This window comes from Homalodisca vitripennis, chromosome 6 (genome assembly GCF_021130785.1).
Source record: "Homalodisca vitripennis isolate AUS2020 chromosome 6, UT_GWSS_2.1, whole genome shotgun sequence".
Classification (NCBI taxonomy): Eukaryota; Metazoa; Arthropoda; class Insecta; order Hemiptera; family Cicadellidae; genus Homalodisca; species Homalodisca vitripennis.
In genome coordinates this window covers 63,429,552-63,573,730 of record NC_060212.1, presented here as the reverse complement: position 1 = coordinate 63,573,730, position 144,179 = coordinate 63,429,552, and the positions used below count along the sequence as shown (strand labels likewise).

At 33.7% G+C, this 144,179-nt stretch overlaps 1 protein-coding gene across 5 annotated transcripts; it reads left to right on the top strand.

The window, feature by feature from the left end:
- Nucleotides 1-45,616: 45,616 nt before the first annotated feature.
- LOC124364393 (structural maintenance of chromosomes protein 2-like) lies at nucleotides 45,617-142,750 on the top strand. Of its 5 annotated transcripts, XM_046819830.1 has the most exons (40): nucleotides 45,617-45,758; nucleotides 54,821-54,935; nucleotides 58,447-58,557; nucleotides 64,909-65,031; nucleotides 65,979-66,056; nucleotides 67,323-67,427; nucleotides 73,058-73,279; nucleotides 75,822-75,911; nucleotides 80,377-80,475; nucleotides 93,125-93,256; nucleotides 96,127-96,210; nucleotides 98,040-98,135; nucleotides 102,878-103,015; nucleotides 104,597-104,728; nucleotides 105,649-105,768; nucleotides 106,724-106,804; nucleotides 106,975-107,070; nucleotides 107,213-107,335; nucleotides 111,941-112,021; nucleotides 113,455-113,511; nucleotides 116,405-116,476; nucleotides 117,378-117,461; nucleotides 118,289-118,384; nucleotides 118,798-118,860; nucleotides 124,817-124,861; nucleotides 125,136-125,219; nucleotides 126,257-126,397; nucleotides 129,513-129,572; nucleotides 130,072-130,161; nucleotides 131,077-131,157; nucleotides 132,379-132,495; nucleotides 133,629-133,817; nucleotides 134,674-134,820; nucleotides 136,741-136,848; nucleotides 137,722-137,829; nucleotides 138,279-138,353; nucleotides 139,638-139,763; nucleotides 140,594-140,748; nucleotides 141,487-141,640; nucleotides 142,327-142,750. In XM_046819830.1, exons 1-40 carry the CDS (start codon nucleotides 45,697-45,699, stop codon nucleotides 142,453-142,455), a joined length of 4,269 nt encoding a protein of 1,422 aa, XP_046675786.1. In that variant the 5' UTR covers nucleotides 45,617-45,696; the 3' UTR covers nucleotides 142,456-142,750. The 5 variants fall into 5 exon arrangements, with proteins under 5 accessions (XP_046675786.1, XP_046675791.1, XP_046675787.1 ...); XM_046819831.1 differs by lacking the exon at nucleotides 113,455-113,511 and having other exon boundaries at nucleotides 45,618-45,758; XM_046819832.1 differs by lacking the exon at nucleotides 126,257-126,397 and having other exon boundaries at nucleotides 45,618-45,758.
- Nucleotides 142,751-144,179: the final 1,429 nt, after the last annotated feature.

Sequence of the window (144,179 nt, the reverse complement as noted above, 5' to 3'; positions counted from 1 at the left end):
TCGTTACTCTCTGAAGGGCGACACCATAGAGCGTATAATTGAACTGCAGGATCTTATGAGCTCTGGTGTTGTACGACATAGTGTTGCATTTTTCAGTGTTTAAGTCCATACCACTTGCTTGACACCAGTCTTGAATTCGTTGTAGATCCCTTTGAAGTTCCTGCTGATGTTGGATACTTGATATCTCAGCAAAGATCTTAACATCATCAGCAAACAGGAGATATTGGCTCGATAAAGTACTACCAATGTCATTGATAAACATGGAAAATAAAAAGGGTCCCAGATGTGATCCCTGGGGAACACCAGATAAAAACATTAACTTGTCTGGAGAGCGCTCCTGCATACTTGACCTGAAGAGTACGCCCGTCAAGGTAGCTTCGAAACCATGCGTGTAAGGTTCCAGTTACACCAAAAGCCTTAAGTTTTTTCAGCAAATGGGAATGTCCAACTCTGTCGAAGGCTTTGCTGAAGTCCAGATAAACACAATCCACCTGTTTTCCTCTCGACAATGCAGGAAGAACAACACTAGTAAACTCCACTAAGTTGGTTCGCAGTAGATCTTCCTCGCTGAAATCCGTGTTGTTCAGGGATAATCAGATTCTTAAATGTAAAAGTCATTCTGTCCAAGACCAAATTTCTCAAATATTTTAGCCATAGCTGGTTGAATGACGATTGGTCTATAGTTTTTCACATTAGAACGGGGATCCTGATTTGTGGAGAGGTACAAGAAATCCCGATTTTAGGTTAGTAGGAAACACTCCCTGGCTTAGTAAATTGTTGAAGTGTATCGATAGATGGGGAGCCAGAACCTCTGCACACATTCTGAGTACACGCGGGGGAATCATATCTGGACCTGGGCTCTTAGAACTATCCAGACTCCTCAAAATCCCTTCCACTTCAGTGGCTGTAAACATGGGCAGCCGAAAGATTAAAGTTGTTGGTAAAGGAGTATTCAGGAACTGCAGCACTGAGCACTCTGTAGATGGAAGAAAAGAAATCAGCAAATAGTTCACAGATCCTGTGCGGTTCCCTAGCCACTTGATTGCCAAGATTAAGATAATTCTGAGTAGAATTATTACTTCTAAGATTCCGCACATAGCTCCAAAAAGTCCTTGGATTATTTGATAGGCCCCACCTCAACATTGGATATATAAGAAGAATAACATTCTCTTGATAATCTCTTACACTCATTGCGAGCTTCTCTAAATATTTCATAATCTTCTAAATTCATCGTTGACTTGAAACGGGAATGAAGTATTTTTTTTCTTAATAACACATTCACGAAGCTGCTTTGAGAACCAGCTGGGAAAGGGGCTGTGTCCAATTCTCTTGTTAGGGCAGTTTTTGTAATATGACGTCCCTCAAATCTCCACAAAACTTGACAAACAGGACTTCCGCATCGATGAGAGAATTTTCAGCGGGGTACATCTGTTGAGAGATCCAATCGTTTACCCTAGCGACATTGCATCTATTAAAGTTCCGGTACATAGGCCGTTATGGCGTTTTTGGGGGGTATGGTCACCCTCAAGCATAAATTCGAGGGCTGGGTGAGCACTCTCTTCAACTATCAACGGGTCAATAGATGGAAACACTTGCAGTTCCGGATCAGAAGAGAATACAAGATCGGAGAAATACTCCTCTGCTGTTTGAAACGTTGTTGACTTGTGATAGCTGAAGAAAGTTTGACATATCGATCAATAATTGGGCTCCGATAGGCTTAACTTAACTTCCAACTCCACTTAACTTAACTTTTATATTTTGACTCATCCGGGTCACCGTGGACTTTAAACGAATAGTAAATACTCTTTATCTATTCCTTCGTAAGAAACTATATTATAATATACTGGTAGCAGTGAGTCCTCTTTAAACCTGCCGGACTACCCTGGATCGGGACCCGGTGATTTTTCTTTTCGCACACCTCTCAGTCATCGGGCTAGATAGTCCAGCATGTGTCATTCACCGATTTTATATTTATTAGTAGTTGTAGCTATTCCTAGTATAAATGGATATTATTAAATGGGGATAGAATAATCGAGAGCGGTTGGGAGTAGTAGGAACTCGGAACAATTCCTTATTTTTCCTACGGTGATTTGAATAATATAGTAAATCCAATATTTCTATTGCTTCGATATGTCTTCAATTCCTAATTCAAGTGCACAAAAATGGATAATTATAAGTATGTACTTATTTGCACTTTCACAATATCGACGATTTATTAAAAAAGTGCATCATAAGAAGATTTGCAAACAGGTGAGAACTAACGCATATTTTGCCGAATTTAGTATAGTGTCCTCATTATATGATATCAAAAACAAAAGTAACAATTTTAAAATATGTTTTCGAACCTGCTACTGTTAGAAAGTACATTAGGAAAACTTTAAAAGGCTTAAACTGCTAAAACAATGGATAGTTCGTTGATGTACATGGTTTAGTGCTAATAAAGCTGAAGGAAATCCAATAACCAGTACAATGAACTGGTACGTTCAGAGCTGGAATTACTTAAAGATTAAATTTTATTGTTTTTAACAGGATGAACTCATAATTTTCTTATACGTCATGGCATACAATAATAGACGTATCTGGTGGAATAAAATATGTTTATGAGGCTTCTGCAAATAAGTACAAAATAACGTTTAAAACCTCAATAAACACAACTTAGATCTATCTTAAATTTACTATGCAGATGAGATTCAAGGGAACCGTGTAACCAAAAAATCGAAAAATTGTCAATTTTCAGGTTATAATTTAAAATAATTCTACTCTTTTTCCTGTTTAAAATGATGTATAAATTATAAAAATATGATAAGTATAAATGCTTGAAACAATTTTTTGAAGTTTGCTATACACTGAGAAATTTTCCTCATGGAGTAGTCGTGAGCAGCAAAGTTGTGTGTTTGTTATAGTAAGATATATTATAATCAAGACACATCTCTATGCCTTTAGATTTGTTAGTCTTTGGTGTAGTTTAACATAACAAAACTACTGACATTCACTATTGGTCGTTTGCACAGCTGATCACATATTGCAATTACATTATTTACATTTTAAAATAAGATAAGACAATATCTGGTCGTGGCCGCCTAACCAATGTTGCCGTTACCAAATTACAAACCTTTTATGGCCTTGCTATAATAAGGAACACTAACGAAACTTTAGAAGATATGAAGCAGGAAATATGGGCTGGCTTTTTCCATGTGATATCATCTAACGATAAACCAAGCCATGGGCTGTGTCCTAAAGGAGAATCATCATGGTGTAAATATCAGCAAAATAAAGAAAAATATGACCACACTTCACATTTTCATCTGCCTGAAGCTATCATGGAGGTTGTAAAGCCTATATACAAGGATATAGCTGCACCTGATTTACTAAAAAAATGCTTGCATGGAAAAAGCCAGAACCCTAATTGAATCCTTCAACAATGTAGTCTGGAACCGAATTCCGAAGAATACATTTGTTCAACTAAAAACATTTCAACTGGGAGCTTATGATGCAGTTAGTGCCTTCAACAAAGGAAACATCAGCAAGTGCTTTGTTCTGAATAATTTGGGCCTTCAAGTTGGAAAACACTCTGCAAAAGTATTCAAAACCTTTGATGACTAGCGCATATGGAGAGCGGATTGACTAAATGCAGAAATTCAAAAAAAGCCACACAGTCAAAACAACTATCTAAAAAGAAACTGGAGGAGTTGTATGCTGAGGAAGAGGGGCCAGACCAACCATCATATGCATCTGGATCGTATTAAATAAATAGGTAATGTCAAAAATTCTCTTTGTTTTCTTTCTTTTGCGTTTTCCGAAAGTTTACTTTTTTATTATGTATGTACCTTTTTCTCAGCAACCATACAAGATATCAAGATACAGTATTTTTTGTTGTGTTTTTCTTATAGCCTTTTACATTTTTATAAACTTTTGGTTGTTTTAAATTATACCTAAGCATTTTTTACAAAACAAAACATATTTTTTTTAAATAATTTTGTTTACACTTACAAAAAAAATTAACAAAAACTCCTACTATGAACCAATTATTACAAAAAGTTATAAATGTGTACAAAAAGGTGTATAGTACATAGGGTAAAAATTTCAAGCACACATTTTTTATAGTTTTTGAGAAAAAGGTACATAAAGTTGGCAAAATTAACATGGGAAGGATAGAGGTTACGTGGTCCCCTTAAGAACAAAAGGCTTTAAGAAAAAATAAAACATACTAACTACTTAAGTGCGTGGAAACTTGGTATTTCTCTTGATTCTAAAGCAGCTCTCGTACTTCACAACTATCGAGCTCAGTCTAAAAGTTCTGGCATATTTTTATGCAAACATTTTCTACTTACATGCCTATAAACATGATAATTAATACAACTTAATAGACTAAGATGTAATATTGTCATTAAAGAAGTTATAAATTTGAATATAAAATTTTATAGCGCTTAATAAAAATGTATGGTGCGGTAACATGGAACAGTTTTTAAATAAAATATAAATTTGGGATTTAGTGAAATATAGATTCAATTCTGTATACATTCATATGTATATACTTTTATATAATACTCTGCAAACTCAATAGTATGCATTTGGAACAGAAAATTGGATATAGCCATGTAAATAGGTAGTCTATTACCTAACAATTGATGGAAAGTCGATACTAACAGCAGAATGTCCCTGAAGGCTGTAGAAACAAGCAGTCCAGCAGTCAACGTTATTTTTCTTAACATCTGATTCTGACAACTTATGAAACAATAATCATATGTTTTGCTTTTTTTATTTTATTGCACTTGGGCGCTCCTGTTCCTATACTATTCTATAATTTCAATCTTAGTTATGTTGTTTTCGTTTTCACGTGAAAGATTAGTGATGTAGTTTAATTTCGTGATCCTAGATGATTGTGTACATAAATTGATTTCAAATTAAGTATAAATAAGGGTAGATCTTTATTTTTCATTTGCATTTATTATTAAATTCCTTGTTTTCAAAATAGTCATCTTCGTATCAAATAGCTATGGATGATCAAAAAGAAGAATCATCTAGCAGATCTAGTACTAGTATCTTCGAATCTTTACAACATTTCCAAACGCTGTATCACGAACAAATACAGAAACCAGACGATTCATATGATGGGCTTAAGGTAACTATTATCATAGAATATCAACCATAGAACCTAAATTAGCTAGTATTCATTTAAAGAAAATAATCTGGTTAATATAATAATTAGTTTCTTTGGAATAAGTATATTTAATTACTGAGCTATCTGTTTATTAAGGTATTTTATAAAATATTTTTTAAATGGATAATTGATCTGGGTTAATATTGAATTTACCAACTAACATTGTGTGTTCAAAAATAATTCATTTTTAATGTATTCTGTGAAGAATATTTCAAGTTTCAGCGAATAGTATTTTTACCTGTGTTGTAGTCATGTAGCACTGTGAATAGCCTACTTTATTAAATGCCACAGTGTCTATATTGGCATATACACCCACCCACCCATAAGCTGCTTCTGTAACCCACAGTAGTGAACATGACAAATATAGGAAGGATGGGTCTATCCATGTTTATATATTTTCAATTATAATTTTAAATGCCTTAAACATCGGCTATATTTCAGCAAGCCTACATTTAACTTATTGGGTAGGGTACGATAAGCAGGCCCGGTTATTTATATTGAAATTGGCAAACGATATTACTTAATCATAACCATTGATATAATCAATCGATACTGATTAATTATTTTGAACAATTAACTTAAATAATCTATATCAACAGCTGTAAACACTTTCAAATAATACTTGTAACGTAATATTTCAATTTTATTCAAGTAACATTTGATTATTAAGAATGGCAGTCAGTTTTAGAAAACTACACAACATTGCTTTGAAAGATGATAAGACATGTTTTTCGTGGCTTCAACATGTTGGACCGATAAACAAAAAAATTATGTGAAATTTGTGGGAAAGAAACAACTGTAACTGTGAGAGGAGCAAATATGGTCGTCTTCAGTTTTCCTAATTTTGGTTGTAATAATTAATTTGTTTCATCACTGTAAATATTAAATTCATATTTTAATTTAAAACATATGATTGTTATTGAGGACTATAGATACTTTTATATCGATTGATATTCTAGGATTTGAGATGCTAAATGTTAGTTATCGATGATTACATTCTTCAATATAAAAAACCGGTCCGCTTATCGTACTCTACCCATCTGATTCGTCCAGTATTTAAGTGACAAATCATTAAAATTTAAATTAGGCTATATTTCTCAAAATTAAATAACATCCTAAATATTTACGAAATTTTTTCATTTGCTGCCAGCAGTGTGGAGCAACACCGTGGTGATCGTTGCATCCTAAACTGATGGCTGTAGGCATGTGATAAAACCCTCTAGGGATAGACTTTCAAAGTGGCCTACATTCATTTTTAGATTTTTAGATTTTTTTACAAACATTTTTTATTGTTTTTATATAATGAATAATTCAATATTACTTATTTAAACTAAAATACGACTTCAAATATTAATAAATTATAATAATATTTAATGTAAACAATAAATGACACAAAGTAACCAATTTATGGGAGAATTTGAAAATGGCGATGAATTTGAGAAATAAAAGTTCTTGGCGAGCTTGAGGAGTGGAATACTGTCATACTGTCTAGCAGACCATCTTTTTTGTTTGTTTTGTGTCGCAGGAAAGTGCGCCTGTCTGGGGGCAAATCCTTTCCTTCATTTCACAAAAGAGGTTACTCGCTGCTATCTGGTTAAAGCTGTGAATATTGTAAAGAATCTGTGATATGTAGGCCAACATTAAAATTGGTTTTGTTGTTTTTTTAACTTACTTTTCTTGTTGTAATATGTTATTTTTGTTGTTAATGTAATATAGTTCTTGTTGCGAATGATTCTTATATAATATCAAATCCTTCGATAATAACAAATCAAATAGCGAGTGTAGGCCGCTTTATTAAAGTCTACTTCTCTTTGATTTTTTACCTTTCATTATACATAGATGGTACAATCATTATGCTGTTTTTGGTTTCTCGCCAGCAGTGTGGACACATTTATTACACCATAACATAATTGTATTAAAACATCGAGAATTGTGGTATAATTTAAAAGATAGGTTTTAAACAATTTAAAAGCCATTCTTCCCAGATTTGGACAATAATTATTTTTCACATATTTAAATGCTAAAAAAATTTAAAAAATGTGTTGGCAATGACAAAGACCATGTGAACTGGTCCACAATTAATCAACTAATTAACTTTCATTTGCTGGTGTAAAGAAATGAAGATAACAATTTAGACTATATTTTGTAACATTAATCTTGTGCATCTATGAAATCAGTATGTTTTATTTTTAGATCAGATGCCACACCACTAGTACTGACGATGCCACAGTGACATTAATTCATAATTATTGCTATATTAAATGTTTATTTTAATATCCTAAGTATACCAAATCAGCTTTGGTTTCTGGAAATCAGTCTTCAAAGAATTTATTATTTTTTAATGTTTACAACTTAAGTGTCAGTTGATTTGTAATCAGCTGTTCTGATTAGTCGACTCAATGCAAGCCAGTCTCTCACATGTTTCCATTACCCTCAGCTAACTCGGACTCCCACTATTTTCTCACATTTTTTACTTTTATTATTTGGGAGATGAGTAAGTTTGAAGTTACAACATGTAAACACCATTAGTACCAATGGGCAATGACGCCATGGTAGCATCACAGTACTATTTACTGTATGTAAAAATTTCATGTACAGAAATTATGTTATTTAGCCATGTTATTACTATATAACTATACGTATTATATCAAGAATTTCATTGCAATATTTGGTATTTCAATGCAATATTTGATCAGTGTGACACATATCTTTACCATAAGTTCCAACGATGCCTATTTTTAAATTAAAAGAACTTTTTTTCCAAATATAATTCAATATTTATAATGCTAAATGGGTAATTCTAAGCAATATATGGGTCAACCTCGATTTTTCTCATATTACAATATAATGTTCCAATAGTCAATTAGAAAAGGAAATGACTAGAATTTCTTGCCGGAAAGCAGTTATAGGGAGCAGGCAACCGCCAGACGGTCATATATTGCTTAGAGTTACCTATTAGTGATCAGGGGCACTGACGTGATCTGGGCTTCAAATTTGGAACTACTCGAGTTAATTTTTTTTTTCTAAAAGAGCAAGCAGTGTGAAGCGCTGCGCAGCGGGCAGGCATCGTGCTTGATCCTTTGTTTTATTACAAATTTCTGATAAATTGTTATTACATATTACAATATAATGTAGGTAATGTATGTAAAACAATTTTAAACACATATTACATGATGGAAAGCAAAGTAAACCAATATAATCCGCCCAATACAAAATCTCCGTAAAAATCTGGTAAAGGAATCTGTGTCATTCCTTTGGCCTGAATCAATTCAGTATATACGAAGATCACGCACGATGCTTGCCCGCTGCGCAGCGCTTCGCGCTGCTTGCTCTTTTAGAAAAAAAATTAACTCGAGTAGTTCCAAATTTGAAGCCCAGATCACGTCAGTGCCCCTGATCACTAATAGGTAATTCTCGCGGTTGCCTGCTCCCTATAACTGCTTTCCAGCAAGAAATTCTAGTCATTTCCTTTTCTAAATGACTATTGGAACATTATATTATAATATGAGTTGCCTGCTCCCTATAACTGCTTTCCGGCAAGAAATTCTAATCATTTCCTTTTCTGATTGACTATTGGAACATTATATTGTAATATGAGAAAAATCGAGGTTGACCCATATATTGCTTAGAATTACCGCTAAATGAATACAATAGGCTAAGAAATTAAGTTTGGGATCACGGGTGCTATACCCCGAAATAGGGCCGGGCCTGAATGTGTTGTGTGCTAGAAAACTGGTTATTTTATTTGTCATTAAATGTGTTTTACATAGTTCTTACAATAATATTCATTTGCAACTAGCTATTAACCTGCAGCATTTTCATGCTGAATAACAGGGATTTCATAAGCATGCCCTCTTTAAGTGACATATTAAGCACTTCTTAGTTAAGTGATGGCCAACTAGTTTAGAGAATATTCCTGTCCCCCTGATCCAATTAAAATTGACCTTTAAGTTTAAAGAATAGTGTTTTGGGAGATCTGAAACCCGAAAGAAAACGCTAATGACTAAAATTCCTATATGTAACATTCCATGATTTCAGTAGCACTTATACTACAGGGTCTGTATAATAAGTAACCGGACTGACTTCAGGAAATTTTTTATTGGCAAAATATGTACAATTTTTCTTTAGAATTCTTCAAAGTAGTCCCCATTGGAGTCGATAACACGCTGATACCGTATTTTCCAATCCCTGAACGCTCCCTGGAAGTCGGCAACCTCGATGTTGTCTAGAGCCCTTGTCGTAGCACGTTGAACGTTTTACAGAGTCCCGAACCGCGTCCCCTTAAGGTGTCTCTTGATCTTGGGGAACAGAAAGAAGTCCGGTGGTGCCATATCTGGGCTGTAAGGAGGTTGTGGCAACGTTGCCCTCGACTGTTTTGCCAACTGTTCGGTGACGAGCAGGCAGGTGTGTGACGGTGCATTGTCGTGATGGAGAATCCACGAATCATCAATCTACGGACGGACTCGGTGAACCCGGGCGGTTAGTCGACAGAGCACCTCTCTGTAGTACTGGCCGTTTACAGTTTGACCGGGTGGCACAAACTCTTTGTGAACAATGCCTTTCACGTCAAAGAAAGCAATGAACATCGACTTCACCTTCGATTTGCTCATGCGCTCTTTTTTCGGTCATGGTGACGCCGGTGTGTGCCACTCCGAACTCTGCCGCTTCGTCTCAGGATCGTATTCAAAAACCCACGTCTCGTCTCCTGTAATAACGTGGTTGAAAAACTCTGGTTCGGTTTGCAGTCGATCAAGGATTTCCGAAGCGACAGCATCACGACGCTTCTTTTGCTCATCAGGCAGGTGTTTGGTACCAGCTTCACGCAGATTTTCCTCATGCCCAGATCGTTCTTAATAATGTTTTGAACAGTCATCTTATCAATTCCGATCTCATCTGCGATAGTCCGAATGCTCAGATGACGATCACTGTTCAACACATCACGCACTTTTTGCACATTTGTGTCCATTTGACTCGTTGATGGAGGACCGACGTGCTGTTTGTCATGGACGTCATCGCGGCCCTCCCGGAAATTTTTGTGCCACTGAAACACTTGAGTTCTGGACAGAGCATCCTCACCGTAAGGCTCTTGAATCATTTGAAGAGTTTCCGTGGCCGTTTTCTTGAGTTTGACACAAATTTTAATGCTAAAACGTTGCTCGATCGTACTCTCCATTTTCACTCCGACGGGGTAACTGAACATGCACTCCACTCTCGCTCGATACTAACTCTCCAAGCGCTTGGAGGCAACTGCTGCAGCCCGGTTCCCTTTCACTAGACCCCCACCACCACTACAGCACCAGATACCGGTTAGCAGACGCTTTGACGGAGCGGGGCAGGCTCAGTCCGGTTACTTATTATACAGACCCTGTATTGTACACCACTGAGAAAGAATCTGAAGTTGTAGTGAAAGCACTTATGATGTTGTATTATCAAGGCGTTTGATAATTTTGAAACGGAACTAGATATGAAAGGATAACAGGATAGATAAGTAATACCTCTCCTACCTGATGAAGAGGATAGATTCCAATCCTCTAAACGTTTATACCTTTTGTAACATATAACAATGGTAAATTTCCAAAATCCTTTTATCCTTTCAAACCATTAATCATCATCAACAATAAACAAAGGGAGTAGATATATTTGAGATACATACAGTATTATTTTAGGGTTCATGCGAAATTTCAATACAATTCAATACATACATAGTAGCCTCTTTCCATGACATGGGCACAAACATCCAAACTATCATATTTATAATATTTACAATTAGATTAAATCCGTCAAAGCTACCTGACCACCAGACTCTCTATCATTTGTGTCCCTTAGTTTTTGTTCTTGGAAAGTATGAATATGTACTTGTAAATTTGATGCAATACAGTTTATGTCCTTGCATTACAATCTCTGTTCAATGTATTATCTTATTGCCTTGGTTTAGTCTACGAATTAAATTATTGTATGCCTGATCAGTATCGTGTGCCCTCTCATTGGTGCAAAATGGACTCACTGTTCCATTTTATGGTTTTCTCATCCTCTGAAAAATTGCACTTTCTGTTATAATTTCATGTGCAATGGCCAGAGCCGAAATTATAGTCTTAGAGGAGATGGCTCGTTAAATCGTATTACTGCCCAGTCCCTCAGTTTTATCCTTCAGTGACTTTAAATATTCCAGTGACTTATGTATTATTACAAACATTTTGAAGTAAAAATAGGCAATTCTGGCCATCTGAACTTAAGTTATAGTTATAAGTTATATACCTAGACAAACTGCAATTTTTTTTAATTTATGTAGATAATTGCATTTTGATCCCCTCTGTGTACTATGTTTTTACTTAGCTGTAGAGATATTAGGGGCAGGTTGAAGGGGAGCGTTAAAAAGTGATCATCAATTGAGAGGTTTGGTTATGGTGTATGGTTAGCTCCTTTTTTTTTTTTTTTTTTTTTTGCGTTGGGGTATTGGGGTGGATTCACAGATCCTCACACGTCAACCTGAGCTTATTGTGTGCCCCTTTGATGTTAGAGGGGTAAGCCTATCTTTGTGCCCTTAATTAGGCTAAGAAGCTTTTCCCCGATACTAGCATCTGGTTCGTCGCCTGGTTGTTTATCACCGAAAAGAGCCCTTCTCCTTGCTCCCAGTCTCTCACAGTCCAGTATTATGTGTTTTGCAGTCTCTTCAGACTTATTGCAGAGTCTACACTCCGAGTCCTCATTTCATAAACCTAGAGTGTTTAGGTGTTTCCTGAAGTGGCCGTGTCCAGTGATCAAGGCAATCACTTGCTTAACCCGATCCCTGCCCAGCCCCATCAGCCATCTGGTGAAGCCGGAGCTAGAATCAGCAAGCAGTCTTTTGCCGAGTGCTTGTCCTTGGTGACTCTGCCACCGCAAGCGGTGTGTCTTCCTGGACCATTTGTTTATACTTTGGTAAGCGGCTGACTTGCTTATACCACAACTCGGTTCTGGACCGGTGTATATGGCATGCTTGCTCCGCTTTTGGCAAGCCTGTCGGCGCATTCGTTGCCACCTATGCCTGTGTGGCCCGGTACCCAACCAAGACGCACAAAGTTGCGTGATCCAAGCTTGCAGAGAGTGTTAAAGCACTCACACACAAGCTTGGATGTAATGCTGTTGGAGTCAAGAGCTTTAAGAGCTGCCTGACTGTCTGACATTATACAGATGTTCTTTCCTTGGTACCCTCTGGTAAGGCCTAGGTTGGCACAGGCCAGGATACCATAGATTTCGGCTTGAAATATGGAGCAGTTCCGTCCCAAACTGCCGCAAAGGGCAGTTCTAGGGGATTGACTAAACACTCCATATCCAGTTCTGCCCTTAATAAGCGAGCCATCCGTGTACCAGACAAAGCTCTTTCTTATTGTTGGGATGTTATCTTGCGATTTCCACTCATCTCTGGAGTAGAAGTCAACAGAGAATGGCTTATTGAATACGAACTCCGTTCTCATGTCGGAGACCATTTCGAGAATAGCGCTTGGGTTTACAGCTTCAGTGATGGTGCCATGGCCCGCGTTAGACGCGCCATTCCTCCACAAGCCAGCAACCATCAGCCGATAGGCTGACTTACGCGCTTCAGCTTTTATATGGACATCAAGAGGTAGAAGTCCTAAAGCCACCTTGAGGGTCGCTGAGGGACTGCTCCTAAATGCTCCGGTTGCAAAGATTGTGCCAAGCCTTTGTAAGCTTTCGAGCTTGGCTTTAGCAGTTACCTGATTCACCTTTGTCCATCAGACTAATGAACCATAAGTGATTTGAGGCCTTACAACTGCTTTGTAAAGTCATAGTGCTATATGGGGTTTTACGCCCCATGAGATTCCTGCAAGTCTCCTGGACGTCATGAGCGCCCACTTTGCTTTATGCAGGATATTGTTAAGATGATCGTTCCACGTAAGCTTATGGTCTAGAGTCAGTCCTAAATATTTGACTGTCTTTGACCACTCAAGCTGTGTGGATGCGAGTTTCAGCCTAGAAAGAGACTCTAGGTTCTTTTTCCTAGTGAATGGTACAACTACTGTCTTAGAGGGATTTACTTTCAGTCCCTCTCCATGACACCAGTTGTGTACATGTTGAAGGTTGGTATTCATGATATCAACAACAACATTTGTATATTTTCCCTGTACCATAAGGACTATGTCGTCTGCATATCCTTGGACATAGATTCCATTGTTAGTAAGGTCCTCAAGTAGACCATCTACTACTAGATTCCAAAGTAGAGGTGACAGGATGCCTCTTTGAGGACATCCCCTTGTGGGTGCGATCACAAGCGACTCTTCATTGAGATCGGCCCTGATCCGTCTGGAGCACAGCATGGCCCTAAGCCACCGGCACAGAGCTGGCTCGAGGCCACGTCGCTGTGCTCCACTTACCATCGCAGTGAATTTAGCATTGTCAAAAGCTCCTTCAATGTCTATGAAGGTGCACAATGCCAATTCCTTGGCGGACAGGCTATCCTCAATCCTACTGACTAGTTGGTGCAGTGCTGATTCACAGGATTTGCCTTGCTGGTATGCATGTTGGTTGCGATGAAGGGGAGTGTCTGAGAGAACTCCCTTTCTCAGGTGCCTCTCCACCAGTCTTTCTAATGTTTTCAGTAGAAACGAAGATAAACTGATGGGACGAAAAGATTTAGGGACAGAATAGTCCGCTCTCCCTTTTTTAGGGATAAAGACCACCCTGTTGAGACGGCAGACTTGTGGTATGTACCCATAAGCTAGGCTCGCCCTGAATAGTTCACATAGAAGGGTAAGGAGATTCTCCGGCCCTTGTTGAAGCAGGGCCGGAAAGATTCCATCCCCTCCTGCAGATTTGAAAGGGGCAAATTTAGAAATTGCCCATTTGGCTTTAGAGAGAGTGACAATCCTTCTGGCCATGAGCCTGCCTCGTGGTTACCAGACGTTCCGGTGTCGTCATTCTCAAAGATACAATCAGGAAAGTGAGTCTCAAGGAGAAGTTTGAGGCTATCACTAGTCCCGGAAGTGTGTTGACCTCCCTGGGACCTTAAAGATCCCAAGTGACCGGTTGGACCTGAGGCTAGTAAACGTTGCAGTCTAGCTGCCGCGCTTAATTCATTTACCTTCTGTGTAAACTGCCTCCAGGAACTTTGTTTTGCCTTTTTAATTGCTAGGCTGTATTCTGTTAGAGCTCTATGATAGGACTCCCAGATACGGCTCCTTTTGCATTGATTGTGCAGCTTCCTAACATTAACCCTTTTGCGAGCGAGGTCCGCAGTCCACCACTTAGTATTGGTTCGACTCTTCCCCCGTCGCAATGGACAATTGTCGTGGAAGCTATTGATTATAGCATTCTGCAGGTCAGAAGCTATATCTGATCTATGTCTGTGAAGCATCGCACCCTTCCGCCTACCGATCCCAACTGTGACTGAAGGTCAGACTTATATCCCAACCAGTCAGTCCTCCTGGGATTGCGATAGAGGACCTCGGCAGCCTCATCTTGCAAGTTGAAGCGGATATACCTGTGATCCGATAATGAGGCCTCTTCGCTTACGTGCCACTTATCAAACCCATTCCAAGTATACCTTGTGTGCAGATTGTTATATCAATAACTTCTTGTCTAATTCGTGTTGTGAACGTAGGGCGGTTACCTTTATTACATATACATAGGTCCCTACTTAGAAGAAATTGTAAAAGTGCCTCACCTCTGGGGTTAGTGTTTGGTGCTGCCCCCTCCAGCAGAGTGATGGGCGTTGGCCCGTCACAACCTAGAAGTTGTTGATGTCTGGCTTGTGCTTCTTCCACCAGGAGCTCTAGGTCTCTTGATGGAGGGAGTTCCCTGGCATCATATGGCAAGTATACGGAGCCTACAATTGTGCTCTGTTACTATGCCTCCATTCTTCCAGGTCAGTATGCCCACAGTGAGATCTCTGGAGCAGAATTCGTTGAGGGTTAGAAAATCCAAGCCTCTCTTCAACAGGATGCAGGTCCTGCCATTTTCTTAGAGAGGTACAGTAAATTAACTTACCTTTGGTTTCATTTAGGCCCGCCACTCTCCCTTGGTGAAGCCATGGTTCTTGAATCAATGCCAGATCAAAATCCCTCCTGGAGGAAGAAGAACTGGCAGAAGGCTGCCGAAGCAGCCCTACTGTGCTGGAGGTTGATTTGTAGAGAACTCGTGGCATTGTCCTTGACTGTCGAAGAGACAATTGAGACCTGCCAGAGTCCTAGGTTGGCTCTACAGTTGGAAGCCTTCACAGCCTTGTAGCAGACCTCGTCCAGGAAACAGACGCGAATCCGTAACCTTTCGGATCTGGCTTGGATGGGAAGGGATTTTCACACTCGTTTACATTTAGGTTGGGGTTCTGCTTTTTGAACATTTCAAGTACCTTTTCAGGTGTCTTCTTCAGAAGCTTCGGAGTGAGCTCTGTAAAACACCCTAGTGACCTCAAGATGTCCTTACGCAGACCCACTCTCAGAGAGATGCCGTCTCCCAGAGGTTTTATTCTTTGAATAACTTCTTCCAGCCAACGTTTGGTGTGCTCGTTGATGCAGGGAAGCAATTAAAACACCTTTCTCTAGGTAGGTGCCCGCAAACGATGGAACGGAACCATCCCTCCAGGGGTTGGATTTCTTCCATAATTGTGTCCTCCGATGGCTTCTCCTTGCTCTGCACTAAGCTTCGCCTCCGGGTAGCCTTCGAGGGCTATGGCCATTTTGATCGCCGCGACCTCTCTGTAGGTAGCCTTAGGTGTGCTAACCAGAGGCCTCGGGATCGTGGGCTTCACGGCTTTTGGGTTTCCCTCCTAGCCTTCTTTGCGGGCCCCTCAGCGGTGGGGTCGAGGGTGGGGTGACCAAGGTGCCTCTGGGGCGTTTGGCCGACCCCTCCTCCGCCTTGGTACCCGCAGTTAGGCCCGGAGTTGAGACCTCCTGCCGTTCTGGGTTCTTTTTCTTCTTTTTTTCCCCTCCTCCACTTGGAAGGGTCAAAAGCTTCACCCTTTTCAAGAAGTTTAGCCTTTAGTGCTTCTCTCCTTTGAGCAGTGGTGAGATTAGGCCTCTTCATTCTGAGGTTTGCCGAGTTGCTCTGTGGCATCATCCAGCGTACCTGTAGACACATGGGGAGTGCTTGGGTGCTGTTGAGGAGCTGATCTTCTATATCTTGAGAAGGGCTTTTGCTTCCTCAGCGCTTGTACTACCTTCCTCAGATAAAGCCTTGCCATGGTTAGCTCCTGGTGGTAGCTGTTCAAACACAATGGCACAGAGCCATCTCACTTAGGTTTAGAGTAATTAATGGCAGGTTGGAGGGGAGTGTTTAAAGTGATCATCAATTGAGAGGATGTTTTGTAGTGTATGGATAGCTCTTGGTACTAGCTGTTCAAACACAACGGTACAGAACCGTCTCACTTAGCTTTAGATGAAAATTAATGGCAGGTTGAGGGGGAGCGTTAAAGTGATCATCAATTGAGAGGATGTTTGTAGTGTATGGATAGCTCCTGGTAGTAGCTGTTCAAACACAACGGCTCAGAGCAGTCTCACTTAGCTTTAGAGCAATTAATGGCAGGTTGGAAGGGGAGCGTTAAAGTGATCATCAATTGAGAGGATGTTTGTGGTGTATGGATAGCTCCTGGTAGTAGCTGTTAAAACACAACGGCTCAGAGCAGTCTCACTTAGCTTTAGAGCAATTAATGGCAGGTTGAAGGGGAGCGTTTAAAGTGATTCATCAATTGAGAGAATGAATTTGGTTTAAATCACTTTGAATTAGCAGAAGCTTCCTCTCCAAGGAATTCCATGAATGATTCATTTTGAGAAAGTGGAAACTGATGCTCCGGAAAATTGTACTGTTATGTCTGTACCATGAAATCAAAATTTCATTACGTGCTTCTATTACTTCTATTACTTATTAAAATTTTGTTATCTTTGATGTATCCAGGCGAGAGTGAGGGTGTTACAGAAGTGGGTCCCAAAGACCTCACGGACCAGATCGATCTGCTTGTTAAGACGGTGGAAGAACTGGAAACCTGATGCTCTGCAACGTCTCACACTCCTGGAGGCCAATATTACAGACAATCAAAATCCCAAGTAAGTTTTACAGAACAGTTATGATAACGTACATATTTAGCTTTTAATCGCTTTTAAACTTTGTAAACTGTGATAGAAAATGTCACACTACAGTTGAATCTTACCGTTATTAATTGATTTAGTCTTTAAAATGTACAAAATTGTAATGCGAATATTGAGTTTGTGCTACCTTTTCACCTTCCCACTTAGTGCAGCGTCTGGAATCAGGAGTCCACGTCCACCTGAAGAGATAAAAAAAATGTATGTCAGATTTCAGACACTGGCACCTAGCGGAAGTTGAAATGAAGCAAACATAACATGTTCGTCGCATTGAATAAACTCTTCCTATGTTATGTGTAGAAAACTCCACTGTGCTTAGAGATGTGTGTAAAACATCGTAGTGCACCCAATTATGTGCCTGATGAGACAATGGAGAACACCTCGTCATCTGGATTGCATGGTGATGGCTGCTGGGTAAACAGACAGACCGCTACTTTTGTAGTCTAGGTGTCTGTGATATGGACACCATGCAATGAATCCATTTCGAATATATCTTCATTACAGACTTTTTTTACTGTCAAAATATTGGTGTATTTAACTAAAATCACAAGTTTATTTTAATAAAATTTATTTACGGGTGTTTCATTTGACACATCAGCATTTGCATTATTGTACAGATAAAGGTTTTCCCCCCCAAACCTGAAGAATTTTTCCCTTAAACTCATTTACACGTCATTGCTTTTTTCCGGATAGGTGTATGCATTTAGAAACATGAGTGAACATTTTCTCAAGTTAATCCAATCTTACTTATGTCCTATGGTGTGTTCTGGAACAAAAATTAAACTTTTCACTACGGATTATTCTAAAATTATTTGTTAAGTATTGAGCTAAGAAGTATCCAATATTTGAAAGTAGAAGGGTTTGTTCTGTTTGGTAAATAGCAATTAACTCAAGTTTCTTAACACTTTGAGCGATATATGAAAGAGTCATACTAATAAAATTCACACTTTTTGCAGAGCAACATAAACTCTAGAGGCTGAAATGTGTTATATAAACAATACTTGAATTAGCTAAATACCCTCTGTTAAACCATAGTTGATACAAAGTTTTTATCTGGGACACAAGACATTTACACATGAAGGACCTTTTAAACTCGATTTTCATGAGAGTAGAACATTTTTGGCAATGAAAAACAAAACTTCTTTATTTTTTTAACCCTTTTAGTGCTACAGCGTCTTAGACTCGTAGCTGCGTTTATGTCTAAAAGTGGTAGCGTCTACGTTGTAGACACAGCGTATTTTAATATGTATTGGTTCAGTTTATGCAAGTTACTGGCTGCAAACGATGACAGTTCATCAAAAGCCATAGAATAACAATATTTGTATATTTGATTGCCGACGACCAGCTGTTTATACGTCTTCGACGTTGAAATAAAAAGAAGGTCAGTTCGGATGTTTACGTTGCGAGCGAACTGACGCTGTGTACTTTGTTTACTCTGTTTTATTTGATTTTATCCATTAAATTGTGTTATAATTGTGAAATACTACTTCATTATTATTCCAAATTATTGCATTACTTCATTTTTCATTTGTGTTTTCGGTGTGTATTATATGTTACTAAGTTACAAACTATGTCTAATAAGATACATTGCGGGTTATGATGATGTTACTTCAACTTTTTTATAGTTTTATTACTGAATAAAACAATTATTTAGGTAAAAAAATTGTTTAACTGTGCTTGAAATTCTTCTTTCATAAATAATACTAAAGTTAATAAAGTATTTATGCTAATAATAGTAAGTGTATTACATTTCTCTTGAGCGTTTCAAACATTCCATGTAGGGCAAAATTTGGCGGCGGACAACATATTATATTTTTCATCCACACTTCTTATTTGTTGTGTAAAAAATAAAATAAAAATATAAACAATTTGTTTCAGTTTTAGTTGCCTTTCCGATGGAAAGCATCAGAAAAATAATATAAAATTGTTTACAAGTGTTTATAGTGTTATTGTTTATAGTGATTATAAAATCCATACTTTAAAAACTAGTACTTCTAAAAGTCACGAATAATGTTAAGAGTAAAAAAAATGTAGAAAGAAGTAAATAGTTCGTTGACTTTAAACAATACTTTTCTTTATGCTGAAGATATTCTAGTAAATGATGATAGTTTAAATATTGTAAGGGTATACATGAGGATAAGCATTTAAAAGATATGTTATATGAACGTAAAACAGCGTTAACATTCAAAATAAATCAGATAGATTGTCTATTTTGCACCAGAATGTACAGCATCTGCCATCACGTTTGGATATCTTGAAAATAAATCTGGAGGAAGTACCATCCTGATATACTAGCATTGTCAGAACACAAAATGTCGTGAGGAAGAAATCATGGTATTGAACATTCCAAATTATAAAAAATGCTCCTTCTTTTCAAGATCTAATTCAATTGGTGGGAGGGGTTGTCATCATGGTGAGAAAGGATATTAAAAGTAAAACAATCTTAATTCCTGCGGTTCAGAATTTTACTAAATGAAAAAGAAATTTGAATGTTGCCTGTCAGAAATAACTGTTGACAAGTTTTCCTTTATTCTGGTATGTGTGTACAGGTCTCCTAAACAATGTTTTGTAGAATCTTTTTTGGAAAAATTTGACATCTTATGTACAATATTACATGACAAATTCAAAAATTATTATTATAACTGGTGACTTTAATATTAACGTTTTAAAACCATGACAAAACATATTTTACATTTGTAAATATTTTAAAATCTTATAATTTGGATTACAAAGTAAACTTCCCGACTAGAATCAACTACAGAATCAGAAACTGCAATAGATAACTTTGTTACTAATAATATAAATAGTAAACCCTTGAAAATATGTGGAATTATAACCCAGATCTCCGATCATGATGCTCAAAATGTTGGAAGTTTTGGGATTAAATAAGTTACAAAAAAAGGTATACAGAAAGTTCTCTAGAAAATATACACAAAAAAATAAGAATTGTTTTTGAGATATTTAGGTAGTGAAAGTTGGTCTCAAGTGTACCAAGCTACTGTGGAAGAAAATATGACATGTTTTGTAATATTTTTTTCACACATTTTGAAATTTGCTTTCCTTAAAATTATGGTAACTGATAGAATGTTTGATTTTAATCAGTGGATTTCAGATGACATTAAAATAAAAAAAACAAATAAATATTAGAATTAGAAAAAGATTTTAGAATGTTTAAAGATAAAGAGTTTGAACGTATATACAATTAGAAGTTTAAAAAAAAGTCTTAGAGTTGAAATAAATAATGTTAAAAAAAACTACTTTCAAGAAAAATAACAAGTTCGGGAAATAAATCGAAAAGCAATTTGGAATTTGTTAGATCTGAAATAAATAACCAAAATAAGTCTGTTTAAGAATATAAACATTGAAGACAGTGGTAAAAAAAAATAACCAACCCTATTGCAGTAAGCAACTGCTTAAATGATTTTTTTCGTCAATGCAGTAGACAGGCTTATAGTACCAAACATACATTTTAATCACACAAAATAGGGTAAACAGTGAAAACCATTCCTAATTATTCCTAAATTGGTTTAACTTTTAGATTTGAACCAATTGATGAGCTTAAATTGGAAAAAATTGTAATGGCCATTGAAAACAAGTCATCTGCAGGAATTGACGAGGTCCCAATAACAATAATAAAAAAGGCCTTTTATTTTAATCTCAAAACCACTCACACACCTTATTAACTCCTCATTGATTTCTGGTATATTTCCTCAAAAAGCTTAAAAAATCGCTAAGGTAATTCCAATTTTTTAAAAAAGGAAATCTTATGTGATCCCTGCATCATATAGCCGTATCATTGCTCCCTGTATTTTCAAAAATTTACGAAAAAGTAGTTTTTATTCAGCTGTTAAATTATTTAGGAGAAGGAATCAATTATTGAATGAACAACAACATTGGTTTTAGGGTTGGTAGATCAACAATAACAGCAAGTATAAATTTTATTGAAAATATAATTGAGACAGTGGATAAGCATGATAAAGTAATTGGCATATTTTTAGATCTAAAAATGAGCTTTCGATAGCGTTTCACATGACACACTATTAAAATGTCTTAGCAAATTAAAAAAATAAAAAATAAAGAATTTAATTGGTTTGATTCGTATCTTAAAAACAGGCAACAATGTGTTGAAATACAACATGTAGCTGATGATCCTTTATGCAAATACAAATATATTAAAACATATCGCTCAAAATTGCAAACAATGCAATATGGAGTTACCCAGGGATCGATTCTGGGTCCTCTCCTCTTTCTTTGTTATGTCAGGGGGTTGCCTGGATTGGTGCCTGGGGTGGCTCTGTCTGTATGTATGCTGACGACGTCAGCATCACTGTCTCAGGCCAAATCAAAGGAAAGTATTGAAATATCCCATTCGTTTTTCTTTCAAGGATACAACAATTTTTAGCAAGTAAAAATTTACTTTTAAATTCAGGAAAGTCTAATTTTATTTCGTTTTCCACAAAACAGGCGAGATCAAAGTTAAACCCTATATCACTGTTTATAATGAAGAACTGCTTCAAGTGAATATGCACAAATTTTCTTGGATTACTAATAGATAATAATCTTAGTTGGGACCAAACATATTGATAAAGATACTTAAAAAAATGTCATCTGGACTTTACGCATTGCGTCAAAATGGCTAAGGTTTTTGTAGCATTGATTTTCTAAAAACGATCTATTTCCTCATTAATACATTCACATTTGGCTTATGGATTAAATATTATGGAGCAACGACAAAAAAAAAAATTTAGACAGAATTTTAGTTCAACAAAAAAAGGCACTTAGAATTATATTACATTTGAAAAATACAGAAACAGTTAAAAAATTACTTTGAAGAGCTTGGAATTCTGACAGTTTATAGCTTATATATTTTTCCAAAACCGTTCTTTATGTTAGACAATACGACAAATCAACAGACAATAGCAATTGAACATAAATATAACACAAGATTAAACAGAAGAGTAGAAAAACATACATTAAACTTTTTGAAAAGAAAACTACATTCATGGGAACAAAATTTTTATTTAAAATTTGCCAAGGGATCTGAGATTAGAAACAGATCTTGGCAAATTCAAAAGGAAATTAAAAGAACATTTGTTAAAACTTCCTTTATATTCGCTTGATGAGTTCTTTTCAGGATAATTGATTTATATTTTAATAATGGTTTTTTTGTGTGTGTGTAATACATCGTATGTGTGTGTGTGTGTGTGTGTGTATATGTATATATGTATGTGTATATGTATGTATGTTTATATATATATATATATATATATATATATATATATATATATATATATGTTTGGATAAATAAACTTTATTGGTAAAATAGTAGTAGTCTATAAATACTTTGAACAATTAATTGTTAAACTGTTAATTACTAAGCATAAATTATGTTATTTAAAACTAATTAATGTTATTTTGACCCTATTTCAATGTACAGTGTGCATTTTTACTTGAATAAAGAATTGATTGATTGATTGATTGATTGATACATACTAAAATTGTATGCACAAAGTGAAAAATAAATTATTAAAAAAATTTACATTATAAAGAAAGATTTTTTTATAACAATCCAAATTTGTACAAAATGTACTTTTTTGTATTTATTTCTGTTTATTTGGTTATGTATCTTCAATACAAAAAAAGTAACAAGATATGACCTCAATTAAGGAAATAGTAATGGAATTTACTAAAACTCTGCATTTATGCCCTAAAATGCTTAGCACTCTTGGGTATGGCAATGAACCAGACCCCTTAGCACTAAAAGGGTTAAGATCATTTTCTGATGTCACAGTTAAATTCCTAAAAAAAACAAATTATCAAGCAAATATGTGTGTTAATGATAGGTACTCTAAATTCACTACAACTAGCATTCTTAATCCTATGAGGAAAAACTGAACTAAACACTAAAACATACTGAGGTATTGTTTATTTTAAATCAGATGGCAATTATAATATAGTGTACTTGATATTTAAAAAAGTGGATTAGTTTTTTTAACACTTAAGAGCTCTTTTCTTTAAAAATGGGCTAACTAATACAACTTTTTTTTGGCTATACATGAAGGAATACACGGATTATTTTAATTTTCAAGCGTAGAAATGTTAGTTTCTCTTGACTAGCGCTTGCAGGGAATCATTGGTTTTGATGGATGAAGTTTTGCAACAGCTGCCGTGTACGGACACAAGGGTAGAACACTTGTGCAATGACATACGGAATTTGCTGGAACTGCTGAGAAGATTTCGAGAAAAGGGTTTTCTGGTATCTCAACAACTTGAAGTTCAAAATTGTAACTTATGAAGATATATTTGGATGTCCTCCTGAACTCTGCAAGTTAGTATTCATCAGTTTCATTGTAAAGTAGTATTATTATTTAGTAGACCCTAACAGTTTATATAACACGCCTTTGAGCAAATCATACAAATTACTATTGGTATTGAAGTTTTTTTACATCTTCCCCCTATAATGGATAAAATTGGAAAGGAGTATGGCTACAATTTAAAAAAAATTTCAATCTTAATTTTTTGACATTGTATTGTCCTTGTAAAAATGACTGGTAATTAAAATATAAATGTTTATGTAAATGATTATTGTTTAAAGAAAATAGACAAACATTCTTTATTAACTCTTATTAATTCTTTAACCTACGTTAAGAACTGTATTAGTGTTATAGTGAAAAGTAAATGGAATTTTGTGTAATGGTACAAAGGTTAAGTTTTAAAATTCAAATGTCAAATGCTCTTTGAAAGAATTCCTCTATGAAATAGAAGGAACAGTCAATGAGCCATTTGTGTAGTGCAGGTTTGAGTTCTTTCTCTCCTTTGTCTCTCAGCTTTGATGGCTGAAGGTTAGGAAGCTTCCTCCCCATGTATGTAGAGGCTTCTTTATGGGCTATGACAGTCGGTGTGCGGAAAGTTCATTCAAAGTAGTATCTCTGAGATTGAACTGAGGAGCTTCACCCCGCTTTTGTTAGGCACTCTCTTACTGCATGCATTACAGTTGCTTGAATATATAGTAATACGATGGTAACGATCTTGTATGTTCTAAAGGCCTCTCTACAGCTATCAAGTAGTTGCAGTCCTGCAAGAACTCTAACTAGGTTTTTTGTTTTTTAAGAACCATTTTAATGTGACCAATTGAGGCTCCCCATGCTACTAAGCCGTATCTCACGTGAGCCTCAAACAAAGCAAAAGAAGCTATTCTTGTTGTCTCATCAGTGGAAGCTTTGATGTTTTTAATTGCATAGAAGCTGGAATGCAACTTCTTACAGAATTTGTCTACATGAGAAATCCAGAAAAGTTATTATCAAGAGTTATGCCTAAAAACTGAACTTCATCATTCACTGCAACCTCCGGCATACATGGCACACATTCGGATCTCCTTCCAAAAGTTATTTTGGCAGTTTTGGTAGAGTTTACAGCTAAGTTGTTTCTATGACAGTACTGATAGGACTTGTTGAGGGATATACAGGATGTGATTGTCAGATTTTCAGTTGAGGTTTCACTAAATATCAGAGTTGTGTCATCAGCATACATCAAGGTTAAGAGCAGAGGGAAATTTGCCATCTCTAAAAGCATTATTGAATATGTCCTACAAGGGGCAGTTCAAGCTCTTAGAGCAAATTTTGAGAATTTTCAAACAAATCTCATCTATATCAGCAGGTACATTTTTTTATTTGAGGTTGTTAATTACAGTTCTGACCTCATTTTCATGTTTCTTGAAGTTGTACAAGCTGTGAAGTGCTAACTGTGTAGGTAGTAAAGTAGTCCTTAGTGCTGCATATTTTTTTTTACGTTTTTTCAGCTATGTGTACAAAGTGAGGGTTTGGATGGTCGCCCACTTCTATAGAGTTGTCAGTGATTTTTCTATTAAGTTCTAGCATTATTTCGTTCACTGATTTTTCTTTCTTGGAGCATGTTGTTCATTACTTCCCACATAGCCCTGGGTTTATTGTAATGCACTTAATAAAAACACTAATTACTAAAACCGCACTAAAGAATACGGGTGACAAAAGAGCTACAAATTACTAACCACAAATAACTGAAGGGTTAGGATTAAAGGGTTAGCTTAAATTTATTTCGTATATAAGACGGCATTGCCCCAACTTGATATTATTACCCATTCCCATGGTCTAGTTCACAAGACTATGCAGGATCACAAGGAAACGTAAATTTTACAATATTTTGAAATGTAACTCAAGTAACGTAAAATTAACAAAATAACACTTACAATAAGATGAAATTTTTAGATCTCTGTAAGATTAATTGACTTTTGAAACACAGAGTTCATTAAATACATTGTAACAATTTTATTATCTGTAAACCTGGCTTATTTATGCTTTGTAACAATAATAGTTTTACATTGACCTTTCTGGCTCAGGAATGGCAGTAAATATACTTAAACAGAATGAATTGGTTGTATTTTTGGAGTGTGGTAGTGATGTTTTAAAATTTGTTTTAGTTGTAATCTTAATTTTGTAGAAATATTATGTGTACTTTAAAGATAAGGCTTGAGTAGTGTGACAGTCATTAGTGAAACATCTACTATTGACAAGCGTGGCTCTAATGGGAGATAAAACTGTCTGTTACTAAATAACTAATTTTTGAAATTCGGGCAGTTACTTTTATACTTAACGAACAAAGGTCAGATCAGCAATCGTGATACTTTTGACATTAAGGCACTAATTTTGGGCTATAGAAGATTGCTTAGTGAAATGTATTTAAAAGTTTGTATACTAAGCCAACATTGCTCCATCATTTAGTTTATTTAGGACACCAAGATTTGCAAATAATTTTAAGCAACAAATATTAAACAAAATATTATTTTCAAAGAATATTATATGGAAGAATTAATAAACTTTTTCTGTGGCAGGTATAACAACCACTCAGACAAATCTCCGAGATCTTTTTCAGTTCCAACTGAAAAAGTAGCAGGAAGATTAAGAAAGTGCTCCTGTTCAAAATTATGAAATGAGAAATAACAGCAATAACTTTTGTTTTATACATTTAGAGCAAATTTGTAAGTTTAATGTACAATAACATCTTTAAATATTAATAAATTACCTGTACTAGAAATTCCAATTAACAGTTTTTATTAGTAATAAACTTACATTTTAATCATTTTAAAAAATAATAATAAATTTACTTATTACCAGTAGTAAAATAAATTATATTTATAGGCTATTTAACTGTGTGCAGAGCAATATCCAATCTGTGGACGTTTGTACATAAAATACAAATGTCTGATCGGTCAGACTTTTATAAAACTTACATTCAATAACAATAAGATATTATTTTTTAGTAAAATATAGTATCTATATATTATTTACTAATCATTCTCTACTAAACAGTTCCAGAAAACATAATATAGTTAACTTCACCCATTATCAAGTTATTATCATGTAAATGAACTAATGTTACCATGTTTTTTGTTTATATTTTAAAATTAATATTGGTATTTAGTTTTATTGTAGTGACGTTATGCCTTATACCTTTTACATATTATGGTATAAAGTGATTTGACTATCAATACATAGATAAATTAAAGTAGCTTTTTGTGTTGGTCTGTTTGTGCATCGATATTTTCTAAACTACTCAACGGATTTTGATAAGGTTTTCACTGTCGGCTTTGTTATAAACTTGGGCAGGTTCCTAGTTATGATACATAAATATTTTAATCATAGAACGTAGATAACAGTTTATAATGCGAACATTGATACTTTTGAGTGCTTTCATTGTTAATACTGATTAAACCTTAAGATTTTTAACAAAATAATGTGCTACAGAAAAAAGGCCTACAAAAAAGTTTGTTGTTGTATATGTCGTATCCCTAAAGAATAACTCTTAATAACCATTTTTCTATTTCAAAGTTTACATTTTTATTAGTATTTCCAAAGTTATTTTGATCAATTAAGTATCCATGTCAATGCATCAAGATACTTACAAGTTAGGTAAAATTCCTCTTTAAACAAATAGTTTCAATCAATATTTTGGTAGATATGTATTAGGTTTAAAAACCTGCATGTTTGGTATTCCTTTAAAAGAGCAACTCTTAAACTGTTTCTAACATATATAACATTTACATTCAAGCATTTATGTTATATAGGTACAAGCTTTTCAATAACAAGCGAATAAAATGCTACTGCCTATTCACCTATAACCGATCGCTCACGGCAACCAGGTGTGACCCCACTCCATTGATAGGCTTAATTGTTTGGACCTTGACATAAAAACCCAGTGACTATATTGCTTGAAAATTTTATCACTGTTTTCATGGTACCAGATTAGAAACTTAATAGCTTGTTCCATTCTTTATGTATTGAGTTTATCAGTCAAGAGTTTGGTTACCCATAGAGTAACAAATTAACATTATTAATTTTAAACAAATTCATCCTTCATAAAATGCCTTTGTACATACTTTGTATTTAAAAATTAACTGTTTTAGAAATTTTAAAATTGTCAGTTATTATTGCTTACCTGCTTTAGTATTGTAGATATCAGTGTATCTAAATCTAGAGGCATCAGCACTTGTGAACTCTTTGACAGAATTATAGGATTGCTTGAACATTGATGCTGGCAAACTTTATTTGATTTACATTCTCATCAACCATGAGCAAATGGCTTAATAATTATTGGAATGTCAATGTAATCTATGCCTTTAATTGCTGATAGAAATTGGTATATTTTTCTGCCACTTTTCTTTCTCCTCTAGTTGTTCCTCCACAGTAGGTGGAAATTTAATCCACAAATTGCTTCTCTTCACAATAGCATCTATTACCTGTGTACTTATCTTGCAGTCCATTGACATGTAGACACTAAAATCTTCTTCCACAACCATGTAAAATTCTTGGTGTGCAAGATAATGAAGGAATGTTTTCAATTGGAATTCTTTCGAAATAGTTCCACAACATCTTTCTAAAACTTGATCAAAGAAATCTAAATTTTGCCTCTCGAATTGATGCAAACATGGTAATCTTATTACTTTGTACAATTCACGCCTACGTACTGTCATAGATTCAGTTACAACAACTTTTTTAAGTGTTACTGTTGGGCGGTGGTGAGTCTACTACTTTATACACTCGCTCTTCATTGTGCGAGTAGGTTCTCAACTTTAATCGCCTAGGAACTGGAGAATCGCAAATAATTACCAAACTGATAACAGGAGAGACCACTAATAATTCAAGGCGAATCTGTGTGTTTTGTTCAACAAAAACTTAGTGGGCACTTGCAAGAAATTAAAATTAAAAGGGTACTCAAAAGTTATTCAATCCACCCACTGTCCTCAAAAGTACAGTATATCAACTGACTATGACACATAAGATTCAATCAATCATTAGAACTTCATTCATAAGGCTTACAATATGCACAGAATTATGTACTAAAAAATGCTACAAAAGTAAGACAATTTCGCATCTTAAATTACGGGTGTAATATATTGAATAATTGCAGATTGAATAATAGGTTGATGATTACAGACTCATGTGTGTATTACTTCCTATCGTGAGTAATTTTATACATCTTAAAAGCTGTAATTAACAATAAATATTTGTAATGCATTAGGATTTTTTATGTCATAGATTGATATAAGATACGGATGTATCTAGATTTCTTTTGTATATGGCTAGGATATTTTTTTTGTTGTACAAAATGACAGATGATATTCATAAAATATGCTTTATTACTGATGCTATATTGAATTTGGTATGGATTAACTTACTTATAGTTTTTTTTTTCTTTTTGGCAGCATTATTATGAAATGGATTTTGTGAAGAAAGGTAAGTTGAAATCAGTACCAGTTCAAAATGTGAATGAAGAATTTTTTGTAGACAGATAAACATAAAATGCGTATACCATGCCAAAGCTTTGTTTCGGTTATGTTAATTTTTGCTTAGTAATAAGGTATACAAGGTATACTTTTAATTTAGAGTGTTATGAAATTTTTGTTGCATGTTGTGTATCTCAGGTGGTAATGTTAAAAGTAAAAGTGTGTACAGTAGGTCATATCATATGATATATTATTAGTTGGAAATTAAAACACACGGATTCCCTAGGTGCATACAGTATTTCCTGTGCTCACATGTATCTTTATCTTTTGTATTATACAAGGGTTAGTCACATATTGACCAGACTTGTTTTAGAACATTTATTGGTAGTGTAAATAAAATAAAATGTTGAGTATACCTTGTTTCTCTACAAATCTCCTATTTAATTGACACAATTTCTCCACTGAATCAGAAGTTTTTTAATGTCACCATCAAAGAATGAAGCCGATCATATCTGTAACCAATTTTTTAAGAATCTTTCCACCCCCACCCCTTCGTATAGATTTTTTATAAAAATCTCTCCCATTTTTTGAGCTTTTACAGTGTGAAAATTTTGTATGGTTGCCAGTTTGAAACGTGTTGTGATATTTTTCTAAAACAACTTTAATTAGACTAAATATTTTCCAAATTTTGAATTTTATACCGTTATTCTTTGTAAATTTATAATTTTGTTGATAAAAAACACAGACAGATGGTAAAGAAACCAAGATAGGCCTATAATGTGTGACATTTCTTACTCATCTTGACCTGACAAATCCAATAGTGAAGTTTAGAGTAATTTATGGATATTCTGTAGATTTCATCAAAGCGTTTGGACATTTTGGGCCAAGATCTGCTTAAATAAAAAAACTGATCAATCGTACATATTTATTAATATTTATTCATTGAGCAGCTTGGTATACATAATACAGCAGTTGGCTTAAATGCTACCATGATAACAGGCAATGTGATGAACGTATCCAAAACAATGAAATTTTTCAAAAAAAGTACCTGATCACCTAAGAGACATTCAACAAAGTCCTATTTTAGGTTCTGTACTTTTAAACACCTTCACTGCAGCTCCATACTGAGTGGTTCTGATTCTACATGGCGCACTAGTGCGTCTGCAGCAGTTTTCTATTCCAGCACCCTACAGAGTTCATTTCATTCAATGTCTTTAACATCTTCATTTGCAAAAAATATGCCCAGCCTAAAGGCCCAGGAGCCAAGGATCAATGTGCACTGTATAAGCACATATCATGGTTTTTCTTGATAAACAGAGAACAACTTTTTCAATAATGAAATCGACCATCAGCCACAATATTTCTGGCGGGGAGTACTGAAAGGGTTAAGATAGGAAACACATTTTTTTTCTCCGATTATATTTTTTATACAATTAAAAGTGACTGTCAGACACATAAACAAATATCACCGACAAACAACTAGATAAAGATACTGAGAGTTACCACTCTAAGAGTGTGTATGGGGGGATCAGCCGATACTGATCTACAGTATTTAAGTGTAAGATGTTTTTGTTAGTGTGTTTTCTATTCCGGCACCCTACAGAGTTAATTTCATTTAATGTCTTTAGCATCTTCATTTGCCCAGCTAAGTAAAATAGTTTGTGAAAAAATTATCATTTTATATTTTTAACCCTTTTGATACCCGTCCATTTTGATCTCCACCAAAATTAAGATGGCTAATGGTTATCTATCGATTTCAAGGAAGACCAGGTTATGTACTTATACAAAGTAATTTGGCTTTCAGCTTCTGGACTGTGATACAATCTTCCAACAGAGGTTTGATTGTAGCATCCAACCACAGTGTTAACGCACAGGCACACACAACACTGACATTGTAGTCACTGACACATACAGGGTAGCTAAATACGTTATTTTTTGTACTTTGGTAAGTTTACTTGTTTTCCACCCAGTGTTAACATACCAACATCAGGTACAGCTTGGTCATGATTAAAGTTAAGTTTCAAAGTAACACAAGCCAGTATTATCTAACTCCTTTGATTTTGTAAAACTAAAGTAATTTATACGAATCTTTGTAATTTTTCCCCTTTTTGCCACTTCTTGAACTGCTGTCCTAGAGGGGCTGTCTATTTTGGTTAATGGATGCGTTGCCCCTGACTAATGATCCACCTAAATACCTTGAAGAAAATGCCACACCACTGTGTATCTAAATTGTATTGTTCTCATTACGGCTAAAAATGTCCTGTTAAATTGGAAATAACATCTTATACTTTGCAGTAAACATGGCTGTGCAGTAACGCCACATAATTAGTCTTGAGGTAAATAATGCTAAAATAGGCAGAAAGAAGTCAATTAGTTCCAATACCAATGTTGTGACTGCCACGGAGACAAATTACTTGCGGGATAACAACTGATGAAAATCTGAAATGGGCTTTTTACTTTGAGGTCTCAAACTCCATCTTTAATGTGATTAAAAGAATGTTTTTTAATAGTAAAATTGTGACAGTTAAGAGAGCTTATTTGAAGCCAACCTACAGCACAAGCACATTCTGGTGATCCTGAAAAAGGAAATTAGAGCAGCGACCAGCTTCCAACTAAGGGATAATTGGCGTCTAGCTTTTGTCAACCTCTCACTTTTGACATTAATTTTGTTGCATGTGTCGGAGACAGTCACCTATGTCCATGACAGAGGAGTCTCTAGAGATTGTACATTCATGCCTATATCACGAGACATACACATCACTGTACTCTATACGAGGAGAGATCCTTGTTTATGGGAGCTAAATTAGAGAACTACTAACCAGAGGATCTCTAAATTAAGAATATAGAAAAGTGAAGAAGTGTTAATTGGCTAATCCATTTTACAGTGTCAATCAAAAGTTTAAAGACACTAGCAAACTACTAATAATACATATACTCTAGTACTTAAACATTTGCTAAATTTAATTAAATGATATTATATAACTTGTGACAAACAACACTTTTTGACTCTTATTAGATCTTTCTATCTTTAATGCAGCAGATTCCACAGAAGTTTTATATTTGTAAAAATGGCTTAATAAAACATAAAAATTAGTATACAAAAATTTACAGTTCTAGAACAGATAAAACTAGACAAATAGTTTGAGGCATATGAATAGTCTATTTATTAGTTAATAGGAATGTTTAAGGAAATGAATGATTAGCTGGTATCAATAAAAATTTGACAACTCTGTCACAAGGTAAAATTTTGTTTTTGTTTGGTAATTTTCCACTTAACTTAAAAACTTTGTAAAGTAAGATTTGACAGCTGTTTATAGAACAAATAGTGACAAAAGCTGTCACTGAAGTTAGTTGTATATGCAATCCAGATCTACATGACTAAAGTTTTTATACACTATACTATAATGAATTCAATTATGAAACTAAGTACATTATAATACTTGAAACTTTTTAAGTGGAAAATTAAAAAAATAAAATTTAACCTCGTTACAACCTTCTCACAATTTTTTAACATTTTTCTATGACCAGCTAAAATTCCTTAAGGCCTATTATTCATATGCCAAAACCATTTGTATAGCTTTATCCGTTTTAGAGTTTTACATTTTTTATAACATTTTTTTTTGTTTTTACAAGGCATTTTTAAATTCTGAAAAAATTCTGTGGAATCCTCTCTATTAACGATAGAGAGGTATAATTTACATAAAAACAAATTGTTTTTCATGGGCATATAATATGGCAATAGCATAACATAATAATTAAATTTAGCAAGTGTTTAAGGACTAGAGTCTATGTATTAGTATTTTGATGGTGTCCTTTTACTTTTCTTAGTCAAGGTATACAATGGAAGAATAATTAAGGAGAAATGGCATTGAAGTTGACTAAATTCTATAATTTAGTCAACTATACTATTATATATACATTTTGTGGTGTCTGTGTGTGTGTGTGTGTGTGTGTGTGTGTGTGTGTGTGTGTGTGTGTGTGTGTGTGTGTGTGTGTTTTACTCAATCTCTTAAAAACGACTGGACTGATTGTATTGAAATTGACATCTACATTCTTAGGGACTTTGGTTAACATATAAGCCTATAAACTTATTTCAAACATTCCTCCAGGCTACACTCCACTGGTCTTGAAAATTCGACACGCCATTATAAATTACGTTTATTAACTTTGTGTTATTAGTGAATGTGTTTTTAGTCACCTGTTAAAGTCAAGAATAAAAGGTATAATTATTTATACACATTTAAACAGCTGATCAAAATCAGTTACACTTTATAAATTATGTGTTACGTGCAGATGCTTTTCTTTGTCTGGGTTTTTTATTGGGATTTTAATCAGCTACAAAAAATTCCATAATTTATTACACTATGAGTGTGTTAATTGAAAAGCTAGGGACTTTAGTTTTAGTCACCCTTTAGACATAGGATGTCTCCACACTGACCTATAGTTCATTTGTTACTGAAATAGTTGGAGCTATTCAGTAAAATATCATGAAATGGAGGGAAATTCGAGCAATTTCAGATTTAAAAACAGATTCACTCTCTGACTTCTGTACCCAATTTTTAAACTTAAATCTAAAATGGATCAAGACATTGGAATATCTTTCAGTGACTATCACTTATCTTAGGATTGTTTGGAATTCCATGTAAAAAAGATATGCTAATGGTATCCCTATTTTTCAAAATGAAATTTGTGTGCAAAGCCACAGGTAACAGCTAGTGTTTTATTTATCCTGATTTCAGTTAATTCATTTTTTGTGGTATTAATCGTAAGTAATGTGATGATACTGCAGTTCCTAACAAATGTAAAAAAAGATTATTGTATATGCATGTGACAAAAAACAAGCTATTCATTCGTAGATTGCTTCATTCTGCTTATTTTCTGTCCAACTTTTACCTGTCAGGCATTGTGAGTCTTAATAAGTATGATTTTTGAATTTAGGTCCAGTTCACCTTGCTCTTACATGAGGCATCTGAAATCTGATGCTGTTGCAGACTTGACTCCTGAAATCTGGAGTCATGTTCGTCTGAAGAGATCTAATTGAGCGCACTCGATTGTGCGCTTGATGAGACAATGAGAATACCTCTTCCCCTAGATTGCATTACTTTTTGTAGTCTGGGTGTCTCTGATGTCAAAATGATGTGGGGGGAGTTGTTTTGAGCGTCTTCGTTCCTCGTCACCAACTATTTTTGGATCCCTTCAGATGAACATGACTCCAGATTTCATGAGTCAAGTCTGAAAAAGCATCAGATTTCAGTTGCCTCACATAAGAGGAAGGTGAACTGGAGTTAAATTCAACATTCATATTGAATTAGCTCTTCCCACCATTGCTGCTTTATGTGAAGTATGATGTCTCAAATACTACTTGTGACGGTTCTCACGATCCGTCAGTTATATGTCAGGAATGTAATGGTCTACATCTATAGGCAAAGGGAGGTGGTACTCGGTCGAACCACTCACAGCTACTCTACCAGGACCGCTGTGAGGTGTGGCGTGCAGGTCTGTCATTGAAATTACTTAACCTGACGAATGCATACTACGTAGCGAATACATTGTACAGGCGTTTGCCTCCAGTGATAAGGGTCCTGCGGGCCGAACCAACCGGTCTGCTCAAATAACTGATTACTACCTGGCTGCGGATGGTCGGCTCTGATAATGCTGAGTCTCTCCTCACTCCCACTTACCGTTATTAATTACATTTTACATTACTTTAACCACTTTCAGTTGCTTTGCTGTACTGTCAGCATATATAACATGTTCAACTGATTGCTTAGATATTTATTTTTTGTTTCTTTCTTTTTCTTCGTAAATATTATTTCATTTTGTAAGACTTGATGTGAGGGCTGAATTGTGTTTACTGTATGGATATATTAAACAAATGTCTGTCCTATTAACATTATTTTAAATAAAATCTCGCCGCCACACACAGGCTTCGGCTCATGTGGCGGTATTTTCAGTATTGTTTGTTCGGAATTGTAATTATTGTAAGTTTGAAAATAAAGAGTGATATGATTTGAAGTAACTTGTTAATTAGAATAATAGTAAGAAATGAATAAAACAACAAATAAGTCAATTTAAACTCTAATGTGAAGCAAACAAAACTATATCCACCAAACATTTTGATTTGTACGTAACAGTGAGGTAAGTACAGGACAAGGTATGATTAAAATTTCAGTGATAAGTCACGCTATGTTTCCCCAAAACAGAGAGCATATTACCATCATCAAAGTCTCCCGGTTCACAACGCATCGAAACATTGCTTATACAATTACCTTCATGTGATATTTCGGCCCTGTTGTGGAGAGCTATCATTCAGTTAACCTGATATTAAACCTAAACTTCCAATAATCAGCTGTTGTTTGTATAGGCGAGTTGAAGGGCAGAGCTTTCTCCTCGTGATTGGCGGGAGCTTAACCATTTATGCTCAATATGGCTTCTGTAATGGACTCTTGTACCTTATTAAGATCATGTTTAGTTACTACTCTAGAATTTTCATAGTTTTTTAACTTCACAAAATTAAGAAAAAATCCACTGTCTCTACATATGTTAAAAAATGTTAGTCAAGCCAAATTCCTTCGGATTTTCACTCTCAATAAACAAAAATGTTTAGTTTCTATTTGTAATTTCCTTTCCTTACAAGTTAGTAATTTTAATTCTCATGCTTAAACAGCTAGTCTCATAACTAACGTCTACCATGTGTAAGCATTGTTTCGATGGTGTGAGCATCGCAAGTTTGATGTTAGCAATGACACCGGCCACATAAACAAGAGAGCTTTTAGCTACTTTCCCACTCCTTCCACCTCTCTCAGAGCCACACACAGAGTTAAAGTCGTCTATCTGTACTCTTGGTCACTTTGAACCAAAGACGTATGAACTCTTATTCTAGAAGTTGCTATCATTGGATTTCTGAAGGCTACGTTACACTCTAACATAGCACATATCAATGAAAAGACAAGATTCTGAACTATCATTTTCGTATATATAAAACTTAAGTGACCATTCTTTATTTGGCTACAATAGTTAAAAAAAACCAGAATAGTTTTTAAAAGTCAAGATTTACCGTAGTTACATTGACGAAATTCACTAATTTTGAAAAATTCCGTAAGTATTTTTTTAGAAACTTCAGTGTAGCATCACTGAAAAGTTAAAATTTTGGAGCAACTATGGTCAATTGAATGGTTTATGTTCGGGTTATAGTTTTAATATAACAGATTTTTAAAATTATGCCTGTGTTTAAATAACAGCAAACAAACAAACGTTTCAATAGTTGGAAAAACAGACTAATCTTATTTTACTTATATGTACGATATAAAAACATTTTTATTAATGTAATTTATACCAAATGAAGACCTATGATTTCTTAATATCATTTCATTACCTTTGTAATCGTTATTGATCAGCAATCATTGTGACACAGCTGTTTCAAAAGCAACCATTTTATAGGATGTTGCATCATCCTATGCAAAAACTTCGTCAGTTTGGGTTGTTTATTGTTTGGTGCACGTGTTGACGTTGTAATAAAACACTAATATATCACGTTCTTTTATTATGACGCATAATGTGACATGTGAAATCATATTGTTCAATATATATTTACACTTTTATTTTATTCCATGAAAACTGTAGTTAGTGTTCATGTATATATATATTTATTTATTTATATATTGTGGGTGTAAATTAAGTCGTGTATTTTCATACGGATTGAGATATCCATGTACTACATCTTTCACCATAATTATTAAAATACTTCTGTGAATTTTTTGGGAGGATAAAAATGTTTCCATCTTTTTTAAGGGGGGTAGAAAGGGATAACTTTAAATTTTCAAATTGCAACCTCTATCTTGTGACATGTCCTTTTAAAGGTCAATATTAAAAAAGAAACAGAATGGCACGAAGAAAACATCTTTACAACATTTCTAGCAAAAGTTATGGGAAAAATAACGCAAAAAAATAATCTGTATCAGAATCAGAATCATTTTATTGTCGTCCAACAATTACAAAATTGTAATTGACAAAGTCAAATATGATATTAAAAATATCACTAAGTAGGCCTACAGAGCCTAAAATAAATACAATCTATATCTATGTTAAAAGTTTAAAATTGTAAGTCACTAAAATTAGCATTAAAAATCTCATCTACAGAATAAAATGTTTTTCTCTTGAGCCACTCTGGCAACAACATTCTTAAAACCTACCAACAGAAATTGATCTAGCACTTAATGGTAACTTATTGAATAGCCTAGCTCCGGTTATTGCATAGTTCTGTTGAGTTTTACTTAACCTATCATATTGCACATCAATTGTATTTTTAATTCTAGTGTTGTGTTCATGGTTAAAGCTTCTAAGATTGAAAGAGTCGAGATTTTTCCTTAACAAAAACTAAACTGTGTAATATATATATACATGGAAGTGTAAGTAACCCAGTTCTTCAAAAAATGGCCTACAGGACTCATTGTCACTAATTCCTACTATGCAGCGTATGGCTTTCTTTTGCCACTTAAACACACAGTCTTGGCTCCACTAGAGTTGCCCCACAGTAAAACCCCATACAGAAGGTGTACATTAAAGAAAGCGTAATATGCACTAATGACAAGATTAAGACTTGTATACAATTTTAGTTTTTTTAGTAGAAATATTACTCTTGCCAATCTAATACATAAATGGTTTGTATGGATTCCCCAGCTAAGCTTTGAGTCTAAATTGATACCAAGTAGTTTTAAACAGACTTATTTACAGAATTACGTAAACTAAAGACAATTTCCTCGGTCTTGTTATTATTCACAGTTAATTTATTAGCAGAGAACCAGAGATAGGACCTTTCCCTCATATAGCCCATAACAACAAAATTTAATTTTGAGTCTCTGTCTGATGATAACAGAGTAGTATCATCAGCATACAAGACAACCTTACCAGGGACAAATTTAGGGAGATCATTAATGAAGACAGTAAACAAGAAGGGGCCCAAGACTGAGCCCTGGGGAACCCCGCTTGCCACCCTCTTAACCTTTATAGGTCAGTGGTTAGTTAACTAACCACCGCAAAAGTGCTCTGTATGGGCAACACTTAAAATAGGATTTTTCCGTAACGATCAGTGGTTAATAAACTAACCACTTAACATAACGGTTTCAAAATAGCATGCTAAAGTTAAGGGAAACTCAACCTTATTCACTTACAACAATTACTCCAGCCAATAGGAAGCCTGGAAATTTTTTGTTCTGCTCTTGCGTGCACGTGGCCTCTTCCAGACGTCCAACGGGGGAAAAGTGGTTAGTTGAGAGATTCACTGCCCGTCTAGGCACATTGTCAGGTGACATTTCCTGTCTGGTCATCAACTTTAGTTTCTGATTGTCAAAAAGGTAAGGTATTTTTTTAACTATTATATTATTTACATATTTTATAAGAGTTTGTTTATCTATTGTACCATAAATAATTGACGTCATGCATGTAGTTTATCGACAGTAAAAATGTTTAAAAATAGTTCATTACTCACTTGCATAAAAATTAGCATGATTTCAAATAATTGAAAAAAATATTAAAAATACAATTTTGAGGGATCCTATATATTGAAATATCAACAAAAGTTATTGCTAATTCATTCCAGAACGGTTAAAAGCATCTGAAACTTTCCAGAAAAGATGTTACAGACGATTTTATATTGTGTGACACATTTTTACGTACCTATGGAAGTTCTTGTGTAGGCTAGTTTTATAATGTAGGCTAGTTATTATAATGTAAAGCATATAAATATGTCATGATGATATGCAAGACATAAACTATCTACATTATATTATTATAATAACTCTAATTCTGCCTGTCTGTTACTCAACCACGCAAAATTACTAATCATAATTCATTTTAATTTATATTTAGTTTTTTTTTTTTTCAGAATGGCTGATGACAATCTTCGAAGCAGCGAAATCGATCGCTTCCTCTTCGATGTCACAGAGGAGCATGGCAAATGATTCAGAAGACGGAGGAGACAGTGATGCTGATGACAGTAAAAGCTGTCAGTAAGCCACAGTAGTTATACAAGGGATTTTGCTTCGGTAAGTTTAGCAACTGACTTGTTTTCCAATAACTCATCTCGTCAACAAGATGCACACGTCAGGAAATCCTTTACCATCAACATCATGTCAGGGTCGACAACTAAACGTGACATGGACTACATCTTTGATAGTGATGATAGCCAGGATGACCCGACTTATATACCGATACCCTCCCCACAGCAAAACATACAAGAAGATGTATTTGAACAAGTAGAGAAGAACTTGTATATTTCATCTTCTGAGTCTGAATCTGATGATTTTACTTTGAACCAATCAAGTTATATGTTTGATAAGACCCCATCAAATCCTACAAAATATGATTTATTTATATTTAATCAACCAATAGGGCCTAAAAGTTCCTATAAATATTGCTTCTCCATTAAGTATTTTTCTATTTTTTTTTGGACATTTTTTGGGATACAATATTGTTGTTTCAATAAAATCTGTAATCTGTATTTTAACTGTTGTTATTATACCTATATTGTTTTGCATTTTTATTTTTATGACTAGTAATATAATCCTAATAAAACATTGTACCCACATATTATGGGTTAATTTACTTTGATCTTTTCGCTAACATAAGCTTATGATTATCTTCCTTTGTATAGCTCATTTTACTAATATAATCCTAATATTTTCATTGTAACACTTTTGTATTTTTTACTATTAAATTGAAATTTTACAAGATTACTGTTGGATTAATTATTTTTTATTGACCCCTAAATAAGTGGGTCAATATATTAACCACTGCCCATCAATGAACATTAGTTTGACCTAAACGCTCGGTGGTTAGTTTATTGACCACTACTTATATCAGCTGATATGGTAAATGATAAAAATTATTTGATTGCATAATTTACATCAGAGTAATATATAGAATTAAGATTTTATTTCAAAAAAACTGTGTACAAAGAAAAAAATGTGTTGCCCACACAGAGCACTTTTGGGGTGGTCAGTTTATTTAACCACTGACCGTTTGTGCAAAATCTATAAAATTATGCTTGCCCTAATAAAGAGGGTTTATGTTAAAAGTTTAAAATTGTAAGTCACTAAAATTAGCATTAAAAATCTCATCTACAGAATAAAATGTTTTTCTCTTGAGCCACTCTGCAACAACATTCTTAAACCTACCAACAGAAATTGATCTAGCACTTAATGGTAACTTATTGAATAGCCTAGCTCCGGTTATTGCATAGTTCTGTTGAGTTTTACTTAACCTAGCATATTGCACATCAATTGTATTTTTAATTCTAGTGTTGTGTTCATGGTTAAAGCTTCTAAGATTGAAAGAGTCGAGATTTTCCTTAACAAAAACTAAACTGTGTAATATATATATACATGGAAGTGTAAGTATACCCAGTTCTTCAAAAAATGGCCTACAGGACTCATTGTCACTAATTCCTACTATGCAGCGGATGGCTTTCTTTTGCCACTTAAACACAGTCTTGGCTCCACTAGTGTTGCCCCACAGTAAAACCCCATACAGAAGGTGTACATTAAAGAAAGCGTAATATGCACTAATGACAAGATTAAGACTTGTATACAATTTTAGTTTTTTTAGTAGAAATATTACTCTTGCCAATCTAATACATAAATGGTTTGTATGGATTCCCCAGCTAAGCTTTGAGTCTAAATTGATACCAAGTAGTTTTACAGACTTATTTACAGAATTACGTAAACTAAAGACAATTTCCTCGGTCTTGTTATTATTCACAGTTAATTTATTAGCAGAGAACCAGAGATAGGACCTTTCCCTCATATAGACCATAACAACATCATTTAATTTTGAATCTCTGTCTGATGATAACAGAGTAGTATCATCAGCATACAAGACAACCTTACCAGGGACAAATTTAGGGAGATCATTAATGAAGACAGTAAACAAGAAGGGGCCCAAGACTGAGCCCTGGGGAACCCCGCTTGCCACCCTCTTAAGTCCTGATCTCTGGTCACCTACTTTGACAAGCTGAAGTCTATTGCTCAAATAAGACATAATCAAAGACAAAGCATTGTTCTCCAGACCATAATATTTCAATTTTTGAATGAGTTCATCATGAGGTACAACGTCAAATGCCTTACTTAAATCCAATAACACAGCAGCTGTTTCTTCCTTATTTTCAAAGCTATTCAATACATAAGAGACAATACTTTCTACAGCTTTAACAGTTGACAGATTTTTCCTAAACCCATACCGAGATGAAGAAATCAAATTATTGTACTCAAAGTAATATTCCAATTGGTTTTTCACAATAGTCTCTATTAACTTTGATATAACGGGTACTAGGGCAATAGGCCGGTAATTGTTTAAATTCATTTTGTCACCCTTCTTATGTATAGGTACTGTTATTGTTATTTTAAGGCACTGTGGATATATTCCATCAGTAAGCACCCAGTTTATCAGCTGTGTTAAAGGATAGATTATAGCATCTAATATTTCCTTTAATACAAAGTTGGAAAGTCCATAGACATCTTCTGATCTGGAATTACTTAACCTATACACAGAACTATATACATCTCTACTATTTACAACTGTCCACTTAAAACTAGATAAGCCAGGGGGTTTAATACCTGACGATTTCAACATATCAACAGAACTTGCTACATCTAAAATATCACAGTTATTTTTTAACACATTAACAACATTAATAAAAAAGCTATTAAAATCATCAGCTGTTATTGGGATTTTTTCTTTGGCTTTGTTAGGCACACGACCTGTTTCAGCGTTTATAACTTTCCATGCAGCTTTACATTTATTGTGTGACTCAAAAATAAACTTTTCATTTGCTCTTTTTTTTAGCTAAAATAATTTCCTGCCTATACATTTTCTTAAGCCTACCATGAATTGCCATGCACTGAGGATCAGTCCTTCCTTTTTCATGACTTAAGTCCAGCAATAGCCTTATTTCCCTTAGCAAAGGAGTGTACCAGTTCAACTTTAAGCTTTTTGACTTATATCTAGGCCTACTATGGTTGGCAAGACTTTTCTTTTTTAGAGGGCATGATTCATTTAAACAATCAGATAAAACTTGCAGAAAAGTTTGAAAAGCTAACTCAACATTAGTTACTGTTAAAAAAATGCTATCCCAGGTTACAGATCTTAACCTATGCTTAAGTCTATCTAGACAAGGTTTGCTCAAAAGCCTATGTGTATCAAATGTACAGTGAATATTTTGAAAAGGTTCAGAAGATGAGGTTAGGTGTTGCATATTATAATTTAAAAGTAGTGCACAATGGTCAGAAAGATAAGGTTGGATAATTTCACAGGTGAGCATTGAGGGGTGTAGGTTAGTGATAAAATTATCAAGACAGGAGGTAAGGCGGGTAGGCTGGAAATTTAAACAGACAAAATCAAGAGATCGTAGAATATTAACAAAGTTTTGCACTTTAGGGTCGTCACTCTTTGGATCCATGTTTATATCGCCAGCAATTATCATCTTGAAATTCCTGTATTTATTTAAAAAATCAATAAGATTAGCCAGCTTCTCCGTAAAGATGTCGACTGACGAATCGGGTGTACGATATACAGACACAGTCAGTAAGCGCAAAGTAGGAAAAACTATCACAGCCACTGTAAGAACAATGCCAATGCCTTGCACATATGAACACAATGCATGTGTAATATCTTTCAGTAATACATATGGATATACGTTCATGAAACTTGTATAAATGGCAATAGCCAAATTAAAATTCAATAAACATTGAATGACAAAAAGTACTTGCTCCGCCGGGACTCGAACCCGGATCTCACGTGCTGGGTGAGTGCGCTACTACTACACCACAGATTACTGTGTTTGTGCTATGTAATACTGATTTGATGTGCAAATCTATGTAATTGTACAAAACTGTTGTTAAGAAAGCAGCATCATTAGATAACTTACTTTATCTTACATGGTAATGAATTTAATCCGTTTTTAACTGTAGGCTACGGTCCCTTTTGCTGTATAAAAAATAAATGATGAACATAGTGATCACACAATTCAATGTTCCAACTGTGGGTGGTTACAATAAATTATACAACAAAATTGTATTCATTATAATTGTTAGTGTGACAGTTAAACCATATGACAATTGTTGCTTAACTTTTATCAATTAATCATAACTGTATCAAGTTTTATTCAATCATAAAGGAATATTCTAAAACTGGTGGTACAATTCATAACAACGTTGCTAACCCAAAGAATACTTTTTGTTTGGGAATAAAGTTTTTGTTTACTTGGAAAAATCCATTATTCAGCATACCACAAAGGTTTAAAAAGCATGTATGTCACTTTAAAACTTATGTTAGAAGAAAACAAAAAAAATGTTCTCCTTTAATGAACAAATTACTCTTAAACAACAAAATATTCTCAGTATGGTATGGTATTTAACCATTTTCAGTTGCAAAAGGAAAATTATAAAATAGTTTTCATATCTGCCAACTTAATTGTTCTTGGGAAACATCAGAATCATGTATGTGCATTTACTTTTTTCTATTTCAAAATTGATTAGACAAATCTTGTACTATTTTTTAGTTATCTAATTTAACATTTGAAAAATATGAATTTTTCCTTACTTTAATCTGGACTATTAAATAGTTATAAGTGAAATATGTTTTTGTGCCAGATTCACGATCTGTGGAATATATACGGATTGCAAAAACATATAACACTCAAAAGTTTCCAGCAAGTTATGTACAATTTATAAAGAATGCAGTGAACCTCTGTGCAGAGGCAAAAATTGGTCTACTACTCAGGGAAATTCTGACCTCCACTTGTAGGTTTAAAGAGGATTATATCTCATAAAAATCCATGTGGATCCACACAAGACTTGTAACTTTCATAGAAAAGTAAATTACGTACATTTTGGAGTAGTAGCCTGTTATATTTAATCACTTCTTAGTTTGCAACATCCAAGGCTGATATAAACATTTCACATCTTGAACATAAAGATCAAATATTGCAGTTCAGGGAGATACATATCAATAAAATAAAGAAAGGAGAAGTTCCTTTTGTGTGATCTTTGAGATAATCAGAATTTACAGACTACTGTACCATACACTCACAATGTTTTGCTAAAATATAAGATTTATTAGGTGTATAAACAAAGAGAAAATCCCAAAACTTGGAAGATTAAAAAAAGAGTTAAAGGAAATCTTGTAAAAAGCTTCCACTTTAGCAGGTGTTTATTTTTACATTTTACGTGTTATATGATTTTAACTGCAACAACGAAGCCATTCGGCAGATAATATTTTATCCTGTAGTCTGACGATGGAACGATTTATAAAACATGTATCTTTTGACAACATCTCACAGTTGTTTTTGGATTTGACAGAGGCAAGAATACCTAATTAATTATCAATCTTAAATCGTATTCACTATTATTATAATATCAAGTACCAAACTTCACGACTGTTTCAATTTTTTTTGTAATATAATTTCGTAAAGAGTACAATATTGGAGAATGTATTGTTCTATATGAAAAAATGTATTAACTAAAGAAATGTGTTTAAGGTAAGTAAGGCCAAGAAATATATAACTATGAAATGGGCCAACACAAGTTAGTACACAAGCGTCTGCCTTCTCGGAAAGGTGCTGTAGTTATAAACCTTTCAAATAATATAAAGAGGTTGGTCAGCTGACCCAGACTAGATCAGATAGAGCTGTGCCAAATATATGAACGTGAATGTCTGAATACCTTAGTGATGAGTAAAGACACTGTGTATTGTGTAACATTGACATGTTTCATGCAACATTAGTGTTGTTTCAAACAATAAAGAGACAATATTTTAATAAAGGAAAAGTGAGTATTTTTACTTTTGGGATTAATTATCTACATGTATTTTCATCAAAGTTTACAGATTTCATAAACTGAGTCACAAAGTTTTGAATAGATTACATTTTTTCTGAATAAAACTTATCCCCTATTGTTTAGTGTCTATTGTAGTTGCTCATGTGGAAGAATTTTAACCTTGTGATTTTGTACTTCATTGTGGCAATGCGATTGCAATTAATAACTCAATCAACTCTTGATCAAATATCTCTATGAACAAGTTAGACATTGTATTAATTTTCAGGCATTGTATTCAACAAATATTTCGTAGCTGATGTTTCATCAGAAAAGGCCAAAGAGTAAAAATAATTCATAAACTATCGAAGGTTTAAACCCAAAAAATTCTGTTTTAGTTTTGCTGATAAACAGTTTCTTCTCAAATTAAATTACATAGATATAATGGTTGATGTGTAATGCTATGTAATTAATGCCTATTTAAATTTTGTCCTGATTGTATTCTCTGAAATTTATTGCGGGAGGCTTGTTCATGAAGATGACAATTAGTCGAGTTGATTGACAGTTTTTAGTTGAAATTTTTTTAAAGAATAATCTAAATTGCAGTAACTACTGTGAATTTAAAGTTTAAATATTATTTTATAAGTAAATAAATATAAGTAATTATTGGTTTACGCATAGACCACTTTAGGCATGACCTAACTACCAGTTATCTGTATCTTATTACAGTTATTGCCACATTGAGTGTGTATTATTTGGTTCATTCACTGTTTCCAGTCTTGTAACTTATTAGATAAGATTTGGGACAGAGAATTTAACATTTGTTAGTAGCACCAGCTTATCACATTTAATAATTTCTGCATAATTAAGTAATGAATTATATGGGTTTAATCATTTATGTATATATATTTATTTTGTTTTCAGATTTCTTCATGTAATTTGTCCACAAAGGGATTAGAGTAAGTTTTAACTTTAATATTCAAATATTAACTTTATATTTTAATAATTAGAGAAGTGGTTTTGTGGAAGCAATATTTAGGAGAAATTACAAGAAAAATCACTTGCAGCAAGACTATCATAATACTTTATTGCTTATCTTTTTTTAAACTTAAAAGGACCAAAAATTGCTATACTGGCAAACAGCTGACTGATAATATAATATGCCCTTGGTTCTAGTTGATGACAGTTATGTACATCAACTGGAGCTAAACTCAATATTCCCATTAAATCAACCCTTCCTACCATAGTTATGTTATGGGTAGAAAACTAGTGAGTTAGCATTTAACCAAAACAATACTTGGAAACGAAACAAGAAATTTAATCGCATGGTTAATTATTAACATATGATTGTAAAGCAGATTCTTTCTCCCTAGTATTTAGAGACAATAGTTAAGGTTTCTTTATATAGACTCTGGCCTCAAAGAATATACGGAGTCTCTTGATTATGGCTGTTACTAAAGTTGTCCCAGTTCCCTGATGTCTCACAGGGTGATATCATCGTAATCTCCTCTGTAGACTATGCAATAGACAGACCTGTTAAAAAGTTCAGAATCATCTTATTTCATCTGTAGGTAAAAAAAAAAAAAAATTGATGTGGCTCACCAAGTGAGGAAGTAAGTCAGGTGCCTTGCAGAAAACTATTGTGTCTTGCCCATCAGACACACGCACAAAGGCATATTCAGGTTTATTTCTTTCCACTAGTGGATCATATTCCGGGTTGATTTCAAGCATTGTCACTTCTTCCACTAGTGGACCATAGTCCGGGTTGATCTCAAGCAATGTCACTTCTTCCACTTAAGTTAATCTTATTCAGGGTAGCTTCAAGCTGCATCAATTCTTCCACTAGTATATCATGTTCAGGGTAAGCTTCAAGCAACATAGCTTCTTCCACTAATGGATTCTGGGTTAGCCTCAAATAGCATCACTTCTTCCACTTGTGGCTCATATTCAGGGGTATTTCCAAGAAACGTAACTTTTTTGACATCAGCATCACTTCTTCAAGAATCAAGAATCATTTTATTGTCGTCCCACATTACAATGCCATGACAAAGTCAAAGAAATTAGATAATACTAGGTTAGCCAAACATTGAAAGATAAAAATACACGGCAAAGTAAGTATACCGTGTTCTACAAAAATAGGCCTACAAGAATCACTAGTACTGACATCAAAAACTGTGCGTAAGGCCTTCTTTTGACATAAAAAAACCTCCTTGGCACCACTTGAATTGCCCCAAAGTAGGGCACCATACAAAAGGTGGGAATGAAACAGCGCAAAATATGCCTTAGTAACTATGGTAGAGCTAGTACAAATTTTAAGTCTTTTCAGTAAAAAAATTACTCGAGACAGGCGAGAACAAAGAGCATCAGTATGACTTCTCCAAGTAAGCCTAGAATCTAAATTAATTCCCAGTAACTTTATTGATTTATTGTCAGAGTATTTCCTTAAACTAAAAACAATATGCTCCGTCTTATCCTCATTAACATATAGGCAGTTGGCATCAAACCAGAGGTGAGACCTTTCCCTCATATAATTTATTACTACAGAATTAATGTCAGATAGCTTATTAGAACACATTAGTGTGGTGTCGTCAGCATAAAGAACACTCTTATTAGGTACAAAATTGGGAAGGTCGTTTATAAAAACTATAAACAGAAAGGGACCCAGGACAGAACCCTGGGGAACCCCACTTTCAACCCTTCTAAGATCAGATCTTTGATCACCAACTTTGACCAACTGGGATCTATCTAAAAGATATGAGGACAACAGTGACAACTCGTTGCCTCCAAAACCGTAGTAGCTCAATTTCTCAAGCAATACCTGATGGGGCACAGTATCGAAAGCTTTGCTTAGATCTAGTAATAAAGTGCTGGCTTCCTCACTATTTTCAAAGCTATTCAAGATAAAGGATACAACACTTTCAACAGCCTTAACAGTAGACAGATTTTCTCTAAAACCAAATTGGGCAGATGAGAGCAGATGATTCTGCTCAAAATAACATTCCATCTGAGACTTAATGATACTTTCGACCACTTTAGATACAACTTCTTCCACTAATGGATTATATTCCAGATTAGTTTCAAGAAACGTCACTTCTGCTGTATTAATAAGTTCAACAATTATGTAAAGCAGATTGTTTTGAATTTTATATTGTGTCTATATAGACCTCCACACAACAATGAACAAGAATTTATTGATGGTTTAGAAAGGCTAATGTCTTATTTAATGAAAGATAATGATAATACTTTATTTTGAGAAAATTGGAATATAAACTTTCTATGTTCAAATGTATGTAATGTTTAAAGTTAAGATTAATGTCTTTTAATCTTAAAAGATATACTCAACTGTGCCACTAGAATTACTGATCATAATGAGTCACTTCTTGACAATGTAACTAATTTAGATTCTGAAATATTATCATACATTTCCTTTATGAACACATCATATTATGATGCTTAATTGATAATAATTAAATTAAATTCTAAAAAGCCGGAATTATATCAGATTATAACAGATTTTTCCTAAAAAAGTTTTAAATTTTAAAAATGGCTTGTCACAGGGAGACTGAAATTGTCTGTCCGTATTTGAGAATGTAAACAACAAATTTGAACCTTTTTCAAACGTTATTCAAGCACATTTTTAATGATCATTTCCTTTAAAATTCCTTAATAAATTCCATAAAAATATCAAAGGTTAAAATAAAAGATCATAGAGCAGAGAAATAAAGGATTTTGCTAGTAGAAATGTTGTCATGCGATTCTCGCTCAAAGCAATAAAGATCTGGCCTTAAAAGCACTTTTGAAAGAAGGAATAGTCTTTTCCGTAAGCGTTTTCTGGGAAAAAATCGTTATATATTTCACATGAAATTGAAAAATCAGATTGTATCCAGAAGACCCTCTAGAGATAAGTCAGTCAGAATCATAGTCTTCAATACTTTCTATTAAACGTCTGGCTAATTCACTCAAATCATCATCCAAAGTTGTAAAAGTTTTCAGCAATCATTTCTTAAATATTGCTGATGTATCACACTACAATATGCCGTACTATTTTTCACTTAATTTTATTCACCATCATACTCCAGCTCATTCTTTATTTTTGTCTATGGTTACTTCTGGTGAAATTGAACAAGCGATCCTTTAACTCTTAAATTAAAGATGTGTTCAGGAACTGATGGAATTTCTAGTTTTATTCTGAAACAAATTTACAGTCATCAGTGATCCACTAGCTCATCTGTTTAATGTCTCGATTTCTTCTGGAATTTTCCCTGATGTTTACATAACTGCAAGGCTTGTCCCCATATTTAAGTCACAAAAGAAAAGTAGTGTCAACAACTATATAAGCCTTAATTACATTTAAACACATAAAACCAATATTTAATACTTTTATTTTTGTGATCCCTTGCTATAGAAAGTATTAAATATTGGTTTTATGTGTTTAAATGTAATTAAGTTAACAGTAGCCAATATAAGCTCCATCTTCAATATCTGTAGGCCTGTTGCTCTTTGTACTATGTAAAAGGTGCTGGAGAAAGTTATATATTCATGGTTATTGGGTCATGTAGATAAAAACAATATCCTGATTCAGAATAAATATGGCTTTAGAACAAACCGCTGAACTACTCAAGCAGTTGTGGACTTTTTGCAAGATTTATTATCTCATCTTAAGCGGTGTGATCCAGCCCTGGGGATATTCTGTAATCTTTCGAAGGTATTCAATATAGTTAATCATGGCATCCTCTATGAAAAACTGAAGAATTATGGTATACGTGGCACTGCCCTGGATCGGTTTCGATCATACCTTTCCAACCAGCTGCAATTTGTAGAGGATTCAAAGATTCGATCAGAACACACAGTATGGTCAACATGACTGATTTGGAATGTTTGAACTTGCCTAACTTAAAAATGTTTTATATTAATATTCAAGGTTTGCATAAAAAAAGTTGAACAGCTTGAAGAGATTTTAAAATCTGATAATTTTAATATTGTGTGCCTCAGTGAACATTGGTTACGGGATAATGAAGTGACTTATAATGTACCCGATGACTATTTGGTTGGTAGTGCATACTGCCGTGTGACACATATAAGAGGAGGAGTAAGTATACTTTTTATCTAATAAATTTGTCACTGAGAAATTGAACGTAAATACATTTTGTGAAGAATTACATTTTGAGGTGTGTGCTATCAGGCTGATTGAATTAAAATGTCATTATTATTTCTCTGTACCGTTCCCCTGAAGGTAAAGTAAATGTCTTTCTGGACAAGTTAGATCAACTTCTGAGATTTTTTAATCAGACTTAGGCCTAAATGTAAAAGTAATAATTTGTGGAGATATTAATGCTGACTTTGATATCCGAAACACCTCAAAACCTAGTGTAAATGACTTTTTGAACTGTCTCCGGGCAATATAATTTGTTTTGTGTAAATAATTTGCCTACTCGTGGAGAAGCCTGTTTGGACAATGTTATTACTGACCTCTGCCCTAAAAATTACGAGCTGCATATTTTTGAACCTTTGTTGTCAGATCATAAGGCTATTCAAGTTATGGTTTGGTTGGCGGAGAATAGGCCTATCAATAAGAAGACTGATGGCCCGGTAAAATAAAAATAAATTCAAGTAGGCCTTCGATTCAATTTGCAAGAAGGTATACAACTGTGAACCTGGAGGGGTTTAAATACTGTTTAAGTAAGGTAGACTGGAATTTTATTGCTCCTCAGAATTGTAACTTAACAGCAGAAGAAACTTTTGATTTGTTTTATAATACATTTTTAGAAATTTTTAATCAATGCCATCCAATGCAAGAGATAAAGATTAATAAACCTAATAATAGAACTAAAAAGCAAAATTTAAATTGGTATACCCCAGAGCTAGAGAACATGAAAAAGCAAAATTTTGTGTTGTCATGACATTTATAATAGAACGAATAATGATAATTTACTCAACTTGCTGAGAACTCTTAGAAGGCGCTATAGACTGGGCTATTAAAGAAGCAAAGAGACAGAGTAATGAAGATTACATAGAAAATTCAGTCAATAAATGTAGAGCAGCATGGACAATCATTAACAAAGCATCGGGGAAGGAAACCCTACGCAGTCGGTCCAGTAATATTCTGCCTGATGAATTCAACTCACACTGTGTGACAGCTATTGAAGAGATCAGTGCCAAAGTGAAAAGTTCTGTGAATAGTGCAAATCAATGTCTTAATAAGTTATTGCCTCCATTTGAGGAGTGTGTTTTTTTGTCCTGTCACTGTAGATGATGTTCGTAAAATTGTTTTATCTCTAAAAAAATTCCCATTCTAAAGATGTGTATGGATTGAGTAGTATTTTAATTAAGGCTGTTATTGATTATATAATTGAGCCTTTGACATATTCTATTAATTGTTGTGTATTGGAAGGGATTTTTCCAACATGTTTAAAATTTTCAAAAGTTGTACCTGTGTATAAAAATGGCTCACTTGATTGTCCGAATAATTATAGGCCTATCTCATGTGTACCAATCTTGTCTAAGGTAATTGAGAAATTACTTAAACATCAAATATGTATTCATTTTGAAAATTTCAAATTATTTAGTTCTAGTCAATTTGGTTACCGCACTGCACTGATTGTTCAACGGTTAAAGCTGTAAATACTCTTGTAAATAATGTTCTCTTAGCTTTGGAAAATAATTGTTGGGCTCAGATCACACTTTGTGATCTGAGCAAAGCATTTGATTGTGTTAGACCTGATATATTGGTGAACAAATTGGAATTCTATGGGTTTCGTGCAAAGAATTTGAACATATTAAGGTCCTATCTTGCAAATCGCAAACAGGTTGTTATGGTTAATGGAGCTTATTCCCAAGTGGCTGATATAAATATAGGTGTGCCACAGGGATCTGTGTTGGGTCCTGTTTTGTTTATTATATTTATTAATGATTTAAGTTTTAATGTCTCTAGTTTTACTACTATATATGCTGATGATACCACTTTGTTAAATAGTCACACAAATTTGCTTTACTTAAACAACTTGGTAGAGACTACAATGAATGAAACTGTTAACTGGTTTAATGTAAATGGTCTCTATTTAAACGCAGAAAAAACAAAACAAATGTTAATAACTCTTAAGAATATTAATAGGCCTATATTTGAATCTGAAGTTTTTGTTAAGTTATTGGGGATAATAGTGGACAACAGGCTATCTTGGAAACAACACATTGATTATGTATGCAAGAGATTGTTCTAGGGTTATTTACTTATTGTGTAATTTAAAAAAAATAGTATCACAAAGGTATATAAAAATGGCCTACTTTGCATTTTTTGAAAGTATTATTAGATATGGTTTAATAATTTGGGGTAATAGTACAGGCATTGATCAGGTGCTAGTAATCCAAAAGAAGGCTGTGAGAATTTTAGCGGATGCACCTGTGTTAGATCATTGTAAACCTTTGTTTGTAAATATTGGTGTTTTAACTGTTATAAATCTGTATATTTATGAGGTATTAGTAGATGTAAGAAAAAAGTCACACATGGTTTTGAAAAGAAATGATGTTCATCACTATAATACAAGAAATAAAGATAAGTTAAATGTAGATAGAGCTAGATTAGGTTAAAACCATGAATTACCATACAACCTTAGGCATTAAAATGTTCAATTTGTTACCTTATGCTGTTCAAACTTTACCATGTCAAGTTTTTAATAATAAATTGTATTCTTGGCTAAAAAATAGACCTTTCTATAATATTAATGAATATTTTAGCTGTGAGATCGTTCATAAGGATTTTTAACTTTAGATTGGGCTAGTAATTTAAGCCTTAATATTTTGACGAAGCCTATTGTAATTTTATTGAAAAATTATTAATGGCCAATAAATTGTCTATTGTCTATTGTCTATTGTCTATGCAGATATGGGGTTCCCCAAGGCAGTATCCTTGGACCTTTGATTTTCATTGTCTACATAAATGATCTCGTAGTATATCTTTCTTTGTCAAAGCCTATATTTTATGCAGATGACATAACCTTGCTTTTTGGAGGTCCACATATCAATTTACAGGACAGAGTCAAGGAAACAGTACAATCGCTCATAAGCTGGTTATCTTATAACAATCTTCAGTTGAATCTGAATAAGTCCTGTTTGATGCAACATCTGACTCTGAATATAAAACCAGAAATAATTACTTTGGATGAATTTCTAATTAAAGACTGTAGTTCCGTTAAATTTGTCTGTGTAACTGTGGATAGTCGGTTATCTTGGTCTTCCCATCTCTAATCTTTGTATTAGCATATGTTACGCACTTAGGACATTAACACTCATTAAGATCTCAATTTGTTACTCATGGTCTATTATGGTTGTTTTTTATCCATCATATGTCTTATTGAATTAAGTCTAGGGTTGTTTTCCACAGGCTTCCAAGGTCCTCTTGGTCCAGAAAAGAATCATTACGTATCTTTAATGACTTACCCCCCACTACAGTCATGCAAAGGTGTCTTCCATTCACTAAACCTTCCCATGTTACCTTCAATATTTATCTACAAATCAATACTGTTGACGATGGGCCGTCCTAAAAATATCCATCTGATATCTGACTAGGCACAGGAATGACCTGCGCACTCCTAGTCATCACCTCACTCTCTCCAAAAGAAACCTTGTTTTCACTGGTCCTTTTTCTTTAACAAACTTCCATCTGAAATAAAAAGGTGCTGTGAAAGGCTGAAGGTAAAGGGCTTTTGTTAATTTTTGAGAAAATTTTAGTTGATAGGAAGTTTTGTAATGTACAGGAATTCCTGTCTGCCAAAGTTCTGAAAGTTATATTTATATGATTCCTAACTTATTTATAAGCTATGTGATATTAAGTTTATATATAAATTCATTGACATATACAAAATGTATGTACTTTTATTCATGAAATAAAGATGTCTGTCTAGAAATATGTAATTGGTACTTAAATAGAATCACAAATGCCATCACCTATGTATGTAGGTAACAGTCAGAAGACATGTCAGTGATACACATGTAAATTCGTAATTTCATATTTGGCATTTATTTAGCCTATTGAACAGAAATGAACATAATTTATCCGTATATAAAAAAATTTTTGTCATGAAGTTCGTTTACGTTAAGCTCCGAAACCATGGAACTGATTTAAATTACATTTTATAGAGATGTATTGTTTGGTGCAACTTAAAATGTAGTTTTTATCTCAATTTATAAACGTTAATTTTTTTTATTGCAAATTTTCAGTTTTTTTTATAGATAAAAGGTTGAATTCACTTCTAGAGTCTGTTAAATGTAATAAACTGTTCTGTGTAAACATAGTTTTATGGCAGTACAGCCATATGGTTTAATTAATTTAACCACTATTTTCAATTTTTTTACATTTATAGTCTTGAAAGCATAAAGTAAGCTTGATAGTAAAATCAGTTCTCATATCAACATTTTGTGCAACGGCTGTTTAGCATAGAGTAAGAAAACATCCAGATAAGAAAATTAAAAACTTTAATAAAAATATACTTTTAACTGTACAGTTTAGAAAATGTGAAGTATACAATGCCTGGTCAGTTGTAATGTAGATGTAAAAGAGAATGTTACGATCTAACTTTTACTATACACTTAAAAAGTCCGTTATAAAACCCATCTTAATTGTCTATTGACAGAAGTAGGTTTCTCTGTCCTGTGTATGTACAGTATATATATATATTTTCTTGATCGGATAATCAGGAAAAATCAACTATGGACCAAAAATGCATAATTAATTAACCACTAAGTTATAAGACCAGACAATGTCTGTTGTGGTTTAGATTTAGAAAAATCCATATTTGTGTCATGGCCAATTACATCTTGCATACTCACGTTTGGTAAACCATCTAATTTATTAGCAAAAGACAGACAACTAAAAATATGGTGCAATTAATTGAATTTTAAATAGTTTGAAGTGAGAATCAACCTTTTTATACCTGATTGATGTAATTTAATTCATATATATGTAAACAATAAAGAATTATGATATTATTTTGATATGACAGTGGTCTGATAGTTGTTACTGTTACAGCCAAGTAGAGGGCCTCCGGCAGGAGTTGGAGGATGTCAAAAAGCAGTTGTCAGAAAAGGAGAAACTAGTTGCCAAGTACCAGAACCGCATCATAGAGCTAAGAGGGAGCATTGAGGTAAGATGCACTATTTTTGCATATTTAGACATTTTTTCGTTCCGGTGTATTCCCTTTTGTTAAATTGTGATATTTATTGACAATTAATCACAGAAAGTAGACTTTTTTATAGCCTAGGTGGGGCAAGATCAAAACATCTGAAAATAAAGGTTGGTAATCTGTCAGTTAGTGACTTTCCTGCTTGTCCTGAAAAAAATAAACTCTGTATAATTTGTTATCACACAAAGAACAATATTGATGTGACGTATTTTCCAAAAAAAAATAACAGTTGTCCTCCACTTTCTGAAAAATGAATTTACAGAAACTTGTCCTCCACAACATTTTCTGTCCCGTTTACGAATGTTATAAATAAATGTGTATTACAGTATTCCCTCTGTAATCTGGTATTTTTACTCAGGAAGTCGAGTTACTACTTGTTGTGCAAGGCAGAAACTCATTGTTTGCCCTCAGTCAGTGTGTTCCATAACAGTGTAGTGAATGTATACACATTCGTGTTCGCTTCCTAATTGCCTACATTTCATTAGTGTTAATTGTACTGGGTCGTTTGTTGCCTCACGTGGTGCTGTCAGTAAGAAATGGGTCGGATTTGTCTGCTATGAACTCTAAGGATATTGTAGGATGAAACCCCACGTGTTTGGATAGCATGTGTAGTCATCTAGCCCCATGTTGGTGGTGTCAGTTTTAAAAGGTGTTGAATCTGTCTGATGAGTCCCACAATTGTTGGATTCAAATATGAAAGAATATGAGGTCCAATGTCATTAAATAGAAAGTCTCATATTTGATAACATTCCTTGGCCATTTAACATGGGAGTTCATGTTATTCACTGTGATGTAAGTTAATTAATATTTCACTTTAACTCTGGTGAAGTCCAATTGAATTCAAAACCCATCTATTCTGCTTGAAATTCATATGCAAAATTTGCATATTCCACAAGAGTTCAATCATCTATAATAATATACTCACCTTTACTCTTTTGTTGATTATTTAAATATTCAATCTTCCTTCGATACTTTCAAGGTGCACTAATACTTTTCACTTTGAGAAAAGACAAATTTTTATTACAATTTGCTGCGGATCTGCCTCACGTTGGCTGCGTCAATCTGCTGCGTATCGGTTTTCTAGTGTTGTTGACGCCTCATGTAGTTGTGCGCCATTTTGTTACGAGTCCCACGTTGCTGTACCATTTTGCTCCGGATGGTGTTGGTCGCCATCTTGCTCAAAATCTGCCCAAAGCTAGCTGCGTCCCCTTGGTACTGCTTGAAACTCTGCCACCTTCCAGATAAACAGTTTGCTGTCCCAATCCTCTCCCAATCACTATTCAAAATGTGCTCCCTCTCATTGGTTATGTAAATTACTTCGTGTTGGCTAACTCATACTATTCCAAGTTAATACCAAATTACTATCAAATTTGAATGTCTGTGGTGTTGTCACCAACAACAAGTCTATATCTATCTCAGGTTTTTAAATAGGTTGAGTAGTGGTTAAAAATTTCAATATCACTCCATTAAAGTTCCTATCACACTTCTTTATAAATGGGATACTCAAATAAAAGTCAAACCAAATGACCTTGACGTTAATTTATTCCATATTACACTGTCCATACATATATAATTCCACTCACCTTGCTTTGATAACTTAAGAATCTAACATAATATCCCATCCTTCATTAAAATTTCAATACACCATAATACAGTTTCCTATTAATTTCATCACTACTATCCCAGGAGGATTCACATGAACACAACCTCCTTGCTTCAAGTCTGGAAAGAGAAGAAGGAATCTCCGTATAAAACTACACATACCGATTCAAAACAATACTCATCCCCTCTCCCGTTCAAATCAGCGTCTTCACGATTAAATATAATTTGATTCTTTTCTTATAATTGTCGAAATTTATTACGTTCACTATAATTAATCAATTTAAGTCTTTCTATTTTCTTTTTATTATTTTTTCAAAGCTTTTTATTTAAATTTTTAGCAACATGTGCTTTATGACATCATCAATATACAAGTCATTTATCCCACAATTGGCTTTTCTGCGTAATTCTATTTAGTACTTTTGTAAAACACGAATTTTGGTTATGTTTACTTCATTTTAATTAATTAAATCTTTTCCCGTATAAAGTTTAATATATTTCTTCGTTATTAATTAAATAAATCTCAATTCTCACAACATGTGATTCACTGACGTCACAGTCTGCCAATTCCCCGTGAATATTCAAATTTCGTAATTTGACCTGTTACAAATTAATTAATTTTTCAGGCTGTTCAATTTCATAAATACTACAATAGTTTAATTTAAAATACAATTCTTTAAAATAAAAATATAATTATCACGTTACATTACATAAATGTACAGACATTCATTCTTCATTTTACTAAGAACCTTGTATTTTTATACATGTACTCTGTTAACCATTTCTGGATGTATAACCAGTTTCTGCTATAATTTTATCAGCATCTCCTCTCGACCAACTTCACTTTACAGATAAACATCACCACACCTTTGTATGTGAGATGCGCATTTGGCATTTTAAGTCAAACTGTGGTTGCTTTCATCTGTTTTTTTTCTGTTGTGAAAAGTAATACTGTTATATAACAATGAACTTCAAGTAAGTTAACAGCTTGTAACATTCTTGTGATTCCTCATGATACTTGTGACACATTAAAACTCTGGAAATTCCAAGATTGGATGATTAACCCTTTGAGTGCCAAGTATTTATTGAGTGGGTGTACTGAAAAGTGCCTGGTTTTTTTCTAGCGGGTGCAATTATAAGTGCCAGCCCTTTTGAAGGCATTTGCAAGGTTTCAGTAAAAAAATTCACTGTTTGATTATTTAATAAGCTATCAACATTCTGTTTTTGTAAATTTTCTTTGAAAACTAAGGCTAATTAACATAAAATAACAAAGTTACCATAAAATTAAATTTAGGAATATCAAAAATGGACTTAATTCAAAATATTCCAGAATTTATTTAAATTTCATTTTTCAACCTAATTATCATTACCAAAAAATCATATCCTTTTCTTTGTCCATATCACTGGAAAGGGTATTCAATAGTGTATAAATCTTGAAAATTGTAATTGTATATCATTATCTTCAATAATGAGTGAGTTATACAACATTTAAGTAACTAATGTCACATTGTTTCCGGTAGCCATATCAACCAAAAATGTTTATATGTGAGTTTTAAATTGATTTTCGTTAAAATAAATTGATTGGAAGTGTACTATAACAATTTATTTTGAAAAGAACAGTTGTTCACAAACAATTTAATATAATATTAGTTTAAAAATATAAAATTTTTGATTTGTAGTGATTTTTTTCCCGAACGTTTGGTAAAATCGGACGTTGGCATTCAAAGGGTTAAAGAGCTACTGTATTACTAAAGACTCAAATAGTATAAATAAGTAGATATTGTTTTACCTTTAAAAATTGCATTCAATTTTCTATAGAGTAACATCATTTTTGGTTGTGAAACAAATGTACAAAAAATTTGTTAATTTACAGAAGGACAGATCTTCTGACGAACAAGTATTTGTCCAGAGAAATGTCGTCAGTGAACTTCGTGAATTTAATTTCGACCAGGAACAGCAATCTCATTCATCAGTTAAAAAAGAAGTGAGTTTTCTTCAAAACTGTATTTTTAACAGACATTCTACTGTATATTGGTGCACTTTCATGATTAGGCAGTTGAGCATCATTGTTAACATTTTTTCTTACTTAGTTTAAGACTTTAATCCTTTTGAATCTGATGATGTACACAGGTTACTCTGAAATTTATCAAAAGGATATAAAGAACAAAATCTATTATTTGGTCTGTGTAGAAAAAGACCACCTCTTTACAAGAAAATGTGTTGTTTTATTGATCTGTGGAGAATAATTTCTTTGTAAAGGTAAATTATTATAAGCTTTCTCTCGTCTTGGTTTAATTATATTGTCCTATTTTTATGTAAAAGAAAATTTGTATTAAAGGTGGGTTAATAGAAAAAAAATTCAATTCCGACACCGATACCAAAATTGACGTTCGATTCTGAATTTGTAACCTATTCCTGTGTTGTGAAGCTGAACTAAATGTACTATATTATAGGCCGATTCTAAACAGTTGTATCAAAACTTTAAACTTGTATAGATCCAGAACCCACCTAACTATTAACTGCACAATAATACAACACTTGCTTAAATATAACAACAACTTTACAATGTGCCATATTTAACTCATTTGTGATGTTTTTACAATACAGTATTGTTTTTACAACACTGTAGTTAATCTACTTTGTTAGTGGAAATATAACATAACATTACTTAATAAATATTAATAATATGATTAAGTATTGCAAGTTTTAGATTGTAACTGTATTGTTCAGTTCCAAAATTTTTAAAATCATTTCCGTATTCTCGAATCCCAATGTCTTTTTTTAACCTGAGTTAGATTTAACTAAAATTGTCATCAAATCGACTTCTGACATTTTTAAACCTTCGGAAACCGCCCGATAAAACAAAAATAGTTTTAAAGAGAAAGGTTCAGGGAAATGGCTATATTTTAAGAACTAAGTCATATACTCTAGCTTCTATTTCCATTTGATGGATTATAAGATTGGCTTCCAAAAGATATGACCTTTTATCTGAAAAATGTGTATAAACATACTTATAGTATGAATTTTAAACGTGAAATCGTATAAGTATCTGTAAATACATTATTTATATCCGCTGCAGTAATAAAAAATATTAAGAAATTGTCATTTATATTCTTGTAGAGTATATTATTCATACAACCGCACAAACTATGTTATCTGGTAAGCACTTATTAGTGATTTTCTGTTTGTTGATCACAGAGCACCTAACCTGTGTGCATAGACACAGCAGACAACATGAATATAGACATTGAAAATATGATCAATATTTTTCAAAACCATAATAGTTTGTTAATTGGTTGTATATCTATGAGCTCCAATATACTAACATAATCTAGTTTTGAGAACTAAGATAATTTGTTAATGCGGATGTAGATCTACAGGTGTTCTGTAAAAGTGTTCCAATACTTTGGGATTTTGTTTTACACATAAAAATGAGCAAAAAAGTTCATATGAAGTTATGCTCTAAAACCTTTAGTTTTCCGTCTATCTGTATATGATTTTTATTTTAAAAATTAAATCTTTTGAACGTGTTAAGATGAAGTTATGAAACTTGAGAATTGCATTAAACTTTTATAGACCTTTTTGAAAATAAAATATGAACAAAATCCTTTTACCCGTTTCAAAATGTTCTATTTAAAAGTCAAATAATACAAAACCGTTATAATTATAAAAAATGTATAGGATACCAACTATTTAGTCATTTTTATACCAATCCTAACGGTACCTTTTCAAAAGAAATCCGTCAACGCATAAGCGAGCACAATCACTTTATAGGTATGCTTGCACAAGCCGTGAGAATTTCTAGAATTCCTGTCAATGTTCATCAGTAAATCAATGTGCCGACATGGATTATAATTAGTTGAATTCTCTTAATAAAACAATTAAGGTTTTATTTAATTTTACTAATGAGTGTAGTATGATTACATTTTTGCGAAAGAAAAATAAACAGAAGATGAATAAATGGAAATCTTTGACAAGTTGGCCCTTTTCGTGTGAATGACAAAGTTAGCTGTTTGATTCAGTTCTATTCTGCATGTCTTAAATAAACATATGTAAGTACTCAAAACTAAATGTTTCTTAGTAATAAAGTTGTATACACTACATTTGCACATATAATATATAAAAATTTTGTATATCCAATTATTTTTTTATGATGCAGGGTGGCACAGAGCTGATAGGCGTATTTTAAATTTTAATATAGTGCTGACATGAAGCTTGTTGTGGTTTGTAGTAAGGTCAAATAGTTACTATGGAAAAATAAGCATTAAAACCTGTCATATCTGGCCTATGTAGTGACAGAGTAAAATATATAAAATTCTTTGAAACAAAAGTAGTTGTAAAAACTCCCTACTATTATCCAAGGGTAATAAGAAAAAACTTTAGAAATGAAGAGTGAAAATAACTTCAACAAAAAAAACCGGGAAATTGTCTAAAAGATAGCAACCTGTGATACTGAAGCCATATTGATAATAACTGATCGATGATTGGCTAAGCTTCAGCCAATCACAATAAACCTCCGCTCTTCAACTCGTCTGTACAGACAACTGCTGACTATTGGCAGTTTCGATTAAACATCTGTTGACTGGATTGCTCTCCACAACGAGGCTGAAATATCTCAAGAAGTTAACTGTGTGAGCAATGTCTCAACGCAGTGTGAACCAGAAGACTGATTATAGTAATGCGCTACCAATATTTCGGTTTGCTTTTTGAAGGCATTACAGAATTCAAAAACTGTTGATTACTGGGCTGAAACTGTTTCACATTATATTTTGTTAATGATACGATTAAATTGATAATACATTAAATGATCATTATAATTTAAATTTTAGCTTTATCTGATGCATTAGATATTGTTAGTTATTTTGGTTACTTAACCCTCTAAGTGGCAAGCCCCGTCTGAGATGTACGATTCACGCCGCCGTGAAGTGGCAAGCGCCGTCACAGCCATCGCTTCACATTTAAGGCTGTTGCTCCGCAACCGTCCATTATTTTTAGGCCTAGTTTGAACTATCGCATTCTCCATGAAATTCCTCTATACATATCATATAGTATAGTGTGTATTCCAAGTTACTAATGTTTACTGGCTTAAATGAATCCAACAGTTTTCTTTTGACTTGGCGGCAAGACGAGAGAACAGCTGGCTACTCGTCTCGTCACTGTTTTGTTTGGCGGCTTTGCGTACTGTTTGTGTTACCGGTAAATGTTTAGGTTATTTGTTCGTCATGGAAAATGTTGGTTCTAGTGATATTCTTGAATTATATTGCAAGAGGAAACTATTAGTTCTGACGAGGAAAGTGATGTGCCCGCTGATGAAATACCCGGATAATGTTTCGTTGCGAGATATTTCGTCAAGCAGTGAAGACGAAAACCAACTTAGTGATGAAGATTTAAGTGCATCTGACTCTGAAACCCCCCTTGTACATAGACTTCCACAGCCCCCACAACCGCTTACTTGGATCCAAGTACTTCCACCCGAGCCAGACAGAAATATTGAAGCTGAGTTCAGCGTAAGAAACCCTGGTATCAAAGACTGTCCTGCCAGAAACTCTAGGCCTGTGGAATACTTTTACCTTTTCTTTACTAACTACCTATGGAAGCTGATAACAAACGAAACTAACTTTTATGCTGCAAAAAACTATGAGAGACAAAAGAAATTCTGGTGAGCTTAGACGATTTTCTAGGCTGAAAGAATGGGTTGACCTCACAGAAAGTGAAATAAAAACCTTTATAGCATTTATACTAAATATGGGACTAGTAAAGGCAAAAAAACATAGTAGATTACTGGAGTACCAAAAGTAATAGATACCATCCATTTTTTCCCAAGAACATGACTCTGAGAAAATTTCAACTTATTAGCTCTATGTTTCATGTAAGCCCGCTCTCAAAATGTACAACGTAGTGATCCAAATTTTGATCCATGGAATAAAATTAGGACATTTTATGATTATTTCAATTTAAAACTAAAAGAGCATTTTGTACCTGGGGCAAAATCTTGCAATAGACGAGTCCCTCATAGCCATGAAAAACCGTTGTGTATTTATAATGTACATGCCGAATAAAAAACACATGCCCGGTATGGGATAAAAAAATTTGAGATGTGTGATAGCAACACAAAATTATGTTTTGAATGTGGCATTGTACACTGGAAAAGACTTTTTAAACACAAAATCCAGGCCCATTTCACACAAAAAGTTGTAATTGACCAGTTAACTTCTTGTAACCTTCTAAATAAAGGTCATCATGTTTTTACAGATAATTACTACACCAAACTCCCACTGGCCCGTGAATTACTAAGTAAGAAAACATTTTTGACTGGAACAATAAATAAGAATTCTAAAGAATTGTGTAAGAATATCATTGCTGCTCAGTTGGGGGAGCAAGAAAGTATTTACTATAGGCAAGGTGAAATTTTGCTTGTAAAATACAAACAAAAAAAATCTAGGAAACCTGTATATTTATTGACAACTGGCTGTCACGCTGAAAATAAATTAATTACCAGCAAAAGTGGACTGCAAGCAGTAAAACCAGTTGTTATAAATAAATACAACTTAAAAATGGGCGCTGTGGACAGCAGTGACAAGAGTATTTATCACCTTTCTTGCGCAAGACAAAGCAAGAAGTATTGGAAAAAGATATTTTTCAATATGCTTGACATCGCGATTTTCAATGCCTACATATTGTATTTCCAAAACTCAGACAGGCCTATGGCAAGAGATGATTTTGTAGATTCAGTGGTTCAAGAATTAGTAAGAAAAGAAACCATTCCCGACACTTTGGTTGCAGGTCCACACCAAGTGTAGGCCCCTAGTAAAAAACATGCAATTGTTCATTTTGAAGGAAAAAAAGAAAGGGTTTGCATAATTTGCGCAAAAGACCCTACAGTAAAGAGAAAGAAAAGTGTATACTGGTGCCCAGGCTGCAACTGTGGCATTCATCCACTGTGCTATGACAAACTAAGCCACTATTATAGGCCCTACACTACTGGGAGGAAAAGACAACCCCTTCTAATGACTCGGAGTAAAAAAATAAGTTTGTACATAGATTTTAGTTTTTCCCCATATAATTTTTTTGTTATTGTAAATAGAAAAAAATTTATAGGAAGTAATTTTGTTTAGAATAAAATTTTGTATATTCTGTGCATTTGACATTATTTTGTAGCTCCAGTAGTTTCAAAGTGACGGACAGTAGAAACTCAAAATATATTTTTTTCAAAAACAAAATCTTTACATATCTTCAAAGATATTCATCTGAAAATACAGGTAAGGAACCAAATAATATATTTATTCTTATTCTATAGTTCATAAGGAAAACAAAAATATATAATGTTGATAGGTAATCACTTAGACAATATTTTCTAAAAATAAGTTTAACGATCACTGCAATTTACCCGAAAAACGGCCTGCCACTGAGACCAAAAATGACCGCCACTTAGAGGGTTAATGTTATGTAAAATAAAACACAATTCACAACGGTATAGGAACAACTTTATTCGAGCAAAACTGAATATTCAATAATGTTTCATATTTAAACTTTAGATCTTGAATAATCAAAAAAGTAAAAATTAACCACCACATCATCTCAGAATGTTCTAATACACATTTGTAAGTTGACACAACAGCAATCAATCACAATTTAGCCAATATCGGGTCCATAACGTGATGATTTTACCAAACAGGATGTATTTACAGAATAAATTCTGACTCTGAATAGTGTCATATATTCAAATGTCATGGACTTAAATTAGTTTCCACTAACATCCACTAACAAGTTCCATTTCTAGAATTATGGTACATTGATGAGTACTATTTATCTAAGAGTTGTAGTTTTTATGCAATACATTATTGGAATTATATCTTTATTTGGAAAACTACAAACAAACAAAAGTTTCAGCATTTGGAAAAGAGACAAATCATTGTTTTTAAGACAAACACCCAAATGGATTCCAGAATTTTTTGTGATGGTTCCTGAAAGACTGTTCAGGAGACATATCAACAACTGAAGTTAGTCATTGTTGATGAAGTAGTGGTCATTGTTTAGATGGACCTATGGAGCCAGCTTGTATAGCAACTTCAGGAACATTTGCTACAACACATTATAATAAATGAAAGTCATATAAAGCTTGATGTAATTATTAGAACTGATGGTTATAAATAGTGTACCTAAATTTGTTTATATACATTTTTTATTATTTACTTTCACTCTTTTATTATGAATATTTAAAACACGTCAGTCAGCTTTGTGTCATCCTGTGCAAGATTTAAGATTATCAATGTCTGTGCTTACTATGGTACTGTGTAGTGTATCTCTTGTTACTAGTTTGTTTTATTTATTTCAGCTGGAGATAACACAAACCCAACTGTGCCATATGGAGAAGGAAGTGTCTCAGTTAAAAAAGAAACTGAAAGAAGCTGACTGCAATGTGAAACGTTTGAGGAGTGATCTTGTTGCCAGTGAGAAGGTCTGATTTATTTTCACCTTACCTAATAGGCTTCCACTTTTAAAGTGAGCAGGCTCAATTGTCTTACGTATAATTATGGAATATTTTCCTGCTGTCTTGTTTATGCATTAAAAAAAAAAAAAAAAATAGATATTGTATTATGAAAAGAGAGTACCATACTATCTGTCTACCTTTTCAAGTTTATATCAAGGGAAAAACATTTTACTACAGTGCAATGGCCGTTAAAATATTTTGTTGGAACTACTTATCTGTCATTTAAATTTTTTTCAAGATTCAAGATCTTTATTGGTCTTTAAACACATTCAACTGTACAATAGACTTCGTCAAGTTACTAACATATTCTAAACTAAAACTAAAACAAACAATTCAGATTCTACCTACTCAATCCAGCCTACCAGTAAATATATAGATCTATATAATTTATAACAACAATAACTAAACAACCAACAGATCTATATAAATTAACAATAATAACTATTAAGATATTTAACATGGATAAAATTTAGTATTAACTTGGTAGAAAATACTAAGAATTCATAAAATTTTGTTTTTTAAAATAGACTATTAATTGGTGAGTCCTTTTAGGTTAGCCAAACACAATAGTAGTTCAGTCAAAAAATAAATCAGAGGGAAAAGGAGTGAATTTAAGAAATCTTGTGTAAAAATTTGGTCCTCCTAGAAATGAATGAGCTTGATTCTTATACACAATCCCTTGAACAAATATTGCGTGCTAGTTGGTGTGCTGCAGATATAAATATAAATATACGCAAGTATAAATATACTTGTTGATCTGGTTTTACTACCCCACTTCTTGTAATAAACAAGATGACAGTCATTTAAATACATCATTCACTTTAAGTCACACTAACTTTATGAAGTTTAATTAACATCTTTAATTTTGCTGCTTCTTTCCCTGTGATTAACAATAACATCTGTTGTATGTACAGAATGCGAGAGATATGAGGTCAGCTCTAACAGCGGAAGTTGCGGAGAAACATGATCAGATCTTGGCACTGCGAAGAGAGGTATCTATATACTCTATGAGGATTAGATAATGATGAGACATAACATAATGAGGCTGAGAGTTCATGAGATGACTAGCTCCATAAATTTTCACCTCCTGTGAGAGTTTTAATCATTCCAGCTCACTACATTGAGGACAGATAGATAATTTCTTACATTTAACCTGGGCCAGTTAATACAAATATAAAAATATCTCTTCAGGCTGTCAAAAGAAAGTAGATTTCGCTTGTGGCTGTTATATAGAAATTTCAAAATAAAGGTGTATTATTAGTTTATATAGTTAATTTGTACAATGCTTATGGTACAATTTCTTTAAGGGTGAGCATGTTAATTTACACATAATTTGTCATCTTGTTGAAATTTTGGCAATAATATAACTAATAACAGGTAAATTGTAATATTTAAAATCAATATATAGGGCAAACCTCTAACCATATAAGCCCTCACTCCTCTGTTGTGACACTGTAGTCCTCACCTTTCTGTGTTGACACGGTAGTCCACACCCCTCTGTGATGACATGATAGCTCTCACCTCTATGTGATAACACAGTAGTCCTTACACCTCACTGATGACACAGTAGCCCTCATACCTCTTTGATGACACGGAAGTAATTTCCCCTCTGTGATGAAACGGTAGCCCTCACTCCTCTGTTGTAACACGGTAGTCCTGACCTTTCTGTGTTGACATATTAGCCTTCACACCTCTCCCAAGTAATCCTTGCCGAAGCACAACTCTATTCCAAGATCATAAAATGTTTTGGGGTCCACAAGTTGAATTTTTTTACTCTAAACCTTGTATGTCGATTGTTGGTGTGCATAAATGTACAATTACTTCTCATCCCAGTACTTTTACCAAGCTCAGATTTTTATGTTGAACATAACACAAAGTTAACCATATCTAGAATGGATTGTATTTTTACATGAGGATCACAGCCTGGTTGACTTTTGTGTATCACTTTCCTTTATATGAGAAATGTAAATTCATATTCTCAACATATCAAGGTGTCATCCTGTGCCACCAACACACAAACAGCACACAACATATTTACATAGGAGCTTTATATTTTTTTGACCAATAGTCAACCTTAGTCTTTCATTTCATCAATAGTTGTGTTATGATATGAATGAAGCCAAAATTTTTGCTATGTATACCAGGATCTTTGTTTTCTTATCAGTTACATCATACAGATCAATTTTCCTAACGATGACTGCTATGTGCCTTCAGCGATAAGTAATTGAAAGGTTAATTTGCTATGTGCTTCTCTGTAGGTGGCAGCCCTGGAGGACCTGTTGAGACAGGCTGACATGCAGACTCACTTCAAGGATGATATCATCAAAGAGCTGCGTAAGGAGGTCAAGGTTGCTCGAAGTAAGGTGAGTCAGACTGCAGGGCATCGAATGGTGTGTGACACACGCTTCATTTCCTCTCCAGACATATGTCAAGCTATAGAAATGCTTATAATCATTGGAAAGCGTATAAAGTGTGCTGATAATATTCAAAGAGTTTTATCTTGTAGTATAAAACAAAATACTTAAGGTACCAAATACATGAAAAAAAGAACATGAAAACACAAATACATTGGACTTGAACATCAAGCTATCAAGTTTAGCAAATAGTAACATGAACTTACTTGTATTGAATACAAGTATAACAAGGAAAAATTGATCTTCAAAGGTCATACCTCTGCATAAATGCGACTTAAACCAAAATCTTACAAACAGTTTTTAACCATTCTCAATTAGATTTTTTCACCTGTTTTCCCTTTTAGCTCATATTTATTTTACCATTTTATCAGTAAAAAACTAATTTTTAGCAAACTATTGATTATAAAGTATATACATTACTATATTTTATAATAGTTTATTATATTTTAAATTTATTCTAGGCCTATGTAGCTACAAAAAATTTTACTTCCAATAACAAGTTTTGTATTTTAATAGGGTATTATATCTTTTTAAATATACTGCAGGTTGAAGAAATGTTGGCCTTTGGTCCCCTTTACTCAACAGTATATACTTTTATCACTAGTCTGATCAACATACTAAATGCCAATGGCGCAGTGTAGCAAGTACAATGGTTATCGCAAGATAACCAGATCAAGCAACGTCGAGCGTGGCTGCTGCTTGGATGGGTGACCGCTGAGCGATCCTGTCCTTGCAAGCAGCTCACCTGCCCGCCTATTGGTGGAGTCTGGAACTCACTATTAAGCCGTTGGTCTCCAGGTTGTGTTAGAGAAGGCTTCTTAGCCCTAACTTCGCCTGGTAAAATACGACATCTTTAATTAACTTACTTTACATAGAGTAGTAATTAATTTACGAACTATATGCTCACATCTGCTATTTTCCACAGCTTGAGTTCCTTGGCCTTTACCCCACCAATAGCAAGCTTACCTGTCCCAAACCATTGACAGACTCACCACAGTCAGTGGGTGACTTTGAGGTGAAGAACAATGAACTGATCAGGAACCTGGTGGACGTGAGCAAGGAGGTGGATACAATACTGAGACGCCACAGTGCAATAACTCGTGTCAGTAGAGGCACTGAGACCAGTCCGACGAGACAAGAGTCTGACCCCGAACTGGTCTTGGAGAAAACACATTATTGTCCCGTCCATGGTGACATTTCCGTGTGGACAACTGTGTGTGTCCATACGCAGGAAACCACACAAACATGAATTCATTACTTTTATTTACTTGTTATATATTTATTTTTCATATTTTTGTAAATAAAACTTACTAATAGTTTTTATTGAATTTTTATTTTTTGCTTTTAATACTTTTTCAGTTTAAGAACTAATTTTTCACTGTAAGATAAGAGTCAGATGTGAGACATCTTAGTTCCAAAGTTGGTTATATTCTTAAAAAACATAATAGATTTGTATGTTTGAAATAAAAATATAATAGTATTAAGAAAAAAAAGGAATATAGGGTGCGTTACAACTGTACATGAAAAATTGGTACAAACGTCCTGCATATCAAAAAGTTGTCATGCAAATACAATATAGAAGTACAAAGATTCAGAACACAACGTCAACCACATCTTGACCTTCTCCAGAGGTTAGGAGAACAAACATTGCTCTTGCCAGACTAACGTTTGCAAAACAGTCTCTGAGAGGATCTGTGTCTTTGCTCATATTCTGATACCAAGAAAACAAAAAAAAGTACTGCAGTATCAGTTATACAATTCTTGGTAGTAGAAGTCCTCCTCCACGCGGTCCCGACCAGCAGTTTACTGTAATAGCTGTAATTCTTTCCCCCATTAATGAGGAAAATTTGAAAGACCCCATAAATCCTCCCTGAAGTGCTGTCAACCTAAATATCAATAATAATTCTTTGTCAAATCAATCAGTACAATATTTATAATGTTGTTTTCAGTACCATACAGCAAGTTGTTGGCAATAGTGGGACCCTCTCCATTGTGTCCGGCTAAGTATCGGCTTACTCTCAGTTGGATGCTGATTCCTGTTTATATCTTGTTTTTAAATAAATTTAAATTTTCTGGAATTATGATAAATGTGACCATACATTGTGTATTTTCACTAGGAAAATAGATTATTTTAAAATCATAATAAAGTACTGGCCTTAGATAATTGAAGAAACTGGATGTCCGCTTAGGGAGGATTGTAATTGGAGGAAAAAAGTCCCCTTCTGACGGATAACTACGCATCCGTTATGACGAGTTGAAAAGTAGGGGTGGGCCTTTCCACAAAATTAAATTCAAATACTAATAACACAATTGTAATTTGATACCAATTCCTGTGTTGTGATGTGTTATTAAAACTTAACATCAATTATAAAATATACATCACAGTAAATTCAACCAGTTTTATTTTTAATTATAAAAACAAGTATCTACTACAGAATAAGTCAACAGGAATGAACGCAAAGATTCCATAAATGGCTGGCTTGTTCAGTCAGAGGGCTAGATGCTACTACTAATAAATGGAAAAGTTTGTCAGTGATAAATTCTATTCAGGCACCAGAAACATCAAAAAGTGTAGTTTAGTTTGTTTTTGATGACCCAAGGATTGTGAAAGAAACAGGATGTTTCTATTCTTACGCTAAATTTGTTGCCAAACTCTAAACCATCCTCCATTAGACATGAAGGGTCACTAACTACCTTAAAAACTTCTTCTTAAATCCAGTATTTATTTACTAAGTTTAACTTTCACAACTTACGCCAAGACAATAGCATTAAATCGTCTAGAACAGGATCAACATTGTAAATGTTTCTAACTTTAAACCCGTTCAATGTTTAAAGAGTGAACCTTTTGAGGTTGGATTCGCGGCATTGTACTCTACTAATAAAGACCTTTAATTTCATGTACTATTCGACCTATGCTCTCATTTTAAGATTTCCTTCTGATTGATTCCTTGTGGACCATCCCCCTTGGTATGACAAAAAATGGTAGTTACTTCTATAAGTAGATTTACAAGCAGTAACGATGTACCAAATTTTATTGCTATACTGTATTCATTCAGGAATTATCAAGCCAGCACGGCTCTATCATCATATAACTATCATGTATAATGATAGTTTTGACAATATTATTTTTAATGATGTAGTGAATGGAAATTAGTAACGTTTGAAACCAAATCTTGAATCCACCAAATCTTCAACAAAGATTTGTACTCGAGAAATTATCTACAGAATTCGACAGTCAATGAAGATTCACCACATCATTAATTATTGGCTGATAAGCAGTAGGAAAATTGCTGATTGCAAAATGTGTTTCCGTCATACTTTGTGTATGAACAAGCGTAAATAGATAACAAATCATTGTACTTTTGTAAATTATATTTTTGTTTTCAATGTTATTTTTGTGTAATGTCCATGTATTCACAGACATCAGCTACTTGACAGGAAAAAAAGCTTGGTTTCTGTTGCAATTAGTTTAAATGCATAAATACATATCTTATATCGAATATATGTATGTTTGTTTATATCTTAATATTTTTTATCATGGCTAGTTTTAATATTTTAAGTTTAAAATACATTTTATAAGTGATACATAATATACCTAGATTTTTGTAGATTAACCCATATCAGCCCAGATAATACAGTAAAAAATTAACAATCAACGTATCCCTGTGGATACAAAGCCTACATGGTGCTGTTATAGGTTAAACAATCGATACTAGCTAGTTTAAAGGTAATGTATTCTGGAAGCCCATGTTATAATGTGTCAAATAAAAGTAGAAGGTAGAGGATATGATTTAGATTTTTGTTTGTTTGTTATTTCCCTGAACCTTGGCAAATTTCTTAAAATTAGAGTAGTATACTTGAAATACATTTTGTGTTATGAGGTAATTTCCAAGGGTTGAAGAATGACAAAAATTAGATTGGTGATTATTTTGTTAAAATCGTACATAGGGTAAAAATAAGTATTAGAATTGAGGATCGGGAATCAATTTTTTAAACATTCGGATTTAAGATTGAAAATTCTGGATTTGTTCATCACTAATGGAGATATTTTTAGAGTAGCTATAACAGAATGAAGTTACATTATTGAAGCTGAACATTATTGCCTCATACTCAGTGCTTCTTTACATCTGTAAATGTTACAGACTGAAGTCAGCTGAACATTATTGCCTCATACTCAGTGCTTCTTTACAATGAGGCCTGTAAATGTTACAGACTGAAGTAACAGCTGAACATTATTGCCTCATACTCAGTGCTTCTTTACAATGAGGCCTGTAAATGTTACAGACTGAAGTAACAGCTGAACATTATTGCCTCATACTCAGTGCTTCTTTACAATGAGGCCTGTAAATGTTACAGACTGAAGTAACAGCTGAACATTATTGCCTCTGCTACACAGACAGTTGTCGGATTTTGTCATCAAGTGGTGAAAGAGTCTTCGCTGAACACTTGTATAAAAACTAATTACTAAAATAGTGAGTGTTTACCAAATTGTAAGAAAAAGAGGTTCTGATGTCCATTTCACGCACTGTCTCTACACAGTTCATTTTACAATATTCTTTATTTATTTACATATTCATAGAGATTAGTAACAGCGTCCTTAAAACTAACAATATTAAAATTTGTATACAATAAATTGGTCTGGTTTTTTCCATAAAACATCTCTTTCTAGATATTCTTCAATGATGTAGAAGGGATTTTCTAGCAGCCACTTCTTTACTTCACTCCTGAAAGTCTTTATTTTACGCTTCTTCAGATCTTCTGGTAAATAGTTCCACAGCTTCATACCCATGTATGATGGCTTCTCCTCAAACAGGGCAATTCGATGCACAGGAAGATGAAAGTTTTCTGCCCTTCGAGTGTTGTAATGATGGATGTCACGACCTCTTGATAGTCCGTTATTGTGAACAAAGGTAACCGCTTCCAGAATATAAAGAGCCGTGACCGTCAATATTGATAAGTTGACAAAGAATGGACAACAACTGTCTCTCTGTTGTAAGCCAGTCAGTGCAGTTGCTGCCTTTTTCTGGATTACTAAGATGCGATGTAGGTTGCCTATTGAAGAGTTTCCTCAAACCAAGATACCATAACGGAGATGAGATTCTAAAAAAGCATGATATGCTATTTTAGCCTTACTAGTTCTTAAGTAAGGCTACAAAGGAGGGAGAAGACTCAAATAGAAAATTAGGTTTGGGTTTAGATAGCCCACTGGTAAACTCCTGTTTCCTCAAATTGGGTTCATTGGTGTACATTGTTGTGAAACAGTTATTAAAGTAGGTAATTTAGTGCCTTTTATTTGTTTTTTAGATCTAGTTTGTTGTTGTGTTGACTGTTGTACGTTAGGCCTATGTGTTGAGCAGGGTATTGTGTGCACTCCAGTTAGTAGATACCATAACTGGCATAAAGGGCATTTGGTGCCCTTTTTTGAGTGACAGAACTATTGGATATTCTGTTTCTGTTTATTAATGTTTTGCAAGTCAAATCTGTTGTCAGTGCAAGTAATCTTTGACAATTTTCTTCAATTTTGAACGATTGAAATCTAGACACTAGTGGATTACAGCTGCACTATTGTTGATCGGCAGGAGACGCTGGTAGAGGTTCTGGGGATCAAGGAGAGATCGCTGTCACACCTGGAACACCTGACAGAACAGCTGGAACAGAAAGAACACACCATTGGTTGCCTGAAGAACCAGCTTCAGCAGTACCGGGAGGCACCCAACGCTCTGTACAGGATACGACAACAAGTGGACTGGTTTACAGAGAACATCTCACAGCAGTGTGCCTCTGGCAATGTTCCTGAGGAGGTAAAGGCTAGAGACACAATATTACCATTGTCTGTCATAAATAATATCACCCGTAAAATTTTGTGTTGCAGTATTCACAAAAGCATCAAACTTTTCTTTTTTTTTTGTTTTCTTAGGTCATGAAGCTTATAAATTGCACTTAGTCCTATAAGAACCTTAGGGCTGCTTCGTGAGTGACAGGGTATTCAGGATGGGTAAGGTTAGGGGGTAGGGGCTGCATCCTTCGAAATTCATGAGCAATAATTAGGGCACTAACCTCAAAGTCATGTCCCCCCGGAAGAAAGGGAGGCCAGGGTAGTTAAAGCAGGCAGGGGGGGGTGGCACACCCTTATTGAGGCTAGCAAGAACCTCTGATATTTAGGGAACAAACCCCATTAACTCCAACAGTCATCTCCCGCAGTAGACAAGACCTATCGAATTACCCTTGCACCTCAGAATCTCAAACTTTGTGGTTAATGATGAGTCGCTTCTGGACATCCATGAGGTTGCCCAAATTTAAGTGACACATCAGTTTTTGCTATGCCCAGTGGTAGGTTCAACTGGAAGGTATAAACCAGCCAGAAGTGATCTCTACTGGGTAAACAAACTTTTAGTAGAGCTCCAATATTTTTAATGTTAAATGTATTATTTTAAAAGGCAAAGTTAGTAATATAGAATATCTTTCAATACTCAAATTCTGTGACATACAACTCAAATGTGACTTACAAACCACCACCAAATGGCTGATCAGGTGGGATTGTTGCAAGAAAATAATCACTGTTATCCATAAAGAAGCCATTAATCTTGTTTTCTGGCTGACTTTGTCTTGGTTATGATTCCCTCTAGTCCACCAGCAGTAAAGATTTGATTGAGTTTTGAGTTTGGACACAAATTCCTTCAAAGTATCTCAATGTTGAGTTTGGACACAAATTTCTTCAGAGTATCTCAGTGTTGAGCTTAGCTTCAGTTCACCTTTCTCTTAGTCCAGCGTCTGGAATCTGATGCTGTCACAGACTTGACTCCTCAAATCTGTAGTCACGTTCGTCTAAAGAGATCCAAAAAATGTTGAAAACGAAGAAGCTCAGAATGAACTCTACATCGTTTTGACATCAGAGACACCTAGATTACAAAATATAATGCAATCTAGATGAGAGGTATTTTTATTATCTTATCAGGTGCAAACTTGAGCAAACTACCATGTTTTAGACACAATCTCTAATTACGGTCTAGCAACCTCTTCTACACATCACATAGCTATGGTGGGAAAAGTTCAGGAAAAGAAATTTTGGCAATTATCATGTTCTCCACCATTCCTGCAGTTTTGAAACCTTAAAATATTTAATAAAAGGTGTAAAAGTTAAAGTTGTTTAAAAATACTTAGCATTTCTAAAAACACATAAATTTGGGTTTATGTTGAGATACAATCGAATTAAAAGTTTGCATAACGAAAGTCCTAAGAACAGCCTCCATAATTTTATTGGTTGAGACTGGATAATGAACTCATCCAAGATATGTGTAAATACTGTCTCTGTTTATAGTTTAATCTATTAATTATCAAATATTATAACAATTATCATGTTCACAAATGTCCCAGTATATTAGCTATATTTCCAATTATATATAAATTCTGTATAACTTTTTCTGTAGCTTTCTCTAGATGAGTGTACTATCATGGCACTTATTGTTCGATTCTGCATTAATAAAATTGCATTGTTTGTTATCACACAATGATCCATCCCAAAATATGATGCCATATCCGAGGTGGTATTCAAACATAGCATGTTACGACATTTTCAATGCTTTTGTCATACAGACAGAGTTTACTCTTTTAAGTGTAAAAATGATTGAATCAAGTTTTGAGACAAATGCATCTATGTGCAAATTTCACAAGTTACGCTTAAGTGCTTGGTAGAGTCCATGACTTAACGTTGGGTGGGCTGGAATCTTCTGGTTCTTATCTTTCTAGGAAGGATTGCGTCTTAAGCTGTGGTAGAAAGCAATAAATATTATTTAAATTTACAAATACTTCTTTAAAACAATATTTTTTTAATTCTAAAAAATAACATTGATTCCTTCTAGCTTTGATTCAATATTAACCACTTACCCTAAATGGTGAAAAATGTTATTAGCCACATCTGGATAAAAACCATTTAACAAAAATTTGTGTAAAATCTACAGTTCAAACCCAAAAAAACCAACCTAGACTTTAGAAACCTGTAACACGTTGACGATGTGTACCCCATTGGGTACATCCATTCTTTCACAACTGCCGTTATGTACCCGATAATTTTTTTGAGCGAAACTGTGAAACCTACATACTTTTCTTACTATATTTAGACAGTTAAAATCGGTTTTAATGTAAAAAAACCAATTGTGGTTTTTGCCATTACTGTTGACAAATTTTACGGCATATAAAAAAGTCTGGAAATTATTCGTCGTCATGAACTTGTTAATATGAAAAGAAATTTCAGTACAATTTCTAGTCTTTTATAGAAGAAATCTTTTGTTGTATTTTTGACAAAATTTATTTTTGTTTGTGAACTAATTCAAAATTCTGTTACAGTTCAAAAAGTGCATCACAACAATGCTTGAAGAACTGAGAGAATCCATTGAATGTTGTAATTTGGTACCTTCGAGCACAGGACCGTGCAAGGTGAGATGATCTGCACATTCCGAGAGGCTAAGCATTTCATCTTGGTAACATTAGCATCTTTATTGTGATGGATGTCATAAGCTTTAATAGTTATTGTTATTTAAGATTGTTAACTATCAATCTCAATGTACTTTAGGTCACAAACCAATCTGATTTTAGTTTACGTGGCTGTAAGCAAATTAATTTTTAGTATCTTAAAAGTAATTTAATTTTTGTTATTGATTAAGTAATCTAATCAAAATGGTTTTAGATGTAAATAATGAACATATAGATAAATAATATCATAACCATTGTGGTAAAGTTGTATAAACCTATGCCAAATATTTTTTTTATTGAGTTAATTTAATCATTGGAAATCCATGGGCATCTTACGGAGTTTATGCTGCGTAAAAGGACACCACAAAAATCGTGTAAAAGATCATTTCACAATTTAACCTTCACAAAAAAACTTTAAAATCCTATAGTACCATATCAATTTCTATGTTTTACTATGTAGATAAGAAAATAAGTAATTTTGTTAATACAATACTTTAAAATATTCACTTATCTAAAAGGTAACCTTGTTACCAGTTTCGGACATTTCATAAACGTAGTAAAGTAAAGTAGTGCAAAAGTCATAAAATCCTATTGCAATGTTTTGGCTTTACAATTAATTGGTGATGGTCCGTGGCCATGTTAGGGCAATCACAAAATATCCCTGTAAATTCATGAAGGTGTGAAATTTCTCAATCTAAGTAAGAGCAATCAGATCAAAGCCTAATCTTGAAATAGAGTTTTTAATACTCTTATGGCCATACTAAATACAACAAAACAGTATTCCCTTGAAACTCCAGTAACACTCAGAAATCCAATACTTACTGAAAAATTTTAAATTTGTGAACAGGGAGTATTTTTCACAGTCATGAAAATTCAAATCTCTGCATTTTAAGGTGATTAAAAAAATTGTTTTTTACATATCCAAAAGTTACACAAAGAAATAACCATTCTGTATACCATATATAATTGTGTTTTTTCTCTATGCAGGATCACAATAAACGCATACTTTGAGAGTAAAATTAATTAACTTAATTGAGCTAGCCACAAAATTCATAGTTTGATGTATTATTTAACGTTAAGAGAATAGAATGACTGGGTACTTTATTATCTTTCGTTTTAACACCAAACTGCTCTTTAGTTCATTTCAATAACTATATTTTTTATTCATTGAAATGCAGGATTAATTGAATTTGGTAGCCCACTAACGCTTGGTTAGAATGTGAAAAACAAAATAATAAGTCATGTTGAGCAAGGGTAAGCGAAAGTAACATGCTTGACATCACAAACATACTCTAGATACACAGTTGTACACAGTAAAATCAATAAATCTTTATTTTCCGTTCTATGTATAAGTTACAGTAGAATGCATCAATATATAATATTTTTCTAATAAACTAAACTAAGTAATTTTAAACAACTTTGCTGATTAAATAGTAAATAGCATATGATACAGTACTATTAACATAGTTTCAAGAAAATTAAAAGAACAGAACATAAAGATTTATTAATCAAAACCACTTAAGTTTCTTTAAAAAACAGACATCCTGCTCTCCTCAGGTAAATCCTGGGGAGGACTATTTGTGAACTGAGATAGAGAGATGGTAAAACCCTTTCCTAGCTAACTGTTCTGTATTGTTTCTCATGTACATACAAGCCAGCCCTGCCACTGAATAAAACACATCTAAAATAAAAGGCACACTTGCATACCAATAGTGTTTTATTCATTTATAGATGGTGTTAAAGTTACAGTAATCTTTATTAAAGATTCGTTTTAACTGCTTTGTGGGTGTTACTTTTTGATTAAAAATAAATTAAATACAAGGGCAGTTTTTGTTTTTAACACTTTGTACCCTGAGCCCGAGTATAGGTCGGGCCGCGTCGGCAGCGCCTGCTACCGGTGCCCGAGTATAGCTCGGGTTGTGTTATTTAATTGTATTATTTAGCTCAGTCATCTTATTTTTTAATTCAAACATTTTGATTATGTTCATTGGTTGTCTAAGTTCGTATTTGTTGGTTTTGAGATCCCTGGGTCACGTTTTAGTAATGAAATACGTATATTTATCGTCGTATTACAAGCGAGTCTAGACAGCTGATCGTAGGCGCCGCGGCTGATCTTCGGTACTGTCAGTTTGCTTTGTAGTGTTTCACGTTGTGAGTCTTAGTGATGTCTTACTAAGTTTTCTACAAATCTTGCTGACATATACTGAAGCAAATGTTATTATAATGTATTCTAAATGTGAATTTAACTGTTTGAAAAAAATCAGAACTTTAGTTTCTTACTGAATGAAGTAAAGGCAAATGTAAGCAATGTGAGGTTATCCGTGTGTTTTGTTTTGTATTTACACTCGCTTTGTTCTTTCTTCTCGACTTTCCGTTGATTTTCTTTTATATTCTTTACTTATTATTTTCGAGTTTAAATAATATGGGTGATGAAATCAAAAGTGATGCAATTCGCGATCTTTTGTTTAACTCCGAGTCGGAAAATTACGATGATTTTGATACACGCCTGGGACCAAATATTGATTTTATGAACGGTCTAAACGAAAATGTGCGAGATCCTGTATTTGATTCAGACCATTGTGCTTTAAAAATTACCACACTAAGGCGAACTACCTGAACTAACAAGCTATGTAGCAAAAACTTTTTTTGTATTTTTTACGTAACATTCAATATTATGTAATAATTTTATTTTGAAAATAAACTTTATATTTGTATACATTTAAAAAAAGTATGTATCTCTATATTTAAAAAGATATATAGTATGAGTTTATAACATAATTACTGTAATAACACAGAATTTTTTTAAATCATCATAAAACCCCCAGGGAGCCACGCCGAAACATGTATTAAGGGCCCAGGGTACAAAGTGTTAATAGACGGCCAGATAGGTTGCAGGTCTGCAGTTTGCGCAGTAGTCAATCGCGCATCTTCCCTGCTACTACGGTGATCAAGTAGCTATTTTGCGCTGAGCTGCAGTCGCATAAACACGGCTGCCTCTATTGATTCTCCCATCAAATATGAATTGAGGAGTGTTATTTGTTTCCTGCAAGCAAAAGGGAATAGTGCAGTGGAAATTCATCGGAGAATGTGCTGTGTTTACAGTTACAGAGAAAATATTATTAGTGAACACGGTACATTTTCCGGTGGATTTCTGCTGCACCGTTCCCTTCTGCTTACGGGAAATGAAAACACTCGTGACTGCAGCTCAGTGCAAACTGACTACTTAAACTCGGCAGTGACAGATGCGGCGGGGAAGATGTGCTACTATACACTACTGCGCTCACTTCTGACCTGCCACTTGTCTAATCGTCACTTCATGAGATCGGAGGTTGAAAAGTAAAACCATCCTTGTACTTTTATTTTGTTATTATCAGTAATGTGAGTAAATTCCATGACTCAAAGCATAATTGTTTAAAACATTAATTCTTATATTTATTTGTTATGCCATTACTTTGTTTAAATACATGGTATTAAGCATACAGAGATATTTTAATTGCTTTGAAATTTTTTATATAAACCCATTTATATCTCACTTTACAAAATATTTTGAATAAAAATTACAAAGTTGATTCATAGTTTTATCGAATCCTCAGTGGTTAATTAAAAATCCAATTACTTGTAAAGTATAAACGTGCTGTGGATGTTTTAGAGAATATTATCAACTGAGATGAGAGTTATGTAATCATGATCTCACACATCTACTGTATAGTAATATTCATAATGTGTTTACATCATTATTATATATTGTCATGTGAATTCCGTAACAGAAACATTTACCAGGTTTTGAATCAGGTGACATTATATTTTTATACTGTTTTTATGTGTTGTTGGTTAAGTGAAATAAAGATTTTTATTCTTGTTCAAGAATTTTTCTCTGCATCCACCAAATTCCTTGCCCTTTCCTTTGTTCTTCTTAAAATAGTACAAGTTGCCAAATAATACAAGAGACAAGCATGTCAGTCTTGATTTACTTTGCTCACAAAAATAACTGACATTGAATTACATCAGAATGAACAATTCCCCACTCAAACTGTTACCGTAATTAACAGACGACATATACCTGGCTTATCTCATCATGTGATACTTTGATATGATTCATTAATAAGAAAAAATTATTCATTTGAATATTCACGAATATGGAAAATATTATACAAAATGACGAATGGAGTATCCTGATTCTCCTTCCGAGTGTGGTCCTGTATTTTTTCTATATGGAATCCTCTCTGAAAAAAGTATGTGAATTTTGAATAAATTTGATGAGATAAACATCTCAGAATTCATAAGGGTGGATTTTGTAGAATTTTCTATAAGTAAAAGAAAAGTTACATATTTATGGACAATCCTAAAAAATTACACATATTATAGATTAAAACTCTCTGTATAAATTATTAATATGATTTTCATTATTAGTGTTTACTGACTGTTAAAGGAATCAATAGAGTTAGTAAAAGTGGCACAGAAAAAGTTTGATCGGTCTCAGAAGGATCTGAGTCAGTCCTGGGCTTCTATTTGGGATTCAGTTCATGAGGTAAGCCATTCACATTACATGATCTAGTTTTTAGTAAAACTACATAGAAATGAGTAAGGTTTCCATAACGCCTTACTCTCTTAAAAAAAAAACCGGTTTTATCATAACTTTTTTGTTAGGGTAGAAAGAGCAGGCTTATTTTTACGTAGAAGGAGAAGGGTTGGAAAGATAACTCCTCTCTTTCTTTACAGAGCATTAGAATAATTACTTGAGATATTCCATGTCCACAGGGCACTTGGAAAAACAGAGAAATAACTCCAGGATTTATTCCAATCAAAATACTGTAACAGATTTGAATATTAGCCTTGTCAATATTATATTGTGTGTATTATATTGAATATGTATTATAGTCTGAAATAGAAGCTAATTGGATTGACTCCTGGAAATACTGCAGTTGTGAGCTATTCGAGCAAAGGGTCAAACCAATACAGGTTAAAGTAGTTCTGTGTAAACATATATGAATATTGGTGCCTCACGTTGTTGCATCAATTTAAGTAGTTCAGTTTATTGAAGAAGAAGTAGTTGAAATTTATTGGTGTCTCACGTTGTGGCAATTGATGTAGTTCGGTTGGCAGGTAACAGCTAACTGGCCTTCATGGGAATTCTACTCAAGATGCTTGCTTACTATAACGTGACTTTGGCAACCAATGAATATGTTCTTTTATGGCATGAGATATTTAACTGTGGAATTGTTTCTTTACGTCTTAAATAAAAGTAGATATTGTTATATAGATTTAGATTACTATTTCTTATTCATTAAAGTAAATTATTGTTTGTTTTTATTTGTTATAATTTTTTTAAATAGTCTTCATTACAATACACAGTGTTTATATACCAAATGCTTTATGGTTCATATGAATACATTACTCAATTTCCCACCAATACTAGTTATTGTTAATATAAATTTAAATTAATATCCCTCATACATTAGTATAAATTATTGTTTATTTTTAATTTGTTACATATTTATTAAAGTAATATGATCCGTTAGAAGTTGACAGAAAAACACGGCACAAAAGGATTGATAATGTATCACTTGGCAAATTCAGTTAGTTATATTGTACAATTAGGTAACCCCTTAACAGTTTTATTTTTCTACCTAAATTTGTTGTTTTACAATTTTTTCTGCTTCTTACAGAGACAGGTTTTGTAGAGTTTTTATCAAAAAAGTTATTTTTAGCGTCTTTTGAGCTTTGTTATTTTTTAGTTATTGTCTACTAAATAACAGTCCGTGTCCATGTCATTATCATACAAACTAAGGCCAGTCGGCTATTTGTGCATAGGATATTTCTATGGTACATTAAACATTAAAAATAAAACCATAACATACCCCAGGTTACATGCAACAACACACAATAGCTATCTGCACTGTGTGAGTACAACGAACTCACGAAGGTGTAAACTCTCATAAAAGAGGACCAAGGAAGTGCTGACATCTAGTAGAAAACGCCAGAAATACTTGTCTAACATCCAGTTTTCGTAGGAGTGCTTCTTGCACAATATATATTAGACAACAGAATAAAACAGGAAAAATATAACATATTACGGCAGCAGCACACTTTTACATAATTGCTATAAACGTAGCATTACATTAAAAACCGTGATAGGGTTATGCTTGGTTTTGGAATGAGAAAAACATTTAGCATTATGAACGTTAATAGAGGAACGCTTAAAATCAGGAACGAAATAGAGATTCCAGATTTATAAATAAATGAATGAAAGGATGTGTCCCTACATCGTTGAGTAACTTTAATGAGAAAAAAAATCATTCTTGAAAATAATGAAGGGTATCAAAGTGGATTTGGTAGACTTGCTTACAGGGTAATATTTAAAAGAGTGGTCTTGTGTTAGTAAAGATGTTAACTAAATAAGAACTGTGTCAACAGTTCTTTGATTGAAGCAAATATGTTGCCCAGACATCTACAAATTAGTCACGGTATGCGTTATAACTACAATAGGATGTGTCGTCTGGCATTTAAATACGAGGTCTGTCTGAAAATTATCTGACCTGTGTTCATATTTTCGCATTGGTGCTATTTTTCGTCATCCGGACCAAGGCATCCTTCGATGTAGTTCCCATTTGATTGAACCACATTCTCCCAGCGGTGCTTCCACATCTTAAAGCAGTCTTCGTACATAGATTTTGGAATGGCTTTCAGCTCACGTGTCGCAGTAGTTTGAATCGTCTTGATGTTATCAAACCGCTTTCCTTTGAGCGCCAATTTCAATTTTAGGAACATCCAAAAGTCGTATGTAGCTATGCTGGAACTGTACCAAAGCTGGTAAAGCTGTGCAATCAATTGACAATCACTTTCAATTGTAAGTCACACACACTCGAAGTTTTCCAATATTGTTGTCAGTGAAGGTCGGCCAGAATGAGGGTAAATGATAACAAATATGTGGCCATTTTTAAACCGCTTATACCATTCTTTGATCCGTGTTGTAGCCATACTTTCATCCCCAAAGGGCTTCTGTCATTTCAGTTGTCTCCTTAGAACTCGTGCCTAGATTAAAGCAAAATTTGATGCAAATTTCGTTGATCAATCAGTTCTACCTGTAATTTTCAACATTACACAAACACAACGAATTGAAAAAACACGTGAGACATAAACACGCTGTGCGTGACCTGATGTATTCAGCCAGAAGCTACGGCATTCAGGTAGTTTGTGAGGGACAGGGTATGTAGTTACATTCATACCCTGCATAGACTGCTCTGGCACGAAGATATAAACACAGGTCGGATATGTTTTGGACAGACCTTGTATACGCCTCCAGCACTTTAGGGATTAATCGAGGATTTACTTTCATCCCCTGCAAACTCCAACAAATAGTGTTATTATATTACAAAAATTATATTTTCCTTGTAATACCAGGTATTCCACCATTTACATATTATCATGCCAGATGTGCCTTAGTTGAGAACCTGACCATATGGCATGACTGGATTGAGATACAGGTGCTACCAAAGATAATGTGGAAGTCTTTTGTCTATGAATGGTTATCGGAGCTGTTTAGTGTACATTGGCTGACATGAGTAACCACAGTAAATGGAGTTTGTCAGAGGGGAACAGCAACCGTCTTGTATCAAGATGTTTTTAACTGCTCAACATCTTGCAAATGGGCATTATTTATTATGGATGTAGTGAAACAACCTTGATGTGTTGGTAGGGGTTGGTAGACCTGCTCAGCCTTGCAAGTCTACTTATTTTTATGCTCCGTGATTGTTGTATATTTTAAACTGTTATAGTTATTATTTTGTTCACGGAAGTTTTTTAATTTATTAATAAGTGTCAAAGGAGAACATTCCAAGTTGCCAAAGAAAACGACACGCAGCTGTAAGTAGTGTATGTCAGTCTCGTCACTAACATACTTGGAGCGGAGAAGGAAAGTCTGTAGCGGCCTGTCAGACGGAACGGCAAGCGGGACTACTGCGCATCTGCAAGGCACAGCTGGCGCTACCAACATCGCCGCACTAGTTGTCCCACTATTAACCTTCGTCACGCCCGAGCCTGCTGTACTACACTCTGCTGCTACGGTGGATTTTATCTTGCGCCTTCAATAAATTGACGCAACCTACCAACATCTGAGCTCTACTTAAATTGCCGCTTAACTTGAAGGCATCTGTATAGACTATATATTTTATGTCTTACATTTTTCAGTATTGAAGCCTTGTTATTTGTAGTTGTTCGTTGTTGTTGTTAGGTTTTAAGTATTGTTTTGTTTTATATGTTTATAACTATATTATTGTTGCTATTTTATGTTACATTTTAAATTAATTTATTTTATTTATTGACTATTTTAATATTTTATTAAAATATATTTATTATTATTTATTATTAGATTAGGTTAGATATTTTATTGTTTTGACATTTGTATAGAAGATTTAATTTTATTTTATTGATTTTATTTTATTTTGTATCCTGTGAGAAACAGACCAGTTGAGTTAATTTGGTTTTTTTTTTATCGGCCTTAAATTTGACTAAAGTTATTATTGGCAATGGATAGCTTTATATTTGACAGCGCTAATTTTAAGGATGATGCTAGTACGTTAGTTTCTGAATTTTGTATTCAGCTAGATAAACTTGTATCAAATTGTGATTATGACTGCAATGAATTGATTAATGGAGCTTCTGGCGTTGTTTTGAAGTTTGATGACGTCTGCGGACAGCTGAATGACGTGTGTGGTAAATATGAGTGCTTGAAAGAAGAACTGGACTATTTGAGTGCACAGAGGGATGTAGAAAGGAATTCTCACCGTTCTGAATTAAATATCTCTCTTAGCAATAATGACCATTTAGTTAATGAAAAGAATACTTTAGAAGTTAAGATTAAGGACATTAGTAAAAAGTTGTCTAAGGCCGAAAATACAAATTCTCTGTTGAGAAATCTGCAAGCAGAACATGATAACATTGTAAATGACTATGAAACAGTTCAATGTGCTAATCGTAAGCTAATTGTAGAAAATAGCAGACTAAAAAAGTTGGTCGAAAAAAATGAAAGCATTTGTAATGTTTTAAAAGATAAGCTGCTAGTAAACACTAATAAGATTGTTCAACTTGAATCTTCATTGAAGGTTTTAAACAATAAATGGTTATCAGATGAAATTATAACTGATCATATCAGGTTACTGAATTCTGAAGTCACTAGAATTCAAAATGATATTTTGTTTGTTGATCCAACTTTGACGCAACTTCTCAAACTGCATAGTAGAACTTATGTAGATCAGGCTTTAAGTGACATGTCGTTTTATAACAAATCCTGGGTGTTTTTTGTATTAAACAATTGTGACCAAGGTCTTGAGCAGAATGGTGGGTCACACTGGAGCCTACTGCTCCTTGATAACACAACACGAACAGCAGTACACTACGACTCGGTGCGCGGCCTGAACGAGCGGCATGCTGCAGCGTTGCTTGTCAACCTTGGATTAGATAGTGTTCCAATAAGTGAGGGGCAGACTTTTCAGCAGACAGAGTCTTTTGAATGTGGTGTTCACGTTCTTGTTAACGCTCGGCTGTTGCTCGGTCAGGTGTGCGACCGATTCGCATTGACTCACAACACACTGCATCACACTGACACCTCTGAGACACATGGTAGTACTAATGCCACTCTTGTACCAAGTTCTCAAAGTAGTAATAATTCTAGGTCAAATTTGGCAAATGATAAAGTGTGGAAAGTTGTGAAAGGTAAAAAATGTGCCAGGCGAAACTTAAATCCGAATAAACATAATCAAGTACCTTGTAAAAATAGATTTGTAGTTTTAAGTAACCACACTTCTGTTACTGAGTCAGTTGTTAAGGTTGTTAAGAGCTCTTCAGGTGTATGGAGTGAAAATTCTGGTCATGTAAAATGCAAGGAAAAACGTAAAACAGACTCTTTGAAAAGCAAAGATAAAAGAAACCCCTCTAAAAATAAGAGTAAAATAAATGTTGAAAGTAGTAGTTGTACAGTAGGCCTAAATAATGCAATGGTTTTGAGTGGTTTGTGTGCCACTGATGACATGTTACCGGCTGTAGAATGTGCAGGCCAGACTACTCTGGAGGACAATCACTCTCTCAAACCCGTTGAGCAAAGTAATGCTGATTATTTGCTTATAGGTGATTCAATTCTCCGATATTCGGGGAAGCTTTGTAAGGAAAATGGTTGTACTGTTAGGGTACACCCTGGGGCGAAAATCAAAGATGTAAAAAATAAGTTGATGGGTTTCTTGCAGCACCAACCTAAAATAATTCATTTTCATGTAGGAACCAATAACTTGCCTTTGAAATATAACGGTGGTGCTGGGTACAATGGGGGATGTGGCAAGCGCGAGGCATTGCACTTTATGGCGGACCTGTTATACACAACACGAATCCGTTTTCCAAACAGTGTTGTTTTAGTTGACAACATTTTGCCAAGGTCTGACATAAGTGGAACTGCATTAGCACAATTTAATGAGCAGTTGGAGCTGATGTCTGGAAACTTTGGTGTCGTTTTCTTGAACTGGAATCAGCTGGTGCGAAGGTACCATCTTGCTCGGGATGGCAGACACCTTAACAGAAAGGGGGTGTCTGTGTTTGGAGCAGCACTTTTGAATGTCTACGAGCAGCTTACATCCTGTGAAATGGCTTCGGATGGGGTTTTGTCTAGCGCTGAAAGCGCTGTGACGAGTGGTGTGCTTCCAGTTGATGTTGTCGGAGGTTGCTTGTTGAAACCTGTGGCTGACGGTGTAGACGCCGTAACGAGGGGTGAGCTTGAGGTGGATGATGTTGAAGTTGGGTTGCTGGAAACTGTAGTTGATGGTGTTGAAGCCGTATTGAATGTTGAACTTCCGGTTGACAGTGACAAATCTGGCTTGCCGAGACTTGTGGATGATGGGAATGTGGTGCAGTCAAAAAACGGATATGTAAACTTGATAAATTTATCAGGATAGCACATCTAAATATGAACTCTCTTTCCACGGGCTTCGAAGAGATGCGTGCCGTGGTAGAGGATTTAAACCTGGATGTTTTTGATGTTTCGGAAACTTGGCTGAATGAAAGTAAATCTTCTGATGAGTTTGCGATGAGTGGATATTCATTGTTTAGGAGCGACAGAAAGGGAAATGCAGTTGCCTCCAGAGGTGGTGGAGTGGCACTATATGTGAAGAACTGCCTACAATTTTCGCTGAAATCACTTCAATTTGAAGATTGTAATTTTCCAGAGCATATTTGTGGAATATTGAAGTGTAAAAGTGAATCTTTCTGTATTTGCATTATCTACAGACCGGGAGATATGCCTTACACTTGTCTAGAGCCCGCTCTCCACTTTGTATTTTATGATATGGCCCAGTACGCAGATAATATTGTTGTAATGGGTTACTTGAATATTAACTTGTTAGATTTATCATCCCCAGAGACCCGCTTTGCAAATAAACTCTTTAAGAGCCTTGAGGTGACTCAGTTGGTTAAAGTTGCTACAAGGGTTACTAAAACCTGTGCAACTTTGATTGATCACATTATTGTAAATAGCAATGTTAAATACGTACAGTGTGACGTCGTGGATATGTCAACCATCTATGACTCAAGAGGTGTTCGAGTATCTGATCACAAGATGACATATGTTGATATAAAAACAAAAAAATCAAGAAGGCCTCCTAGATTTGTTACTTATCGTGACTTCTCCCGATTTGACATTGACAAGATGATACATTGTACGTCCAGTATTAGGTGGGAAGATGCTATGTCTATGAACAATGTAGATGACATTCTAGATTTTATTAATTCTGCTATTATTCAAGTTTTTAATGAAAATGCACCTCTAGTACATAAGAGTGACCAGAAAGAAATCTCCATGGAGAAATAAACAAATCATTCAACTGACCATAGAAAAAGATTATTATAAGAAGAAAATGCTATCTACAGGAAATGAAACTTGTAAAAAAACATATTGTAAGGTTAGAAATATGCTCAACAATGAAATAAGACGATCAAAACAAAATTATTTTAGAACTGAAATGGAGAAATGTAAAAGCTCTAGAGACTTTTGGACTAAAATAAGGACAAGTGGTGTCACTGATCCATTCGATCCAGCCATACCCAACTTTGTAAAAGATTTGGAAGAAATCAATAAGTATTTCGTTAGTATGGGCTTAGGTATCATGGCAAATGATGATTGCGTACAGTTCTATGAAAGAAACAAATCAGAGAGTGTCACTTGTGATTTCTATTTCAGGAGTGTTACAAGGAGAGAAGTGCAGGAGGCTTTGAATAGCATCACATCAGAGGCAGTTGGAGCTGATGGCATATCAATAAAAATGATTAAAATGATAAGTCCGTATTGTATTGATGCCATAACACATTTAGCTAACCAGTCATTGGCCACTTCCACTTTTCCGGATGCATGGAAGGAGGCAATTGTACTGCCTCTTCCCAAAGTCAAAGCACCTTCATCTGTGTCCGAGCTGCGTCCAATTTCGGTATTGCCTGCCCTGTCGAAAGATAATGGAGAAGCTGGTTGTTTCACAAATGGTACAATTTCTGGAGTCGGAGAATATCCTTCCAGCCTTACAGTCTGGGTTCAGGAAGGACCATAGTACTGCAACTGCGCTTTTGCTCGTTTGTGACGAGTTGCTTCACGCAAAGGCGGATAAGAAAGCATCTCTTCTTGCAATGCTGGACTTTTCACATGCATTCGACTCAATAGACCACAGGATGTTGTTGGCTGTCATGCATTTTTATGGTTTTCGACCAGAGGTGGTTTCTTGGTTTGATTCCTATTTGGTGAATAGGAGACAAAAGGTTAAAATTGGGATGGATTTCTCCTCATCTTTAAGTAGAGTTGCTGGTGTTCCACAGGGAAGTTGCCTTGGGCCCATTCTATTCACCCTGTTTTCCGCCACTATGGGTTCAGACTTGCAACATAGTCGCTTGTATTCATACGCCGATGATGCTCAACTGTGTGTTTCATATGAAGCCGGAAGAGCTGACTCAGCAGTTTCCATTTTGAATGCTGACTTAAGCATTGTCCATGATTGGTCTGAGAGGCATGGGATTAAACTGAACAAGGAAAAGTGTAGTGTGTTGTCGATTCCTTCCAATGTGGGTTCGGAGACAGTGGGTGAGGTGTTGCTTGGCAGTGTCAGACTGAAGGAGTGTGAATCCTCAAAGCTCTTGGGCCTCATGCTTGATAGTGGCCTCACACTATCTGGTCATGTAAGTGCTGTTTGTCGGCGAACACTTGGTCGACTGAGAATGCTATACAAGCATAGGCACATGTTTCCTAGAGAGACCAGGCTTCGCCTTGTCCGGGCTCTTGTGCTCTCTGTGATCGATTATTGCCTCCCTGTCTATGGCAACATTGTGTCTAAAGGAGATTTAGAAAAATTACAGAGGGTCCAAAATATGTGTGTAAGGTATGTATGTGGTTTAAGAAGGTTTGACCATGTTTCGGAGGCTCGACGATCGCTGGGTTTGTTGACTGTAGCTGATACTTGTACCCTGCGCTCCTCATGCCTGGTTTACAGAAGCCTAACCACTGGCAGGCCGGGATATCTGAGAGAAAAACTAAAAAGCAGGTCTCAAGTCCGATCTCGCAGTACTAGACAGGATCAAGTGTTGGAGATGCCTCGCGTTCGCCGTGAATTTGAAAGAAAACGATTTGCGTACTTTGCTCCCAAATTATATAATGAACTGTCCTCCAGCGTAACAGGCCAGGGTGTATCTGAAACGACATACAAAGAAAATATATACAAGTATTTAATGTACAATACAAGGTGATATAGCCATATATAACTGTATGTCTAATATTATGTTTTATTTATTAATAACTATAAAATAAGCTTTTAATTTTTTAAGAACTATAATAAGACATGAGTCGTTTTGTAAACCAGCAATTATTGTTGAAAACCGCTCCAAAATAAAGTCCTTATTTATTTATGTGAAGATGGCTGGCAGTACAGAGACCAGATGCCCTAAGAAGATTGTTATTAAATATTGATTTATCAGAAGTAAGGGAAAGGTTTGTTCATCTGAAATCCGTAGTACAAAAATGTGGAGAGTGAATGATGTTTACTGAGTTTCATCCAGAAGTAGCGTTCAAATCGGTGCATTGTCATTTGACAGCTGTGGATGCTGGTTTAAAACCTCAATTTGATTGCACCTTAGGATACCAATATTCCATCCCAAGATATCAAACTTGACAAATTAGCTTCCCTAAACTCTTCAGCCAGGCAAAATATAGTTATAAATGTCATTTTCAAAAGTGGTCTTCCAGCAAAGCTTTTCTACAAGTTCCCAAGTAATCTTGGATTGGAAAGTAGTTGGTTGGTCGTGTTGCTGAGAAGGTCTGAAGTTTTGGCACCTAATAAAGGGAACATTGGACCTATAAAAGTGTTTAACCCCCCTATTCATGGTTTTAAACCCCCCCCCCCTGGAGTAGATCATTCAACCAGACAAGCATGTGGAGTCCCAAATATAATGTTGGAAATTTCTTTACAATCTGATGTGTCATACCCTGGAAGTCTATGTTGGGATTCATAGTCACCTTTTGAGTCATGGTTTCTATTATATTTATACACCACATTAAATATTTACGAGATACCAACTATGTATATTAGTATTTAACCTTTGGCCTCCAATGTCTCATTGATCAGGCCGAGAGGAACACCAAAAACACGTAGGACATTGATTAGAGGGCGAAAACCTCCAACATAAAATTGATCAGCCATTAAAATTTTACATATCAAAACATTTATTTATTAGCTTTTAAAATTGGTTTAGTCTGTTTTGGACGTATCTTGATGTAAATCAGACTGCATATGAACAATTACATTAAGTTGGTAGTGCTGATTAGGCTACCATGTCCCAATGTCTGTTTTTCGTTAGCAAAATTATTTAACGAATCTGGCTGGTATGCAGTAGAGTGAGTACAGTTTAAGACCTTCACTGCTGGTGTTCATTGAGTGAGACAGGCTACTATTAACCTTGCCTCTGTGCTTGAGGCATCTGCTGCAATCAACCAGTTAAAGTGGAAAATGTAAAAACAAGTACTTTTTCAAAGACTGTAAAAAAATATCCATCCTGTCCTGTCATTTGTGTGTGTTTATGTGTATTAAAAAGTGTCCATCCTAATCATACCCATTACAAATGTATATACTTCTTTGATAATATTTTTCTTTAACATCTATAAACTAAATTATTATTGGATTTTTCTACTTTTTAAAACAAAAACTCTAAAAATAACTGTTGGTAGTAGAAAAATTGCTATTGCTATCATAATATAATGTACTATCATGCAATAGCATATGAGTATCAACAAAGTTATATGCTACTGAAAAATATTTCTTGTAGTAATACACTTTTCTAATGTTAACGCATTCTAAGAAAGATAATGTCGACCTATTTTTCAAAATAGATTTCTAAAATTGTGTGAGGTACATGTAACAACTCTATAGAATTAAAATGCTTGCTTGGAAAATATATTTTTTTAGTACCGATTTGTGGTTCTTAAAATAAATTTTTATGTAAAAAATTGTTTACCTTTACCGTATTAAAAAGTTATATGTAATGTTTTGTTTATTTATATATACACATCCCACTAATATTATAAATGCGAAAGTTTGGATGTTCGCATGTTTACATGTTTGGAGGTTTGTCCTCGAATCACGCTGAAACTGCTTTACGGATTGTACTGAAATTTGGAACAGGTATAGCTTTTGGTCTGAATTAACACTTAGAGTGCTTTTTACCACCGATAACATATTCATTTTCACTAAGTAAAGTCGAATTCAAATTGAAAAATTAATTTGTTTACATTTGAATGTTATGATATTGGAGTGTTTTACATTGGATCCGGCAGGTTGCGCTACGACACGTAATATAAATTGAACTGATACTTAACAGCTATTAACACTTTCAGCTGAAGTTCATCAAAGAGACAGAAACATGTGTTTACATTTAAATCTTAGTAAATATTGAATTATTGTAAAGTGCTTAATCAGTAGTGTAATGAAGATTGCAAATACGAAGTTATTTAATTTTAAATTTAGATTGCACCAATGATCAATAATCCATCTAATACAATAGAAATGCTATTTATACGCTGTTTATAACAACTACCTTATTGTATAAAGCTGTGAATGTTTGCATATAACGTAATCTAATCTGGTTAGTTCCTTTAACATTGTGTATGGCCTTTTTACTGTAGTTATTGAAAAGCAAATGGAGATAACATTGCCCTAATACTTGAAGCATATACTCCTAATACATATTTAGTGATCGGTAAAAATATCAAAATCACTTAATCATCAAAATTTAACCTAAGTTAGATTCCGAAACCAACATATGAGACCATTGTTTTGGTTTGAGACCAGCATAAATCAATTGTGGAACTATAAATAGATTAGACCGGGGGTGAATTTTAACGACCAGAACAGACCCATATTGACCGCAGCAACTTTTTAGTTGTACGATACACTTTCATCATTGGGATAAAAAGGCTAACTCTTATTGTTACTGAAGCCATCGAAGTACTTCAATAAATTATCTTGGAATGTGGGAGGGAAATACTAATCTTAATAAAAACTGTTTCACTTTACGACTTCAGGATCCCAAACCTCTACTCTTTAAACTTAAATCTAAATTGGATCAGGATATTGGAATAGCTTTGAGTGACTATCGATTATCTCTAGACTGTTTATTATGTCATAGAAAAAAGAATACATAGAGATATTGTCCAGTTTTTCAACAAAAAATTGCGTGCGAAAGCCGCGGGGTAACTGCTAGTTGGCTATAAAAACACAAAAAGCCTTCGTAGTTGTGGATAATGCAGTTTCCTCGGGTAATGGCGATGTCGGGTCAGTTGGCAGCATTGGACGCTGGTGTCCTTATTAATATCAGATAGTTGTCAGTGTGATATCAGCATACATAATATCTTTCAATCAAAATCCAACAATAACTGAAAATAATATTTTTCCTCAGAGGGAATAGTTCCCAAAATGGATGTTGTGTCTAAAAAACCAAAATTTGAATCTTTTACAATCACAATACTTTGGGACTGGAAGTAGCAAAATAGCAGTCTTACATATTTTGATGATCATATTTGAGTCTGCCCAGTTGTTTAATTCACTATAAACTGGAAAGACTTTGTAAAATCAGTTTACAACACAAGTTTCTAATTGTGTTAATACCATTAGATAGACAGCCTGGACTTGTCACAGCAAGTTGAACACTGGAAGAAATGCCTAGTCAGACGGCAGTGTTTGCAGCAGAAGATCTGTGAGATTATCCAGTCCATTACGCAGATCATCTCTTCAGCAACAACTCAAGTAAGTTATTGTTATATGTGTATATGCGGAGGAAAGTACACACTGTCATCCTTACATAGAAGTTGGACCGTACAAAATGTAACCAAGGAAGTCCCTTCTGTTAGGAGTGACAAAAAACTCTCTTCCCTTTAAATAAACCCTCCCATCTACGATTTTAATAAATAAGCAGTACACATAGGTATGTATTTTGAATTGTTATATATTGTAAATAACAATGGTTTCTGTTCGTATGCTCCAACAAATGTTTTTGTTTTATCAGTTCTAATAGGTATAACACTAAAACAACTCTAACTCTCTAGAAATATTAGGTAATTTATCTTCCTAGGAAGTAAACATTATGTTTAGTCTAAAGAGAGTAAAGCTACTTTACATATCAGGTAGGTTCTGTTATCCTATTTTACTGTCTTTTGACCTGAAAATTGGATTTATGTTTTCTGGGTTGAATATTTCCACATTCTATCATCTAAACCCATAGCTCATTCCTGGTCATCCTGCTTGAAGAAACATGGATGGTGTCAGTGATTTAGCCCATTTCACTCAAAATATTTTGTGTATTTGCAATGTTGGATTTTAAATTTACTGGAAAAGGTTGACATCAACATTTTGCTAGCGCGTATTGACAAGACAACTAACAAATTACTAAAAATATGTATGTTCTCTTTACGCTTATAAACCGTACTAAATTTCCTGATACATTTCAACTAACCCTTAGAGGTCAAAGTAAGGATTCCTTAAATGTGGCATATTTAAAAAATTTGTGTGAAGTCGGTGATGGATTTGACAAGTCTTTGAAAGAACGCTGAAGTATAGATACTGGTTTTAAAGGTGTTTTGAAAAAGAATTATTAAATTGTAAGCTCTTTTTATATATTAAGACAACATATTTAAGCAAATAAAAATTGCAAATTATGTTTTTTATGAGATCACAGACAGCTTGTCTATAGTGTAGTTAGTTATATCTTTCTATATTTTACCTAATAGCCATGTTTTTGAGGGGTTTTGAAAATTTAATAACCAACAAGAATATGTTGATGAATTTATTGCTAAACATATATGTACCAATTTAGATATTTTGGAAGATCCAGAAAAATTTGTCTCTCAAAGGTACAAGTGTCATAAAAGGGTGTGAAGGTCATAGCAAAAACCTCTTAAACTTTTTTTCTGTCTATTGTTATTTTCATCTTAGCCCAAGCCAAAACCAAGATGTCCAAATTCTGTTTTCAAATGTAGTGTAACAATTAAAAAAAAAAATCTTCTTAAAGACTAAGTGTTATACGGTATAGCTGGCAAACGAATATCTTGGGCTTCTGAAACACAGAATTTAAAAATTACAACTATTAATAATTTTTTGAGCACAGAGGTGAACTGATTATATGGAGGATATTCAATCAGCAAGAAAGCAAACAACAACTATAATATTAAGCTGATACCCTAGTATGTCTCCTCAGAGATCAGAAATGTATTTTGGCTTCTGTTTTTCACAAATTAACGCCTCATTTTGATATTTTATATAACCACTATTAAACTAACATATATGTTGATGCTCTGAGAACTAAAGCTAATGTTGACAATCTTATCAAAGCTATTAAGATAGCTCAATCAAAGATAAAGAATGAACTGACATGAGCAAGGTGACAGAGTTCATAACTCTCTCACCAGAAAATGCACCAAAACAATTAAGGCCCAATGAAGATTTTTATTTAAGTTGTATCATTATTGTAGTTTTTGTATCAAGCATAGCTTAGTAACCTCATTCTCGATAAACTACAACATTTTATTAATTGCTGTGACAGTAACGATAAGAATTCCGAGGTGGAATGGTATTTGTATCCTGAAGTGAATTTATGATCATTGATCAATCAAAAGAGATAACAGCCTTAACACTGCTTGCAATTCAGAAAGAAATGAATAATAACATACATAAAAAGTATATTGTCCGTAAACTGTTAATATTCCAACAGTGTTCCTTGGACATTTACGTGATTTTTTTTTGTATCAGAGCCAGATTTCCTGGGCCTGGTAATTGCCTCTCAGCCATTCGGCTTATTCTGCACCCTCTTCCAGGTATAAGCTGTGTCAAATCCCAGGTCTGTACAAAACCATGAGATCTTCTGTACAATACTTACCTGTTTCAATCCCTCTTCAGTATGCCTAAGAAAACAAAGGGATGCTTTTCTTGCAAATTAGTCGTTATTTTGATAAATTCTAATTCTCCTCTTCTTTTAAATAAAAAAATTTAAAAAATGGTTTAAATATTTTATTTAAATTTGTTTGAGTTTTGACCTATAAAGACAATTTCGTATGCTATATAGCAAAATATGTAGGTAATCATAGTAAATAGTTTTTAATACAGTTTGGCCAAAGTATACTACAATTTACAAATACGAGTACAAATACATTCTATTCAAAGCTATTATTCTAGAGTTGATCTTTAATAAAAGTTTACATAAATGTTCATTCAACATCACAGTTTGGTCTATTATTAGGCCAAGAAAGTAACAAAATATGTACTTAATCTCAATATTGTGTAACTTATAAAACAAAAATAAATTTTAATTAGATTCCTTTAACTGTGTTTTTATTAGTAATTGAGGGAATTGCATACATTACAGAAATAATTTAATAGGATTTGCATAGTATCTACATAGTTTCAAAGCTATAATGTCAAATTGAAATTACTTTTGAGATCACAACTTATTTAATAGTTCTGTGAAATCCCAGTATTTTTACTTACAAACCGCTGCAGGTTGATTTATATAGTTTGTTTATGCTTATAGGTTGGTTCAACCATCAATAAATTTCCACACAGTCTTGGAATTTTGTAATGCCCATGTAAAAATCAACTTAATGACCCATGTTCTTTTGTTTCAGACAGGAACGATTCTAAATTCTGTGAATTCTTTACATAGCACACTCTGTAGTTTGGTTGAAGAGATGAATCATCATCATGGTCAGGTAAAGTTTCCTTCTACTGCTTAATATTATAATTTGATTAAATAATTTAGGCTATTTGTTTCAGATTTGAAGCTTTAATTCAATGAGATGCATTGCACAACATATCCTATGTGTTTGTGATAAGTAAGATATATATTATAGTCACCCATTAAGGAATTATCATAAACTAAGTTTTAAGAAATGAAAGAATTATTGCCTTACAAGTGATCAATTATAATTTTGTCACTACTAGTGTTTATGTTATTGATTCTTTTTTTGAAACTTGATTTATTTCTTCTTAGTGCAATATTAAGGTATTAATTATTATATGTATATATTTATATTAAAACAGGAAGCTTAGATGTAGAGTATGTGAATTAATTATAAATCGATCTGCATGCCTAACTGGAGACAATCACTATTCCCCCTGAAACCAGGAAGATGACAACTGGAAAGCAGCCACTCTTCTGGGGATTTAAATCCTCTTGAGCGCACCTCTTGAAGATTTCTGGATGTTGTAAAGAAAGAGTATGAACACAATATGTTTTGAGAAAGCTATGTCGGACTCCGACAGTTAAGAGTCAGCTGGAAACGTTTTTAATAAACAGCTTAAAATTAATAATGTGTTAAATTCATAAAAGGTAATAAAAAAACTCGAAATATTTAATCAAGTAAATATTCCTTTATTTGTGGCTGGGAGGAGATCCAAGTTGACCTGCCCACCTCTTAGGTTTATAACATTGGTGAAGCACTGACAACCAAGTACGCACAATAAACAACCGTCATCAAAGTTGACCGGGATTTGAGAAAGGGATAGAGAGAAATAGAGTGAGTGGACTTGAACCGTGGAGTCAGTGGGTCTGGAAAAACATTTCCACATAAATAGTGATAGGAGTGCTGAAGATAATGGAATCAGAAGAGTGAAAACACAGTTCCAACATAACTAGACCTAAAAATATACAGTTGGAGTTCTAAGCAGTGCTTTTAACCCGTTGAATAGTAAGTAACCTGCATGTTACACCTTGTGCCACCAACGATAACCGTAAAAGTTCTGCTCTGTCACTAAACAGTATTTCCTGTATTGTTTGGAGAGTTATAATTGTTCACCTGGCCATGTATACAATTTAGTGAAGAATGGTAGAAACACTTTAATGAAGATTTGCTGTGCGTAACAGAGTGCAATGGCTGGTTTTCTCTGTTTTTTTTCTGTTTGATTTCTTGCTGATTCTCTATGGCTTGTTATCTGTTTCAGATCAATACAACAGCAAAAGAAAGCAATCAGCTGATTCCAATTTTTTTACATATCGTTACATTCATTTTATTTGGTAATCTAATGTTTACTTAATTGGTGACCGTGATAGTTATGGTCTGTAAATGATAAGGGGGTAAATATATGTGTGATCAGTTATTGTGTAGAATGGTGCTGAAAAACTTTCATATTAATTTTGAAGCGAGATATTTATGAACAAAGAAAGTTACTATTTGATGATGATACTGATAGTGATAAAATCGGTTAAAGACTGTGTTGACTAGCATCATGCCAGGACACAAGCATCCTGCCGTGAATTTGATGTTTCACTGCGTATTTCAGAATGCTTTAAAATATTTCATACCAGTAAAACCTTCTAAAAGTACAGCTGTACACAGGAAAATGTGAAAATTTTATCCTCAGTCTTCCACCTTCTCTGGACCATGTGACGTGTTTTGTGTATTGCTCTAGGTTCTGTGGGACGTCTCACCATTCCAGTGCAGTTTCAAGGGCATCACCACTCTCCTTCTCAAAATTTTCCTCACTTTTTTCTATAATTATCCTCTATATAAAATATATTAATTCCTAAAATTGATTACAGCAAAGAGACATCTCTGCCTGGCTGAAGAAACTGAACCACTTGGTGTCCAAATCACTTGTCAAAACAGAAGAAATATGCCAGATCGCTGTTAATAGTGTGAGTAATGTTAAATTTTAGTTGCTAATTAATTTCTTGTTCCCTATAAATATCAAAGTTTTCTTCACAGTGAACACACATTGTTGCACTGTACAAACAACGTACAGCAACAGTACACGCGCAATATACAGCGTGTGTGCTGTGTATTGTTGCATAATAGGTACTAATCTACACTATTAAAATATCAAATATTAAAGAGCGCTTACATGGTCTAGTGATCTCTTAGATCACTGGAATGAAATTCTATCATATAAATGTCAATCATCATATACAAGTATAACAAAAATCATAATTTATTAATGTAAATATTATAATCTTTTTTCACACTATTATCATAATCCTGCAAAAATATGTGGCTTATTTGAATTGAATGAGTGTGTGCGGTATATACTACTGACACACTTTGAGTGACATGTATAGAAGATAATAATATTTAATAGTTTTCATTTCCAGTACAAAAAAATACTTTTATTATTTTAAAAAGTCCTGGGTACAAATTTTCAACTATGAAACAAAACACTCTGTGTCTTGTTTTTGATTGACACACACACTTGGAGGTTTTATGACCTGTACAAATTTCATATAAATTTTAATCTTCTATTCATAATCTTTTTTATTTTATGTTTATTCAGAAAGAATTACCTGAGTCCAAGTGTATTTCATCTTGAATCAGTGAGATAAGATAAAGTGCAGGATAGGGGTTTTATTCTGTGTTTGTTACTTACTTTGGGAATGCTAGAAAATATTTTGCTGTTTGGTTAATGGTTCAAAATTTCTATTTTACATTTTTTTCCATTTTTGGCAAACTGTATTCCATTTTGAAGCAGCAATGGGGGAGGGAGTATGTGAAGATGAATTTTCTAATGAATTGTATTAATTATCTTTGAAATGATAGGAATTTTTTGACATTTTTGAGTTAATATTTGTATGTCCTGATGTAGCAAAAGACAACCTAGAATGCAAAATGCTTCCAGTGTCTGTCAATTAGCCTAGGAATGTTTAAGAATCTTTTAGATTTAACAGAGTTCATAACTGTTTGGAAACAGTCCTTTCAATATCCCAGAACAACAAAACAGGATATTTACTCGTAGTTTGCAATGGCTATAAGTTATATTTGTGATGCTTGAGAACATTTTGATAAATACATGACTGAATACATTTAAAATTAAGTGCAGAACTCCATAAGAAAATCTGTGATTATTTTCTAACATGTAGAACCTTTAGTAAATATACCTATGTTTTGGATGAGTAAGTTATATTTTGATGATTAACCTTAACAATATCCTTCCTAAGATGAGACTCTGGCCTCTCATAACAGCAAGAGGGTACAACTTCCAGCGACCAGAATTACCCCAACTACACAATCCTCTATCGACTGGATTTGTTCTAATATTGACACTGAGAAGCTTGACACAAAGGTTATCCATGCTGGCATCTCAGACCATACTGCCCAAAGCTGTGAGGTCAACTTCGCAGTAATACAGGATAATCCACTCAGAATGAGTCGCTGCCTCAGAAGAAAAAATCTTCAAGAGCTCAAATGCATACTTGGGGAAGAGAACTGGTCAAACATTCTGCAAACTGAAGATGCTGACGAAGCTTTTGAAAGATTGAGCTCTACTCTACGACTTGCCATGGATGCAGTATGCCCTCAGAGGAAATTTAAAACACGCCATAAACTAAAACCTAAATATTTTGCTGACCAAGAAGCCAATAGACTAAAGGACAGATACCTGATAGCCCTTAGTAAATATGAAATGACAGGATCTATTGATGACAAGGAAGAGTCAATAAGATGTAAAAAAAACTATGACCTACGACTGAAACTCCTCAGAAAACAAGCGGCATCAGACCACATTGCCCGTGCCGACAATAAATCCAAGGCTATGTGGGAAGTTATAAACACAACATGGTCCAAGAAAGGAAAGTCAGTGAACGAAATAAAGCTAGAAGTTAATGGAAAAATCATTGACAACTCTGTAGAAGTAGCAGACCATCTAAACTCTCACTTTTTACACATAGCTGAAAAAACGTTAGAAAAAAAATAATGGAATAATAAGAACTTTTTTACCACCTGTACAGCCAACACTTCAACAGCTCATAAACCTTCGAGAAACAAATGAAAATGAAGTCAGAACAATCATTAACAACCTCAAATCAAAAAACTCATCAGGTTTAGATGAGATTTCTTCAAAAATACTCAAATTTTGCCCTGAAGAACTTGCACTGCCCCTCGTCGACATATTCAATAAGTCTTTCAGAAGTGGTAAATTTCCTTCAGCTCTAAAACTATCAAAAGTATATCCAAAATATAAAAATGGAAGCTACTTAGATCCCAGTAATTATAGACCTATCTCTCTTGTATCCACTTTCTCAAAACTGTGCGAAAGAATTGTTCTCAGAAGGCTACTGGACCACTGCGAAAAACATAATCTACTGACAAACTGTCAACATGGCTTTACTAAAGGCAGGTCTACCACCACTGCAATAATAAAAATGGTAGAGTCTCTTATAGATAGTATTGAAGAAGGGAATTTAACTACTGGAATTTTCCTAGACTTTAGTAAAGCTTTTGACTGTCTTAGCCATGATCTCATCATCCGGAAACTGGAAAACTTAGGAGTAGCAGGAACAGCTAAAAATTGGTTCCAAAGTTACCTTGGAGGACGAAAACAACTGGTTGAGCTAAGCAAAACAGAAAATGGAATATCCAATTATGTAAGATCTAGTCTCCTACCTGTAAATCGAGGTGTCCCCCAAGGATCTGTTCTTGGACCAGTACTCTTCATCCTTTTCACTAACGACTTACCTCAATACATTGGTGATGCATGCTTAACCTTGATGTATGCTGACGACACAACCTTGATGTTTAGTGAAACCTCAACTGAAAATATGGCAATCACATCCTACCTATCCCTCAACATGACCTATCAGTACTGTCATAACAATGACTTAGCAGTAAACACTACCAAAACTGCCCAAATAGCTTTTGGAAGGAGATCTGAATGTGTGCCATGTATACCAGATGTTGCAATGAATGACGAAGTCAAGTTTTTGGGCATAACTCTGGATAAAAACTTATCCTGGACCTCTCATGTAGACAAACTCTGTGGGAAGTTAAGTTCCAGCCTCTATGCAATTAAAAACATCAAAGCTTCTACTGATGAAACAACTACAAGAGCTGCTAATTTCGCTTTGTTTGAGGCTCACATAAGATATGGTTTAGTAGCATGGTGAGGAACATCAGCTGGTCAGATTCAAAGGGTTCTCAAAAAACAAAAAACCGCAGTCAGAACACTCGCAGGACTGCAACCACCAAACAGCTGTAGAGAAGCCTTTAGAACCCATAAGATCCTCACTATCGTATCACTATACATTCAAGAAACTGTGATGCACGCAGTAAGAGAGGGCCTACCAAAGCGGGGTGAAGTTCATCAGTACAACCTCAGAGACACTACTTTGTATGACCTTCCAGCCCACCGACTGTCACAGTTCGAAAAGAAGCCTACATACATCGGGAGGAAGTTTCACAACCACCTGCCATCAGAGCTGAGAGACAAAGGAGAGAATGAACTCAAACCAGCACTACACAAATGGCTTGCTGACCGCCCCTTCTACTCCATAGAAGAATTTTTTCAAAGAGTATTTGACATTTAAATTTTACAATGTAACCTTTTATATCATAACAAAACTTTATATTTTGTAAAAAAAAAAAAAAAAAACACTTGTAGTGTTTACTATGACGCTAATACTGTTCTCAATGAGCATGTTAATAAAGAATTTTTGTCTATTGTCTATTGTCTATTGTCACGTGTTAACAATATAACTCCAACTATATTGTTACAATTAAATTGAAGAACAAAATTTCAGTTCTATATGGCAACTATGTATACAATTTAACATGTGAAAGATTGCATCTGACTCATCTCAGTTCTCAATGAGTACCTAAACGAATAAAAAGGTATGGGTATGACATCCGAGATGGGTTTCCATAATTATTGTTGAAATTTGTTAATATTTTTATGATTAACAATATGAGTTTGTTTTATCGCTTATCATATGTTTTGTCATGTGACCTTGAATTAAATTCAAAATCCATTTTATTTTTTGTTCTTTTAATAGACACATAATTTCTTTCGAAGTACAGACCATTTAAAAAAATGTATATGCTTACAAAGTAGTATTTGTTATTGACAGATTTTAATATGCAGATTATATAAATTATAATCTGAGAGACAGGTATCAAAACTAATTACAGGTTTTGGGGAATATTTCTCATTGAAGGATAATGACAATTAATACAAAAGTAGAATAAGCTAACTGTTTTCATATAATCTCCCATATGACAAATTTTCATAGTAAGCCGAAAATCTCCTTATGGACAACAAACATAACTCATTGTGTAGCTTTATAGATTCACATTGCGCTTATTACATAACTTATTAATACTTTTTATAATATATTCACTCAGCTTGTTACAGGAAGAAGAATAGCGTATTGCTAGTTTAGATATATCTATGGGCTTATGTAATAAGTTCTTCAGCCGTAAAATATATTAAACAATTTTAAGGCAGCTGCTATTTGCATTTGTGAAAAAAAATTATTATCACAATTGCACAATATAGACGAAAGGTAAAACTAGAATTTGTTTGCAGTACTTAAACGTTAGACGTATATTTAAACATCTAAATGTTCATCACACAAAATTTGTGTTTATGTTTGATAAATTTGTTACTTTGTAGAAATCAGAAGAGAAGAAGATAAAGAATGAGCTGATGACTAAAGTCCAGAGACTGGATGCCTTGGAACTTCAACTCCTAGAGGTCACTGATTCTGAACACAAAGCTTATGAACAATTCTGTAAGATGGAAAAAACTCAGGTATTTGTTACAACTAAATTATTTTACTGTTAAAAGTTTAATGACATGGATTATTGTTCTATGTAATGACTAGTGTTCATACTGTAAATTCTGTTTTCACAAGCACCATGTAATACTGAGGAGTTGATCTGAAATTTAAAAAAAATATATATTTCTTAGGATTTTGGGTACATTGTGATCAAGGCATTGATTAGATCTTTATTTAGCAAAGTATATGTGTTAGTGTCCAGGAGGGGGGTTCAGTGATTTGTCTCGGTATGTCACTGTGCTTCACAACACAGTAAAAACCTCTCTTCATCAGATGGCAAGAGTTTGACTGTATCTTCTTTCCCTAGGATACTTACAGCCCTGAGGTATTGTTCCAGAAATGTTGGGTTTTGTGGGAGCAATTTTACGTAATAGGACAGTGAAAATGGTCACACATTTTTTTAAATTACTTAAAAACATGCGATTTTTTCAGTCACAGAATAATAGATCACTTAATAATGTATGGGCTTTGGTAAAATTTAACCCTTTAGGTAAAATAACAGATTATTTTTCACTTAAAAACACAGAATGATATTTTCACATTTTTTAAAATTATTTGCATTTGTGATTTCGTGTTAAGTTAAGAGATTTTTTTAAACCGATTCTGAATATAGTTTACATCTATTTGGGAATTTTAAAAGATGAATTCATTGTCAATCAGATTAGTGTAGAGGATAGGTTTTCCTGTGGAAGTAATAAATTTTGTATTTAAGTAACTATTCATACGAAGGATAAATTTTTATTCATTCAATTATTGCAATCTTGCTATAGAAATAATCTTGGAATGAAAAACTGTAAGCTTTAGATATTACCCCTACATGACAGGTCTGTGTATACAAGACCGATGATCGGAATGCAAATTTTTAAGTTAATTGATTTTTTTTACTAAGTTTTTGCTCCCTTCTAAAAATTAATTCTTTTTTAATGCTTATTATTGGTGGTGGATAACAGGAAAAGTAACAGGTTTTTGGACTTTTGCCATTTTTATTTTATAAAAATAGAGCAGTATGTTTTGAGGATTAGAATCTAACCTTTAGGTGTCAAAAAATATTGAAGGTACGCCCAAGGTTAAACATATAAAAACAAATAATTAAATCTTCACCATGAACCTTGGAATTGCTTCCTTTTCATACTGTATAAAGTAAATTATTTTTATTTATCTTTTACTTCAGTACTTTTTTCCAAGTTTGCTGTTCTTACTAACCAACAATAACTTGAAAAAACTGTTTTACGAAATGGAAGCTAAGTAAGTGTAGACTTTAATAATTAATGCTGAGGTGATTAAACTACAATTATAACAGTGTATTTCTTAAATATTCAGCATTAATAAGTATAGTACATTTTTTTCTTGTGTGGTCATTAAAAAAAATCTTCCTTATACACACAAATAAATACAGTTTTGAACAATTCCAAAATATGTTATGGAGAGAAGAAAAATGCTGAAACACCAATATATACAGGCTGTGAAAGGTGAAAAGAGAAGTGAATCTCGATTCACATTGCAGTGGTAATGCTAATTATGCACTAATATTGGCAGAAAGCTCGTTGTTACAGAGGGTGAAGGTAGACACCCTGCTGGCAACAGTCCTACACCACCAGGAGATGTGGACACACCAGATAGCATTGAGTGACGACATGAAGACTAGAATTCTTCATCTGATTGATTGTTTAAAACAAGTCAATAAGGTAAAACAAATTAAATTGATAGCGATATTATTTATTTTAGCAGTAGAGGATTTTACCAATAACGTTCACTATCCTTATTCTGTATGGTAAGCTTCTGCAATAAGCTTGCTTGTCTAATGATGGAGCCTTTGTTGTTATAGGCTACATTTTAAGTAGGCTAGCATTACACCTGATTAGTGTAGGTTACCATTGCAGATTTGCGTAGTGTGAGTCTTGTAAAATGTGTTATGAAACATTGTGGAAGACCATCCCCATAGTGCGTATCTTGTACTCCTGCTGGATTTTCCAGGACTATCGTGCTGAAATTTTTGCTTTGGAATTAAAATTCACACGTATAGGCTATAGTTTCTTTAATTTAGAATTAAAATTAATTGAAAATAGAAAATAAGTAACATGTTAAATAACAATTCATTATAGGACTTGTAGCAGTGAACATGTTAACAATGTTTCTTGGTACAAATGGTGCGTATTCACCTTTTCTTTTTAAAGAGAGTTTTGCATCACTCTTATTTGGATTCATACTGCACTATGTTAAACAGTTTTGAAAATGAAGACAAAAGAAAACTTATATCAGATTGTGTTGTTATTACTATGCTTCTTCAACAGTAGAGTTGACACTGAAACTCTTTTTGCATCACTCTTATTCGGATTCATACTGCACTATGTTAAACAGTTTTGAAAATGAAGACAAAAGAAAACTTATATCAGATTGTGTTGTTATTACTATGCTTCATCAACAGTAGAGTTGACACTGAAACTCTACCTATAGCTTCTTCTCACGTAACTAAAATAATGTTAACAATTTCTTGAAGCTTTGTTCCATATTTTCCAAGCAAGACAAATAATATCCTCCTCATATGGTTTTGCAGCATAAATATTTTAGTCCAAATGATAATAGTTGATTGGAATTGTTGGTACAGCCAAGAAAATCTAGAGCAGAGATTCCAGTGGAGCGTAGTTTGAACGTCAAGTCCATTGTGACTCGTATATCGTCAGAGATCCGCATCTCTATCAGTGACATCGAGCACAAGCAGAACCAGGTAACATACCTCGTACACCCAAACTGAAGCTACTGTACAATACACTCATAGAGACATGAATATTTCACACATATTTATTTTTATTTCAAATTAACTGCTTGAAATATCCAGGATTAAATGTTATTGGTTTGGAGTGAAGTTCTTTCCTTTATGGTTGGTAACCATGCAGGGACTGGCGGAGCTCTCATAATATTGTTAATTTACAGTTCTCGCTGAAATCAAGTACTAGACTGAGTAATGTAACACTTATACATGATTTAAGTAAAATATTCTGTTGTACTTATTAGCCATGTACCAGTTGTTGTAAACAAGTAATTAGTTTATAACAACATGTGAGAAGAAAAAAGTTATTTTCTACTCATTTTTAGAATGTTTAAAAAATCACTAAATTTAACGATTTGCAATATTATATTTTCAGGATATATCTTATATAGTATGTAAGGGTTTGTTACAAAAATAAATCATATCTTTATTTTGGAGTCTGTTTTCAACATGCAATTGTTTTTTTAAATAGGTCATCACATAAATGAATGTAAATTACTAGCTTACATTAAAAATATTAGAAACATATTTAAAACTCTAGAAAATGAATGGTATAACGGATGTCCAAGATTAAGAGTGCTGGTCTTGCCCTAACTAGATGTTATTAGTGTTTAACAATTGTTACTAGACCAATTAATTGTACAGTGTGTTCTAGACAAAAGCAGTACTACGGGGTATGATTATTTGTACCCCACATACCCTCTCTCTACACCAGCTGGTTTTGGAGACAGCTCAACAAGAGATCAACGGTGTAGACAATAGAGAATAGAAAACAGACAAACTGTTTTTTGATCTATTCTTTAGAAATAGTAATAGAGTCACATATCATGACAAAAATATGCTGTAAAATGAGCTATTATATAGATTTGTATTTGGTTATCTGCCTGTTTACACTTTTATGTTGTTGTACCAGATCAGCCACCTGGAGACAGACTTGAGCAAAGTGAGAGTGGTGTTGGAGACAGTTCAACAAGAGATTGACGATATGATTAAGGTAAAAATGTTTCTTTGAGTAAAATGATTTATTTTTTGTGAAACCATTTGCTAGCTTTTCAATTTTGAAAATAAGTACCTACTTTTTACAAATAGTAGATTGATTGAACGTTTCTATTTTCACAAATTATATTCGTGATTGGTAACTCTCACTTGTTTCAACTTTTCCAGGAGACCAACTCAAAAGATCTCTCTAAAAAGGTTCCATGTCTACTTAAGAAACTGAAAAAGCAGATCACAAATACACTTACCAAAGCAGGTAGTTTGGTGAGTATCCTTAAAAATATCCTTTTGTAGATTATTGTAGGCATTTGGAACAGTAAGGTATTTCATACCACAAGGATTCTATAAGGTACCATGGATACATTTTTCATAGCCAGCAGTATGATCATGGTTGTGTTTGTATCAGGTATCCGTGTACCAAGCTGCCAAGAAGGAGTATGCCGGCACAGCTCAACAGGTTGTCCAACTGCAGCGTGAGTTTGACAGTCTGGAAGAGGAAGTTCATAGTTCATATTACTACATTTGTCAGGTAAGCTGGCAGGACGACCGCTCACAGCATTGAACATGACATGATTAGACGTTTGTTTTGTCCTATTCTGTTTTGTCGGAAGCACATGTAGATGCACATGATACGACATGATACAACCAGTGACCAGTGAGTCCGTCTAGTTCACCTAGATGGCAGTAGCACTCCTCTATTGGACCTGAATCAGTAGTGCAGCACCAACTCTGTGATTATTTTCAATGTTTATTAGGTTATACACAGTTCACACCTCAATACGGTTCCTTCACTGTTCAGTCTTATTCATACCAACACAGGTTCCATGAAATTGTTTGTCACAGTCACAACACTTTGTCACAGTAATAATTTGTCTAGATGTATATGCCTTTTACACAAAGCACAGTTGCTATTTTGACGATATGATGCAAAATTGCATTATTTATGATGTAGTAAATTCACTTCTAAATTTAGAACATGTGCACTTATACTTAACTTTTTTTATACTCTTTTAATTACGAGGTGTGATCAAAAAGTTCCAGGACTGAATTTTTATACGTTTATTCATAGATCATACAGGTTATTCGAATTTGTCTCCTTCAAAGTACTCCCCTTGGGAAGCTACACACTTTTCCCACTGGTGTTTCCACTGATCAAAAGCCCCAGATAACTCTTCTTTTGTAAAGGTGTTTAGCAGCTCCGTCGTTTTTTCTTTAATATCATCAACTGTTTGAAATCTTCGTCCTGTCAGGGGTCTCTTGAGCTTCGGGAAGAGAAAAAAGTCTGCTAGAGCCACGTCAGGTGAGTAGGGGGGCTGAGGAATGACAGTCATTGCGTTTTTTACACAAAAGTCACAGATAACTAATGCAGAGTGAACAGGAGCATTGTCATGGTGAAGGACCCAATCACCACTTTGCCACAGCTCAGGTCTCTTTCTTCTCACAGCATTACGCAATTTTCTGAGGGTTTCAAGATAAACAAAACGATTAATTGTTTGACCTTGTGGAAGGAATTCATAGTAGACGACACCTTTACAGTCAAAGAAAACCGTAAGCATGACCTTCACATTTGATTTGACTTGACGTGCTTTCTTGGGTCTTGGACAGCCTTTTGATGTCCATTGTGATGATTGGGCTTTTGTTTCCACAACGTAACCAAAAAACCCATGTCTCGTCTCCCGTAATGACATGATCCAAGAAGCTTTCATCGTCATTTGCCCTTTGAAGAAGTTCCTCAGAAACATGAATTCGGTGTTTTTTTTTGGGCTTCAGTCAACAATTTTGGCACAAACTTTGCTGCAACACGACGCATTTGAAGTTTTTCAGTTAAAATTTCTTGACATGACCCAAATGAAATGTTAAACTCATCTGCCATTTCACGGATTGTTAGTCAACGGTCTGATCGTACGAGAGCGTTCACTTTAGCAACATTGTCATCATTGATTGACGTTGAAGGGCGTCCGGAACGAGCATCGTCGTCTGTGGATGTTCGGCCATCTTTAAACCTCTTGAACCACTGATGGCAGCATGACCGGCTTAGACATTCTTCACCAAAAGTCTCTTGTAACATCAAAACGATTTCAGAAAACGTTTTGTTCAGTTTCACACAAACACGTTGCTCTTCTTTCACATTCATTTTCATTAAACAAAAAATAGCCAAACTCTATATAACTAACCTCAAACAAACTGTGCTAATGTTACTTTCAGTGATGTTATGATTGATCTGCAAACACAGCTGTGTTACTGTTGGGTCAGGGAATACAATGCTGCCAACCGCATCGCTGTGAGACATTGCATTCCCATAGTATATAAAAAGTCCTGGAACTTTTTGATCACACCTCGTATTGCATTTCAATACTAAAACATTGAATTATTATTAAATGAATGGATAGTTAAAAAATGTGTTGTTTTTTATTAATAATAATTTTTAGCGTATATATAAATACACTCTTGTTTGCCGGGCGAGCGTGTTACCACTACACCACAGAGCCCTTACTTTTTACAATTCAGTTATTTTTGCATTTGACCATTTTGTCACATATGTGTTTAAATAAGCAAATTAACATATGTCAAAAGGCCTGTCAAACGACATTAATATGTATATATATATATATATATATATATATACACACTGTATTTTTATAATTCTTAGTTAACAGTTTTGTAGTGTACAGTTGAGTTTGGCTTTGGAATTCACCATTCTTTACTAAAAATATTTTTTAGTGATTGTATGTGATAAATTTAGAATCTGAAAATACTTTTTATATTGTAGTTCATTTATTTTTGACACATAAAATATTTAAATACAGACTTTTTGTTTGCCTCATTGTATTTATATACAAAGAAAACTTAAGCATACTACAAAATAAAACTATTTAATACAGCAATTTTTCTGTTACAGAATATAAAAAAATATGTGTTTTTTTTTCTTTCCTAACGTTCACTTTTTTAATTAAATGGAAGGTTAAAATGCTATGGAATGATTTAAATATCAAATCTATTCTGTTAATTAAACTATTCATTTCACCCTCTCCTAAACCTCAATGCTAGACTAGGCTCCTTTGTTCTGGAATAGAAGGATGCCCCCCCCCCACTTCCCTAACTCCTGGCATAAACTGGAGCCTGGAATAGAATGTGTCCACAAATAGCAAGTACAGGTTTAGCTGGAGAAGGAGCAATGTTCTTGCAGCTTCATTCATCCATTCCAGTTGAGATGCCAACTGTGACCGTGACTGTACAACACATGAGGACTCTTGTTTGGGTAAATCATCTCCTTAATTGACGTTTATTATTCTATTGTTTAGTTTCACTTTTTTCCACATCAATCAATCATACTATCTGTATTCACAAACAGTACACAACATAGAGATGAATAGTGTCACAGTTTAGCTAAAATTATTTACAGGCTAGCATCACAGTAAAGCTTATTTAATTATTAAAATTAAATATGTCTAACTAAAACTAAGAAACATCCATTTTTAACCCAGTCTTTTGTTGCTAAAATATGGCATATGAGTTTATTTAGTACATACTTAATATTGTTATCATTTTGAAGTATTTTAATTTAAAAGATATACATTGTTTTTTATTTAAAACTACCTTATTTTACTGAAATGAAATATTGCAAAATATATATAAATATAATAGACTTTGGTTTCAAGTTGCTATTTGGCATGAAATATGTTTCTACAAATTTGCTACTGGGATGCAGATTGTCCCATTTTTAACTGTTTCATTAGTTGTAAATGATCAAATTTAATCAAAATCATTAGTAAAAGAATGAATCATATACATTGTTTTAAAAATTATATTGTATTAAATTTACAAACTTTTGTATATATCTACAAATAAATATTGAAAAATTAGATTCACACTGAATTCTATACAAATTAGACTATTGATTTTATAAACCTTTAAAATTTGAATCATTTTACTCGAATCTACAACTTAATTTATTATACAAATTTTTCAATGAGTTTTTAATAAATAATTTTAATTTTGATGATTAATAAAAATACATTTTGTGCTATTTTCCTAAGGATGTAATGAAACTATAAATGATACAAATTCAGTTTAAATTATTGAAGCGCTCATCAGACAAATTTTAAGGCTATTAAATACATGGATATTTTAGTTATAAATTGAAAAAAAATTAAAATGTCAATATATTGAAAACATATCCAAACATTATCACTCCCATAGGTACTACATATATGGGGGTAAACGACCCAGAGCATCTTGTTAGTGTTGAGATTTTGTACCACGTTGTTTGCGCCAATTTGTTGTATTAGGCTTTTATCCCATGTTATTTTACCAATTCGTTAGTATCGAGGTTTTGTCCCACATTGTTTGCATCATTTTGTTAGTGTTCAGGTTTTGTCCCGTGTTGTTTGCGCCAATTTGTCATATTAGGGTTTTATCCCATGTTGTTTGTACCAATTTGTTAGTATTGAGGTTTTGTCCCGCGTAGTTTGCGCCAATTGATTGTATTAGGGTTTTATCCCATGTTGTTTGTACCAATTCGTTAGTGTTGAGGTTTTGTCCCACATTGTTTGCACAATTTTGTTAGTGTTAGGGTTTTGTCCGACATTGTTTGCATCATTTTGTTAGTGTTCAGGTTTTGTCCTATGTTGTTTGTGCCAATTTGTTAGTATTCGTGTTTTGTCCTATGTTGTTTACGCCAATTTGTTAGTGTTAGGGTTTTGTCCCATGTTGTTTGTGCCAATTCGTTAGTGTTAGGGTTTTGTCTCACGTTGTTTGTACCAATTTTAATGGGTTGGATGTGTCTGCTATGAATTCTTAGAATGAAGGAACCTGTCAAATCAATGTTAAATTTCATTGGGATTGCTTCAATAACAAGACTCATTGATAATTATTGCTGAATACTGTTTTTATCTTGGGAATATGCCTCTATTATGTACAGCCAGTTTCAAGCGTAAATACAAATAATAAGAAAATATAGAGTTTCAATTGTTTTATTTATTTATTTATTTTATTTACATGCAACAATACAGGTTACACACCCAATTACATTGTGCATGTTTAAATCAAGATGACATGCAATAATATCCACACATTCAAATAAAATCCAGTCCAGTATATCTACGTAACCACCATTAATTTTGTTTATGTACAGGAATATAGCAAACCCAGTTCTCCAACTTGCGAAAGGAGGACAAGCAACTCAAAGGCGGAACTGGACAAGTATAAGAAGCAAGTGAGTATATTTGCATCAACTTTGATATTCAGGTAAGTGAAGGAGAAAGAATTTTTAATAATAATATTTGAAGTAAAGTGAAAAGTGCAGTTTTACATAATTGAGAATGTGTCACAACTGAGCTCTTTGTATCCTAGGTATCTCTGATTTCGAAACAATACAAATAGTTTGTTTTTATCATCTTCATCAGTGACTTTTATTGGATCTCTTCAGAGGACTCCGGTCTCTAATCAATCTGTACCAATGTCAGATTTCAGACGTTGCACTAAGTAGAAGTTGAAATGGAGCTAAACTCAACATTCACATTGAATCAACCCTCACCTTCACAGCTACAATATGTGTAGAAAACTCGGTTGCTCCACCTTGCTTTGAAATATTGTGTAATCATGTTCAAGTTACTGCTTTTTTGAGCTGAAAAGACAACTAACGTTTTATCCGCAATTTGTTTACAATTAGTAACAATTCAAACTACCATATTAATTCATTATTCCCTATGTTTTCTATGTTTTCTACATAAAAATAAGTTATAAGATCAATATACGTGACAAGATTTCATACAGTTGTCTTTAATAAAAGTTACTTTTTTGGTACTAATTACAATTAGGCCTACCCTTTTTGGTAAAGTTTTTCAATTACAATTAATATGTTAAAAATTACATTACATATTTAAAAAAATATGTAGTGTTTCTGCCTTAACAAACAAATTTAAGAGCTTTCATATATATTAAATTGATTATAAAAGTTTTTATTATATTTTAAAGTCAACTGATTTTGACAGTTAAAAACAGGAATTTTTTTCCTCAATTTAAATTGTGACTATTAAATATTTATAAGTTAAATACTTTTTGTGTCAGACTCATAATTTTTAAAATATACAGATTGCAAAAATGTATAGCACTCTACAGTTTTAACACGTTATGTGCAATTTACAAACAATTTAGTGAACCTTTGCACAAAGACAAAACTCTGCCTGTCGCGCACGAAAATTCTGACCACCACTTAGAGGGTTAATCCAAATAAACTCTTTATGAATCCAAAGAAACAAAATTATTTACTATGGTGACGAAAAAACACATTTAATGTTGAAATATAATATAGAAAATGTGTCCTACTAAGGTGGGCTACATTACTTGGGAGTGTAAAATCCAGTAAATATTGACATAGTTTTGAAAGTCAAATATATTTTGAGGTTAGATATATTTATTGGATGTTGTTCAATTAATAGTAAAGATATTTTTTATGGATTGAGAATATTTTAAAAACACTATAAATTTGGTTGTATTATATTATATTAATTTAAACAAACTTTCCAATAATATAAAGTTTTTATATTATTTAGTTGTATTACAAGTTGAAACATTTTCAAATAGGCATGTACCCTATGATTAATTCATGGATATTTTTAGTGAGCAGGAAATTAATTATTGTTTTAGGTGAAGGAAATAAATGAAATGCTCGACTCGTACTTTCAACAACATCACATTGTTAAAGTTAAGTTAGCTTTGTTCCTATCATTTAGATGCTATAGAATTCTGGATACATTTTTCATATAAACCTTGGGATTGTTTTGCTCTTGTGAAAAATGTTTGCTGTTATAGTCAAAAAATATATATTTCATTCGTTTACGTTTTAGTGCTTTTTACTTCCTTTGGCAGTTATAAAAACATCAAGCCTATCTACAGAAATTTTTCAATCAGACTCTACTTCAGAAATGCCTACATGGGAAGACTCAAAAGGCCAAATGGTTTCTTCATTAATATTCTATTGTGGCGGACACTACAACAAGCTTTTGTTGCACTTGAAGTACTCAAAATAGGAGTTTGGTATTCTATAGTAACTTACAACTCTTAGGTGGGTCTGCTGCAAGCTGTGTACTTGGGCTTGATCAAATGTGGCAAATAAAAGCCAATAAAAAAGCTGAGGAGATAACCAAAAGGCTGGAGTAACAGCAAGAACTAATAAGAGGAAGCCGGAAGAAATGGAAGAAGAAGAGCTTTATGGGCCTGGAATTGATGATGTTGTCTGAATAAAGAAAATATGTTCTTCTCTTTTGGCTTAGTTTCCAAAAAACTTTAAAATTTAAACTTTAGTTACACTTGTTTCAGAGTGTTTAATGTATTTCCGTTAAATTTTCATCATATGTTACATTCAACCGCCTCTGTATAGTGTATCTGTATTTACTATATATTAACAATTATTTTTATTTAAACATACATAAATTATTTCACAAAATTCTGAAAGTATATAAACTTAATTTTAGGTATAATAGTGAGTTAAAAAGTTATAAAAACATGTGAAGAAATTTGGTTTACCAGTCTATGATAGTTTTTAAATAAATGGCATAAACGAATTTAACATTATGTTAAATGGGATGACAGACTCCCCTTAATAATTCTAGATCAACTTCTATCAACGTATTATCAATTTTGTGAAGGAAAAAGGATTTTTCCGGACATTTGCCATCGTTCAGTGAAACAAGAAAACAGTAACACTACGTTTCGAGATCTGCAATCTGATCTCTTCTTCAGGTAAAGAACTAACCTAATACATAATTACAAACTAAGTTAAAATAAACAAATCTTACTAAAGTTAGTTTGTAATCTTATTTTAACTTAGTTTGTAATTATGTATTAGGTTAGTTCTTTACCTGAAGAAGAGATCAGATTGCAGATCTCGAAACGTAGTGTTACTGTTTTCTTGTTTCACTGAACGATGGCAAATGTCCGGAAAAATCCTTTTTCCTTCACAATCCTTCCATCGTCAAAAATAACCTTTAAACAAAGAATCAATTTTGTTTTTCAGGACAGCCTACAAATTGATAAATGTATCAATATTGTATCTTAATTTAAGTTATTTACTATTATAGTTTACAGTTGGATCATTTTTACCCACATCTTGCACAGGAAAAAATTTAATTAATTTAAAACTATTCATACAAAAAATTAAAGGGATTCTTGGTTTATATGTAAATAAAATAGTTCCTCTTGATTACTTTAAAATTAAGACTACTTGCCAAAAGCTTATACCTCTGTGTAAACCAATGAGTAATGTGGAATAAGTGAGAAATTCATCAATTTATTAATTGTAATACATTGCAGGATAATAATGAAACCGTAAACAGCTCTAAATTTCCCAGGAGTTTTCACTTCTGGCTGATTTATACCTTCTAGTTGAACCCACACTGGGTTCAACAGCATACAGCAAAAACTGATATGTCACTTAAATCTGGAAAACCTTATGGTTGTCCCGGAGAGGTACATCACTAACTGCAAATGTCAAGATACTGGGGTTTAAGGGTAGATCAGTAGGTCTAGTCTACTGCAGGAGATGACAGTTGAAGTTCGTGGAGCTCCCTAAGGGTCATCAGTTCTTGCAAGCATAGACATAAGGGTGTGCCTCCTGCCTGCTTTGACTGGAGAGGCTGGTTCAGAGCTGGCTACCATTTCTTTCAAGGGGACAGTACTGAGATTAATGCCCAAAAATTCTACCTCACGGATCTTGACAGGTGGCAGTCCCTACGCCCAACCTTACCCATCCAGAACATCCTGTCACTTCAAAAGCAGTCCAGAGGTCCTTTAGGACTAGGTGCAATTTCTAAGCTTCTTGTCCTAAGAGATAAAAAAGCTCTAAATTATTTTAAATTAATTTAAATGAAACGGAATAATTTATAACAAGTGATTGGCCAAAACAGTGTAAATAAAATAAAATAAAACTGTTTAGAAAACTAATATTTTAAAGTAAAGTAACAATATTTGTGAACTCAACAAGAACAATAAAAATGGCCAGTCACCTCAGTTTATTCAGAATAAGGTGATTTTAATTCTCATTGGTTAAACAAAACCGTGTGACATTTTTGTGTTGAAATTAAATTAAGAACTTTAGTGCTAAATGTACATAAAATGTTTATATTTTTTTATTAATTATGCTAGCATAAATCTGTGATTCCTAAAATGTGATATAATTGACTTAAAAACACTACAATCAGTGATAAAGTCAGTACTTAAATGAAGAGGCTGCCCATCCTGGCTGATTTAAAGATTTATGTAAGTTGTGTAACAGGAATAAGATGATAAATCATTGACAATATATACTTATATGTTATTTTTGTATATGTTGTGCTTTAACTCTTTCTTTCATGATTTCAATTGCAATATTTAGTGCAACATTCCAACATGAGACTTCCACATGACAACAAACAATTGGAAATTTTGAATTTGATCTTCATCAAACCTGCAACTGAACAACAAATACCAATACAACTTTCATAACATATTCAGAAAATGAACTTGTGCTGCAAGTTTAACATTACAGCATTTTGTTTTCTTAATTTCTAGAAGAAATTATCTCCGCTTCAATATAATATTGTATTTTTATCTGTTTCAGTGTCCTGGAACAAATGAAAGGCCTAACCAGGAGACCAAACTGCAGCTGGAATACGAGGAAATGCAGAAAGCTGTAAGTAATTCACTTAAAAATGTTGTTTCCCACATTTCAAATTCGAAATCGTATCACAATTTATTTCTAGCTGTTTTAAAAATAAATATTTAGTTTTAAAATGGTAAAGAAGACAACACTATAGAGTATTACAGTAACTAGAATATGTGAATGTTGAGTTTAGCTCCAGTCCACCTTCCTCTTAGTACAGCGTCTGGAATATGGAATCAAATGTAGGTGAAGTGATACTAGTGTAATTTAGATGAAGAGGTTTTCTCATTGTCTCATCAGGTGCACACTACGATCTCTAAGCATGAAAGAGCAACTAATTTTTGGATTTCTTCAGATGAATATGATGCCAGAGATTCCAAGAGACAAGAATGTGACAACTTACTTACATTAAAACATAAAACCAATATTTAATACTTTTATTATTTTGTGAGGCCTTTCGATATCAAGGATATCTTCTTCAGACACATCACAAAAGTAAATACAAAAAGTAAATTTTTGTATTTACTTTTGTGATGTGTCTGAAGAAGATATCCTTGATATCGAAAGGCCTCACAAAATAATAAAAGTATTAAATATTGGTTTAGGTTTTAATGTAAGTAAGTTTATCAGTACCAATATAAGCTCCATCTACAACATTTCAAGAATGTGGCAGAACAGACTCTAAATGCTGCACTAAGGGAAAAATGAACTGGAGCTAAACTCAACATTCACATTGAATCAACCCTTCCCACTATGGCTACATTACGTGTAGTAAACTACAATATATTAAAGTATCTACAGACAAAAGAATAATTTAAATTGACAGTTAGTTAACAGATGAAATATGTCATAATCAGTATAAATATGTAACTATTAGTCTTAGTTCATTGATATACTTAATCTACATACTCGTTTATGTATTTTGTTCCAGCTTACAGAAAAAGAAGAGGCTCTCAGAATGGTCAAAGATAACCTTCAGGAGCTCAAGTGCAACATTAAAGACCGAGATCGTTTGGTGAGAGAATCTATAAAAATATTTTTATGGGTAGAAACTCAATAGTCTAAACATTTACTAGCACTGATGTTGTGGTTTTGCCAAGGATATATTGTTTTTACAAATATATCCAAAGTGAAGTAGGATATGAAACAAAGACTCCATCTCTACTCCTTTCGGCACACGTGTAGGAGAAAGGAGAAAGTGATTGAGCTTGTGTATGTGGCATACCTTGCCCACAAAGCTTACAGTTACAGTACATTTCATTGTTTGCCCATTACAGGTCTGATATCGGAGGTGTACGGTACTGGACACAAAATTTACTGTATTTGACCTCACATATACCTCAGTTATATCACTTCACTTCCATTTATACATGAACATAAAACAATTTTGTAATTTTTTAGCGATAGAAAATCTTAAATCATTTTAACACGCCTTTTAGAAAATATTCTTTTGGATGATTACAATAAGTTCATCCTCAAAGTACTTTGTATGTAGGGAAAACGAATTTTTAGGGTTGAAAAAAAAAGCATTGGCATGTTACCAACACTGTACGTTGATATAATCATAAGATTAATACATCGACTTGTGAATACTCATTTTTAAAGGACATCTTTTGCTCAAAAGGAAGGATTACGTTTTATTAATCCTTCCATACAAGTGAATAGTATTTTTAATTAAGTTTATAATCCAATGGTTTTTAATTTTTTTATTAAAAATTAATTGTAGATTCAGTAAAATGGACTATCTTAAAAAGAATAAAATTTAATTTAATTTTTCAAATGTTCAAATGAAGGTATTAAATACCTGTTAACATGCTATCTAAGTAATAATATTATGTTTAGGCAGCTAATCATGAAGAAACTATCAGCGTACTTCAAAACTCCTTGAAAATGAGCCAAAATGAGGCAGAGGAACTCCATACAAAGATCACTAGTCTGGTAAGGGATTATTTTTAATTCAATATGATTTCAAATCATCATTTCATCATTTAGTTGTCTATAAATTTGTTAAAGTTTTGATAACACTTTTTTTTATTATTTTGTTTGTAGCATGGAACCTCAAGAATACAATACCAAGGTGATTGGTGTAATTCATCTTACATTGGTTTATGTAGCAGAGAGGTTAAAATGACAAAATGTAATGCTATTTTATTTCAGTGTGCTGGTGATAAACAGATTGCAAAAGTTTAATGTCTTGGCCATTGACTCCCTTTGCAAACAATATGCGATAGCCATCCTTATTGAATAAGTTTACGTTATTTTGTATCTTCTTCTGCTGTGATTACAAAGTGCACTGTCTGAAATGTAGCTGTGTGTACACTAATACTTTGTTTTTTTGTGTTGTAAAACAGGAAATGAAGAATACTGATGCTGAGAAGGACTGCAAGAGACAAATCCAGAGTTATCAAAATAAGGTAAATATAGATTATGTAAAAGCAGTTGATTAGTTATTTTAAATAAAATTTAAAACTCTTTATACAAAAATGTCAGACTGTGGGGTAAATGTTTCGGAGGTTGGCAATACTGCTTACTTACTCTGACTGACATGAATTATGTTATGAAATAACATATGTTATTATGAAGTTCTTAGCAATGAAAAAATAAAATAGGAGGATGAGTAATACTTGGCCTGTTCTTTTTATCAACCATTTCTTGATCTTGTTCTTCTTATTGCTTATAAACTGTGTCAGTTCCCTTTCAGTTCATATTTTCTGTCCTCTCTCTACCAGTACTATACTAACATTATAATATGTTATATAATGTTAAATTATATACATTTGATAGCTTCTGATCAATTCTACATGTAGAAGAAAGTAGAGGGTCAACAAACACAGTTCCATGAAGAAGCGTGACTGTTGGAACTTCAATTAATTTTGTAAAAATTTCCTTTGATGATTTCTTGTCCTAGTTCAAGAATGCTTACAGAAGAGAGAACAAACATGAAATGTATAAGTCCAGATGAAGTATTATCCATGACATTCATTAAGCATCTTGTTTACCATTTTGAATATTCAAAACTTAACAATCAAAAACTGGTTTCAATTTATAGTAAAACTATTTATTGAGTTTAACTTCAGTTCTAAAAATTTTCTTTTGTAAAGAGAATAAATATTACTTCTATTAAAATATTTCCAGCACTTTTGTGTTCTATATCTTTACATACTATTTTTAATTTGTGCCGCTTGTGGGATTAATTAATTTAATCTTCAATAAAAGGTTGTGTTCGCTAGTTTTTTACTACAGAATATTTAGCATAACATAGCTGGTGTAAGTTGTAGGCCACTCAAATTTTGTAAAGAAAAACACACAATTGTATAGTGATAAATATCATCACAAGAGCATAATGGAACAAACAAAGAAGCAATGTACCCACCAGTGTCAACTGAAACAGAACAAGAAATGGTTACAATATTGGAACGGAAAGCGTTACAAGCACCAGCTGTTAAGATTGTAGCAGGGCCGTCCGAAGGGGGGGGCGAACGGGGCGGTCCGCCCTGGGCGCTGCGGCCAAGGGGGCGCCGCGCCGCGGCTAGGAGGTGCCTTACTCATAGTCAATAATTAAATTTTTAAAACAAAATTTCAACAATATTCTACTATATACATACAAACCCCCCAATCCGGTGCCTTAATATTTGTTAAAAAGAACTTGGTTTGAACCATATACTTAAAAATACTGTTTATTTTTAGTAAGTTAAGCAAAAACAACTTTGGCAACACACCGCCACTCGCAACTCCAACTGTCACTGTCATTGCGTCTACACCGTATAGGTTAGGTTGCTAACTACTCTCGTGTGTTTAGTGTTTGTAGAGACTTAGAGCTGTGAAATTAAGCGAATGTGTACGTGAGAGGTGAGCTTCGTATTGTATTATTGTATTATCGAAGAATTATTGCTATTATTATTTACTTAGCAGAAACACAACTTGGCTTTTCGTGGAAACTCAACAAAAACTTTTTTACAAAAAATAACGGAAACTTCCTTGGGCTTATCCAGTTACTAGGATACTAGGAGAGTTTGATCCGGTTATGATAGAACATTTAAGATGCATTGAAGAGAGTGGAATATCGAGTTCAAAGTGTTAAGTGTCAATATTCAAAATGAGTTGATAAACTGTCTGGCAAAGGAGGTGAAAAACAATATAATCGAGAAAATAAAGCTGTCACGGTACTTCTCAGTTATGTTGGATTGTACGCCAGACGTAAGTCATAAGGAACAAAACATCTCTCACCATTCGCTATGTTCACGAAGAAGAGGAGATCGATGGTGAAATTGTTATTGAAGAAAGTTTTATAGGCTTACACGATTACTGAGGAGTGAACAGGGGAAGCATTGACTCAATTGTTAACAGAAGAGGTAGAGTTATGTGGTTTGGACATGAGTTAACTGCCGCGGGCAAGGGTACGACAATGGCGCAAACATGGCAGGAGCTAAAAACGGGGTCCAATCACGAATATCCTCAGAATATCCTTTAGCTGTATTTACACCCTGCGGAAGCCACAGCCTCAACTTGGTTGTTTGCAGATGGAGCCAGATCATCCGTCAAGTCTACTCTACTTTTTGGAATCCTTCAAAGGATTTACACTATTTTCGCATCATCTCCAAAACGTTGGTGCGTTGTCAGTGACCATGTTAAAGGTTTAACTTTGAAAAAGGTTTGTGAAACAAGATGGGAGGCTCGAATAAGTTCTGTATCTGCCGTTCGATACCAGTACAAAGACGTCCTTGGACGCTCTTGTAGAACTGAGTGAAACTGTCAATGACCCTACAATCTCATCTGAAGCTAAGTCCCTCCAAAAATTCACATGGAAGACTTTTCATTTCTGGTTTTGCCTTATTGTTTTGGCACGATGTTTTGTTTGAGGTAAACTTGATAAGTAAAACCTTACAGGGTAAAAGCACTGATATTGCTTTAACATCAAATCTGCTGCAAAAAACTTTACAGTTCATAGATGATTTTTCGTAAAGACGGTTTAAATGACTAAGTTTCAAAAGCCAAAGAGATTTGTAGTGAAACTGACGTGGAACTATTGTTTAAAGAAAAACGCCAAAGAACAAAAAATAAGCTTTTTGATTATGAAAGTAAAAGTGACTACAAAGCAACCCCAGAAGAAGGAATTTAAAAGAAACGTTTTCTACCCACTATTGGACATTACGCAGGCTTCCCTAAAAGAAAGGTTGATTCAGTTTTCAAACCACAATTTGAAATGGGAGTTCTTATAAGACCTTAAACAACTCCCTCACGCAGAACATTTGAAGGAATGTTGTGAAAATTTCCAGAAACACCTATCGTTTGGGCAAACCTCTGACATAAGCGGAAAAGAACTTTATCAGGAACTCCTTCATGTAAAAAACTATTGTGAGTGAAGTAAGCCTAGCTAAGGCAACCCCATTACAAGTTTTAAAAGTGATTAAGAAGACAGACAGAAAGGACCTATACACAAACTTATGGATTGCACTTCGAATCCTTCTAATTGTTCCCATATCTGTTGCCAGTTGTGAAAGAAGCTTTAGTAAGCTTAAATTAATAAAAACCTACTTGCGTTCTTCAATGTCTCAGGAGAGACTGTCATCCCTTGCCATGCTGTCTATTGAAAATGAAGAATGTAAAAGGCTGAAGTTAGAAGACGTTATCAAGAATTTTGCTAGTGCAAAGGCCAGGAAGATTTCTTTTTGAAAATAAAACTATCTCTTGTCAAAGGTAAATAATAGTTATGACATTAAGATTGAAATAGTTATGCATTGCGTTTATATCTGTTTTACTACTATTAATAGCCCTAAAGTTCCACAAAAGTAAAGTATTGTATGCCAAAGAGCCAAAGTAATAATTTCTTTATATCTATGTATATAGGTCTATTCAATATTCTATAATCTATTCTAAAACATGTTTAAATGTACATATATAATATATTTGGTATTTTGTTACACACAGAAAACTGGAGTATTTATTTACATATAACAATTTCCAAAAATTCCTTATCACTTGGTATGGCTGTACTGACGAAATGTAATTTTTTATGTGGGGGCCCCCAAGGCATGATTTGCCCCGGGCGCATTAAATACTGGGGACGGCCCTGGATTGTAGTTATTTATATCTATTCTGTAACCGGGCATAAGTTAATTACGTAAGCATGTTGTTATATTTACTTTTTAGATATAATGATTAATAAATAACAAATATATACCAATGATATTTTAAAGCCAATTTTCTAACCGTCTGATAGATTGGATATTGATTTTTTTAAGTATAGAGTTTGACTGAACAAAGTATCTGACGTTGGTGTTCATAGGAATAGCTTATCTTATATTTTAACATTACTGCAGTTTAATATTGAAAGTATTAGGAATAAGGTATTAGAGACGGACCACTTCAGCAGCATTGAAAATCTTTACTTTATCTGTATCTCAAAAACATTGGCATACAGTAGATTTAGTGAGTGTGTTTACTCCTGTTCTGTTATTTTTCTGAAGAAACAATGTGTAGAAAAAAAAATGTCTGAAAAAATAAATGACAATGTAAGTTTAAAAAAAAAGATAGGTTATTCGAAAATTGATACAAGCCAGGTTACTGTGAGTTTAGTTGCACTAAATCAAATTACTTTTTGTAAGTTTATGTCTCTAAGTGATGATGTACATGTAATTTTCAAGAATTCTAAACAGTTGTTATACAACAGATTTGCAATAATACAAATTTTAAAATTATTGCAATTAGTATTCATTTAAATGAACATGAATCTATTTTTTTTTTTTTTTTTTTTTTTTGTAAGTTTTTAGATACTTAAACTTCTGTGCTCTACTAGATGGTAACACAAAATGGTGCATATAGATAATTTTATGATTAACCTTTCCAATGTTAACTATTTTGTTAATATTGTTCTGGCTGTTTTGCAGATCATGATTCTTTCATGTTCTTCATTCTTCCATGAATGTTAATTATGTAAATGTATTTATTGAGCGTTTCAAGCTGGTTGTTGTGGAATTTTATCACTGAATATCAAAACAATTGTCTTTCAAGGACATAATAATTCAGTACTTGCAAAGATATATAATAACTCTCCAACAATTATTCATATCCTGATTTGTAGTTTAAAGTTTGTTTTTGGTGATGGAAGAATTGTGAAGGTAATAGGATTGTTCCAGACATTTGCCATTGTTCAGTGATGAAAAAAATCATAACATTATGTTTTGAGATCTGAAATCTGATTTTTTTCAGGTGGATAACTAACATAATACATAACATATTGTGACTCCACTGTTGACTACTGTTATAAAACAATATAAAGTCATAATATGGTTATAAGGAGTTCATCTTGAATAAACCAATAATAAAAAAGCCCCACTTCTGTTTCCTGTTTTGCCGCCATCTTGTTTCTTAGGTGATGATCGCCATTTACTATTTTTACTATTGGCCCCTGGTCAGTTCTCAGTGGTTGGTCGTGTAGTGCAGACCTATTGTGACCTGTATTCTTTAGTTCAGTTTCAATAATTAGTGTTTTGTTTTTATTAAGTGCATGTTTTAAAGATAGTGTGCATGGGGTTAACACATAACTTGTTTGTCGTGATTCTTCACTTAAATGTATCACAACGCTCTGGTATGATTTGTTTATTTTAACCTACAATTTAGTTATGTGTTAGGTTAGTTATCCACCTGAGGAAGAATCAGATTGCAGATCTCGAAATGTACTGTTACTGATTTCTTAGATCACTAACAATGGAAAATGTTAGGAAAAATCCTGTTTCCTTCCCATACCCTGGTTACTTGTTAGGCACCTAAATAATATTTTGATAATTAGGTGCAAAATTAAGTACATGTGTGTTACACTTTTATAAAGTTTTGACCGTTAGAAAACAGTCTTGACTGATGAACGAGGCAGACTGCAGTGTTTTCATGTAAATTTCAACTCGAACAGCAACAGCGGGTATCCTAAGTGATCTGCACATTCAAGACATCAAATCAGGATGGCTGTGTGGTCTAAGGCATTACTCTCAGACACGGGAGTTAGATTTGGAGCCATGGGTTCGATTCCTGCACCTAATGTCAAGGAGTTTTGTGATCTGGTGTACACTTATGAGAGTCACTAAAAACCACATACTTTATATTATTTTATGTTATACAAGGCATTTATTATTGCATCATGACTATAATAATAGTTTATAAGATCAAAAATGAAGTATACCACAATAATGATTCAAACAAATCTCTTTTGGAAATCCCAATGTGGAAGGGTCAATGGCCTTCAAGTAGTTAAATATTAAAGAAAAAAAAATCTATTTCTATTTAGAGACAATTTCAGTAGTATTTCTGTATATTTATAACTTACATGTAAACTATTTTTTTAATTAGCTCTTTTTATACTTTAATTTTTTAATTTAGATCAGTGATCTTCAAAGGTGCTTGAAGCAATCAGAGGATGCTACTGTGAGTATCAATAAATTAATCATCATCATTATCATTAAATTAATTTGATCATTACAAGACCCTGTATCATTTTTCATTTGTCTATATTAATTTTTGAAATACCGTACTCAAATTTATTTATTTCATATAATGTTATTATATCTCTTCAGTGACTTTATTCCATAAAGAAAATTTTATAACTAGATAATTGCATAAAAAGATACTTTCCGATACTAACTGATATGGAAGCGTTGAGAGAGTAGAAGGCTAGAGGCTAGAGTCTCGTGTGTTTCAGTTGCAGTTGAAGGGCAGTGTCACAGCTCTGTGCAAGCTCATGTTTGCTGAACTAAAGGCGCAGTATATTCAGTCCATGGAGGAGGTGAGCATGACAGTGACGATGACAAGTTTGTGTTTTGTGTTGCTAATCTTGTTATCACAATCTCAAACATGCTTTATATTGATACTGAATCTTTCTTTCTCTTTTTTAATGGAATTCACTCCACAATTATTGTATTAAGACATTCAAGGCTATTAAGTACAAAAAGATCTACATCAGCTGTAAGATGTTTACCATGATCTCTTTTGAGCCTTCATCCTGTATGTTGAACAAACAAATTTGGAATTGAGAATTGTGTCATACTTCAGTGTTTTCTTTTATTTGTTCTGTATATTTATTTTCATATTCATTAAAATGGTCAACGGCAAATGTGAGAAGCCCTGTTATCATTTAAGATAAAAATAGTTTATCATCTAATTTTTAAATCTTCTAAAGTCGTTGATGTTGTAATTACGTTAATTTTATGTCAGTTCACAGTTTTATTGTCTTTTCACTATATTTTTCATCAAAATCCTGTATTTTGTAACCAAACTTTATGTCAGCATCAGTTTTTAAATGTATAAAATACTGTTTTACTGTATTAAGTTTTTTAACACTAACACTTGTGCATGTATAAAATGTGTGGGATCTTCTATGAGTACTTAATCAAATTTAATTTTTTGAATGAATGTAACTGCACAATTATTTGAGGTTCATTTGAAAGTGTACCACTGTACAAGTCTACATTCACAATATCTCAATAATTACACTTACAGTTTATCGCTTATCACTCAATTTGTTAATATTGATTGATAGTTCAATAGCAGACTTACCTGAGGTTCATTTGAAAGTATTTCACTCTATGTACACAATGGTTTCAATATATCACACACATCCCTTACCATTAAAAGTACTAGAACGTCAGATGTTAGGCATTGTGTGTAGAAAGGTTACATTGAACAGTAGAATTGGCTTGCCTATGTCCGGTCCTGGCCTACACGTCCTGGTGTCACGTACAGTTCATACAAGTCCAGAACAGTTGTTAGTGACTATATCGTGACTGTAAACTGAGTGATGTCTTGTGGTTGGTCCATTCTAAGAGTCTGCAGGACAGCCAATCAGTGAGAAGCCTTCAGAACGCAAACCTGGAACTGGCAACACTGGCCGGACACCTCCAGGAGGACTGCAGGAGTGCCAACTGTAAACTCTCTGAGGCGTATAAACAAATGGCGGACATGGAGGTATAATTGTTTGGTGTGTTTCAATGTTTTCCTTCTTCTTCTAAGGATTTCAACCGTTACATTTGTTTCTAATGAGTTAATTATTCTCTCAAATGCTTACTATTTAACACGTGTTTGTCTGACTTCAATGTATTCTTTTACATATTCCTATTGCTTACTTTCAAACATTTTATTCTTGTAAATTATTAAAAAATTAAATTTATTGGTTCTACATTCCTCCTTCCTCTATCCCTCTTTCTCTCCCTTCTCTTATTTCCACTTGTTACTTTAATTTTTTTATTTATTTATATGTTTCCAATATAGTAATAATCCATTTGTACCATCAAAAAGTTATTTTATTTTTTAAATCACATTGTTAATATGCATTAATATATAAAAAATACTTTAGAATATTAAACATGAATAAGTAGTTATTTTTCCAGCCTGAATCAAGTTTTCATTAACACTGTCCCAAACATTAGAGTACCATTAGGTAAAAAAAAAAGTGCTAGAGTAACATACCATTAACCCTTTGAGGAGTAATGACGTCTTGGAACGTCACTAGGTTCTGTTCCACAGGAGTAACAGCTGAAACATAACCCAGGAGTAAAAAAAAAAACACATTAAACGTATTTTTTTTAAATTGATTACAAATAAAAATGTACAAAAGTTGGAATGTTTACATTTTTTTGTGATTTACAATTTTTTTTTGTGTGAAATTCCTCAAAACAAGGGTAAATACTCAATGCTACATAGCAGTTTGGGCAGTGAAATGTGGTATCCTTCCTCTTCTTTTCATGCGTGGTTGTGTTGTAGCATACATAACACCGCTTTTGAGCTTTCCTTACTTGACCTTCAGGAGTAGTTGTTGTTTCTAATAGATGGTGTGTGCGGCCTGTCCGCCCGAGAAATAAGATGGTTGATAATAATGTCTAATTTGCCGATTGTTCTGCCTCAAAAATTACACTACCAACTATGGTTTGGTTTAAAATTAGTTTTAAATAACTATATGGTTCTAAATGGATGCAAATAAAACAAAAACAAAAGAAAAAAATCAATTTCGTAACAAACAATAAATGACGTTCTGGAACATCACTACTCCTTTTGGCTTGTTTTTCATTTGACGTTCTGGAACGTCATTACTATTTTTAAGCAGTTTCCCGTACTACTCAAAGGGTTAAGGGATAAAAAAGTATGAGTGTGGAGAATTGGCTTTTTGAAAACCCCAAATTCCTGTTAAGTTACATACTTTTAAGTTATGAACATTCTTAAATTGTAATATATGTCACTTAGAAACATCTGAATCTGGCAAATAATTCTTATGTTTGAACTGTTTAATTGTTATAAAATTTTTTAATTTGAAAAGTTCTTTAAATGAGACATTGGATTGAATAAGTTAATTACAAATAGTACAGCTATATACAACTGCATGGCATGAACTGTATAACAAAACATTGTTATATTAATTTGTAATGTTAAAATACTTCACTTGTACCAGTGTTTAATATAATAAACTAATTAGACTTCACGCTACTAATCCAAAATCATTTTTTTCTGCTATTGAGAATACAAATTTAGCATTGAGCTACTTTTACTTGACTATTAATTACTTTTTTTTTTTTTTTTTTTTTTTTTTTTTTTTTTTCCTTTGGGATATTGGGGTGGATTCATAGATCCTCACACGTCAACCTGAGCTTATTGTGTGCCCCTTTGATGTTAGAGGGGTAAGCCTATCTTCGTGCCCTTAATTAGGCTAAGAAGCTTTTCCCCGATACTAGCATCTGGTTCGTCGCCTGGTTGTTTGTCACCGAAAAGAGCCCTTCTCCTTGCTCCCAGTCTCTCACAGTCCAGTATTATGTGTTTTGCAGTCTCTTCAGACTTATTGCAGAGTCTACACTCCGAGGCCTCATTTCGTAAACCTAGAGTGTTTAGGTGTTTCCTGAAGTGGCCGTGTCCAGTGATCAAGGCAATCACTTGCTTAACCCGATCCCTGCCCAGCCCCATCAGCCATCTGGTGAATCCGGAGCTAGAATCGGCAAGCAGTCTTTTGCCGAGTGCTTGTCCTTGGTGACTCTGCCACCGCACGCGGTGTGTCTTCCTGGACCATTTGTTTATACTTTGGTAAGCGGCTGACTTGCTTATACCACAACTCGGTTCTGGACCGGTGTATGGCATGCTTGCTCCGCTTTTGGCAAGCCTGTCGGCGCATTCGTTGCCACCTATGCCTGTGTGGCCCGGCACCCAACCAAGACGCACACAGTTGCGTGATCCAAGCTTGCAGAGAGTGTTAAAGCACTCCCACACAAGCCTGGATGAAATGCTGTTGGAGTCAAGAGCTTTAAGAGCTGCCTGACTGTCTGACATTATACAGATGTTCATTCCCTGGTACCTTCTGGTGAGGCCTAGGTTGGCACAGGCTAGGATACCATAGATTTCGGCTTGAAATATGGAGCAGTTCCGACCCAAACTGCCGCTAAGGGCAGTTCTAGGGGATTGACTAAACATTAATTAAATTAGTCATACTGTTGTTAAAATAATGGTAGGTAATGATTATTATTGTTATTCACCAGTAAGATTTACACAGTTTTAATTAAATTAGCATTTTAAATTTGATAAATAAATAATTAGTTCTCCTAGGCTTAGCCTGTTTGGGGTCTCCATAATATTACAAATTTACATTCATTCCCATCAATATACATTATGTAAGATGGAAGCAGAGTACATCTCTGTGTTGTGCTGCATATGAAAGTCATCAGCATAAAATGTGATCTATTAAGATAGCATGATTTTGGACATTTCTCATTGTTATATATTAACCAAAACTGCAACACTATATTTGACTACTGGTATCTGTCCTTTTCTTGAAGTGTTAATAAAACTTGACTAATTAGTTAATTAGAATATGCAAATTAACCTTTACTGTAATTATGTCATTTTGTCATCTGAAAAGGTCACCAGTTCTTGAAATTTAGTAGTCAGTATTTGTCAAAATATAAAGATAACAAAAATCCAAAATCCTTCTATTCTTCTAAATCACTGAACCTTAGTAGTAAGCTGCAAACAAAGGACACGTGAGGTTTAGGTTGTTAAAATCAAGTGATGTCAACAAAGCGATTAAAATGTATTCTTGTTTCAGAAAAAACACCAAAAGGCAGAAGCAGCTCTACAGATTGTCATATCCAACCTTAAAGAAAATGTAAGTTTTGAACAGGTCAAATTGGTTAATAGTAAGGTATGAAAGCATGTAGCATTATACCAATCTTACGTTTTATATTTTATTAAACTTACCGTATTATGACTAAAATAAAATATGTTTTATATCCAACTGTTAATCCAATCCAATTTCATGTGGTCTAATGGTTATGGATTGGATTGACAGTAAGATATAAAACCTGCTTTATTTTAGTCATTATAATCAATCCTGGGCTAACTAAAATTAATTAAAACCGTATTAGATAGAATATTTCTTTGTTAAATTTTTTTAATAAATTAAAACAAGGTATTATAGTAATTATTGACAAATATTTGGTACAACCTTAAACTGTATATACTTTTTCACTTGTGTGACTAAATGTGTTGTATTGGTTTCCTAGAAGTGTTGAACGGTGGTAAAGCATACCTAATATATTTTATTACTGTTTCAAAACCATGTGACTGTGTATGTGTGTGTACTGATTGTGTTCATTTAATTACAGATCCATAAAGAGCAAAAGAATTTCAGTGAACTTACAATAGCGAACAAAAAACTCCAAGAACAACTTACGTCCTCATTAAACGCTTACAAGGTATTTTATTTATTTTATACGATTCTTGTACTATAACAGTCTTTCAGTAACTATGAGAAGTAATTTATCTCTTGTGGTAAGTCAATATTAAATTGTGATATGTAATGTAATATTGGTTAAAAAATTTAAGATGAACAAAATTATGAAAATTGCAAAAAAATAATTAGAGATCAAAAGTAACAAATAGTAATAATAAAAATCATTGCAATTCCAAAGGTGGTGTATTACCCAGCAGGGTCAATTCTGGCTGGTTTATACCTTCCAGTTGAACCTACCACTGGGCACAGCAAAAACCGATGTGTCACTTAAATCTGGGCAACCTCATGGATGTCCTCTTCTTCCAGGGAGACATGACTTTGAGATTAGTGCCCTAATTCTTCCTCATGGATCTCGAAAAGGAGGCGGCCCCTACCCCCTAACCTTGGCCATCCTGAATATCCTGTCACTCCAGAAGCAGTGCTAAGGTTCTTATAGGACTAAGGGCAATTTATAAGCTTCTTGTCCCAGGAGAAAGTGTTGTATGAACACACAAATTATTATCACTAGATTTAAAGTTTAACTAGAAACTGACTAATAATAATTTAACTAAACCAAGACAAACCTCATTGTAGCAGGTAAAACACAAACTCGGAATTATATAACTAAATTCAATATCTTCAATATTTGAAATAAATTATATGCAGCAGATAAGAAACCACTTGAGGCTGGCATTATTCAAGATTTACAAAATCATACAAACGCCCACTTATAACAATGGCACATTTAATTTAGTAGTAATTAGACTATTCTTAAAAATTATGAATAGTGAATCGTAACACTCTGGGTTTTAACAAACTTAAAATTTAGCACTATATGGCAGGTTCAACCCTCATGGGAAATTCTACTCGATACTCTATATAAAAATATCTGTTTCAGAAAGAAATAGAAGACAACAACCAAAGGACTAATGCGTCAAAAGAAGAAAACATGAACAGGATTAATGAACTGGAGGAACAGGTATGAACAGAAAAAGTTGTGTCTTGTAAAATAATTTCAAAAATAAATTGATAAACCTTAATTTTATGTACCACAAAAATTTAAAAACCACAGTGATATAGTGATATGTATGTTTTAGATTCAGGTCATCCTGAAGGTAAAGAACATTTTGGCTTAAAATCATTAATGTTATTATCCAAAAACTGAACTACATAGAAAACAGGTCACAATAGATTTGCACTGGACGACCAATCAATAGTAAATGGTGATTGTCATGTCATAAACAAGATGGCAGCAAACCATGGTATGGTGTGCCTTTTATATTATTGGTTCATTTTATATAAACTTCTCAAAACTGTACTGTGACTCCGCATTGGTATATTACAAATCTCTAGTCTGTTTGATACATAAGGTTTCCTTGTTAGTTCATTTTTCATAATTGCCAACCAAAGCGGCCTAATTTCGATGGATGGTTACCTGATTAGTTGATCCACTAATTTAATGTATGAAGCCTCAATTAATTTCTCTTTAAAAAATCATGTTTCTCATGTATTATGTTGGCTTCATCCCTATTAATATAATTTTCAGGCCATTAATGATGTGCAATTTTTAATTTTTCTGTTAACCCCTTTATTGTGTTTTGTTTTGGTAGTTTTAACCGAGATTTTAGTTATGTTTTAGGTTAGTTATCCACCTGAAGAAGAGATCAGATTGCAGATCTTGAAACGTCGTGTTACTGATTTCTTGCATTAATGGCTAATGTCCGGAAAAACCTTGTTCCCTTCACAATCCTTGTTTGTTAAAATCAAAGTTTAAACAAAGAATGTTTGGATTATTATTACATTGCTATGTTCTAATATAAATCTGATTGTTTTCTACTTTATTTTCTATATGATTTTGCCTTAATGAAAATAAAAAAGATGTGGAAGTTTTAAAATAAATCCCAAATTATTGTGTACTACTAATAGGGTGTATTAATGTAGAGATAATTGTTTAATTATAGGAGAGTAGCATATATCTATTACTTTAGTTACCTGTCTATTAAGACTGGTTAATGTCAATAAACAAAAATGATATACCTGTTTACATTTAATAACTGTTGTTGGTTAATCTGAAATTAATAAATTTTTTGAATTGTGAATCTGTAAGTGGCAGGATTGCTTTGAGTGTAAATAAACATAGATAATTAAGATGGTTTATATTTCATCACAGAGCGTTTTTCAAATATGTTTCTGCAATCAGGTTAAATGTTGGTCTGCGAAAGTGCCGGAACTGGAGAGAAAGCTGCAGGATCTACAGAAGAAGTTCAGCGAATCTGCTCGACACGAGAAACAACTGCAACAAGAACTATTAACTCTGGTAAAATTACATATTGGTCATATATTATATATTGGTCGAGTTAAAAATACTACAGATCACTACAATCAGGATTTAAAATAAAGTAGCTTTGGTGGGACTAGTTCACATTCCGCTCACTGTCACAGACTTGACTCCTGGAATCTGGAGTCCATGTCTGTGACTAAACGGAATGTGAAGTGGAGCTGAACTCAACATTCACATTCAACTGAGACTTTTTTTTTTACAAAATATCAACCTACAACTTTAAAAATAGTAATTTTTCAATAATACATTCAGTTCCAATCCTAACAGACTTTACTTTTACGTACAAATCTTTAAAGATATTACTTATCATAATGGTGGGCATAACAACTATAATGTTAAGTGGACTTTGAAGATAAAGTAATACATCAAAGTTAAGAACGTAGCCAGGACAAATTTTTGGGGGTGGTCCAGACAATTGATTTTTTTCCCATAGTGGACAGAGAGTAAGGACCCATTTTGTTCATTAAAAAGTTCTTGATACGTTTCTTTGTTGAGAACGATCTTTCAGTAGAACATGTCAGTAATACTCAATTATTTAAATAATAATAATTGTTTACTAAAAAAGTATTTGAACAAATTGAAAATTTTTGGGGGTTCCGAACCCCTTGAACCCCCTCTCTGGCTACGTCCTTGCATCAAGTGCAATATTTTATAAGGGATAACGAAATGGTCATTTATTAGAAATGTGGTATCTGTTTTGTTAGGTAACATTTGTTAGATACAAATCCTTTAATGCTCTTTGTTGTATACTCAACACCCAACAGCTATATAATTTCTTCTCCGAAGTAGGTTAAGATAAGGTAGGATAAGACTGATAGGTAAGATTGAGGATTCCAACTACTGTCTCATCAGTGATCCTCTTTTCATGAACTTTAGACAGATGGCAAACATATTTGTTGACCTAAAGACGAGTAAGTTACTGACTATCGTCTGGGGTTATAAAAAAGTTTGATTATTAATAATATTATTTGTTCAGCATATTCCAAACAAAAATAAAACTCTACAGGTCATAAAGTTTATTCCTAACTCACTGTATTGTTTTGTCTAAAATCGATAATCTTGAAGAACTCTGAATGTTTTTACAATAGATCTATGTATTCTTGCACTAGGAGAAACAGTGTAATGAAGAAGTGTGCTCTAAGCAAAGGGAAGTCAGCCATCTGTCCAGTCTTGTGAAGTCGATGACAGAGAAACTGAAGGATGTGACAACTGAGCTGGAGATAGAGAGGAAGAAGTGTTTTGAGTCAGAGCAGAAGTTACAGGCAGCGTGTTTGGCTTATGATGAACTTAAGATCAAGGTACGCAATCAGATAAAGTTTGTAGTAGTTCTTCTGTCATTGCTGACTTCAGTTATATAAATAACACAAACGATTTTCCCTAAATAGCACTTAGCAAGAAATAATGTTAAAAATATTATACAATAGTAATAAGATGTTAGTCATCAGTCGGTCTTACACAATTCTTAAAACAAGACATTTCTATATTATTAAGAAATATTAATCCAAAAATGAAAAGAATAAAAGTTTACACTCTCACACTGTACAATGCCTGTGAAGTTTAAGGTGAGTCTGTACTTTTTAGCCTTCAATACTATTGAAACAACCCCCCCCCCACACACCCTGATTTAGGTACACATTATTTAACCTATCAACAATTTAAATTAATTTTGAACGATGTTCTATTTATACCATGGAAATTATGGCTTACTATTTAATTTTTTAAACCCTATGAAATTTTTTATATGATACAATATACAGGGTGGCTTTTTTAATGGGCCACCATTGTGATCTATAAACTGTTTTAGTTTGTGAGATAAATACTGTGAAAAATTGGTATTATTATTGACAATTACAATACAGTGTAATATACATTGACAATCCAATAAATATATTCTGTTTTATTTTATTGTATTTACAAATTGTATTTATTCATGAATTTACCTGCTCCCAAGCCAAGTCTGTCCGAAACATTTCTTTTGTTTTTGTTCCATCGCCGAATCCTTGACTCCAAGTTTAAAAGATTCTAAGCCAACATAAACAATATATGAACTTTTTACCAGATGGTGCATTTAAAATTTAATACCAGTTTCCATAGTGGTATGATGTCCTCTCTAGTTGCAATGCTTGTTGATTAACACCATCTTGGTCTATACAGGCTAAAGACAAAGAGACAACAGCTGAGAAGCTACATGTGGCCTTGACCCAACTCAGCAATAAGTTTGTGAGCCGCCGACTGGACACCAAAGGTTGTGTCAGACATTACCAGGAGGAATGTGCCAAATTTGAAGCACTCTACAATACGGTAACAATTTTGTTTCCTTGCTTCATTATAATAGTGCTATCATCACTTAAAAGAGTACTGAAGAATATATGTCAGTTGCTGTTACTGTAAAATTTTGGTGATTGCATAATTGATTGTTTTATAAAATTTGTAATTAGTATGTAATTTAATATTTATTTTAATTTTGGTATAGGTATATTTTATCTACCACAGCTTGCTCTTCTATTTGGTTAAACATCATTTTTTAACATGCCTCAATAAATATTTAATAGAATTAACATACTCTTCCGTCAAATTTTATTCTAACAATATAGAATTGTAGAATCTTTCCTTATTAGTTCAGTCATATTGGTTTAAATTTTTTTTATTCAATTTAAATACAAAAATTGTCCATTGCTTGTATTTTTAGTTTCAATTATCTGGATACTAGAAATTAGAATCATAATTAGATTCGTTGTAATAAATAAATCAATCTATAATATATATAGTACCTATATATATTTATATATAAGTTTCTAAAAAGAAATTTATTTTTAAGAATATAATTTATTCATCTGCAGGTCAACCAACTAACAAAAACAAAGGCTTATTAACAGTTTATTACTGTGGCTAAAATTAGTTACATAATTTTTTTTTTTTTTCAAAATTATATTATTATACAAGATGGTATCAGTAAGTTCCTGGATTAGGTCTGTTAGTTTTTGTTTTCTTACCTGGGCTATTATTGGCTGTTATCCCCTTCGAAATAAGCTCCATTGGAGTTGATACAATGAACCCAGCATTTTTTCCACAACTGGAAAGTGTAAAAAAAACATCTCTTCCGGAAAACTGTTGAGAACTTTCATTTTTTTCTTGCGTCTTCACCACTGTCAAAACGGTGACCTTTTATATGCATTTTCATTTTTCATTTTTCAGAAGAGAGAAAAGTTATAAGGGGCTAAATCTAGTGAATAGGCAGGATATGTTGTTTTTGGCCAAAAACTCTTCTTTTTATGGAAGAGCTGGAGAGTTGTGATACACCAGCCAGTTTTGTATTTCTACAAATCAGGCCTCACTCATTGTGTACCACTCATAAACCTGTGTTCTGCTCAATGAATGGTCTTCAAAAATTTCCTGAAGCATTGCAAAAGTTTCCATTGGTGATTTCTTAAGTTTAAAGCAAAACTTGGTGCAAGCCAGTTAGTCTAATTTATCAGTCAACTCAAAAATCGCTTTGTAATGATAAAACAAAACAACAAATCACAACTTGTAGACATAAGCTAACCACTCACAACAATGAAACTTGGCACAATGACTCAGCGGGCAGAGGCTACTGGCACTCCGGCTTGTACAGTTACGTCCAAAAATGGTGAGTAAAGTCTAGGAACTGTATGATACCACCTCGTACTGTAGTTATGAATTTATTAACAGTAATATTACAGCATCTGATAAATAATAACATACATGAATCTTAACATTTCTAAGTACATTTCATATCTGATCTTTCAATTCAGACGACAAAGTATGAAACCTATTGTTTAATATTCAGAAGTTTAATTAAATGTTTAAACCTTTCTAGAAACATTGTGCTGAACATGCAAAATCAAACAAACACAATAAAGGCAGAGGCTATCATGAATAACATTCAAACAGTAAAACACAATGTAATCTTTCTGCTTGAAGAAGAGAGTAGATATCAGTTCTTGAAATGGTATGTTAATTATATTTTGTTTTGCCTGAAAATTTCAGATAACCTCAGAATTCCTTATCCTTTTAAATAGTTCATTGTCAATAATAAACGTTAATACAACAATTTCTGTTTTTAATGGTACAAATAAAAAACAAACAAGCATAATATCCATGTACTAAATGCAAAATAAAAACGGAAATAGTTAACGGAATGAAATTTAAATGTGTGACTGTTGTGTTACTTGAAAATGTATGACACAATGTAGTTTTCAGACGGCATGCAAACTCCATTCTAAAGAAGTGGAAATGTCATCAATGATCCAGGAAATTGACAGAATGAGAACAGAGATTGACAGGCTTACTTTACCACCCCTTCTACAGGTACATCACTGTTTTTATTGTTTTGTATATGATAACAAGTCAAAACTTACTACAATACTTATTCCCGATATCGTAAGTATTTTACCATACTTTGCCCAGTAAAATAAGACATTACTTTACTTTAACAAGTCCATAAATTAATTTCTTCCTTACTTTAACATGTTACATTGATTTTCTGTAGATAAATATTTATAGCATGCTCAATGTAATATATGCTGAATCAGTAACAACATAAGTTCTGCATGTTAATATGTACAAATATTGAAAAATGAAAAGGTTTAAATTACAAGAAGTTGAATATAGAAAAGTAAGGTCAAAAGGTCTTTGGGTTGATAATCAAATTTGTGAAACTTAATTAGAACAATGAGTTCTCAGAGGGTGGTCGATCGAGCTAGTGACAAATAAAGTATGAGATGAGAGCTGAGCTCTATCACCAGCATGCACATTGATTAAAATGAAGTCCAAGTATCAAAATGCAAATTTAAGATGGATCGCAAATGGATATATTAGTAGAATTCATATGTTGTAATATCACTTGTGCAAAACGCTTCCAAAAAGCTCTGCCACTTTTCTTGACTCATCAAATTGATATTACCTTATTTGTAATATATTTTCAGATAAAAATTTGTCTATGCTTAAAGAGCTCTAGCCATCATGTCATGTATACAGTTTCCTTTACTTTAAAATAACCATTGTTGGCATATTTGTATTTTAGTTTAATTAATTTGCTTAAGGCAATAAATTTATTTCAATCTAATTCTATTCTAACTAATTCCAATTTCAATCTAATAGTTAGTTTCAATCAATCTAGAACTATAACATTATACTTTTTCTTAACCATATAAATAACATGTCTCAATATTCTTGCTACAGAAAGAAGAAGACACCTGTCCGTTTCTGCTAGAAAGGGTCCAACAGCTGTCAAAAGAGATCCAAGTTGCTCACTCCTGTCAAAATAGCTATGAGACAAAGATAAAAGAAGTAAGTAAAGGTGTTTAATCGGATGTTCTTTAAAATTAAACTTTTCATTGTTCTTACATATCATGTATTATCATATTAATTGTTCATAAATGGTAAAAGTACTGTGCTGTAAGAGGTAAGTTAAAACAAATTGATCTTATTCAGGAATCAAAATTATCTGTGACAACCATGTTGAGATCAATTATTGTTGAATATAATAAAGTACTGAAAAGAATTATAGAGCTAAAGTCAAACAATAGCCCTATTATTAGATTATCAACAATTGATAATTAAAAATATAATTCAGTAATGCTGTCAATTAACAGTAATTAAAATTGTACAAATTTAATTTCTAATTTCAACTGTGTGTAGCCAAAATACTAAAAGTTAGTTTATAGACAGTGACCTTTCTCTTTTATTTAATTGCTACCCTTGTTTTTCACTATAATAGCAGTGTGAACTCATTTCAGTTGACTGAAAAATGCCACCAAAAAGAAGAGGAAATCAGCTGTCTCAAGTCACAAATAAAACAAGTTATTATGCAGGTAATCATTATATTTTTTATGTGGAAAATTATCTTCTGTGTCTATTTTAAGAACAGTAAAGTAGACAATTTCCCAAAATGTAGAGCGTTTATGATGAGTTTGGCTGTTTAGAAAAATCACACTATGCTACTCCAAGGCAACCATAAGCGGAACAGGATGACCGCAAAAGCTGCATAAGTAGTGCAAGGTCCACGTATTCCACTCATATTGTGTATAACATAGATACTTGGCAAAGTTGGCCAACACAGGTTTTCCAAGTCAAAAATTAGATTTTTTAATTACTGATTGATAAATTTGGAGGACGTTTTACATCTTGTGTCAGTTGTTACACCTGAGTGAAGCTTTCCTGACATGCAGAATCTCACTATGTTTTCTTTGAAAAGATCATGTATCCAAGCAATCAAAGGCCTTTCCATAGCCCAAGAATAGGCTGATGACTTTATCCTTTGTCCAGACCAAATTCAAGTAGACCAAAATAATGGTTACTGTTGCCGTCCGTATTCCTTTAAAAAAAGTTTTCTGGTTTAGTAAACGAGTTGTCCATGTTTAGGTGCACTGAGAATCTTGTTCATTTTCTCAATATAAAAACTATGTGATGTAGAAGTAGAATGTCCTACTTGCTTCCATTATTATACATGATTTGTTTTTTTCAAATGTACTCTGGCAAGTTTTAGTGGTGCAGGGGGTTTACCTTGCTGAAAAAATCCGGAAATGTATTTAAGATAATGATTTTTGTAAGTAAAGGCAATATATTTTTTAATAGTGTTATGCCTATTTCAACCCATTGAGCACTTTGCTTATGTTATGTACCGTATCCTTAGTTTTCTTCTGGCGCTTAGAGAAACGCTTTTTGCCATTTTTGCGTGTTTCTAAAGGTCATCTTCTACAGTTGAAAGATATTTGTTGTTAGGATGATGGATACTTTGTAGGGTTTTACATACAGATCCACTGTTGTAATAATTGTTAGTCTTACCTTTCTTTTACCAGTTTGTAATGATTTCAGTGTTTTTGAATGGAGATTTTCTCAAAACAATTACTCATAGTAATGGAGGAATATTTTTCAATCTCATCACAACACTTTCTCCTTTATTACGTAGCATTATATTTAGGTATTAATGTTAATTTGTGTAATTTGCACGGGATAAACAGATTCTAATTTTAAAAAATAATCAAAACTTCATCTCACGAGTTTTGATTGACACTTAAAAATTCTTCTACAGTCTGTTTCAAGCTGTATTTTTTAACAACAAACAACCTGTTATGTCTTGTGTATCACAATTGCAGAGGGACACACTGCTGTCAGACCTTGAGAGAGCTCAAGAGGAGATTGCCAAACTCAAGGTCACCAAGTGCAGTCTGCAAGACACCATCAAGAAAATTGAACAGAACAAAGGCCATCTGACGGAACAGGTAAACTGACAGTAGTGGTGTACTGTATTGAAGCGTTCCTTAATTGCTTGATTAGCATTTGAGAGTGGTTTTACGTGCCAGTGTGGGTTGGCAAACCCTCTGTGCTGCAGTTTTTGGGTAGACAGTATTCCTACGAATCTGTTGGATGGCGGCAGTGAAGCAGTTGCTTGTCTCTCTATGTGCATAGAGGCTGATCATTCTATTTTTTGTCATTAGTACAACATATTTTTGTTCTACTAAGCTGGAATTTTATTCAAACAGATGAGGAAAACTAAGTGAGAGTTCTGTTTTTCGAATTGGGGATCTTCTTTAATCTTCTCATGAACTTAGTCACAATTTTTGGCCGTCCACTTTGTTCATCATCACACACATTAGTTTGGCCATTTAAAATCTAACGCACCACTGACGCACTCCACCTTCAGTAATCATATCATTCCCGTAAAGGCCACAGAGTTGGTGATAAATCTCAATTAGTTAATTGTGCTTAGCCAACAAAAACCATATTACTGACCGCACTTCACAACTCGCAGTATTTTCAATTGCATCACACATTTTAAACTGTTATTGTAAAACAACAAGGATCGACAGTCACCTCTCACTAGATGACTGGATAGCCACTGAAAGGAGAAACACCCTGACATCAAAATGGCTTTGACGAAATGGCCCCTAGTGGCTACATAGTGAAACATAATCTACCTTCTGGATAGCCCTCATATTTTGGAACTCTGCCGCTAACAAGCACTTGTTTTGAGCCTTTAGAATTTTTAGTTTGCAATAATTGCCAATACCTTATTGTTACCTTATTGAAAGTGTAATGTTCTTTGTAACAGGTGAAAAGTATGCAGAAGATCATTTGTGAGGGACAGAGTCCGGACTCAGTGAAGCTCCAACCCAACATTGAGCTACAACGAGAGATAAGTTCTGCACTGTCCTGCCAGTTGCGTAGCGTCAAACAGAAACTTCACGCAACCAGACACAACTACAAGTAGGTTCAACTCACAAACAGTTAGTAATTTAGAGGTATACTAAGATACTAACGACTCCAACATGGTTTAAAACTCAGAGATATTTGCAGTTTTCATGTTAATACAAAAACTGTTGGAATAAACTTTTTTTATCAATTTATTTTACTATTCCCACTCTGCCAGAATGTCTGGATTGGAACATCATCGAGTGTCCAATGTTTTATTCATAACATAAAAATGTAGCACAAACAATCTTCTTTAACATCCTAAAGAACACATCTTTTCAACATTTCTTTGCGTCCTCGTTCAAAATTTTGAAAATTATTTTAGCTATGGTATCTTAAAACCAAATTTTATTGACTTATAATTGGATTTCAATGGGAAATTTTAGACCATACAGCTTATAGGCTTGACTTAGTGCAAAGCGACTTTCACTTATTCCTGAATTGAGAAGTGGCTCAGATGGGAGGTCTTCCAAACTCTGAAATACCTTGGAAACCCATCTTAAGTCACTGGTAGCAATGCTCTATGAAGAGTATATTAGAAAGCTTGTACCCGTTACAACAAATGCCTCAATTTATAGGGTGATTACATTGGAAAGTAACCAACTCCAGGGTTCAGTTCTGGGGCCAATATTGTTTTTAGTATGTATTAATGATCTGTATTAAGGCCCTTTCAATGGAAAAATAACTGGATTTACAGATTGCAGATCTCCAAAAGTCTGCTGATGACTCATTGGTCTCTGCCTTTGTTCACAGGCAGTTGCAGATAGCCTATGACGAGCTAGAGAAGCGCTACAACTTGACACAAAAAGGAGAGCACTATCTGGACCAGGTGCGGAAAGATAAGGTGCATTGTGCTCCTTGCACCTCCAAGTCTTCAAAATCAGCAACTTACCTTAAAAACACAGAGGTAATGATATCATGATATGAGAGGTTTTTTTAAAGTCATTAACCAAAAAAAGAATTGAAATTCATTTACATATTTTATGTATGTTTTTGTATAGCTTTGGAATTTCAGGATTAGAGATTATAGGAGCCCATATTTCAAGATAGGGGTATTTAGTAACACAATGTAACACAATGTATGACTAACACAATTCTGATAGAGTCTACAAATAAAAAACAATAATCTGCCTATTTTATTTTTTCCAATCTATATTTAGATATAGTTTAATTTATTGTTGCAATTATTGAATGCTGCTGTTCTAATGGATGAAATATTAATGTTACAAAAGTAGTGTGTTAGGAATCCTAACTTATTTTAATTACTATGTTTCTGGTCCAGCAATGTATGACATTTTAAATATTATATATGTTAAAGCATTCTATAATATAAATTTAAATAAAATCTTAAGACCGATTTTTAAAGAAATTTATTGTTTTTTATGTTGCAAAATTTTAAATTCCAAATTAAAAAAAAATATTGAAATATTTACCAACTACACGAGCTAAAGAAGTTTGCCAAAACATTTCTCTCTCTCATGGTCCAGACCCATGCATCATATTTCTGTGTTTTACACTTCGTTAAGTAAAAGGGGTTAAAAATAAATTGAGAAATTTTCAAATTTGCACTAAATATTTTATTTTGGTTTCCAGGACATTGGTGACAGAGATCACTATCTGGAGTTTTCTTCGCACACACGAAATCCTGGCACAAACTGGCACCGAGCAGAGAATTTGAACAGAAGGAGAAAATATGGAAGGAGAAACTCCAAAGAGTTGTGAGGAGAGAGAACTTCGACATGAACAACTCGTCCTCTAGTAATTGAAATTGTGTGTACTCGAATGTTATAAACAGTTGCTGAGTTGTTATATCCTGCACATTTCCCTCCAGCCTTGCCTGCTGTGGCTCTTCTCTGCGGAGGATTTAAAATTTGTCACATGATGAAGACTTGTTAGAGTTACAATTCTTTATAATTTTGTATTCATATGTATTTACTAACTCGGATATAAGCAATAAGTTCTAAATTGGTCATTTATTTTGGAATTCAAATAATAAAAAGAATTTGCTCTTTGAAAATGGTCCTTATTATAAATTACCATTTATACAGACAAATAAGCATAAAAAATAACATTTAATACATCACTATTTTAATTGCATGCCCAGAATTACTAAAAATATAAAACATGTAGACTTTTTGTTTTAATCCTAAATGTATCAAATACAAAATATAAATTACTAGGTTAATTTTTTTAGTGTGTTATCTCAATATTATGCAGTTTTGCTAATAAATACAGGTGGAGTAAAATATTTTTATAACCTCTCCCAAATAATCTACAATCCATCAGCCAAAACCACTCGCCACAGTATATGCAAATCACAGAGTAAAATATAAAAAGTTTTACTATGGTACGTTTTACAGACATAATATATCTAGTAAATGGTGAGTATAACTTTAAAAATTACTTTACAGTTATATTAATTATGATATCTTAAAACACAAAGACAACCTTAAGACTGTAGTATATTTATGTGTATTTTTAATGCTAATAACATCAATTTACACTCGTAGCTTACATTATACAGTAAACCCCTGTTAACCGAAACAAAGGAGGGGAAGCCATTTCGGTTAACATATTTATATTAGAATGGGTGTATATAAAAAATAAATTTCTATACTTTTTACTTTGGGAATGGTGGCAGAAGTGGGGAGATGACTAACAGTGTTAGTCGGTGGGTACTACGGACTAGTGTGGCGCAGTGTAATGGCGTGTGCTGGTGTGACGCCACGCAGTGGTGGTTAGTGTGGGAGGGGGAGGATGAATCATCTTAAGGATTACATTATTAGCCCAGAGAATCGCTGCAGCAAGAGGATTGGTGCAGTATTCTGCTATTGAATATAAACTATTTTTTCAGTTATATACAAGTACATGTACTCATGGATTCGTTTCAGTTGATGCGAGTTCAGTTAACAGGGGTTTTACTGTATTAAAATCTTTGACGATGAAGACCAAATCAAGAAAAATAAAAAAGAATTATTGTACTATAAATTAAATCGCAACCAGCTGTCCCAACAGACAATCCAATTATTTTAGGAGCTGTTATAAATCTCTTCATCTTTTTCTTTTAACTTGAGAGGATATGTCCTTTTTGAGACATGCAGGGAGGAAATCGTACACCATTGGGCCAAAGAACAAGAAACTTCTTCTGTTCTCCCTTGTCACTCTGGGAAAGTGAAGCTCCCAATCATGGCGGGTGCTGAGGCTCCTTGAGGGAATAACCTTGTGGATCATACAGCAGTGTATCCCGTGTAAAGCCTCTTTGGTAACCAGACACGTGAGCAAATCACCCAAGATTTTGTATTCGCTCAGTGTCACCTCTTGACATGCTATTGCCAAATGCAGGATAGCAGTAAAAACACTGATAGGACCAGTGACTGTATGAGCTGCATTTTTGCTGTCTCTGGCAGTAGATTATTAAACTTGTAAAGGCCCTAGAGTCCAAATAC

Bases quoted from the DNA above. Each gene is read 5' to 3' on its own strand.
- LOC124364393 (XM_046819830.1), top strand. From the start codon at position 45,697: ATGTATATATATTTATTTTGTTTTCAGATTTCTTCATGTAATTTGTCC. The intron at 107,071-107,212 runs GTGAGTATCCTT...TGTTTGTATCAG, and splicing joins TTACCAAAGCAGGTAGTTTG to GTATCCGTGTACCAAGCTGC. The intron at 130,162-131,076 runs GTATTTTATTTA...TATCTGTTTCAG, and splicing joins CCTCATTAAACGCTTACAAG to AAAGAAATAGAAGACAACAA.